Raw genomic sequence first — 121907 nt, 5'->3', positions numbered from 1 at the left:
TGAGATACTGATACACATCATTTATCTACCCCTTTCCCTCCTATTGTGGACTCTAAAGATCTGACAGTGTAAACATGTCTCTAGTGAGTTGAGACACTAATATACCTCATTTAGCTACCCCTCCCCCTCCTATAGTGGACTCTTAAGTTCCGAGGCAGTGTAAACATGTCTCTAGTGAGTTGAGACACTATAAACATGTCGCTACTGAGTTGAGATACTGATAAACCTCATACATCTACCCCCTCCTATACCGGTATCTTAAGATATGAGACAGTGTAAACATGTCGCTAGTGAGTTGAGATACTGTTACACCTCATTTGGTTGCACCCTCCCCCTCCTATACCGAAATTTTAAGATCTGAGACAGGGTACACATATCGCTAGTGAGTTTAAATACTGACTCACCTCATGTGTCTACCCCTCCCCTCCTATACTGGAATCTTATAATCAGAGATAGTGTAAACATGTCGCTAGTGAGCTGAGACACCTCATGCGTCTACCCACTCCCATCGTATACCGGAATCTTAAGAGCTAAGACAGTGTAAACATGTCGCTACTGATACAACTCATTTGTCTATTCCCTCTCCCTCTTATACTGGAATCTTAAGATTTAAGACAGTGTAAACATGTCGGTAGTGAGTTGAGATACTGATACACCTCATTCGTCTACCCCTTTAAGATACTGATACATCTCATCTGTCTCCACCCTCCCCCTCCCCTCCTATACTGGAATATTAAGATCTAAGACAGTGTAAATATTTCGCTGGTGAGTTCAGCTACTGATACATCTCATTTGTCTCCACCCTCCCTCTCCTATACTGGAATATTAAGATCTAAGACAGTGTAAACATGTCACTAGTTAGTTGAGAGGCTAATACATCTCATGTGTCTACCCCCTCCTTTACCGGTATCTTAAGATCGAAGACATTGTAAACATTTCGGTAGTGAGTTGAGATACTGATACCTCATTTGTTTCCACCCTCCCCCTCCTATACTGGAATCTTAAAATCTAAGACAATGTGAACATGACGCTAGTGAGATGAAATACTGATACACCTCATTTTTTCCACCCTCCCTCTCCTACACCGGTATCTTAAGATCGAAGACAGTGTAAACATGTTGCTAATCAGTTGAGGTATTGATACACCTCATTTATGTCTCCCCCCTCCTTTACTGGAATATTAAGATTTAAAACAGTGTAAACATGTCGCTAGTGAGATGAGATACTGATACACCTTATTTTTGTCCACCCTACCCCTCCTATACTGGTATCTTAAGATCTAAGACAGTGTAAACATGTCGCTAGTGAGATGAGATACTGATACACCTCATTTTTTCCACCCTCCCCCTCCTATACTGGTATCTTAAGATCTAAGACAGTGTAAACATGTCGCTAGTGAGATGAGATACTGATACACTTAATTTTTTTCCACCCTCCCCCTCCTATAATGGTATCTTAAGATCTAAGACAGTGTAAACATGTCGCTAGTGAGATGAGATACTGATACACCTCATTTTTTTCCACCCTCCCCCTCCTATACTGGTATCTTAAGATCTAAGACAGTGTAAACATGTCGCTAGTGAGATGAGATACTGATACACCTCATCTGTCTCCACCCTCCCCCTTCCTATACTGGAATCTTAAAATCTAAGACAATGTGAACATGACGCTAGTGAGATGAGATACTGAAACACCTCATCTGTCTACACCCTCCCCCTTCCTATACTGGAATCTTAAAATCTAAGACAATGTGAACATGTCGCTAGTGAGTTGAGCTACTGATACACCTCATTTGTCTACCCTCCCCTCCTATACTGGAATCGCAAGATCTAAGACAGTGTAAGCATGACGCTAGTGATTTGAGACACTGAAACACCTCATTTGTCTCCACTCTCCCCCTTCTATACTGGAATCTCAAGATCTAAGACAGTGTAAATATGACGCTAGTGAGTTGAGATGCTGGAACACCTCATGTGTTTACCTTCACCTCCGATACTTGAATCTTAATATCTGAGACATTGTAAACATGTCGCTAGTGAGTTGAGATACTGATACACATCATTTGTCTACCCTCCCCCTCCTATATTGGACTCTAAAGATCTAAGACAGTGTAAACATGTCTCTAGTGAGTTGAGACACTAATATACCTCATTTGTCTACCCCTCCACCTCCTATAGTCGACTCTTCAGATCCGAGGCAGTGTAAACATGTCGCTAGTGAGTTGAGACACTAATATACCTCATTTGTCTACCCCTCCACCTCCTATAGTTGAATCTTCAGATCCGAGGCAGTGTATGGACCTCATGTGTTTTCCTTCACCTCCGATACTTGAATCTTAATATCTGAGACATTGTAAACATGTCGCTAGTGAGTTGAGATACTGATTCACATCATTTGTCTGTCCCCTCCCCACTTCTACATGAATCTTCAGATTTAAGACAGTGTAAACATGGATCTAGTGAGTTGAGATACTGATACACCTCATTCGTCTACCCCCTCCCCACTTCTACCGGAATCTTAAGATTTAAAACAGTGTAAACATGTCGCTAGTGAGTTGAGATACTGATTCACATCATTTGTCTGTCCCCTCCCCACTTCTACAAGAATCTTCAGATTTAAGACAGTGTAAACATGGAGCTAGTGGGTTGACATACCTCATTCGTCTACCCTTCCCCTCCTATACTGGTATCTTAAGATCTAAGACAGTGTAAACATGTCGCTAGTGAGATGAGATACTGATACACCTCATTTTTTCCACCCTCCCCCTCCTATACTGGTATCTTAAGATCTAAGACAGTGTAAACATGTCGCTAGTGAGATGAGATACTGATACACCTAATTTTTTTCCACCCTCCCCCTCCTATACTGGTATCTTAAGATCTAAGATAGTGTAAACATGTCGCTAGTGAGATGAGATACTGATACACCTCATTTTTTTCCACCCTCCCCCTCCTATACTGGTATCTTAAGATCTAAAACAGTGTAAACATGTCGCTAGTGAGATGAAATACTGATACACCTCATCTGTCTACACCCTCCCCCTTCCTATACTGGAATCTTAAAATCTAAGACAATGTGAACATGTCGCTAGTGAGTTGAGCTACTGATACACCTCATTTGTCTACCCTCCCCTCTTATACTGGAATCGCAAGATCTAAGACAGTGTAAGCATGACGCTAGTGATTTGATACACTGATACACCTCATTTGTCTCCACTCTCCCCCTTCTATACTGGAATCTCAAGATCTAAGACAATGTAAATATGACGCTAGTGAGTTGAGATGCTGGAACACCTCATGTGTTTACCTTCACCTCCGATACTTGAATCTTAATATCTGAGACATTGTAAACATGTCGCTAGTGAGTTGAGATACTGATACACATCACTTGTCTACCCTCCCCCTCCTATATTGGACTCTAAAGATCTAAGACAGTGTAAACATGTCTCTAGTGAGTCGAGACACTAATATACCTCATTTGTCTACCCCTCCACCTCCTATAGTTGACTCTTCAGATCCGAGGCAGTGTAAACATGTCGCTAGTGAGTTGAGACACTAATATACCTCATTTGTCTACCCCTCCACCTCCTATAGTTGACTCTTCAGATCCGAGGCAGTGTAAACATGTCGCTAGTGAGTTGAGACACTGGTACACCTCATTCGTCTACCCCCTCCCCACTTCTTCCGGAATCTTAAGATTTAAAACAGTGGAAACATGTCGCTAGTGAGTTGAGATACTGATACACATTATTTGTCTGTCGCCTCCCCACTTCTACATGAATCTTCAGATTTAAGACAGTGTAAACATGGATCTAGTGAGTTGAGATACTGATACACATCATTTGTCTGTCCCCTCACCACTTCTACATGAATCTTCAGATTTAAGACAGTGTAAACATGGAGCTAGTGAGTTGACATACCTCATTCGTCTACCCTTCCCCTCCTATACTTGAATCTAAATATCTAAGACAGTGTAAACATGTCGCTAGTGAGTTGAGATACTGTTACACCTCATTTGGCTGCACCCTCCCCCTTCTATACCGAAATCTTAAGATCTAAGACAGTGTAAACATGTCGCTAGGGAGTTAAGACACTGATTCACCTCATTTGTCAACCAGCTCGTGATGCTGACCAATTAAAAGTTGCTCTTGTCATAAATCAGGTTTAGACACTAAGATATCACATTTGTCTACCAGTTCGTGATGTTGACCAGTTAAAGTTTTTCTTATGTCATTATTTGGGATACAAACTGGATTATCCAGTGATTATCTCAATTCCTCTCTTTTGTAAAAGTTAGTTTCTGTTGACATTATTTGAAAAATAATAAGTTATTTCCCTTTGTTGCCAAAATTCCATCATACTTCAATCAGATTCAACATGCTTATGACTGATGTACCCATATTTTGACTATTTTATTTATTGTGGTTGTTTATATAACGCATTAATGTAAATATAACGAAATTTGATGAGACTGTCATTAACGTGAGAGGGTAAGCGCTATAGAACCAGGTTTAATCCACCATGTTCTACATTTGAAAATGTCTGTACCAAGTCAGGAATATGACAGTTCTTGTCCATTCGTGTTTGATGCGTTTTCTTATTTGATTTTGCCATGTGATAATGGATTTCCCGAATTGATTTTCCTCTAAGTTCAGTATTTTAGTGATTTTACTTTTTATGATAAATACTGATCCCTACTTTCTGAAAAAATATTCATTTCTCTGGTGTAGTAACATTGGTACCAGTAATGTTAATTAAACCACAATCTTGTAAGGATCGTGTATCATACTTGCTTGTACACAATGTACAACATAAATTCATTTGTTTTGTTATAATTGAAACAAACCAGACTTCCTACGAGTTTATCATGCCGACAAGAAAAATATCTCCTGCGGCGATCATTTTTTTGTTTGTCTGTTTTATTTTTTTTTAGCCATGGTGTTGTCAGTTTATTTTCGACTTACATGTTTGAGTTTGAATGTCCTTATGTTATCTTTCGCCTTTCTTTTACACCATGCATTTACATGAGACTTATAGGTGGTCCTGAATTAGTTGAAAGTCTAAATTTGGTATGAAGTTGAATAGCATAAGAATTTGAAAATTCAGAAAAGTTATGTCAAATATGGCCAAAGCAAATTCATTTAAATAATCAGTTTCAACACTTTTTTTCGTCATGCTCGAAGATATTGACTTGATATTTGTTAAATAGTTTACACCATGAAAAGTCATAGATCAAGTTAGAATTTTGTTCAAATACAATGAATATTTTAACCATTTGGGGACTCATGATTTATTGCCATGCAATACTCACAGAATGCTTATTTTGTCATCAAATTGTTTGGTTTCATATTTCAATTTGAATGTTATAGTCACAGTGACATAATTACTTTCATATTACATGTACATGATGTATGAGACATGAAATCGATTTTATTATCAGGGATCAATCTTCAGTTTTTTTATGTATTGTTTCGTGGACAGTCGTCTTTTTATCAATTTTTTTCGCCATAGTACTGTCTTTTTTTAGCCATGATACTGTCTTTGTAGCAATGGTACTGTCTTTTTATAATTTTTTTTTTAGCTCTAATACTGTCTTTTTATCATTTTTTTGTTAGCTCTAATACTGTGTTTTTATCCATGGTACTGTCGTTTTAAATAGCCATGGTACTGTATTTTTCGCCATGGTATTGTCTTTTTAGCAATAGTACTGTCCTGTCTTTTTATGACTTATAGTTGTGTTATTGACACATTAGTATCTCCTCTATCCTTATAAGAACAGATCTTATGTATTTTATGTTGGTAACTTATTCTCATACACTACAAACTGCTCAGAGTCTGAATTGACCAGTTTTTGTGCTCGACCAGTAAAATTGAGCACACATTTTACTCGACTAGTCTCGACATTGTCTTGACTGGACTTAACTGTACTTAAGTGTACTCGACTAGGTCTCGACTTTACTTAATTAGTCTAAAATGGTCTTGACCAAGGCTCGACCTGTCTTGACTATTCTCGACTCAGTCTGAACCAGTCTCGACCTGTCTCTACTAGTCTTGACCTTCAAATTTAGTTTTGACTGGTATAAAGAAGCCCATCTAACTAAATTAAATACTGATCTTACAAAATTCAAGCTTATTAGGTAGTTTGATTACTGGCGGTGAAATAAAAATATCTTTTTTTTACAATAGGTAAAAATAAAAATTATTATATAAATTCAGATAGGCATCTTTAAATTTTCTAATAACTTTTTCAAATCAACTTGGATTTTCATCAAACTATGCACCTATCTGAGATATATATCAAGCTTACTGAATCCCATTTCATTTACTTTTTTGTTGTATAGCTATGAAATTTAAGAATTAAAGTCATCTCGGTAAAAAAGCTAGGATTTGCAATTCAGACAAAATAGAGATAGGCATCTTTAATTTTTTTAATAACTTTTTCAAATCAACTTGGATTGTCATCAAACTATGCAGCTATCTTCGATATATATCAAGCTTACTGAATCTCATTTCATTTACTTTTGTTTTGTATAGCTGTAAAATTTAAGAATTAAAGTCATCTCAGTAAAAAAAGCTAGGATTTGCAATTTGGACAAAATAGAGATAGGCATCTTTAATTTTTTTAATAACTTTTTCAAATCAACTTGGATTGTCATCAAACTATGCAGCTATCTTCAATATATATCAAGCTTACTGAATCCCATTTCATTTCCTTTTTATTGTATTGCTGTAAAATTTAAGAATTAAAGAAATGTTGGTAAAAAAAGCTAGGATTTGCAATTCGGACAAAATAGAGATAGTACACTTTAAATTTTCTAATTACTTTTTCAAATCAACTTGGATTGTCATCAAACGATGCAGCTATCTTCGATATATATCAAGCTTACTGAATCCCATTTCATTTACTTTTTTATTGTATAGCTGTAAAATTTAAGAATTAAAGTCATCTCGGTAAAAAAAGCTAGGATTTGCAATTTGGACAAAATAGAGATAGGCATCTTTATTTTTTTTAATAACTTTTTCAAAACAACTTGGATTGTCATCAAACTATGCAGCTATCTTAGATATATATCAAGCTTACTCAATCCCATTTCATTTACTTTTTAGTTGTATTGCTGTAAAATTTAAGAATTAAAGTCAGCTCAGTAAAAAAGCTAGGATTTGCAATTTGGACAAAATAGAGATAGGCATCTTTAATTTTTTTTAATAACTTTTTCAAAACAACTTGGATTGTCATCAAACTATGCAGCTATCTTAGATGTATATCAAGCTTACTGATTCCCATTTCATTTATTTTTTTGTTGTACTGTTGTAAAATTTAAGAATTAAAGTAATGTTGGTAAAAAAAGCTAGAATTGGCAATTCGGACAAAATAGAGATAGTACACTTTAATTTTTTTAATAACTTTTTCAAATCAAGCTTCTTGAATCCCAGGTTATTTAGATTTTAGTTGTATTGCTGTAAAATTTAAGAATCAACGTATTCTAGGTAAAAAAGCTAGGATTTGCAGTTTTGACAAAATAGAGATAGTACACTTTAAATTTTCTAATTACTTTTTCAAATCAACTTGGATTGTCATCAAACGATGCAGCTATCTTCGATATATATCAAGCTTACTGAATCCCATTTCATTTACTTTTTTATTGTATAGCTGTAAAATTTAAGAATTAAAGTCATCTCGGTAAAAAAAGCTAGGATTTGCAATTTGGACAAAATAGAGATAGGCATCTTTATTTTTTTTAATAACTTTTTCAAAACAACTTGGATTGTCATCAAACTATGCAGCTATCTTAGATATATATCAAGCTTACTCAATCCCATTTCATTTACTTTTTAGTTGTATTGCTGTAAAATTTAAGAATTAAAGTCAGCTCAGTAAAAAAGCTAGGATTTGCAATTTGGACAAAATAGAGATAGGCATCTTTAATTTTTTTAATAACTTTTTCAAAACAACTTGGATTGTCATCAAACTATGCAGCTATCTTAGATGTATATCAAGCTTACTGATTCCCATTTCATTTACTTTTTTGTTGTACTGTTGTAAAATTTAAGAATTAAAGTAATGTTGGTAAAAAAAGCTAGAATTTGCAATTCGGACAAAATAGAGATAGTACACTTTAATTTTTTTAATAACTTTTTCAAATCAAGCTTCTTGAATCCCAGGTTATTTAGATTTTAGTTGTATTGCTGTAAAATTTAAGAATCAACGTATTCTAGGTAAAAAAGCTAGGATTTGCAGTTTTGACAAAATAGAGATGGTACACTTTAATTTTTTCATAACTTTTTGAAATCAAATTAGATTTTCATCAAACTCTATAACTATCTTTGCAATATTCTTGCTAAATATCTTACTAAACCATAAGTTGTTATTTAGTTTGGTGTATTTCTGTCAAATTTAAGAATTTAATTAATCTACATGTAGGTCAAAAAGCTTTGATATTAGAAATATATCTTTCTTTAAATAAGATTTCATATCTTTTTCAAATCAGCTTAAACAAAATAAACCCCTTTTTTTGTAGTAAAACAAAAAATTAATATCATGAACTTTCATAACAATCCTTGAAAACCTTTTAAAAAAAGAAATGTGTTCCAAAGTTACAGTAAAAATTTATTTCAATCTAGTTTGATGAAAATCCAAGTTGATTTGAAAAAGTTATTAGAAAATTTAAAGTGTATTACCTCTATTTTGTCCGAATTGCAAATCCTATCTTTTTTTACCAACATTTCTTTAATTCTTAAATTTTACAGCAATACAATAAAAAAGTAAATGAAATGGGATTCAGTAAGCTTGATATATATCAAAGATAGCTTCATAGTTTGATGACAATCCAAGTAGATTTGAAAAAGTTATTAAAAAAATTAAAGACGCCTGTCTCTATTTTGTCCAAATTGCAAATCCTAGCTTTTTTTACTGAACTGACTTTAATTCTTAAATTTTACAGCTATACAAAACAAAAGTAAATGAAATGGGATTCAGTAAGCTTGATATATATTGAAGATAGCTGCATAGTTTGATGACAATCCAAGTTGATTTGAAAAAGTTATTAAAAAAATTAAAGATGCCTATCTCTATTTTGTCCAAATTGCAAATCCTAGCTTTTTTACTGAGATGACTTTAATTCTTAAATTTTACAGCTATACAAAACAAAAGTAAATGAAATGGGATTCAGTAAGCTTGATATTTATCTAAGATAGCTGCATAGTTTGATGAAAATCCAAGTGATTTTGAAAAAATTATTTAAAAAATTAAAGATGCCTATCTCTATTTTGTCTGAATTGCAAATCCTAGCTTTTTTACCGAGAGGACTTTAATTCTTAAATTTCATAGCTATACAACAAAAAAGTAAATGACATGGGATTCAGTAAGCTTGATATATATCTTAGATAGGTGCATAGTTTGATGAAAATCCAAGTTGATTTGAAAAAGTTATTAGAAAATTTAAAGATGCCTATCTGAATTTATATAATAATTTTTATTTTTTTTTACCTATTGTAAATTTTTTTTTTTTAATTTCACCGCCAGTAATCAAACTACCTAATAAGCTTGAATTTTGTAAGATCAGTATTTAATTTAGTTAGATGGGCTTCTTTATACCAGTAAAATTAAATTTGAAGGTCAAGACTAGTCGAGACAGGTCGAGACTGGTTCAGACTGAGTCGAGACTAGTCGACACTAGTCGAGACAGGTCGAGACTGGTTCAGACTGAGTCGAGAATAGTCAAGACAGGTCGAGCCTTGGTCAAGACCATTTTAGACTAATTAAGTAAAGTCGAGACCTAGTTGAGTACACTTAAGTACAGTTAAGTCAAGTCGAGACAATGTCAAGACTAGTCGAGTAAAATGTGTGCTCGATTTTACTGGTCGAGCACAAAAACTGGTCAATTCAGACTCTGAGCAGTTTGTAGTGATATTGCATATGCATCAAATGTTTGCCATTCAAGACTCAAAAACATAAGTAACCTGTCTGTAGTCTAGTATATGCTCATACTCATGAGCTCGAATTATCTCCCTTACATATATCCAGGCAGAATATTTGAAAGAGCATTCTCAAGCAGTTGTTATTTTGTTAATGTTAAGCTACAAAGGTGCATTGATGATATCTAGGTAAAAGAAAAATGTTCACATGTTGATAAATTTTATTACTTAACTATTTATAAAATATGTAATACTGTACATGATAAATACAATAAGAACTATACTATGAAATAAAAATCCCTTTAGGGCAATATCTCTTTAAGGAGTGATTAAATTCGCTTGGTCATCTATGAATTGTCTTTTTTCGTTGATTTGGGTGTTTATTAATTTTGCTGTTTACATCTTCTACCTTAAAATTTCTATACACATTTTTGAAGTAATAGGCAAAAATACGAAAAAATTGTCATCACTTAGTTGGTTGTTTATAATTAAATATAATAAATTTGATGAAATTTTGTATGCATTTAGATTTCTTTGAACCCAATCTGAAACATTGAAAATGATATGCATGTAGCATTTATAGTTCCACTGGGAAATGGGGTAATAAATGTAAAGAACGATTGTAAAAACAGCTAAATTTGTTTAACCCCGCGCTGGCCTTTGTTAGTCTTGTATTATTTTAATTTTAGTTTCTTGTGTACAATTTGGAAATTAGTATTGCGTTCATTATCACTGAACTAGTATATATTTGTTTAGGGGCCAGCTGAAGGACGCCTCCGCATGTGGGAATTTCTCGCTACATTGAAGACCTGTTGGTGACCTTCTGCTGTTGTTTTTTTATTTGGTCGGGTTGTTGTCTCTTTGACACATTCTCCATTTCCATTCTCGACTTTATTGTTAAGTATTAATGTTAACATTTGGGTTAATTAATAAGATAATATAAGGGGTCATTGGATTTGCTTTCTTGGTCTAAATCATTTATACATAAATATGAGTGATGTATACAGAATGATTTTTGCAGCGCAATGCTTTCATGACGTAGCAATAATTTATCTGATTTTCCCATGCTACACATCGAAACTAGTTGATTTCTATTGATTATAGAAAAGAAAAGTGATCCTTAAAATATTCATTATTAGAACGGAATGTTTGTAATAACGTATCTTTTCCAATACAAATTATGTTGATGAATTTTCGAGAAAACTGAATTGAAAGTGAAATTTTTTGTTATTCTTACGTACATCCTATATATTTATAGATCTTCTCCGTTTTTTAACAAATATATCTGTTTATTTTGATAGTTTTGTTTCAATTTTTTGACATTCAGATGCAGTTCAACGAGTTTTAAAAGAATCCAAAATTTCATCGAAATTTGATATATCCACCAATAATGTTTACTTTGACTTAAATTATTGCAATTACTCCTGAAGATGTCATCAAATGGTTTTGATTATATTGGCATTTTTTAGACCTTTAATGGCGATCGTGATCATTTTTGTTTTTTACATTTTCTACCTAGCCATTAATTATTTTTTTTTGAGGTAATTGGTAGGAACACAAAACTTAGTTAAAACTTTACTTTATAGAGTGATTGGATAATTTTAGAGAAGGCACTTACTACAATTACGTTGAAAATGTATCAATAACAACAAAGCTATTACCGAAATTCAAGGTTAGGTTAGGAATCGATTAATTACGAACGTAACACTAATATTGGTTTTTATGGTGTGTTATTGTTATGTTCGACTTATTTCATTTTTAACCGACTTTAGATTTGATGTTTTAATCTTAAATATGCTTGATAATTATCTATATAAGTGAAATGTAGCAAAATAGATAAGAAGTTGTGGAATGAGTGCCAATGAGACAACTATCCATCTAAGTCAAAATGTATAAAAACATAACAACTACAGGTACGGCATTCAACACAACAGCAAACTATTAGGGGTTCAAAAAGGAAACAATTCAAGTAGAAAAACTACAAGAATACTAAGTTAGACTGAACAAATAAGTTTGATCTATGACACAATATTAATATAAAAAGCGTTAAAAGCACAACGTACACAGGTAAATATAAATTTAAAATGTTGTTGACCACTGTTATCATGGAGTACTGAATTTTACAAATTAATACATTTGTTGTCCCGAGTCCAAGTACATAAATGAAAATTTATCGATATACGAAACAAAGGTGGTACATGTATTTATTAACAATAGTGAGACGATATATAACACAAAATAAGTAAACATTGCATTACAAAAATGCATTACAGTTACTGTAAGCTAGTAAAAAGTCAAACACAAATAATCATACATCAGAGACCAAATTCATATCAAACACATTCCAGGGGTTAAGTGCTTTAACGCCATGGACAGTCAATGGATACCTGACTTGTACAATGCCAAAATTAAAGTATCAACATGCAGTTTCATTACATATAATCTTTGTTGTGTAACTCTGGTGATGCAAATGACAGTTTCTAGCGTATCTTAAAGAATATTTACTGAGAAAGCTAACATTTCCTATGCCCCAATATGAACTTGACCTGATATATTGTGACCTCAAAATCGATACGGATGTTCCTCTCGTTGTACATGACAATCTATCAAAGTAAGGTTTTGATTCAATAATTTTGTACTATTTGATTAAACATTCAGAAATCACATTTCTGCATAAAATCTGTTTTTTGTTTTTGGTTATAATTATTATTATTATAAACAATATTTGTAAAGCTCATTATCTAATCAAAATTCCTATAGGCGCTATAACCTTTAATTATCTTGACTTAATACAGGTTGACCTCATTCAATATGGTTCTTTCTTATTATATACGACCAACTATAAAGTATTTGGGTTAGGATTGACTGACTCAACAACTGTATAGATATCAGATCAACAATCACTACCAACTAGTAGAAGTCTAAAATGGCCAATATCTGAACTTGACTATACTGATTTTTACTCAACATTTCTCGACCCCAGACTTAACCATTCTCAACTGTACTGATTTGTACTTGACCCTTTTCTTTGCCATTGAAAATAGTCTGAAGTGTCACTCAACAAATCTGAAACAGTCTAAACCCATTCTTGACCTGTACTCAACCTATTTCTTCAGTCTAAACCATACTCGACCAAAGGTCTGAACAATAATCGACCAGTCTGAACCATACTTGACCTCAATTCTACTTTTTTTTTAATTAAATAAAATAAAGATATATACAAAAACAGATTTTAACATTCTTACACGACTCATTGATAAAAGATTTATCAAATAGAGATAGTTAAATCAAATCATTTTAATATATAATAATTCAACTTTATTTATTTTAAAGTTTAAGAGTTTTGTTAAAAAGAGGTTTTCTTTTACCTAAAACACTACACCTATACTGAGGGTAATTAAACTTTGTTAATGTGCTTCTTGTTTGGCCTGTGTGGTGTTTTTTTAAAACTTAATTTTGCTATATTTCTTAATTAGAACTTCATAGGTTTCATGGTTATATACAATAGTTATATAATAATCTTTTTAATGAGGTAACAACAGCCAACAAAATCACTGAAATTGTTTAACCTTATATTAGAAATATATGTATTATCATAATTTTGGATATATTGTATATAATAAATATCAAAAAGGGATAAAAAATGAAAAAAAAACCAAACTGTTCTTCTGGTTAGTGGTGACGTATAAAGTAATACATCCTGTACGGGTCAAACTCATTCAAAATATCACACCTGGCCAGAGAGTATCAAATTAAAAATAACATTCATTCAAAGATGCAACATTCTGTTTTCCTCCTCAAGGCCTTTTGAATTCACTAGATAAGTAATACACGAGTTTAAGAAAATAAGGCTTTCTTTTTACCTGTAAAACTAACATGTTCTGGGGTAATTAAACCTTATTCAAGTGCTTCTTGTATGCCATGTCTTTAATTTTGACAAAAAATATTTAAATTCAATTGAAATAAATTTTTACAGTTACTTTTAACTTTGAAACACATTTTCTATTTTAAAAGTTTATCTAGGATTGTTATGGAAGTTCTATTATCATGATTATATTTAATTCTTGGTTTAACAAAACAAAGGTGTCATTTTTTAAATTTATCAAGTTGCTTTATATGCTATTTTATATATATTCTAACACAAAAAATGTTCCCTGCATTATTAACTAAGCTCATTGAACCCCGCCACATTATTTATGTATGTGCCTGTCCCAAGTCAGGAGCCTGTAATTCAGTGGTTGTCGTTTGTTTATGTGTTACATATTTGTTTTTCGTTCATTTATTTTTACATAAATAAGGCCGTTAGTTTTCTCGTTTGAATTGTTTTACATTGTCTTATCGGGGCCTTTTATAGCTGACTATATGCGGTATGGGCTTTGCTCATTGTTGAAGCCGTACGGTGACCTATAATTGTTAATGTTTGTGTCATTTTGGTCTGTTGTGGATAGTTGTCTCATTGGCAATCATACCACATCTTCTTTTTTATGTCAACTGACACCATAAATCTATACTAGGCTTTAGGAGGTAGACATAGGTTAAGGGAAATAACTCTTAAAATCATCAGAACGTTTGTTTTAACCATTTTCATAAATATATTCTAAGCTTCAAGGTTACATAGATTATTTCTAATCTGTTCAGGTAAATGCTTAAAATACATTGATGAAAACTTGACTTTTACAAAAGTATAACTGACTTAAAGCGTTATCTCCCTGAACCAAGGTCTATCCCCTTAAGTGTATGGTGAAAATTGTCCATAAAGTATATCTGACACATTCAAAAAATTTGAATAACATTGAAAATTTAAGTCGCAATTCAGTTTTGAGATTATTTAAATCAGCATGTTTTATTTCAATTTTAAAAGTGATATACATAAAGGTAAGTGTTGATGAATATGGTGTTGAAGTTATATTATGTTTATTGTGAAATTTTTGTTTCAATGCTATGTGTATTGAATACATTTTTAATTTCATATTTTTGTTCAAATAGGACCCCCTTTAAATATCTTTATTGATGGCAGTTTTCAAAAATAATACAAACAACTTGCATGTCATCCCTATCTTCTATTTCTAGTCATGTCGAACACCACAGTTTGTAGATGGGTCATCAGAGATATTGTAAAAGCTATATATCCAAATGATAATTGTTGCCAATTTTTTTAAAAAGTTTGGTTAAATTTTGCCCAGTATTTTCAGAGGAGAAGACTTTTGTAAAAGTAAATAGACGACGACAACGACAAATGACTACAGACGCATACTGATGAGAAAAGCTGTATTGGTATTCTGCCAGGTGAGCTAACAAGGACTAGAACTAAAGGAAGTATTATTTCATGCAGTTTAGGAATGATATTTAGAATGATAATTATGTTGATGACAAAATCAAAACTTCAAGCGTAATAAGAATATGAGGTTGATTCCTTTTTATAAACATTTTAAATTTTGGGTTAAATGAAGTAATTATTTACATAGGTGAAATGATAGCCTGTTTTGGCTCCAGAAAAATCGGATTAGTATGACTGCAGAACACCTCTTGCTAAAAAAAAAATCATTGTTTATTAGAGAAATAAATCAAATAAAGCCATAAGGATACGTTGTTTTTGTTAATAATTTAAAATATGAATTTTTCACCCACAATACTAAAAGAAAAAAATTGCCTCATCTGTTTACCTTGATTATCAAAGAGTGCAACAGAACATACATTCTTTAATTTTAAAAAAACTACGTAGTACCCTTCAATTTTGTTAACTACAATTAAACCTACTATATGTATTGTAATATACTTTTACACATTATACAATATATAAAGTCTTACTCCACACCATATGTTTTCTTCACAAAACTTAGTCCTTTAGCTGCTTTAATATGTTTTAAAGCTACCATAAGTCTGTAGATTGTTGGTTTTACCATCTTGGTTTCATTGCAATTTTTCCATTTGGTGAGAAGATCATGAACTTGACCATTCAAATCCCTAGGAAAATTGTACAAAGTCTTCCTGATGTCCCCGATGCTTAGACACAATTCAATTCCTAAGTGAACAACGCAATCACCAATCAGGTTTTTTTCTGTCAAAGCATCAATAACGTCATCTGAAGGAACATCTTGTAGGCGGCTATGAGCTTGTTCTGTAAAGGATTAAATTAGCTAAATTGATAGGAAAGTACAAAACCTTATATGATATTAAAAAATAATAAATCATGGATCCTTATATATGCAAAATAAGTCTTAAATGCGCATACGTCATTTAGACTAAATGTCATATTTGTTTGCTCTCAAAGAAATGACATAAGGCAACATATGGAATTAATAATGATGTCCAAGAATCAGCAATTAAGCAATAATAATAGACCTACCCACTAAAGTATGATCCTCTCTGTGTAAAAGACAATGTATGATAAGATCACTTTTTTACTCCTGATTTCAAAAATGAAAAATAGTCTTAAATCTAACAATTTAAATTCAACAGATGTTGATAAGGTCGTTGTTTTTGTTGGTTTACGAACTCCTTATGTGAAATAGTCCGGTCGATTTGTTTGGGAAAAAAGAAATCAAAGTTCTTACAAGACATAAATACATGGTACACATATTTAGGAAAGTACAAAACCTTACATAATATTAAAAAATAAGAAATCATGGATCCTTATATATGCAAAATAAGACTCAAATGCACATACACCATTTAGATAAAATATTGTGTTTGTCATTTTTGTTTGCTCTCAAAGAAATGACATAAGGCAACATATAGAGTTAATAATGATGTTCAAGAATCAGCAATGAAGCAATTATAATAGACCTACCCACTAAAGTATGATCCTCTCTGTGTATCTGAAATACATAAATGATGAAATGATGAAATGATGAGTAGAAGTTATGATAGCATAAAAGAATTAAAAGAAACACATCTCCCAAAAATGGCAGAAGACAATGTAAGGTCACTTTTTAACTCCTGAATTCAAAAATTAAAAATCATTTTAAATCTCACAACTAAAATTCAATTTGACACGGTCGGGATGTTTTGTTGGTCTACGAATTCCTTAGGTGAAATAGTCTGGTCGGTTTGGTTTGGAAAAAAGAAATCAAAATTCTTACAAGACATAAATACATGTATTACTCAATAATATTTGTTATTTCCAAAAATTGTTAGCTTTCTATTTCAAACATACAATTTGTCAATGCATGGTATTATCATTTGTTGGTAAAAAGGATGAAGTCCACGGAACAACTTAGTTACACATATCTTTTTACCAACTTGCAGGAGACAAGGTGAATATTTGGGTTTCAGCACGAAAGCTTCATGAACATGTGTAATGAAAATTGCAAGCACGTCCCACAAAAATAAGATATTTGGTGATGTCACCAATAGAAATGATAGAGTCTGTTTACTCTAGTTTTATACAAAACAGTCACCAATAGAGTCTGTTAACTCTAGTTTTATACAAAACAATCAGACTGAAAGGACCCAGGCCGAACTGGTATTAGGAAGAACGGACCACATGTGAACATAAACTAGTGCAATGATAATCAGGGCGAATAGAATCAGATTCTTAAAATAACACTTTACCATACATAAGATATTCCAAGAAATAGACATGTGAATCAGAAAGACGAGGATGACGATTATTTTTTCATACAATGATACAGATATCGCGTTTTTTTAATCCAGGCCAAATAGGAAAAAACTTCTTTTCAATCTATGAAATAAGAAAATTCTCATTTTTTATGGATATCGCTTGCTTTTATATTGACGTCTTTCACATTTGAACTTGTCCATTCCATTTATGAGATGAGAAAAAATAAAGGATATATATGAAAAGAAAAAGGGAAAAGAAGTAATAAAGTATTGAGTCTTGAAAATCAACAAAAAAATCTAAAGAATGAGCAACACAAACCACATTAAAAACTGGGGATGATGTGAGGTGCTACCGAGGTAGACCATTACTGCACCACATGTTGCACCTGCTGTTTTGCTTATGTAAGTACTTACCCGGTGATGAGTCTTACTCAGTAGGTCACATTAAAGGAAAAGAGGACAGGATTGTGTTGCGACAATTGGCACACATCCCAAGCTATTAGTTGCTAAACGATGTACATTAAACTTTGTACATGATTTGGCTGTTAAATTTTGTTTATTGGAGCATCACTGATAAGTCTTTTGTAGAGAAACTTTTGTCTGATGAACACAATTGTAACAATGTAAGGCTGGTATCTGTTATTATGAGGTTTTTCATGAATTTGCATTTGTACAATGTAAATATATTGTCCACCTTATCATAGAATTTAGATTAAGGAAGTCAGTATAGTAAGTCCATGTGACAGAAGAAATAATCATGATGATATCGGTAGAAAAATATCAAAGAAAATCAAATGAAAGAATTAGTTCAAATAATCAACCTGACACAGATAGTGCTGTCTTTCAATAGCTGTCAGTGCCTTCTGGAGTTTCCCAAATGTTGCAGTCAATTGGTCACTTTCAGTTTTATCCTGCCATTCAAACAGTCCCATCAACATAAAATCCATAGGATTTGAGAAATAACGAAAATTTAAGTTGTCGTAATCGGCTTTTTCCATTCCAAGTTCAATGAAGAAGTTGTAGAAGTCTACAATACCTATTGTTCTTGCTAGTTGCACAAAATGATGATCATCTGGTGTCAAGAGTTGTGCTTCTGTTTCAAGACCTGAATTTATAAATTAGTTATTAGAATTAATATGGGAATGTATTACATCAATACTGACAGCAAAAGTCAAGATGAAATAGGCAGTACCTGTATATTTATGGATTTCAGTTTGCTATTGCGCAAAAATTCAACATGCTCGAATACAGATGAAACATACTGCATATAGATATCACTAAAACAATGGCACCGTTGTACGTATCAAACATTAAAAAGCAATAAATGCATCATACATTTTAGCCAAACTGTTGTCGCAGAGATATGTCTCGCCCTTTTGTAATTTTCATAATGCAAATGTTGAAATCAAAATAGCAATACTTTAACATCTTACACAAGTTAGGCAAATATTCTCCAAGTCAATGAAACATGACTGAGTTACATGGCTAAACAATCAACATTGGCCTACCACTAATGATTTCCATTGAAATGACCTGATCACAAAATAATACATGATAACTATGAAAAATTATCAAAGTCAATAGACCATGACTAAGGGGGCGAAGACAAATTATCTCCATGGAAATGAGATATGCCAATGCTTATTGAAAATATACAACTGCATACCAAATATCATTGACCTACCACCTGTTGTTCCCCATAAAGGTGACCTATAATTGTTAATGTTTGTATCATTTTGGTCTTTTGTGGATCGTTGTCTCATTGGCAATCATACCACATCTTCTTTTTTTATCTTATCACAAACTAATAAATATAGATAAATCAAAAGTTTCTTAGTCAATAGACCATGAGTGAGGGGACAGGGCCAAATAATCTCCCCGGAAATGAGATGTGCCAATACGTATGCAACTGCATACCAAATATTATTGACCTATCACTTGTGGTTCACCATAAATTAGACCTAATCACAAACTTAAATACAGCGTACCTATGTCTCGCTTTTTGACTCTGTCAAGGCGAGACAAAAACAAGGCTTCCCAAGAGTGTCTTTGTTATAAAAAAAAAATGCGGCACCTCCTCTACAGGATCATTATCACCATTATATTCCCCTACAAGTCTTTGTTAAATTGGCATTTTACAAATATATTTGACTAATGTATCTTTGTTTCTACAGACACAATTCCAAATGATAATTCATTGCATAAAAGATAATAACCATCACTTGATGTTAGACAAACAAATTGCTTCTCGGTTTTTCTGTTCACTAGCTTTAGTAAGCATGTAACCTAAAACATATTTCATAGAAACACAAAAAAAAAATAATGGTGCTTAGAAACGCTCAAGATATAATTTTACAACTGTCAAATTGAAGGATAATTTTTTTAATAGATATAGGAAGATGTGGTGTGAGTGCCAATGAGACAACTCTCCATTCAAATAACAATTTAAAAAGTAAACCATTATAGGTTAAAGTACAGCCTTCAACACGAAGCCTTGGCTCACACCGAACAACAAGCTATAAAGGGCCCCAAAATTACTAGTGTAAAACCATTCAAACGGGAAAACCAACGTCTAATCTACATAAACACAAGAGTGCACACGCTGAAATGTCTCGCCCTCTTTACTTATCATAGATATTATGTTGATAGACCAAATATAAAGCTTTATTACAACTGTCACATAAACTCAACATTAACCAAGAAAACAATTGATCAATGAACCATGAAAATGAGGTCAAGGTCAGATGAACCATGCCAGGCTGACATGTACAGCTAACATTCTTCAATACAACAAATATAGTTGACTTATTGCTTATAAATTCAGAAAAAGAGACCAAAACACAAGAACTTAACACTGAGCAATAAGTTGTAAAAATGAGGTCAAGGTCAAACAAAACCTGCGTAACAGACATATAGATCATAAAATATTTCCATACACCAAATATAGTTGACATAATGCATAAAGTATTAGAAAAATAGACCAAAAAAATAACTTTGACCACTGAACCATGAAAATGAGGTCAAGGTCAGATGACACCTATCAGCTAGACATGTACACCTTACAACCATTCCATACACCAAATATAGAAGACCTATTGCATATAGCATGAGAAAAACAGATCAAAACACAAAAACTTATCTATAACCACTGAACCATGAAAATGAGGTCAAGGTCAGATTACACCTGTCTGATAGACATGTACACCTTATAATCATTCCATACACCAAATATAGTAGACCCATTGCATATAGTATAAGAAAAACAGACCAAAACACAAAAACTTAACTTTAACCACTGAACCATGAAAATAAGGTCAAGGTCAGATGACACCTGCCAGTTGGACATGTACACCTAACAGTCCTTCCATACACCGAATTAACTAGACCTATTGCTTATAGTATCTGAGATATGGACTTGTTCACTGATCCATGAATTGAGGTCAAGGTCAAGTAAAAACTGTCTGACGGGCATGAGGACCTTGCAAGGTACGCACATACCAAATATAGTTATCCAATTACTTATAATAAGAGAGAATTTAACATAACAAAAAATCTTAACTTTTTTTCAAGAAGTCACTGAACCATGAAAATGAGGTCAAGGACATTGGACATGTGACTGATGGAAAGTTCGTAACATGAAGCATCTTTATACAAAGTATGAAGCATCCAGGTCTTCTACCTTCTAAAATATAAAAGCTTTTAAGAAGTGAGCTAACGCTGCCACCGGATCACTATCCCTATGTCGAGCTTTCTGCAACAAAAGTTGCAGGCTCGACAAAGACGAGAAACGAGAAACACTTATATATTACATAAACAAACGACAACTACTGTACATCAGATTCCTTACTAGGGACAAGTGCAAACATTTGCAGCGGGATTAAACGTTCTAATGGATCCAAACCTTCTACCTTTTTCTGAAACAATTGCATAACATCACAACATAGAAAAACAAACAATAAAATATCAATTGGTAGACTTAACTCAATCAAAAAACGTATGATTACACAATGAATCCCATTTTTAAAATGAAACCTAATACAACGTTCTATGATGCAGTGGTTTTACACCTTAACAATTTAAAGTATTGCATTTAACGTTTAAATTTGAAGAAGACGTGGCTGCTTAAATATACATATAATATTATGAATTGCATCATTGATATTGTGTACCTTACTTATTCATTCATATTTTAAATACATGTACTATGCGTAAATTAATATGAGCTCTTGTTTTCCCTTAGTTAGATTATGAGAATACAATTTCGAAAAGTATGAACTAAAACATGAATTCAGACAAGTTGCATGGGAAACAATCATTACACCAGTTGTGTTGTGCCTTAAATATTTATTCGTTAACCGTACTCAATGTATTTATGCACAGCAAATTCCAATATAATGTTAAGGGATACACTCTAAGATAAATGTTTGGAGGACGACATCCTTTTTTTGAAATGCTAGGGCTTTTCTACCTCAGAAATACATTACCTTGGCTGTGTTTTGCAAAACTTTTAGAAATTGTGGTTATCAATGCTCTTCAGCTTTGTACTTTATTTGACCTTTTTATTTATTTTTTTGATTCGAGCGTCACTTATGCTTACCCTTCCGGAGCACCTGAGATCACCCCTAGTTTTTGGTGGGGTTCGTGTTGTTTATTCTTTAGTTTTCTATGTTGTGTCATGTGTACTATTGTTTTTCTGTTTGTCTTTTTCTTTTTTAGCCATGGCTTTGTCAGTTTGTTTTAGATTCACGAGTTTGACTGTCCCTTTGGTATCTTTCGTCCCTCTTTTATGAGTCTTTTGTAGACAAAACGAGCGTCTGGTGTAAATACCTAATGTAATCCTGGTATATGATGAGTTAATTTGCATATTATCAATTTCAATTAATATTTCTATTCAGATAGATGTCCTTTTAAAATTGATTGTTATGTCCATAATCTTTTATCAATTGCAAAAGCATATATCTTGTAGTTTTAGTCATGTTAAATGCTCTATAAATTACATAAATGAATTTAAAAAAAAATGAAAAAGAATACGTTAAATCAATCTATAATAATTCATTACCTTTACAATTTGAGTCACACTGCTTCTTATTCTGAAATACATCGCATGATCAGCTTTTATTTTGCAATACAATTTGATTTTTGTAGATATTTACTCACAATATAGATTTCCAGTTTTGAATGTGTTTTTTTTTGTCTCTGTGATGTCTGTTCACGTAAGACAAATTATTGACGACACATTGATATCTTTCTCTTAGACTCCTATTTGTTTTAAGCAAAAATGTCTGCATAAGATTTACGGTTATCGTTTTCTAGAGAGTTATATTAAACATGTTATGGGATTCATCAGTTTTTTTAAATGTATATACGTTTCCTGACGATTTTATGGAAGCCCATTAATGTAATAACCTCTGCTGTTCAATGACTGACAGATGGTCTTGCTGGTAGAATATCTTCCAAAACAGATTTTTTTTAGCAATAATTGCTTCAAAAAGTATTGCATGACAAGAAGTGATTGGTAAATATTAATAAGAAAGCAAGTGATCTAACAAAATATATTTAAACCTAATAAATTCTTTAAATATGTCTCGCTTGTATGTTATGTTGATCCTAATATGTTGTTGTTGATCCTAAAATAGCAATGTTTAAATATGGAAGGTAAGCAACTAGTAAAATTTAATGAACCATGGCTGATAGTGCAGGGACAAAACATTTTTATGGAAGTAAGACATGTCAGATGTTTGAACAACTGCATACCATATATCAGTGACCTATCAATTGAGGTTATCCATGCACTGACCTAGTCAAAATGGTTCATGTAAACTGAGCAAAAGTCCATAGACCATGACTTAAAGGGCAATAACTCCTAAAGAGGTCAACTGACCATTTTGATCATGTTGACTTATTTGTAAATCTTCCTTTGCTGAACATTATTGCAATTTACAGTTTACCTCTATCTAGACTATAATAATATTCAAGATAATAATCAAATAAAAATGTATACAAACATATCACTAACCTTATCAACATTCCAATTCAGAGGAAATTTCGTGTTGTGTATTTTCCCATTTTTGCATCTCCAATGTTCTTTCGTTTTTGCATCTGACAAAGGAATTAAACAGGTTTCACCTTTGCATAATTCACCAACTTCTATTTCAAAAAGGTCTGACGTTACATGATGATTTTCTCTACCAAAACAATGCCCATAAAACTTAAGAATTCGTCCTAGTGCCAATGTCAAGCATTCCTGTATCGTTGTTGCTAAATCTGGTGAAATGAGGTGTTTTGACGTGTCATTTACGAGGTATGCAACAATTCTGTGCCATTCCACATGAATTTGAAGTTCATTTCTGGTATCAGTATCCATAACTGCAGCTTGATAATAAAGGCAAAAACGAGCATCAACTTCTTTCAAAGGCCAAATGCTGATTGCAGCCCCTATAAGCTTGAACGACAAAGCAGATGGAACCACTGTCTCCTTTATATGATACGCTATGCATATTGCTCTGTCATCTGTTGCAGCATTCTGCATTTTTCTTGGAATTTTAGACTTCACCATGCAGGGTATCAGAAATGAATCTGCAGGTGTATCTTTCCAGGTGTAGTTTTTAGGTTCTACAAGGATATCAAGATGAAGGAGGACCTGCACTATATATTCCTTTGTTCTGACATCGGTCAAAATATCCTCGAAAGCTGGTTGTGACCACAGAGTAAAAAGGTCTGTCTTCGTTAGAACTCCTGTAGATGATAAATTCTCCAGTATGTCTCGAACAGGTCCTTTTTCTGGCCAAAACATTATGTCTGTAATAAAAGCTCTCAGGATATTGACCATTGCTGAAGGTTGAATGACAACGAAATCTCTTAAAGCAGGTTCATTGAAATACAATAGCTTTCCAATTGAGTGTTGCACAAGTAAGAAGTCTTCAACTCTTCTTTCACTTAGAGCAAATTCCTCATTGTTTTTGTTCATCTCTAAGAGTTTTTCTTTCGTTATCAACTTTACTCCATCTGTTCTCATATCTGATATCTGTAAATCAAGAGGTACCCAAACAATCGGCATTTGTTGTCCCCATGTTGACTGCTGAAATGCTATATCAACTAATTTATCCTTCAAACGACCAATCTCTTTGTCTGCGTCGTCTATTGCGTTGATAAAAAAGACTTTCTCGTACATGATATGCTCATGAAGCTTGTGTGAGGAAAACATCTTTGACAGCTCTTCTTGGAATATTACAACTAATTTATTTTTCTCATCCTGTCAATTATAAAACGAGAAATTACATCGATGAATTATATCATTTTCATAAGAAATTAAAGCTGGATAAATATTATTATATATTTAAATCACTTCCACTATAATTTAAAAAAAAAAACAAACACGGTTCATCGTAAATATAAGATTGAGTGGTTAATTGCTTACTTGTTTTATAGGACATTCACTCAATATGCTAAACCGTAGTCTGTTCATTCAAACATCATAAAACTACACTGTAAGATCACTCTGACTATGTGTATTAAGATTTTAAAACTTATTAGCAAGCATAATTGATAACTAATATAAATGACAAAATATGCCGGGTATATCTCATTAAGACAGACACCAAACCCTACACATTGTTTTTCTTGTCTTGTTTTGTAAGTGTTCTGAAATAGTTGAAGCTGCTCGTCTTAAAGACACGTTTAACCCAAGTCAATCAGATGAAAGATGAGGCTTAACGAAAATGTATGACTATCCTATCATAAATCTAAGTTGAAGTCATTTCATAATAAATGATGGTTTGCTTGAACTTTCAAATTCTCTTGCAATATGTAAACAGCGATCACTGTAAACATGGTAAATGTTTATAAATATTATTTGAAATAGGTATTCACAAGGATTGTTTACAAGGATTGTGTTTACACTTGTGACTTTGAGATGAAGAGTAGAAAATACAAGCCTGTTATGTTTGTGTTTTTTGCTGTGCATGCACTGATTTTGTTAAAAAATGATCTTCAAGGATTACTAGTCATTCACCTTTCATTTTTAACTAAATTAACAAAATATATTTTACATAGATATTTACACCCATGCATAGGAAGTATTTTGTTTTGAATATGTACTACTTTCAGATTTTTAAGGTTTGTTCAATGGATCCATGAGGTTTTACATCTTAACATACCTTTCTCATTTTTGCTGTACTTGCTGTACTTTGCTTTTTGTGCATTTGCTGTGTATGTACTGATTTTTTCTTCATTCAACAAGAAGATGTGGTACAATTGACTATGAGACTTTCCCCCAGAGAATAGTGGTAGAATGTTTGTTAAGTTAGACTTACCTCAGAGAAGCTATCACTATGGGTAGCAGCAAACACAATTCGTGGCATTTTGTCATCACTTTTTGTACAGTAAGTCAATATAGAGTTAATCCAATGCAAAATAATGGCTGCAAAAAAGTAAGTGAGAAATAATATAAACCATAATTACGGTGTTATACAGCGATTCATTAACTTACAGAAAAAACGGTTATTATTCCTACACAAAAACAATCAGCTGTATCATCATATTAATAAAAATGTTGGAAAAATACTGCCAAATGGTCAGGGAACTATAGTTAAAAGACTGGTCTAGGTTTAATCCCACAGTTCTAGCTGAGCTAGTACATCATCAGCAATTAGAGCTGGAGTGTCAGTAACGTCTAGCTGAGCTAGTACATCATCAGCGATTAGAGCTGGAGTGTCAGTAACATCTAGACTTAAATAAGCAGGATGTATAAATGAGTCTAGGTTTAAACCCACAGTTCTAGCTGAGCTAGTACATCATCAGCAATTAGAGCTGGAGTGTCAGTAACTTCTAAAACTTAAATAAGCAGGATGTATAAATTAGTCTAGGTTTAGACAATTTTACAATAGACGACTTACTTCTAGCATAACTATTAGTTTTGTTCTTAAAAATAATCAAATATCGTTTTATAACTAATCCTCATTTAAGGGGGTAGGCCTTGGTAACACCAAAATTTGCCTTCCATTTAATTTTCCTCATATTTACATCATTGAAAAGGTAGGGGTCCATGCATTATCTGCTTAAGTCTTAAGGAAATTGACCATTCCATTTTTAGTGTAGGGTATATTGAATATGACCAATTTTGGGGTACCCTAAAAACCTGAAGAAAACACTAGTAGGTAAAATCATTGAGTGTTTTTGTACATGTTGTCATTAGAAATACCCCCTAAATGTTAAATTGCATAAAAGAAAAATATATTAAAGTAAATCTGAAACATCATGGTAATACAAACAGCCAGTACCTTAAAACAAGCTTTATTACAACTGTCACATAAACTCAACATTAACCAAGAAAACAAAACATTGATCAATGAACCATGAAAATGAGGTCAAGGTCAGATGAACCATGCCAGGCAGACATGTGCTATCAATTCTTCAATACAACAAATATAGTTGACTTATTGCTTATAAATTCAGAAAAAAACAGACCAAAACACAAACACTTAACACTTAGCAATGGAGCGTGAAAACATATGCAACTATTACAGTCATAATCACGTTCGATAACTCTGCATGTGACTGGTTCAATTAGGATTTTTATACTGGTTACCTGATGAATTATTTAAAGAAAATTGAAAAATATATTTAGTTCACCTCGGTTTATATCCATTCGATGTCTTTTTTTATGAATATAAAATAATATTGCAAAGAATTTCATTGATAATCGGACAACATTAACCGGCATAGGTATTGTCAAAACATGCATCTACATAGGTATTGTCAAAACTTACATTGTGATTAGGTGCCATGTTTGTTTTCTTTGATCACGTTGATGTTATGACTTAATTAATGTCTCCTTAATCTTGCTATGGCTATTCTTATAGTTACAATAACGTGTCATATTTAATTGCAATATAAACAGAGAAAATAAATTGAATTATGTGCATTATCAAAATAAGTGTCGAACATCCTCTACGTTTGAAAATTATTTGTTCGCCATTTTTCAAAATTTTATAAAAATAACAACAGCATGTTTAAGCTTGATAAAAAGGAACCAATGTTCGATTACATGCTGCTTTAAGGTAAGACAATGAATGAAAACGCGAGCATCCAACAGTTATTTAATTTTCATAGTTAAAATCGTACAAATAATATTTTAACCATGTCGCCACACGCTGTCAATTTGGTCGCCATTTTGAAAAATAATAGCAGATTTTCTGAAAATAGCTTATTTTCAAATCAATTTGGAAGGGACATAATAGAAAATTAAACTATTCTATATACGATATTTCAAATATTTATGAATATAATAATAAGCACAAAGACCCACAATTATTCCATCTGTTTTGTTTAAATCGCAACTTAAGGTGAAAGACGACAGAAAATCCAATATTTATCGTAGTTGTATGATTTAACAGTGTGAACTATTGAGGCAACAAGACAAATTTTCAAAAGCATTTGGAAGGGAGAAGATCAAAATTTAAACTATTCCAAAAGGAATATTTATATTTCTAAATATATGAGGAATTACTACAAAGACCCACACTTTTAGTATCATGAACTTAAAGTAATGTATTTCATCGATTCCAGAAAGCCCCTATGCATTTCTATACAATTTACTTGGGCTTGATACGGGTGATGTGTGACGTCACAAAAGTCACGTGTTGACTGCTATAGTTGGATATGTGAGGTCAAGGTCAGATAAAACCTGCCTAGCAGACATATAGATCATAAAATATTTCCATACACCAAATAAAGTTGACCTAATGCATAAAGTATTTGAAAAATAGACCAAAACTCAAAAACTAAACTTTGACCACTGAACCATGAAAATGAGGTCAAGGTCAGATGACACCTGTCAGTTAGACATGTACACCTTACAATCATTCCATACACTAAATATAGAAGACCTATTGCAAAAAGTATAAGAAAAACAGATCAAAACACAAAAACTTAACTATAACCACTGAACCATGAAAATGAGGCCAAGGTCAAATGACACCTGTCAGTCAGACATGTACACCTTACAGTACTTCCATACACTGAATATACTAGCCCTATTGCTTATAGTATCTGAGATATGGACTTGACCACCAAAACTTAACCTTGTTCACTGATCCATGAAATGAGGTCGAGGTCAAGTGAAAACTGTCTGACGGGCATGAGAACCTTGCAAGGTACGCACATACCAAATATAGTTATCCAATTACTTATATATAATAAGTGAGAAATAAATTTTTTCAAGTAGTCACTGAACCATGAAAATGAGGTCAAGAACATTGGACATGTGACTGACGGAAAGTTTGTAACATGAGGCATATATATACAAAGTATGAGGCATACAAGTCTTCTAACATCTAAAATATAAAGCTTTTAAGAAGTTAGCTAAAGCCGCCGCCGCCACCGTAGCCGGATCACTATCCCTATGTCGAGCTCTCTGCAACAAAAGTTGCAGGCTCGACAAAAAACCTAGTTTTTGATAATTGATACCGTGAAAAGTCTGGCCAGCTCAGATGACACTTTTTTTTCAAATTTGTCGTTTAATTCCTGCAAATTGTTAAAATATTTATTGGTTATTAATCTTTAAAATCACAAAATTATATCGAATTTGACTGTATGAATTTTTAACATTTTGCAACAAGTTGGATTACAAGGCACACAAAAAAGTAGAATTTGGGGACAAAATTCATTTCCAGCTTACAAAACCTACAACAGACTGTCTTGATATTCTTTTAATGTGTAATTGTTAAAAGAGTACTGTCCCAATAATACTTGTAATTAATTTTATAAGAAAAAAGTAATATTCAGTATGGGACGAGTATTCTTGGGACGAGTTGACCTAGTTTTTTTATCACAACTATTTATTGGTTTCTCCCCTCAGACTACAAAATGCTCCTGTCATCAATAGCAGACGCTATCATAAATTATTGATTTGACAGTCTGTCACTAACTTAGTACTATCTTTGTGTTAATGTAGATTATCTATTAGCATAAGAATATTGTACTAGGATTGATGTTCAGATCATATCTTCTAGAATGTAGCCTTTTATTTTGGGAAAAAAAACCAGTAAGTACAAACTTTGTATCAATGACTTATATAACATGTATGTATTAGCACTAAACAATATTACTTCATTATGTTATTCATATGTTCAAATCGAATTTCCAAAAACTTCCAATGTTTTTTGCTAATTGTATAAATGATGCCACAAGGTCCTTCAGTCGGTAAAGTTTCTCCAGAACTCATCAAGTTCATTGGTGTTTTTAAAATCATTTGTAAGAATGATAATTTTCTACCTTTTTATCCACATCATTAAACTAGAGGCTGTAAAGAGCTTGTGTCGCTCACCTTGGTCTATGTGATGGTGATGTGTTTGAAGTTCTAACTTTACTCAACGTTCTTCCTTCTTACAATTATATATATATAATGAACCTTGCCCATTAGCATGATTAGTAACAGAGAAAAATATTTGGTAAAAATTTACATAAATTTACCGAATTAATGAAAATTGTTAAAAATTGACTATAAAGGGCAATAACTCCTTAAGGGGTCAATTGACTATTTAGGTCATGTTGACTTATTTGTAGATCTTACTTTGCTGAACATTATTGCCGTTTACAGTTTATCTCTATCTATAATAGTATTGAAGATAATAACCAAAAACGGCAAAATTTCTTTAAAAATTACCAATTGGAGGGCAGCAACCCAACAACCGATTGTCCAATTCATCTGAAAATTTCAGGGCAGATAGATATTGACTTGGTTAACAATTTAACTTCTTGTCAGATTTGCTCTAAATGCTTTGGTTTCAGAGTTATAAGCCAAAATCTACATTTTACCCCTGTTCTAATTTTACCCGTGGTTGAATGGCCAGGTCATCGGACACATTTTTCAAACTAGATACCCCAAAGATGATTGTGGCCAAGTTTGGATTAATTTGGCCCAGTATTTTCAGAGGAGAAGATTTTTGTAAAAGATTACTTAGATTTATGAACTAGAGGCTCTAAAGAGCTTGTGTCGCTCACCTTGGTCTATGTGAATATTAAACAAAGGACGTAGATGGATTCATGACAAAATTGTGTTTTTGTGATGGTGAAGTGTTTGTACATCTTATTTTACTGAACTTGCTGCTTACAATTATTTCTATCTATATTGAACTTGGCCAAGTAGTTTCAGTGGAAAATGTTAGTTAAAATTTACAAATTTCATGAAAATTGTTAAAAATTGACTATAAAGGGCAATAACTCCTAAAGGGGTCAACTGACCATTTTGGTCATGTTTGACTTATTTGTAGATCTTACTTTACTGAACAGTATTGCTGTTTACAGTTTATCTCTATCTATAATAATATTCAAGATAATAACCAAAAACAGCAAAATTTCCCTAAAATTACCAATTCAGGGGCAGCAACCCAACAACGGGTTGTCCGATTCATCTGATAATTTCAGGGCAGATAGATCTTGACCTGATTAACAATTTAACCCCATGTCAGATTTGCTTTAAATGCTTTGGTTTTTGAGTTATAAGCCAAAAACTGCATTTTACCCCTATGTTCTATTTTTAGCCATGGCGGCCATCTTGGTTGGTTTGAGGGGTCACGCCACACATTTTTTAAACTAGATACCCAATAATGATTGTGTCCAAGTTTGATTTAATTTGGCACAGTAGTTTTTGAGGAGAAGATTTTTGTAAAAGTTAACGACGCGACGACGGACGACGGACGCCAAGTGATGAGAAAAGCTCACTTGGCCCTTCGGGCCAGGTGAGCTAAAAATGGTTTAAAGTTGACTATAAAGGGCAATAACTCCTAAAGGGGACAACTGACCATTTCAGTCATGTTGACTTATTTGTAAATCTAACTTTGCTGAACATTATTGCTGTTTTCAAATTATCTCTATCTATAATAATATTCAAGATAATAACCAAAAACAGCAAAATTTCCTCAAAATTACCACTTCAGAAGCAGCAACCCAACAACGGGTTGACCGATTCATCTGAAAATTTCAGGGCAGATAGATCTTGACCTGATAAACATTTTTACCCCTGTCAGATTTCCTCTAAATGCTTTGGTTTTTGAGTTATAAGCCAAAAACTGCATTTTACCACTATGTTCTATTTTTAGCTGTGGCGGCCATCTTGGTTGGTTGACCGGGTCACGCCACACATTTTTTAAACTAGATACCCCAATGATGATTGTGGCCAAGTTTGGTTTGATTTGGCCCAGTAGTTCCCGAGGAGAAGATTTTTGTAAAAGCTAACGCTGGACGACGAACGCCAGAAGCCAAGTGATGAGAAAAGCTCACTTGGTCCTTTGGGCCAGGTGAGCTAAAAAATATTTTCTTTAGTTTAATGTTTGGTAAAGAGTTGTCTCACATATACCAGGTCTACCCCCTTAAGTTAACAAGGATATAGGATAAACAAAAAATAGGAATGAACATTACACAAAAACGCATAAACAGAAAATAGAAATAAACACTACACAGCGACTCGTAAACAGCAACCAATATATATATGCATACAGATTGCATTCAATCTTCTTTACTGACAGACGATTATGACAAGTTAGAAACCAACAATAGACATTGTATCAACATGATCAATAAATTCAATAAAAAAAACCAACAGACATGTGCCATCATCGCCAAAATTCTCTACTTAAACCCATTTCACCTCCCTTTTACAAGAAAAACAAAAAAGAGGAACTTTAAAATATTGAGTTAAAGTGATTTAAAAGAATTAAAGGACCTGTTAATACTGTTTATAATGCTTTTTTGTTATTTTTTATTTATATGGACCTTGTCTGTACACCAGCTTTGATTATTTGTAATATCTTCAATTTTTCACTTATTCTTACTCCATTTGTATAAACTTCATGATTATAATTATTTTTTTAAAACCGTTTTTTTTCTAAAGTGAATTTTGATTGGTTAAATATTTCTCAGTGATGTCCTGCCATGGCTTTGTTTGAATTTTTTTGTTAGCTTGTTGGTCATGAATGTGTCTCTAATATTTAATTAACTGTGCATTTGTATTCAGATATCGCAGATGAAATTTATTCGTTCATTGTGTAATCATACGTTTTTTGATTGAGTTAAGTTTGCCAATTGATATTTTATCGTGTGTTTTTCTATGTTGTGATGTTATGCTATTGTTTCAGAAAAACTGAGAAGGTTTGGATCCATTAAAACGTTTAATCCCGCTGCAAATGTTTGCACCTGTCCTAAGTCAGGAATCTGATGTACAGTAGTTGTCGTTTGTTTATGTAATATATACGCGTTTCTCGTTTTGTTTATATAGATTAGACCGTTGGGTTTCCCGTTTGAATGGTTTTACACTGGTAATTTTGGGGCCCTTTATAGCTTGTTGTAGGGTGTGGGCCAAGGCTCCGTGTTGAAGGCCGTACTTTAACCGATAATGGTTTACTTTTTTAATTGTTACTTGGATGGAGAGTTGTCTCATTGGCACTCACATCACATCTTGTCATTTCTACACTACAACAGTTTTGTTTACAATATGCATTGATATATTTTGTTATGAATATAAACAGTATTTAAAATCCAATGGAATAAAAAGAAACAACTCACATGCAGCTGTAACATCTCCTTGTGGATATTCTTCTAACTCTGTATAAAGACCCAAACGTCCATCAAACATCAGAATGAACGTCCCCCTGTGCTGGATAAATAACTGATGAGTCATATCAAACGATCTTTGCCCACCGAAATCGACCAAATCCGAAGGTGCTATTTTCATGATATAAGTTCCTTCCTTTATCTTCTCTGATAAATCATCTTGTATGGAATGGACAGTATGCTGTTTTGGCGGAAAGTTATCCATATTAGGTGGATTTAACGTAGATTCATTTGTTGTAAGATTTGATTTAGGATCACCTAGGACTTTATCTATATTTTTATCAACATTCTGCTCTATTTTGGATTCAACAGGACGTCTTTGATGTTCTCTTAATTCAGGATTTCCAAGTAGAAGTTTTGTTAAAATATCAGCACTACCTAATAAAGTTTAAAAACAAATGGTAAACAAAGTGCTTTCAAACATTGAACATTTTGTGATGAAGTCAGTATTAAAATTTATCATCTAAAACATCTATACTATAGAAGGGACGTCAGATGATAAATAAGGAGATAACTGTTAGTGGATAGTAAACTATTAAATTTAATAATTAAAGAAACAGGAAAGATCCTTTGAGGTAAGAAAACCTTATTTATAGACAGGCTAAATTCAATACTAGACATCTGACTGACTTTCATCCAAAATCAGATATAATATTGATAATCAATCAACCGAAATTAGCAAGAATGCTTTAAATAATCTGAAGAAATCAATTGCTTCAATGGGCAAGCATTATGGGTGTATTGCATGGTGATTCATAGTCCCCCACCAATTAAAAATTCATTGTACTGGAACAAATACTAACTTGATCTTTAATTAATCATGGTGTGAACTATATACCAAAAATATCAAATCAATATCTTCAAGCAAAACAAACAATGGAACTTTTGTGGGTGAATTTTCTATGTCTATTCAAAGAACCATATTCAACAAAAAAAAAATCATCCGAATCGAACAAAATTTGAACTTGATCTGTAATTTGTCAATGAACTATATACCAAATATCAAAATATCAAATCAATATTTTTCAAGCATTAGGAAACAAAGAGCATTACTGATAACCATGACGTCTTTACTATCATGACTATTTACAAAAATGCAAAAGTTTTATATTCGCAATAACTTAAACTCCCATTTTGAAAGTTTTTATTTAAAGAATGACTGTAATTTTGTTTTCTGTCTATGTAGAAATAACATAGTGGGTTATATTAAAGTGTGCACCACATTTGTTATGTTATTTCAAATAGACAGAAAAAATTTTACAGTCATTACATTATAATTTAATTCTAAGTTTCATTTTAAACCGGGGTAAATCATAAAAAAACGTCATCTGCACATGATCAAATTATGTCTATGAGCTGATTGACAAATCAGAAGACGTGTTACATCCAAAATTAAATTATATAAATTTAACAGAATTGTTCTCAATATCGCAAAAATTAAATCGCAATTTAGTCAATTATCAAATCAATATATTCAAGCATTTAAAGACTGACGGATGGACAGACAGACAGGCAGACAGAGTGCAAACCTACAGTCCCTTAGACTTCGTCATTAAAGGACTAATAATCAAGCTGAAATGGTTTCCACATAAAACAAAAATATATCATGTACCTTTTTTCAATGGAATCATTTTTCTGTGTTGTAAGTCTATGCCATTTCTACCAAAATGAATAACTAGTCCATCTGTTGAATACCATGTCTTTGGAATTGCCTCGTCAATTAAAATACTTGCTAGCGAAGATTTCCCAATGTTGCAAGGACCAGCCAAAAACACCCTGTTTTCGTAGGAAGAAAATGTTCCTAGAGCGACAAGATCCTGGAAGTCATCTCTATTCAACTCGGTGAGTTTGGTCAAAATGGATTCTGATATATCACGGATATTCTATAAAATAAATAAATTTAATAATACAGTGAAAGTCTCTTAAAATAAAATAACAAGAGGCTCTCAAGAGCCTGAATCGCTCACCTTAATTTTTTTGGTTTAATCTCTCATCAATGATTATTTTGGCTTTTCAAATTATTTAAATGTTCTTTGAATTGTCCAATTTTCTTCAAAAGCAAAAAAAAACAAAACATTTTCTCCTATGTTCTATTTTAGCCATAGGAGCTATGTTTCTTGACATACAAGGAAATAAACTATAAAATGTATACTAGATACTCTGAAACTCATTTAGCCTAAGTTTGGCTGGAATTGATACAGCAGTTTCAAAGGAGAAGATTTTTTAAAGTAAGTCAACATGATGAACAAATTGTGAAAAAAGTCTTTAAAGAGCAATAATTCCTTAAGGGGTCAATTGACAATTTTTGGTCAAATTAACTTATTTGTAGATCTTACTTTGCTTAACATTTTTGCTATTAACAGTTTATCTGTATCTATAATAATATTCAAGATAATAACCAAAACCTGCAAAATTTCTTTAAAATCATCAATTCAGGTGCATTATACTTGCAAAACCAGTTACCCGATTCAGCTGAAAATTTAAGGACAGGTAGACCTTGACCTAATAAATACTTTAACTTCTTGTCTTGTTTGCTCTAAATGCTGGAGTTTTTGAGATATAAGCCAAAAACTGCATTTTAACCTGTGTTCTATTTTTAGCCATAACCATACATGTATTTTGTCACCTGTCTGGATTTTTTTTTATATATATGTAGTTGATCGCCAAAAACCCAGAATTACCCTTATCCGCTTCCGGAATCGGACCCCATATTGTAATTATTTTCACGACATCCATTGTTTTTTAATGTTGTTTTTGTCAGTAAGATACGATTTTACACATTACCTATCAGTGATTTTCTGTATGGAGCTAGCGGTTGAACAAAATGAACATCGCTGTCATGAAAAATAAAGGTGAAAATAAGTTTTGAAATAGTTTATTTGGAGACTTTGGTAAAAAGCTTTGCAAAGTTATCTTTTATTTCGTCGGGCGTAGCTAGTAACCAAGTTGAAAGTCCGATTGTAAAACTGGAAGGTCGCGGACCTCGGACCACTGCTGATTTGAACCCCTGCTTGCTGATACACAAATAGTGTGACCAGCCATGTTAATTTTTCTTGTTAACCAATGAGACAGTTTGAGTACCACAGCTGGTAAAGGTAAACAGCTGTATCATCTACCAAGAAGACAGTTTAAGTACCACAGCTGGTAAAGGTATAAAACTGTATCAATTACCAAGGAGACAGTGTAAGTACCACCACTGGTAAAGGTATACAACTGTATCATCTACCAAGGAGACAGTTTAAGTACCACAGTTGGTAATGATATACAACTGTATCATCTACCAAGGAGACAGTTAAGTACCACAGCTGGTAAAGGTATATAGCTGTATCATCTACCAAGGAGACAGTTTAAGTACCACAGATTATAAATGTATACAACTGTATCATCTACCAAGGAGATAGTGTAAGTACCACAGTTGGTAAAGGTATACAGCTGTATCATCTACCAAGGAGACAGTTTAAGTACCACTGCTGGTAAAGATATACAACTGTATCAACTACCAATGAGACAGTTTCACAAATAGTGTGACCAGCCATGTTAATTTTTCTTGTTAACCAATGAGACAGTTTCAGTACCACAGCTGGTAAAGGTATACAGCTGTATCATCTACCAAGGAGACAGTACAAGTACCACTGCTTGGTAAAAGTATACAGCTGTATCATCTACCAAGGAGACAGTTTAAGTACCATAGCTGGTAAAGGTATATAACTGTATCATCTACCAAGGAAACAGTTTAAGTACCACCATTGGTAAAGGTATACAACTGTATGGTCTACCAAGGAGACAGCTTAAGAACCACAGCTGGTATACAACTGTATCATATACCTAGTACCATAGACAGTTTTTATTACCACTGCTGGTAAGGGTATCAAAGTGTATAATCTACCAGTAAGAAAAGGTTAAGTACCACTAATGGCTATAATAACTGAGTGAATTATCTTACCAGTAGATTTTGTTTAATACCCCTTCTTGTAGGGATATCTGAATCATCTATCTATCCAGTACACAGTGTTAAGTACCCCTGCTGGTAAGGGTATCTGAGTCTACTATCTATCCAGTACACAGTGTTAAGTACCCCTGCTGGTAAGGGTATCTGAGTCTACTATCAACCAGTAGACAGTGTTTAGTATCCATGCTGGTAAGGGTATCTGTGTCTACTATACACCCAGTATACGGTGTTAAGTACCTCTGCTTGTAAGGGAATACGTGAATACTATTCACCTAGTAGACAGTATTAAGTACCCCTGCTGGTAAGGGTATCTGAGTCTACTATAAACCAAGTAGACAGTGTTAAATACCCCTGCTGGTAAGTGTATCTGTGTCTTATATACACCCCGTAGACAGTTTTAAGTATCCTGCTGTTATGGGTATCTGTGTATACTATACACCCAGCATACAGTGTTAAGTACCTATGTTGGTAAGGGTATCTGAGTCTACTATACACCCAGTAGACAGTGTTAAGTTCCCCTGCTGGTAGGTGTATCTCTGTCTTCTATAAACCCCGTAGACAGTGTTAAGTATACTGCTGGTATGGGTATCTGTGTATACTATACATCCAGTAGATAGTGTTAAGTACTCCCTGCTGGTAAGGGTATCTGTGTCTACTATACACCCAGTAAACAGTGTTTGGTACTCTACTAGTAATGGTATCTGTGTCTGCTATACACCGAGTAGACAGTGTTAAGTACCCCTGCTAGTAAGGGTATCTGAGTCTATTACGCACAAGGTAGACAGTGTTAAGTACCCCTGCTGATAAGGGTATCTGTGTCTACTTTACATACGTATCTGATTTGGTAAGGGTATCTGAGTTGACTATCGACCCAATGAGAGTGTTAAGTACCCTATTGGTAAGGCTATCTGTGTAAACTATACACCCAGTAGACAGTGTTAAGTACCCATGGTGGGAAGGGTATCCGTGTCTACTATACAACGAGTTAACTGTTTGGTACCCTGTTGGTACAGTTATATGTGTCTACTATAAACCCAGTAGACAGTGTTAAGTACCCCTGCTAGTAAGGGTATCCGTGTCTACTATACACCGAGTAGACTGTTTGGTTTCCTGTTGGCATGGTTATCTGTGTCTACTATACACCCAGTAGACAGTGTAAAGTACCCTGTTAGTAAGGGTATCTGTACCTACTATAAACCCAGTAGACAGCGTTAAGTACCCCTGCTGGTAAAGGTATCTGTGGCTACTATACACCCAGTAGACAGTGTTAAGTACCCCTGCTGGTAAGGGAATCTATGTCTACTATACACCCAATAGACAGTGTTTAGTACCCCTGCTGGTAAGGGTATCTGTGTCTACTATACAGCCAGTAGACAGTGTTAAGTACCCCTGCTGGTAAGGGTATCTGTACCTACTATAAACCCATTAGACAGTGTTTAGTACCCCTGCTGGTATGTGTATCTATGTCTACTATACACCCAGTAGACAGTGTTTAGTACCCCTGCTGGTATGTGTATCTATGTCTACTATACACCCAGTAGACAGTGTTTGGTACTCTGCTGGTATTGGTATCTTTGTCTACTATACACCCAGTAGACAGCGAAATTACCCCTGCTGGTTAGGGTATCTGAGTTGACTATTCACTCATTTCAGTTTTAAGTACCTCTGCTGGTATGGTTATCTGTTTCTACTATACACCCAGTAGACAGTGTCCAGTACCCCTGCTGGTAAGGGTATCTGAGTTGACTATTCACTCATTTCAGTTTTAAGTACCTCTGTTGGTATGGTTATCTGTGTCTACTTTACACCTAGTAGACAGTGTTTAGTACCCTCGCTGGTATGTATATCTGAGTGTGTTAAGTACCCTATTGGTAAGGGTATCTGAGTTGACTATCGACCCAATGAGAGTGTAAAGTACCTTATTGGTAAGGGTATCTGTGTCTACTATACACCCAGTAGACAGTGTTAAGTACCCTTGCTGGTACGTGTATCTGTGTCATATATACCTCCCGTAGACATGGTTAAGTATCCTGCTGGTATGGGTATCTGTGTATACTATACACCCATAATACACTGTTAAGTAACTCTGCTTGTAAGGGTTTCCGAGTCTACTATACACCCAGTAGACAGTGTTTGATACCCTGCTAGTATGGCTAGTGCTAAAAACCCTGCTGGGAAGGGTATCTGAGTTGACTATCCACCAAATGAATGTGTTAAATACCCTATGGGTAAGGGTATCTGTGTATACTATACACCCAGTAGACAGTGTTAAGTATCCTGCCGATATGGGTATCTGTGTATACTATACACCCAGTATACACTGTTACAGTACTTGCAACCTTAGGCGTTACTATTTCAGCGATCAATCAGCGGTCATCGATCAGTCACCGATCAGTCCAGTTCGCGTCAAACTCACGTCAGCAATCCGTCAGACTTCTAGTAAAAGTAATTGACTGATCGGACTGATCGGACTGATAGAACCGATCGACCTTGATGACGGATTGACCTGTAATACGTCACATGATAAAATAATGCAAATTACGGAATCTAAGTTTCGCTTAGTTTAATTAAAATGGCGACTAGTGAAAATCGAACGTTCAATGATTATTATGATACATTTTGCTTAAATAATAATAATTTAGCAAAGTTTTATTGAAAAGAAATGTACAGATAAAACCTAACATAAATATTATTATTAAAGAATGGTATTTTTGTTTTATTTAGGTTATATATTTTCAAACACGGCGGGTTTTAAAACGGTGTCTACATCGCGATTTTTATTTTTTTATTTTCCAAACAAACTCGGGAAAAGCAACGATTTGTATAGTTAGAACAAGGATTTGCATAGCTATACAAATCCTTGTTATCATCATAAAATTCATTAAAAAAACTTATCATAATCAAGGACTTTCTATATATATTCCTGTCACAATCGAAGCCTATAAAATTTTAATAAAAAGAAGACTAATTTTGAATATTTTAAACTCTGATTTTAAACAACACGAAATAAAATGTAAGTAAGATTTATCTGACACTCTCAATTTCATAAAAAAACTATTCTAGTCTATAAAGAGTACAAAAATCCAAGGGTGGTCAATAATTTTTAGCAAAATGAAGAAATATTTGCATTTAAGGCAACGCGTACAAAAATTTAATATGTTTTTCCTTACCGTAGGCATATTTTATGAAGAACAGTCAATTCTGATGTACAAAAAGTACTGAAATCATATGAAGGTTAATAATTTGTATCAAAATCAATCAATAACTGTATTCTTATTCAACAAAACTAAAAGTTTAAGTATTTAAATTCTCAGTATATCTCAATTCTGATTAGATGTCTTGTCTCAAGATGGTAAAAAAGACTGATTTCAAATAAAATAGCATCATTTTTAAGAAAAAGAAGACTAATTTTTGTTATTTTTAACAATGCGAATACAATTTTAGTATGATTTCTCTTTCACTCTTTTAATTTCATGAAATAAAACCTATTCTTATCTATAAATAGTACAAAAATGCGATGGCGGTCAATAATTTTTAGTAAAATGAAGAAATATTTGCATTTTAGGCAACGCGTACAAAAATTAAATAATTTTTTCCTTAACGTAGGCATATTTTATGAAAAACAGTCAATTCTGATGTACAAAAAGTACTGAAATCATATGACGGTTAATAATTTGTATCAAAATTAATCAAGAACTGCATTCTTATTCAACAAAAACAAAAAGTTTAAGTATTTAAATTCTCATTATATCTCAATTCTGATTAGATGACTTGTCTCAAGATGGTAAAAAAGACTGATTTCTAATAAAATAGCATCATTTTTTAATAAAAAGAAGACTAATTTTGGTTATTTTAAACAACACGAATAAAATTTTAGTATGATTTCTCTTTCACTCTTTTAATTTCATGAAATAAAACCTATTCTTATCTATAAAAAGTACCAAAATCTGATGGCGGTCAATAATTTTTAGTAAAATGAAGAAATATTTGCATTTTAGGCAACGCGTACAAAAATTAAATATTTTTTTCCTGAACATAGGCATATTTTATGAAGAACAGCCAATTCTGATGTACAAAAAGTACTGAAATGATATGACGGTAAATAATGTGTATCAAATTAAATCAATAACTGCATTCTTATTCCACAAAAATAAAAGTTTAAGTATCTTAATTCTCATTATATCTAAATTCTGATTTGAAGACTTGTCTCAAGATGGAAGAAATACCTGATTTCAAATATAATAGCATCATTTCTAATAAAAAGAAGACTAATTTTGGTTATTTTTAACAATGCGAAAAAAATATTAGTATGATTTCTCTGACACTCTTTTAATTTCTTAAAAAAAACTATTTTAATCTATAAAAAATACAAAAAATCCAATGGCGGTCAATAATTTTTAGTAAAATGAAGACATATTTGCATTTTAGGCAATGCGTACAAAAATTAAATATTTTTTTCCTTAACGTAGGCATTTTTTATGAAGAACAGTCAATTCTGATGGACAAAGAGTACTCAAATGATATGACGGTTAATAATTTGTATCAAAATCAATCAATAACTGTATTCTTATTCAACAAAAATAAAAGTTTAAGTATTTAAATTCTCAGTATATCTCAATTCTGATTAGATGACTTGTCTCAAGATGGTAAAAATGACTGATTTCAATTAAAATAGCATCATTTTTAATAAATAGAAGACAAATTTTGGTTATTTTAAACAACACGAATAAAATTTTAGTATGATTTCTCTGACACTCTTTTAATTTCATGAAAAAAAACTATTCTAATCTATAAAAAGTACAAAAATACAATGGCGGTCAATAATTTTTAGTAAAATGAAGAAATATTTGCATTTTAGGCAACGTATACAAAAATTTAATATTTTTTTCCTTAACGTAGGCGTATTCAATAAAATGAAAAACAATTTTGGATATTTTAAAGAATGCGAATAAATTTTGTATGATTTCTCTGACATTCTTTAGACTTTATAGATAAAACATTAATTTTTAACTATATACAGTGAAAAAATCAAATTGTGGTCAATAATTTCCATTCAAATGAAGAAATGATTGCATTGCGGTTCAACAAAATTAAAAGTAAAAAGATACTTCTTCTTCAAATATTCAAATTTTATACAAAATTTGACAATAAAAGGAATTTATAGCAACAGATTGAAATTGAAGTTACAACATTTTCAAATATGAGAAGAAAAATTTGCATTTTACGCAATGTGTACATAAATTTAATATCTTTTTCCCTAAAGTAAACATAATTTATGAAGAACAACCAATCCTGAAAAACAAAAAGTACTGAAATCATATTGCGGTTGATAATTTTTATCAAAATATTAAATAACTGCATTCTTATTCCACAAAATAATAGTTTAAGTAAGTATTTTAATTCTTTTTATATCTCAATTCTAACAGAGACATATATACACATGTGTATATATGTCTCTGATTCTAATGAGAGTATTTATCTCGAGTTAGTGAAAATAACTGATTTCAAATGAAACAGTGTCATTTTTAAATAAATAGTTTTGTTTTGGTAGTTTTAAACAATGCGGATGATATTTAAATATGATTTAACTGACACTCTTTTAATTTTATGAAAAGCGACCTTTTCTAAACTATAAAAAATTCAAAACTTCAATGGCGGATCATCGGCATTTTCGTAGGTAGAAGTTCATGTTAACTGAGACATATTATGTATTATATATGTTTCTAATGTTGACAATATGTAATACAAAACTATTAATCAACAGAAACAATTTAACGCTTTAATTAAGCATCTAATATAACTGTTATACTATTTTTACTTTTTTATTGCAACCAAATTAACGTGTAAATTATGGTGTCTTCGTCGAGGTCCGCGTTCATGGATCGTAAACACTGTTGAGTTCGGTTTACATAAGAATTTGAAATATATACGTATCCGTCCGATCCGTGCATAAATTTGATTTACTGATTGATCGATGACCGTTGTCACGGTAACTCCCACATAGGTTATTTGACTTATCTGACGGATCCTATGGGTCACCGATCACCGATCAGTCATCGATCAGTCAAACATCCGTCACCGATCATTCACCGATCAGTCAAGTTCACGTCAAACAGTAACGCCTAAGGTTGCAAGTACTGTAAGTACCTCTGCTTGTAAGGGTATCTGAGTCTACTATACACCCAGTAGACAGTGTTTGGTACCCTGCTGGTATGGCTAGTGATAAATACCCCTGTTGGTAAGGGTATCTGAGTTGACTATCAACCCAATGAGTGTGTAAAGTACCCTATTGGTAAGGGTATCTGAGTTGACTATTGACCCAATGAGTGTGTTAAGTACCCTATTGGTAAGGGTATCTGTGTTGACTATTGACCCAATGAGAGTGTTAAGTACCCTATTGGTAAGGGTATCTGTGTATACTATACACCCAGTAGACAGTGTAAAGTACCCATGCTGGTATTGGTATCTGTGTCTACTGTACTCCCAGTAGACAGTGTTAAATACCCCTGCTGGTAAGGGTATTTGAGTTGACTATCGTCCCATTTCAGTTTAAGTACCCCTGCTGGTATGGGTATCTGTGTTTACTATACACCCAGTAGACAGTGTTAAATCCCCCTGCTGGTAAGGGTATCTGTGTCTACTATACACCGAGTAGACTGTTTGGTACCTTATTGGTAAGGTTATTTGTGTCTACTATACACCCAGTAGACAGTGTTAAATACCCCTGCTGGTAAGGGTATCTCTGTCTTCTATAAACCCCGTAGACAGTGTTAAGTATACTGCTGGTATGGGTATCTGTGTATACTATACATCCAGTAGATAGTGTTAAGTACTCCCTGCTGGTAAGGGTATCTGTGTCTACTATACACCCAGTAAACAGTGTTTGGTACTCTACTAGTAATGGTATCTGTGTCTGCTATACACCGAGTAGACAGTGTTAAGTACCCCTGCTAGTAAGGGTATCTGAGTCTACTACGCACACAGTAGACAGTGTTAAGTACCCCTGCTGATAAGGGTATCTGTGTCTACTTTACATACGTATCTGATTTGGTAAGGGTATCTGAGTTGACTATCGACCCAATGAGAGTGTTAAGTACCCTATTGGTAAGGCTATCTGTGTAAACTATACACCCAGTAGACAGTGTTAAGTACCCATGGTGGGAAGGGTATCCGTGTCTACTATACACCGAGTTAACTGTTTGGTACCCTGTTGGTACAGTTATATGTGTCTACTATAAACCCAGTAGACAGTGTTAAGTACCCCTGCTAGTAAGGGTATCCGTGTCTACTATACACCGAGTAGACTGTTTGGTTTCCTGTTGGCATGGTTATCTGTGTCTCCTATACACCCAGTAGACAGTGTAAAGTACCCTGTTATTAAGGGTATCTGTACCTACTATAAACCCAGTAGACAGTGTTAAGTACCCCTACTGGTAAGGGTATCTATGTCTACTATACACCCAGTAGACAGTGTTTAGTACCCCTGCTGGTATGTGTATCTATGTCTACTATACACCCAGTAGACAGTGTTTAGTTCTCTGCTGGTACGGACATCTCTGACTATTATACACCCATTAGACAGTGTTAAGTGCTGGTAGTGGTATCTGTGTCTACTTTACTCCCAGTAGACAGAGTTAAGTACTCCTGCTGGTATGGATATCTTTGTCTACTATACACCCAGTAGACAGTGCTAAATACTCCTGCTGGTAAGGGTATCTGAGTTGACTATCCACCCAATGAGTGTGCTAAGTACCCTATTGGTAAGGGTATCTGAGTTGACTATCGACCCAATGAGAGTGTTAAGTACCCTATTGGTTAGGGTATCTGTGTATACTATACACCCAGTAGACAGTGTTAAGTATCCATGCTGGTAAGGGTATCTGTGTCTACTATACACCCAGTAGACAGTGTTTGGTACTCTGCTGGTATTGGTATCTTTGTCTACTATACACCCAGTAGACAGCGAAATTACCCCTGCTGGTTAGGGTATCTGAGTTGACTATTCACTCATTTCAGTTTTAAGTACCTCTGCTGGTATGGTTATCTGTTTCTACTATACACCCAGTAGACAGTGTCCAGTACCCCTGCTGGTTAGGGTATCTGAGTTGACTATTCACTCATTTCAGTTTTAAGTACCTCTGCTGGTATGGTTATCTGTGTCTACTTTACACCTAGTAGACAGTGTTTAGTACCCTCGCTGGTATGTATATCTGAGTGTGTTAAGTACCCTATTGGTAAGGGTATCTGAGTTGACTATCGACCCAATGAGAGTGTAAAGTACCTTATTGGTAAGGGTATCTGTGTCTACTATACACCCAGTAGACAGTGTTAAGTACCCTTGCTGGTACGTGTATCTGTGTCATATATACCTCCTGTAGACATGGTTAAGTATCCTGCTGGTATGGGTATCTGTGTATACTATACACCCATAATACACTGTTAAGTAACTCTGCTTGTAAGGGTTTCCGAGTCTACTATACACCCAGTAGACAGTGTTTGATACCCTGCTAGTATGGCTAGTGCTAAAAACCCTGCTGGGAAGGGTATCTGAGTTGACTATCCACCAAATGAATGTGTTAAATACCCTATGGGTAAGGGTATCTGTGTATACTATACACCCAGTAGACAGTGTTAAGTATCCTGCCGATATGGGTATCTGTGTATACTATACACCCAGTATACACTGTTAAGTACCTCTGCTTGTAAGGGTATCTGAGTCTACTATACACCCAGTAGACAGTGTTTGGTACTCTGCTGGTATGGCTAGTGATAAATACCCCTGTTGGTAAGGGTATCTGAGTTGACTATCCACCCAATGAGTGTGTAAAGTACCCTATTGGTAAGGGTATCTGAGTTGACTATTGACCCAATGAGTGTGTTAAGTACCCTATTGGTAAGGGTATCTGTGTTGACTATTGACCCAATGAGAGTGTTAAGTACCCTATTGGTAAGGGTATCTGTGTATACTATACACCCAGTAGACAGTGTAAAGTACCCATGCTGGTATTGGTATCTGTGTCTACTGTACTCCCAGTAGACAGTGTTAAATACCCCTGCTGGTAAGGGTATTTGAGTTGACTATCGTCCCATTTCAGTTTAAGTACCCTGCTGGTATGGGTATCTGTGTTTACTATACACCCAGTAGACAGTGTTAAATCCCCCTGCTGGTAAGGGTATCTGTGTCTACTATACACCGAGTAGACTGTTTGGTACCTTATTGGTAAGGTTATTTGTGTCTACTATACACCCAGTAGACAGTGTTAAATACCCCTGCTGGTAAGGGTATTTGAGTTGACTATCGTCCCATTTCAGTTTAAGTACCCCTGCTGGTATGGGTATCTGTGTTTACTATACACCCAGTAGACAGTGTTAAATCCCCCTGCTGGTAAGGGTATCTGTGTCTACTATACACCGAGTAGACTGTTTGGTACCTTATTGGTAAGGTTATTTGTGTCTACTATACACCCAGTAGACAGTGTTAAATACTCCTGCTGGTAAGGGTATCTGAGTTGACTATCCACCCAATGAGTGTGTTAAGTACCCTATTGGTGAGGGTATCTGAGTTGACTATTGACCCAATGAGAGTGTAAAGTACCCTGTTGGTAAGGGTATCTGAGTTGACCATCCACCCAATGAGTGTGCTAAGTACCCTATTGGTGAGGGTATCTGAGTTGACTATTGACCCAATGAGAGTGTAAAGTACCCTATTGGTAAGGCTATCTGAGTTGACCATCCACCCAATGAGTGTGCTAAGTACCCTATTGGTAAGGATACTTTACGGGTTATTATATCTAAACAGGTGACAGTAAAAACAAACACTTTTTTGTATCAACCCAGTAGTTCCACAGCTAGTAAGGGTATCCAAGTATATCATTTGCCCAGTCAACAGTGTTTAGTACCACTGCTGAAAAGGCTTTCCAAGTGTATCATATACAAGGTGGATAGTGTTAAGTACCAATGCTGCTTATGGTATCCAAGTATACCATATACCCAGTAGACAGTGTTAGTTCCACTGCTGGTAAGAGTATCGAAGTGTATCACATACCCAGTAGACAGTGTTGATATCATCTTCACAGTAGACAATGTAAGTACCACTGTTTGCAATGGTACCTAATTAGATCATATACCCAGTACAGTATTAAGTACCACTGCTATGAAGTGTATTATATACCCAGACAGTGTTGGATACCACTGCAGGTAAATATACCATTTACACAGTAAAGTGGTTAGTACCACTGCTGGTACTGCATACTGGTATTGAAGTGAATCAGCTACCCAAAAGATGGTGGTTATTACCACTGCTGGTACTAGTATTGAAGTGTATCAGCTTCCCAAAAGATGGTTAGTACCACTGCTGGTAGAAACCCCATTTATCCAGTAGACAGTGTTTTGTACCACTAGCCGTAAGAAACCCCATTTATCCAGTACACAGTGTTTAGTACCATACCCCGTAAGAAACCCCATTTATCCAGTAGACAGTGTTTAGTACCACTGTCCGAAGGAAAACACATTTATTCAGTAGATTGTGTTTTGTACCACTACCTGTAAGAAACCCTATTTATCCAGTAGACAGTGTTTAGTACCACTGCTCGTAAGAAACCCAATTTATCAAGTACACAGTGTTTAGTACAACTACCCATAAGAAACCCCATTTATCCAGTAGACAGTGTTTAGTAACACTGCCCGTAAGAAACCGATTTATCCAGTACACAGTGTTTAGTACAACTACCCATAAGAAACCCCATTTATCCAGTAGACAGTGTTTAGTACCACTGCCCGTAAGAAACCCCATTTATCCAGTACACAGTGTTTAGTACAACTACCCATAAGAAACCCCATTTATCCAGTAGTGTTTAGTAACACTGCCCATAAGAAACCCATTTATCCAGTACACAGTGTTTAGTACAACTACCCATAAGAAACCCCATTTATCCAGTACACAGTGTTTAGTACAACTACCCATAAGAAACCCCATTTATCCAGTAGACAGTGTTTAGTACAACTACCAATAAGAAACCCCATTTATCCAGTAGTGTTTAGTAACACTGCCCATAAGAAACCCCATTCATCCAGTAGACAGTGTACCATTACCCGTCAGTATACCATTTATCCAATAGATAGTGTTTAGTACAACTACCCATAAGACACCCCATTTATCCAGTACACAGTGTTTAGTACCGCTACTTGTAAGAAACCCCATTTATCCAGTAGACAGTGTACCATTACCCGTCAGTATACCTTTTATCCAATAGATAGTGTTTAGTACAACTACCCATAAGACACCCCATTTATCCAGTACACAGTGTTAAGTACCACTAACCATAAGAAACCCATTTATCCAGTACACAGTGTTTAGTACAACTACCCATAAGAAACCCCATTTATCCAGTACACAGTGTTTAGTACCACTACTTGTAAGAAACCCCATTTATCCAGTAGACAGTGTACCATTACCCGTCAGTATACCATTTATCCAATAGACAGTGTTTAGTACAACTACCCATAAGACACCCCATTTATCCAGTACACAGTGTTTAGTACCACTTCTTGTAAGAAACCCCATTTATCCAGTAGACAGTGTACCATTACCCGTCAGTATACCATTTATCAAATAGATAGTGTTTAGTACAACTACCCATAAGACACCCCATTTATCCAGTACACAGTGTTTAGTACCACTACTTGTAAGAAACACCATTTATTCAGTACACAGTGTTTAGTGCTACTGCCTGTAAGAAAACCCATTTTTCCATTAGACAGTGATAAGTGTTTTTTACTCAAGCCAAAAAAAAATTATTTTAAGGTCATAAGAAACAAGTGACTGGTGAAAAATAATGTTTATCCAGTTCTTGAACCAACGCATGTATATATCATAAACTTAGTCGTCTGTGCACGATTATATAATTTTTTACGCAAATCTATCTTACAATCGTCAAGTTTTTTTCTCTCTGTCTGTTATGATTATGGCTACTAATTAAATGCCGTGTTTTGAAGCCGACGTTTACCGATTGTCACCTTATAGTTAATAATCAACGCAAGAGTGCACACGCTGAAATGTCTTGCCTTCGTTACTAATCAATGTTATTATGTTGATAGTCCTAAATATAAAGCTTTATTACAACTCACATAAACTCAACATTAACCAAGAAAACAAATCATTGATCATTGAACCATGAAAATTAGGTCAAGGTCAGATGAACCATACCAGGCAGACATGTACAGCTAACAATTCTTCTATACAACAATTATTGTTGACCTATTGCTTATAAATTAGGAAAACAGACAAAAACACAAATACTTTTAAACTCTTAGCAATCAACCGTGAAAATGAGGTCAAGGTCAAATAAAACCTGCGAGACTGACATATATATATATATCATAAACTATTTCCATACACCAAATATAGTTGACCTATTGCATATAGTATAAGAAAAAAAAGACCAAAAACTAAAAAACTTACCTTTGACCACTGAACCATGAAAATGAGGTCAAGGTCAGATGACATCTGTCAGCTAGACATGTACACTTTACAATCATTTTATACACCAAATATAGTAGACCTATTGCATACAGTATAAGAAAAACAGACCAAAACACAAAAACTTAACTATAACCACTGAACCATGAAAATGAGGTCAAGGTCAGATGACAACTGCTAGTTGGACATGTACACCTCAAAGTCCTTCCATACACTGAATATACTAGCCCTATTGCTTATAGTATCTGAGATATGGTTTTGACCACCAAAACTTAACCTTGTTCACTGATCTATGAAATGAGGTCGAGGTCAAGTGAAAACTGTCTGACAGGCATGAGGACCCTGCAAGGTACGCACATACCAAATAGAGTTATCCTATTACTTATAATAAGAGAGAATTTAACATTACAAGAAATCTTAACTTTTTTCAAGTAGTCACTGAACCATGAAAATAAGGTCAAGGACATTGGACATGTGACTGACAGAAAGTTCGTAACATGATGCATCTATATACAAAGTATGAAGCATACAACCTTCTAAAATATAAAGTTTTTAAGAAGTTAGCTAACACCGCCGCGGCCGGATCACTATACCCTGATACCTATGTCGAGCTTTCTGCAACAAAAGTTGCAGGCTCGACAAAAAATCATGGGTATTTAGTACGTATTTAACATATAAAATCAGGTAATTGTTTATTTTAATGACAGATTCATGCGTATTGCTATCACCGGATTTGTACGAGGAGGGTCACGCTTAGGTCATTATGCATACGGAAAATATGTCGGCGAATTGCTTCCTGGCAGCAAGCAACTATAAAATAAGTAAACTTCTTCTAAATGTTGACAAATTAAAGAATTTTCCTCAGAAAAAAAGTATATGTACAGAAGTTGTATAATGAAAACTATCCATTTAGTTTTTAAAAACATATGCATATTTTTTTTTAATTTGAGGTTTCATATGACTCTAAAGGCAGGCTTGATATCAGTATGCTGTTATTTTGGTTAATTCTCCAGTTTGACTAAACAATTTTAGTTCTAAGGTGCGAGTCCAAAGAATACCTTAAACGTTGAAGCAAATCCAAGTCAACTGTGTATGTTTATATCTAATTTGAAAAATTTAAAGGACTAAAAATTAAAAAAAAACAATTTGCTTTCAGTGTCCTCCTTTTGGATTTATTTGGTGTAATAACTCTTTACACTTTGATAATTTGAAAAAAAATTCGTGAATGCACTAAGTAACATTTTTGTTTTAAATGTCCATATCCTAACAATGTGGTATGGGTTTGCTCATTGTTGAAGGTTGTACAGTGACCTATAGTTGTTAATTTCTGTGTCATTTGGTCTCCTGTGACGAGTTGTCTCATTGGCAATCATACCACATCTTCTAATGTTATGTATGGTGCATCAATAGATATTGATTTCAGGTTATTCTGTTTAAAAGTAAGAATGTATTACATATGTACCTGCAAGTATTCCACTACTTCTTTGTACCTTGGATTTAACTTCAGATTTGCTGCTGCCAGATCATATGGAGTTTCACCCTGAAATCAGTGAGACATATATATCAATTGATCTCTTTTATAACACTTATCTTACAGTACATTCATACCAGTAACATCTGAGTGGTATTTTATTTATCATGTGACCCCCTCAGCTCTGATTACCACTTCATACCAGTAACATCTGAGTGGTATTTGATTTATCATGTGACCCCTTCAGCTCTGATTACCACTTCATACCAGTAACAGCAGAGTGGTATTTTATTTATTTTGAGCCCTCAGCTCCGATTATTACTTCATGAACTTAGTTACATATTTCAATAAGCTGCAACTTAAGAGTTGCTGAGAAAAAAAGTGACCAAACTTTCATATATGACAGAAAAAGAGGTAATATATAACTTGTAAGCTCCGTGTTAAGCAGGGAATAAAAAGTATTCATGTAAATTATTGTCTCTGTGTTGATTGCTGCTTAATGTCCAGTGGCAAATATTAAATGCATAATCTTACAATAACACTATTATTCTCAACTTTGTATTAGACTGACATGTTAACTCAAGCAATCTGGCTCAAATAGCCCAAGTTCACAAGAATAAATGTCATCATACTCTGTTTTGGAAATTTTTTCACCTAATTTCGGTCATTTTGATATAACTTAAAAGTTGGTGCCCTTTTAAAAAAAAAATAATGTCAAAATCACATTACTGCACCAGTATGCTCATACTCGTAGCATCGACAGTTAAATTCTAAATATTTAAAACATGAGGCTTCAAGCCTCGCGTTTTAAATTTGAACATTTAACTGTCTCGAAAGGATAAATATCGCATTACACTCGAGACAGTGGTAGAATCTATATTATCTAGACAGGTCCATAATATCTTAACTCAAATTTGCCAGAAATATCACTTATGTGTTGTATCTTGGTTAACATCTATAACAATACAAACATTGTACCAAACAGATTTTACACATCATCAGTAAAGTGATCAATAAATTAAATGAACACTGGGCATATACTATAAAATATTACCTCAAGTGTTGTAACCAATGGACTGGCACCTCGTTCTACTAGATATATTGTGGTCTGTAGTTGTCCATTCCTAGCAGCTATATGTAAAGCTGTTTCTCCATCTCTCTATAATATAACCAAATAACATGCAAATATTATGGACAATACTTTGTTGTCAATATCAATAATATACAACATATCCTACAACTGACATTAAAACTTTTCTGACAAACTGGACATTGTTGTGTAATAAATATAAACAAAATATATATCACATGAATCAGTGGTCAAAACTCAATAAAATGACCAGTCACACTTGTATTTATATTGTATATAAACAATAAATAAACATGTTTTGTTGTGAAATGTCAAAACTTCCATTAAACCTGATATCTTAAAAAAAAAAAAATTTCAAGAAATGTGTGAAATAATTATATCAATGGATTCAGTAGAACAAAACAAGTAAAATGAGACCCCACTTTATATGATTCTTACATATATTTGTTTATTAAACCTGTCTTATTAACAACAGGAATTAGTGTAGATTCAGTATAATCATTCACTTTTATAAAATATTTTTTTTTAACAAACATGAAAAAAAGTTATGTTTTCTGATTCAGAACAATAATATGAGTAAAATGAGAACCAACTTTATATAATTATTACAAATATTTGTTCGTTAAAACTGTCTAATTAACAACATGATTTAGCGTAGATTAATAGTAATGTGATCAGACTAAGTAGATAACATACTGATGTGATGTCGATCTTACATCCTGTATCAATGAGGAGTCTACAGATCTCCAGGTGTCCTCCCTCGGCAGCCTCCATTAATGCTGTCACTCCACTAACCTGGAATAATACAACTGACATCAAAACTTGTCTGATAAACTGGACAATGTTGTGTAATAAATATAAACTAAATATATATCACATGAATCAGTGGTCAAAACTGAATACAATGACCAGTCACACTTGTATTTATATTCTATATAATCAATTAATAAACATGTTTTGTTGTGAAATGTCAAAACTTCCATTAAACCTGATATCTTAAAAAAAAAAAATTCAAGAAATGTGTGAAATAATTATATCAATGGATTCAGTAGAACAAAACAAGTAAAATGAGACCCCACTTTATATGATTATTACACATATTTGTTCATTAAACCTGTCTAATTAACAACAGGAATTAGTGTAGATTTAGTATAATCATTCATTTTAATAAAATATTTTTTTTTAAACAAACATGAAAAGGAGTAATATTTTCTGATTCAGAACAATAATACGAGTAAAATGAGACCCCACTTGATATGATTCTTACAAATATTTATTCATAAAACCTGTCTAATTAACAACATGATTTTGTGTAGATTAATAGTAATGTTCTCAGACTAAGTAGATAACATACATCTGTGATGTCGATCTTACATCCTCTATCAATGAGGAGACGACAGACCTCCAGGTGTCCATACATGGCAGCAAACATTAATGCTGTCTCTCCATCTCTCTGGAATAATACAACTGACATCAAAACTTGTCTGATAAACTGGACAATGTTGTGTAATAGATATAAACAAAATATATATCACATGAATCAGTGGTCAAAACTGAATAAAATGACCAGTCACACTTGTATTTATATTGTATATAAACAATAAATAAACATGTTTTGTTGTGAAATGTCAAAACTTCCATAAAACCTGATATCTTAAAAAAATATTTTTTTCAAGAAATGTGTAAAATAATTATATCAATGAATTCAGTAGAACAAAACAAGTAAAATGAAACCCCACTTTATATGATTCTTACAAATATTTATTCATAAAACCTGTCTAATTAACATGATTTAGTGTAGATTAATAGTAATGTGATCAGACTAAGTAGATAACATACTTCTGTGATGTCGATCTTACATCCTGTATGAATGAGGAGTCTACAGATCTCCAGGTGTCCTCCCCAGGCAGCAGACATTAATGCTGTCAGTCCTAAACCCTGGAATAATACAACTGACATCAAAACTTGTCTGATAAACTGGACAATGTTGTGTAATAAATATAAACAAAATATATATCACATGAATCAGTGGTCAAAACTGAATAAAATGAGCAGTCACACTTGTATTTATATTGTATATAAACAATAAATAAACATGTTTTGTTGTGAAATGTCAAAACTTCCATTAAACCTGATATCTTAAAAAAATATTTTTTTCAAGAAATGTGTAAAATGATTACATCAATGGATTCAGTAGAACAAAACAAGTAAAATGAGACCCCACTTTATATGATTCTTACAAATATTTGTTTATCAAAACTGTCTAATTAACAACAGGAGTTAGTGTAGATTCAGTATAATCATTCATTCTAATAAAAAAAAAAAAAATTATAAACTTGTAAAATAGTTATATTTTCTGATTCAGAGCAATAATATGAGTAAAATGAGACCCCACTTGATATAATCATTACAAATATTTGTTCATTAAACCTGTCTAATTAACAACATGATTTAGTGTAGATTAATAGTAATGTGATCAGACTAAGTAGATAACATACTTCTGTGATGTCGATCTTACATCCTCTATCAATGAGGAGACGACAGACCTCCAGGTGTCCTCCCCTGGCAGCCCACATTAATGCTGTATCTCCATCCTCCTGGAATAATACAACTGACATCAAAACTTGTCTGATAAACTGGACAATGTTGTGTAATAAATATAAACAAAATATATATCACATGAATCAGTGGTCAAAACTGAATACAATGACCAGTCACACTTGTATTTATATTGTATATAAACAATAAATAAACATGTTTTGTTGTGAAATGTCAAAACTTCCATTAAACCTGATATCTTAAAAAAAATAAAATTTCAAGAAATGTATGAAATAATTATATCAATGGATTCAGTAGAACAAAACAAGTAAAATGAGACCCCACTTTGTATGATTATTACAAATATTTATTCTTTAAAACTGTCTAATTAACAACAGGAATTAGTGTAGATTCAGTATAATCATTCATTCTAATAAAATAATTATTTATTAAAGAAAAATGAAAAAAAGTTATATTTTCAGATTTAGAACAATAATATGATTAAAAAGGAATTAAGAGAACCCTTCATGCATATTTTCCCATTTAAACTATCTGATTAAAAGCAGAATTTTGATTAAATGTTGAATCAGTATAATGATATCAGCATCAGTTCCAATACAGACCTATGGTAGTTGAACTTTTCAGGTTTATTTATTAGAGTTTTACTTTTATAACCAATGCTGAATGGTCAAGATAGGTGGACTGTGCATAAAAAATATGGTTTAACATGTTGTGCCTGTACATATACCATGTGTTGTTAGTTGTTGGATTTGTTTGTTTATTTACTCAGAGTAGTCAGGTGTTTGTGGTTGGTGTGGTTTGTCTATTTACTCGGAGTAGTCAGGTGTTTGTGATTGGTGTGGTTTGTCTATTTAATCGGAGTAGTCAGGTGTTTGTGGTTGGTGTGGTTTGTCTATTTACTCGGAGTAGTCAGGTGTTTGTGGTTGGTGTGGTTTGTCTATTTAATCGGAGTAGTCAGGTATTTGTGGTTGGTGTGGTTTGTCTATTTACTCGGAGTAGTCAGGTGTTTGTGGTTGGTGTGGTTTGTCTATTTACTCGGAGTAGTCAGGTGTTTGTGGTTGGTGTGGTTTGTCTATTTACTCGGAGCAGTCAGGGGTTTCAGGTTGGTGTGGTTTGTTTATTTACTCGGAGTTGTCAGGTATTTGTGGTTGGTGTGGTTTGTCTATTTACTTGGAGCAGTCGGGTGTTTGTGGTTGGTGTGGTTTGTCTATTTACACAAAGTAGTCAGGTGTTTGTGGTTGGTGTGGTTTGTCTATTTACTCGAAGTAGTCATGTATTTGTGGTATTTGTGGTTGGTGTGGTTTGTCTATTTACTCGGAGTAGTCAGGTATTTGTGGTTGGTGTGGTTTGTCTATTTACTCGAAGTAGTCATGTATTTGTGGTATTTGTGGTTGGTGTGGTTTGTCTATTTACTTGAAGTAGTCAGGTATTTGTGGTTGGTGTTGTTTGTCTATTTACTCTGAGTAGTCAGGTGTTTGTGGTTGGTGTGGTTTGTCTATTTACTTGGAGTAGTCAGGTATTTGTGGTAGGTGTGGTTTGTCTATTTACTCAAAGTAGTCATGTATTTGTGGTATTTGTGGTTGGTGTGGTTTGTCTATTTACTCGAAGTAGTCAGGTATTTGTGGTTGGTGTGGTTTGTTTATTTACTCAGAGTAGTCAGGTGTTTGTGGTTGGTGTTGTTTGTCTATTTACTCTAAGTAGTCAGGTATTTGTGGTTGGTGTGGTTTGTCTATTTACTCGGAGTAGTCAGGTGTTTGTGGTTGGTGTGGTTTGTATATTTACTCGGAGTAGTCAGGTATTTGTGGTTGGTGTGGTTTGTCTATTTACTCGTAGTCAGGTATTTGTGGTTGGTGTTGTTTGTCTATTTACTCTAAGTAGTCAGGTATTTGTGGTTGGTGTGGTTTGTCTATTTACTAGGAGTAGTCAGGTATTTGTGGTTGGTGTGGTTTGTCTATTTACTCGGAGTAGTCAGGTATTTGTGGTTGGTGTGGTTTGTCTATTTACTCGAAGTAGTCATGTATTTGTGGTATTTGTGGTTGGTGTGGTTTGTCTATTTACTTGAAGTAGTCAGGTATTTGTGGTTGGTGTTGTTTGTCTATTTACTCTGAGTAGTCAGGTGTTTGTGGTTGGTGTGGTTTGTCTATTTACTTGGAGTAGTCAGGTATTTGTGGTAGGTGTGGTTTGTCTATTTACTCAAAGTAGTCATGTATTTGTGGTATTTGTGGTTGGTGTGGTTTGTCTATTTACTCGAAGTAGTCAGGTATTTGTGGTTGGTGTGGTTTGTTTATTTACTCAGAGTAGTCAGGTGTTTGTGGTTGGTGTTGTTTGTCTATTTACTCTAAGTAGTCAGGTATTTGTGGTTGGTGTGGTTTGTCTATTTACTCGGAGTAGTCAGGTGTTTGTGGTTGGTGTGGTTTGTATATTTACTCGGAGTAGTCAGGTATTTGTGGTTGGTGTGGTTTGTCTATTTACTCGTAGTCAGGTATTTGTGGTTGGTGTTGTTTGTCTATTTACTCTAAGTAGTCAGGTATTTGTGGTTGGTGTGGTTTGTCTATTTACTAGGAGTAGTCAGGTATTTGTTGTTGGTGTGGTTTGTCTATTTACTCGGAGTAGTCAGGTATTTGTGGTTGGTGTGGTTTGTCTATTTACTCGGAGCAGTCAGGTATTTGTGGTTGGTGTGGTTTGTCTATTTACTCGGAGTAGTCAGGTATTTGTGGTTGGTGTGGTTTGTCTATTTACTCGGAGTAGTCAGGTATTTGTGGTTGGTGTGGTTTGTCTATTTACTCGGAGTAGTCAGGTGTTTGTGGTTGGTGTGGTTTGTCTATTTACTCGGAGCAGTCAGGGGTTTCAGGTTGGTGTGGTTTGTTTATTTACTCGGAGTTGTCAGGTATTTGTGGTTGGTGTGGTTTGTCTATTTACTTGGAGCAGTCGGGTGTTTGTGGTTGGTGTGGTTTGTCTATTTACACAAAGTAGTCAGGTGTTTGTGGTTGGTGTGGTTTGTCTATTTACTCGAAGTAGTCATGTATTTGTGGTATTTGTGGTTGGTGTGGTTTGTCTATTTACTCGGAGTAGTCAGGTATTTGTGGTTGGTGTGGTTTGTCTATTTACTCGAAGTAGTCATGTATTTGTGGTATTTGTGGTTGGTGTGGTTTGTCTATTTACTTGAAGTAGTCAGGTATTTGTGGTTGGTGTTGTTTGTCTATTTACTCTGAGTAGTCAGGTGTTTGTGGTTGGTGTGGTTTGTCTATTTACTTGGAGTAGTCAGGTATTTGTGGTAGGTGTGGTTTGTCTATTTACTCAAAGTAGTCATGTATTTGTGGTATTTGTGGTTGGTGTGGTTTGTCTATTTACTCGAAGTAGTCAGGTATTTGTGGTTGGTGTGGTTTGTTTATTTACTCAGAGTAGTCAGGTGTTTGTGGTTGGTGTTGTTTGTCTATTTACTCTAAGTAGTCAGGTATTTGTGGTTGGTGTGGTTTGTCTATTTACTCGGAGTAGTCAGGTGTTTGTGGTTGGTGTGGTTTGTATATTTACTCGGAGTAGTCAGGTATTTGTGGTTGGTGTGGTTTGTCTATTTACTCGTAGTCAGGTATTTGTGGTTGGTGTTGTTTGTCTATTTACTCTAAGTAGTCAGGTATTTGTGGTTGGTGTGGTTTGTCTATTTACTAGGAGTAGTCAGGTATTTGTGGTTGGTGTGGTTTGTCTATTTACTCGGAGTAGTCAGGTATTTGTGGTTGGTGTGGTTTGTCTATTTACTCGAAGTAGTCATGTATTTGTGGTATTTGTGGTTGGTGTGGTTTGTCTATTTACTTGAAGTAGTCAGGTATTTGTGGTTGGTGTTGTTTGTCTATTTACTCTGAGTAGTCAGGTGTTTGTGGTTGGTGTGGTTTGTCTATTTACTTGGAGTAGTCAGGTATTTGTGGTAGGTGTGGTTTGTCTATTTACTCAAAGTAGTCATGTATTTGTGGTATTTGTGGTTGGTGTGGTTTGTCTATTTACTCGAAGTAGTCAGGTATTTGTGGTTGGTGTGGTTTGTTTATTTACTCAGAGTAGTCAGGTGTTTGTGGTTGGTGTTGTTTGTCTATTTACTCTAAGTAGTCAGGTATTTGTGGTTGGTGTGGTTTGTCTATTTACTCGGAGTAGTCAGGTGTTTGTGGTTGGTGTGGTTTGTATATTTACTCGGAGTAGTCAGGTATTTGTGGTTGGTGTGGTTTGTCTATTTACTCGTAGTCAGGTATTTGTGGTTGGTGTTGTTTGTCTATTTACTCTAAGTAGTCAGGTATTTGTGGTTGGTGTGGTTTGTCTATTTACTAGGAGTAGTCAGGTATTTGTTGTTGGTGTGGTTTGTCTATTTACTCGGAGTAGTCAGGTATTTGTGGTTGGTGTGGTTTGTCTATTTACTCGGAGCAGTCAGGTATTTGTGGTTGGTGTGGTTTGTCTATTTACTCGGAGTAGTCAGGTATTTGTGGTTGGTGTGGTTTGTCTATTTACTCGGAGTAGTCAGGTATTTGTGGTTGGGGTGGTTTGTCTATTTACTCGGAGTAGTCAAGTGTTTGTGGTTGGTGTGGTTTGTTTTTTTACTCTGAGCAGTCAGGTATTTTTGGTTGGTGTGGTTTGTTTATTTACTCTGAGTAGTCAGGTGTTTATGGTTGGTGTGGTTTGTTTATTTACTCGGAGCAGTCAGGTATTTTTGGTTGGTTTGGTTTGTTTATTTACTCTGAGTAGTCAGGTGTTTATGGTTGGTGTGTCTATTTACTCGGAGCAGTCAGGTATTTGTGGTTGGTGTGGTTTGTCTATTTACTCGAAGTAGTCAGGTATTTGTGGTTGGTGTGGTTTGTCTTTTTACTCGGAGTTTGTTGTAATATCCTATATTTAAACATTCCTGATACCCACATAATTATAAGTTGTGAGTTTATTTTGTTAAAGTTCTTACTGTCATGTTTTGAAGTGACTTACAGTTGTGTTAAAGTTATTTACAGTACGTGTTTTATACTGTTTATGTACAACTGTCAGGTTTTGAAGTAACACAGAATTGTATTTCATTCTATTAGTGTGTTATACTGTTTATGTTCAACTGTCAGGTTTTGAAGTAACACGCAATTGTATTTTATTCTAACACAATTTGCTGTATTTTGAAGTAACATGTAGTTATGTGATTTATATTGCTTAAGTAAGATCTGCAATGTTCTGACGTAATCTATCATTCTATAGTTGTATGTTTTTTACTGTACATAATTAATTTGCTCTAGTACTAATTTAGATGAAACTACTGTACCTGATGAGACTATTTTACTTACATCTTGATAATCAATGTCTGCTTTATTCTCTAGGCATATTTTCACATCTTCTATATCTCCCTTCCTAGAAGCTGTACAAAGTTTCTGTAAGTAAAACATAGATTTTACACTTAATAGATTGTAATGAAAAATGAATGAAATAACTTTTAAATAAAGCAATAATTATTTATTCTCCTGCATGGCAAATTACTATATAAATCGGGTGTATCCTCACCTCAAATAACATTCAGGCAGAGAGGATATGTACCAATTATCAGGTTGTCTACATATTGACATTGTTAAGTATCAGCTGTGAGTCACAATATGAAGCTTTTTTCATGGGAGCACAGCTATTGATATCAGAGGCTTCATATTGTGTCGAGTAGTTGACAGTTTACAATATAAATATCATCAAAATGATGACAATCTGAAAATCGATTTATCGCATAATATTTGTGTATTTTGCATTATAGAAATTCTTTGTTTCACCAGCAAACAGGAAAATGACTTGATAAGTCGGGTCAAACTTATCAAAGTCTGTTTATTCATTATGCATTGTTATATTATTGGTGATATGTAGTTGTATTTGTCATTCATTAACACCTTTAGTTGTCCCCTTGGTAATTTCTCATCATTTTCTGACTAATTTTATATCAGATAGTAGAAATACCACCATGCTTACTTAATGATAAAATTATATATGTAGACTGAATAAAAAGAGATGTTGATAATAAAATAAAGAAACAGTAACCTAACAAGAAAGCTAGACAAAGTGATGCCTCCACACTCCACTCTGAAGTAACTGTATTAAAACAAAGTCAATCTAGGACTTCCTTCAGTATTATGGTGTCTGGGAGACACAAATTATCAAATACATGTATTTTGGTAAGGAAATGGAAATAAAACGTCACATGACAATTGGACTTTAAAAGTAAATCTTACCTTATTCCAATTTTCCATTATAACCTAAAAATAGAAAATAAAAACTATGTGTAGTTGTCATTGAGTTATAATTATTAATACCAGTTGAAAATACATCATCCTTATGGACTTGTGAATTACTGACCTAATATTTTCAGATATGAATCTAATCCAAATGCATGAAATACTAACATCTAAAAGACTTTGTCAACTTTTCTGGAATATTTTGTGTCGCTCACCTGGTGAAAATATCACTAGTTTGCTAACTACAATTCTTATATGCGCATACTGGTTACTTTTTGTGTTGCTGATCATTTTTGCATTTTACATATTGAACCTTATTCCTATAGGTTTTTAGTTAACAGCCAAAACTGCAAACATGAGTGCATACGCTGAAATTACTCGCCTACTTTACCATGTTTACTGACCATTTATGCTGATATTCCTAAATATAAAGTTTTACTACAAGTATCACATAAACTTAATATGATCAAATCAAAAATTAGGTCAAGGTTAGATAAACAAAGCCAGAAATACATGTACACCTTACAATCATCCCATACACCAAATATAGCTGATCTTTTGCTAGTAGTAAACAAGAAACAGACCAACTCATTTAAATTCTATATTGACCAAAGAACCATGAAAATTAGGTAAAGGTCAGATGATCCCTGTCAGACAGACATGTACACCTTACAATCCTTCCATACACAAAATAAAGTTGATCTTTTGGTAGTAGTATACAAGAAACAGACCATATCATTAAAATTTTATATTGACCATGTTGACCAATGAACCATGAAAATTGGGTAAAAGACAGATGATCCCTGTCAGACAGACATGTACACCTTACAATCATTCCATGAATCAAATATAGTTGACCTGGTGCTTAAAGTATTTAAGAAACAAACTAAACAAGGAAAACTTCATAATTACCAATGAACCATGAAAATGAGGTCAAGGTCAGATGACTCCTAATACGTACACCTTACAATCATTCCATGCACCAAATATAGAGCTATTGCTTATTTCTGAGATATGGACTTGACCAAAACACTTAACCTTGTCCACTTATCTGTGAAAAAAGGTCAAGGTCAATTGAAAACTGTCCGACAGGCATGAGAACAGAAGTCGCAGGCAAAAACCTGTAAAAATCAATATTTCAGATGGCGCAAAACTGGAAAATCTGAGTCAAAAGATCTTGCCATTCTGGTAGTATTATAGTTTACACTTTTAACCTATAGCTAGCTCCTATTTTTTTTTAAAATAACAGGCAAAAAGGGAAAAAAGTATCTTTCAGGGGCAATAACTCAAAAACAGGTTGACATATTTTTTTCAACATAATAAAATCTTGTCAACTGATCATTTTTGTAATTAACACTTTTAACCTAGCTCCTACATGTTTATCAATAACAGCAAAACACTTCAAACAAGAGGCTGTCACAACGACAGCAAACCGGATTTATTAGCATTTATTTGTGTCCTTGCAATATCACAAGAACCATTACTGATGATTGGTGAAAGTGAAAATTGTCAATATCAAATTTGACCTCTATTTTGTCATCAGTATCAACATATTAAAATTTGAAAAGCTTAGATTGAATTGTTTGTGAGTAAATGCAACAACGTGAATGGAAACACCATTTTAGGATCTTTCAAGAACCATAACTCCTGAACGGTAAAAGTCAAAATCGTCATTATTGAACTTGACCTCTATTTTGTCATCAGTAACAACATATTAAAATTTGAAAAGCTTTGGTTGAATGGTTCATGAGAAAATGCACGGTCACGACTGGAAACACCATTTTTCAATATTTCAAGAACCATAACTCCTGAACGGTAAAAGTCAAAATCGTCATTATTGAACTTGACCTCCATTTTGTCACCAGTAACAACATATTAAAATTTGGGAAGCTTTGGTAGAACTGTTCACGCATAAATGCACGGACACGACTGGAAACGCCATTTTTCAATCTTTCAAGAACCATAACTCCTGAACGGTAAAAGTCAAAATCGTCATTATTGAACTTGACCTCCATTTTGTCACCAGTAACAACATATTAAAATTTGGGAAGCTTTGGTAGAACTGTTCATGCGTAAATGCACAGACACGACTAGAAACGCCATTTTTCAATCTTTCAAGAACCATAACTCCTGAACGGTAAAAGTCAAAATGGCCATTATTGAACTTGACCTTCATTTAGTTGTCAGTAACAACATATTAAAATTTTAAAAGCTTTGGTTGAACAGTTCTTGAGTTAATGCACGGAAAACATTTGATTGCCGCCCGCCCGACCGCCAGCCCTGCCGCCCGCCTGCCGAGCATCCCCAATTTAATAACCGACATTTTTGTCACAAAAATCCGGTTAAAAATGATTTTTCAGGGGCAATAACTCTATAAAACAAGATGACAGATTTTTCTCCAATTTTTAAGTTACTGTTAGATACATTTTGTTGCAATGTACCTTTTGAAATTTACACTTTTAACCTAGCTCTTATATTTTTTATGATAGCAGCCACCAACTGTGCAAAATTCGAAAAAAATAGATATTTCAGAGGCAAAAACAAAGTGACTAGTTTTTACAAATTTTCAGGGTGTAATACATCTTGTCATGCTGATAATTTTTAGTTTACAGTTTTAACCTAGCTCCTATAATTTTGAAATAATGGTAAGGAAATGCCTAACAAGTGCAATAACTATAAAAGAGAGGCGAACAATACCAAAGGGACAGCCAAACTCATAAAGGTGGATTGACAATTTCGATCATGTTGTCTTATTTGAAGATCTAATGTTGGTAAACATCTTTAACATTTAAAGTTTGTTGGTATCTATCATCATCATCACAGTGTCTGCAAAAACCAAAAATGTTTGCTAAATAATCTTTCAAGGAAAATACCTCCTATATATATCCTCGGTCAAGTTGACATTTTCGGAGATCTTACTTTGTGGAACATTCTTGCCACTAAAGGTTTCTATCTACATGTATCTATCATAGTTACTGCATCTTTCAACATGTCCAAGGGCAATAACTCCTATACGGGATCAGTTTACAATTTCGTTCAGTTGACTTATTTGTAGATCTTTTTAAACTTGCTGAACATTTTTGTAGTTGAAATTTCCTTTTATCTTTACAAATTTTCAAGATAAACAAAAACAAAAAACAGAAAATTTAATAACAATCATTATTTCAGGGGCAATAACTCAAAATAGGATTGTCCATTTGGTTTGAAATTTTCGTTGCAGATAAATCTTTTACATACTTTTCATGTTTATTTAGGTCACTTTTTGGTCCTGTGTTTTCAGAGAAGGTCTCTGAAAAAGTTTACACTGGAAGAAGGACAGACGACCGACGCAAAGGAATGGCCAAAGCTCACATGGCCTTATAGGCCAGCTGAGCTAAAAACTAAACTCAAAAGCTTGTATATCTGATTACTTACCTAAATGAGGTATTGTACAAACAGGGTGTGATTTTTTCCATCAAACACAAGACAATCAATTGCACTTCCGCAGACCTAAAAATTTCAAAAGTTTTATTTACCAGCATTAAGACAATATTAAATATATTAATTTCAAGCCTCCCTTAACTGTCAACAAATAAGCAAGGACATCATGACAATCACATTAAACAATTGATCTGTTTACAATCTGAATGTGTGCCTGTCGAGGAACCTGTAGTGGAGTGGTTGTTGTTGGTACATGTAGGTGTATCCCCCCCTTTTTCATTGTTGTAATAGGCTGTTGATTTTCTCTTTTGAATTAATGTTCCACATTTTATAATATCAGTGCTTTTTATAGATTTTTATATTATATTAATTTATAATATGGTATGGGTTTTGAGCAATTTTGAAGGCTGTTGGGAGACCTTATTATAATTGTTTATATATTTGCCTTTGTTTCATCATCATTCATACGATAACTCTTTTACTAAAGGACATTTTTGAGCACGCTCACATACCCCACGCCCCCACACTGTCACTGGGCAAACAAAATCTCACCCAGTTTCTAATTTTAAAGACTAATAACTCCTACAAAAGTCAACTGATAAAAATTTCTAGAGGATATGCACATCTACATATTATGTCCTAATTATCTAAGAAGTTTCATGAAATTATGTTATGTGGTTTCAGAGGAGTTGCTATGACAAGAACAGACAATTTATTATTTCTGCTATTCAATATATATATGTTCATCAAGTGTTGCTGATAATTTTTGCTTGTTTAAGTTTCTATATATCTATTTGAGTTATTTAGATATAAGGCAAAAATGCAAAAAAAGTAGTAAAAATCATTATCAAAGGGCAATAACTCCAATAAGAGGTCCTCAGACGATTTCAAGATTTTTCACTTATTTGTACATCTTGTCCTGATGAACACTTTTACTTACATTAATTTACTTTCTATCTATTATATGGTTTTTTTCAGATTAAAGGCAAAAATGCAAAAATGATAAAAATCGTCATTAAGGGGCATTAATTCCAATAAGGAGTCGTCTGACGATTTCGACCATGTAGACTTTGCAGATCATTTTTGTATATACATAGTTTCTCTCCATCTATTACAGTTTTTCAGAGATTAAGTAAACATGAAAATATCTGTAAAATTCATCATTCATCGTCATAAACTCCTATAAGCATGATAAGAAATTGTCTGCCAGTTTTGGAGTAATAAACAATATGTAGATCTCATTATTTTCTCCATTCATATCAGTTTACAAGATAATAGTCCAAACTTGCATTTTACCCCTATGTTTTATTTTTAGCCATGTTGGTTGGCAGGAGGGGTTCATCAGACTTTTTTTTTTTTAAACTAGATACCCAAATGATGATTGTGGCCAAGTTTGGTCAAATTTGGCCCAGTAGTGTAAGAGAATTTTGTAAAAGTAAATGACCCTAATAGACTTTTAGGCCAGGTGAACTAATAAGAAAATGTATATATCGCAATATATATAACCTAATAATAAATCACTGGATACAAGTCATAAATAAGTATTGTTCTGCCAGCCCCTCATAAAACACACAATATTGTCAATAAAAAGGGGAAAAAAGACTTCTCAAGATTTCATAGTATCATTTTTTGATGTGTTGTATTAACATGATTAATTTACCTCATTTTGGAGAAGCAGCAAAATACGATTTCTAAATTCTTTTGTTTTACTGTCCAGTCTGATATACGTACAATATATGCATCACTTAATAATACTTCATCTGTACTTCATCTGTATATATTTTTTCTCGTTAACTGTTGTGAATGTTTCTTTTAAACATATCAATGTTTGTGTGTTATCTCCCTGTTTCAATAAAATAAACTTACAATAAAGGTTAAATGTACAATTAGTTCATTCCTCTCTTGTTAACTATTGGTGTTCTGGTATTTTGAATGTAAAAACTATCTGTAGATTATCACTGTTCATGGATCAAATGTCAAATATATATATCAATAAGAGATGTTCTAACTGAAAACATAAATGTTTCTATTTTCAGATTGAAATAATTATTTTAAATTTGTCTTTCCTTCATATGAAAATTTATATAACATGTTATATTGTCTGTTGTTGAAGACCATTTTGACACGATTCATTGATTGGTTACTGACGCATTGACATATGGGACCATTTTGACATGTTTCATTGATTGGTTGCTGTCGCATTGACATATGGGACCATTTTGACATGTTTCATTGATTGGTTACTGTCTCATTGACATACAGTCAGGGATATAACTCTATAGGGTTATTACAGGAAATAACTTGCGTGTGTTATTACAGATACTTTCATGAGTTGTCTACTCTTTATTCCTTAAATTTTCTAAATCTGTAATAACATATGTTTGCTATTTGTAAAATATTTTAATCTATAGTGGGCTCTAGGGAACTCTTGAGACTTTGCAAAGAAACTAAATGCATAGCCTTGATAACTAAATTTTAAATTAGATTAATACATTTTTGATTAACCATGGTAAATCAATGAGACAAGGCTTTTTAGAGATAGACTTAGCTGTAATAACAAGGCTTAGTTATTAAAGGAATGTAACTTATTATATGAGACACTTGGGAATTACTGGGAAGCTTGCGCAGAACCTCATTACACATGTTACATGCTCTGGTCATTATTTCTTACAATGAATTAAAATACATTGTAATTAAGCATGATCTATGTCTGAGCAAATGCTTTGGAGTAGCTGTGATAACACCCTTTAGTTATTATAGGCATATTTTTTCTGTAATAACATAGGTGTACAATGCATAATTGACAAACTATGAACTGTTATATCTTTCTGTAGTTAAGTATACGTAAAGACAATAGTAATATCAATAGAACTTGTATACATTTTAACTAAACTAATGATGTATATTGTCCCTTTGAAACAAGTAACATACATATGTTATCATAGTTCTTTGTTATTTATAGTCCACAGTAACAAATGTATGTTATTTTTCTGTAATAACCCTATAGAGTTATATATCTGACTGACATATGGGACAATTTGACATGTTTCATTGATTGGTTACTGTCACTGACATATGGGACAATTTGACATGTTTCATTGATTGGTTACTGTCATTGACATATGGGACCATTTTGACATGTTTCTTTGATTGGTTACTGTCTCATTGACATATGGAACCATTTTAACATGTTTCATTGATTGGTTACTGTCTCAATAACATAGGGGACCATTTTGACATGTTTCTTTGATTGGTTACTGTCTCATTGACATATTTCATTGATTGCTTACAGTCTCATTGACATATTAGGACCATTTTGACATGTTTCTTTAATTGGTTACTGTCTCATTCACTTATGGGACCATTTTGACATGTTTCATTGATTGGTAACTGTCTCATTGACATATTGGACCATTTTGACATGTTTCACTGATTGGTTAGAACTGTCTCTGGCATTGACCTATATTTCACATTTTTTTTCAGTTAGCACAAGTTCAATGCTAATGTTAAACCAATCTATATTGGTAGGAATATGATTTTGTAATTATTCTTTTGGCTTTTTTGTGTCTTGTTTAATGTTACAGTATTTTGAATAAAAAAACTATATGTTGATTATCCTTTTAGAGTTGAGACACTCTTGCATTTCAAATTACTTTCAGTAGTTAATAGTCCTACATATAGTTCACACATATATTAATATACACTTACAGTGACTTACCTTAAATAGCAACTAGACTGCATAAGGTTCACATTGATTGGACAAGGTTCACATTGACTGGACAATTATCTTATTGACTGGACAAGGATCCAATAAATTTAAACAGTATATGTTCAATCTGGCATGTCTGGAAATAAATGATTCGATTTCAATTAGAAACTAGAGGCTCTAAAGAGCCTGTGTCGCTCACCTTGGTCTATGTTAATATTAAACATTGTACTCAGATGGATTCATGACAAAATTGTGTTTTAGTGATGGTGATGTGTTTGTAGATCTTACTTTACTAAACAATTTTGCTGCTTACAATTATCTCTATCTGTAACAGTAGTTTCTGTGGAAAATGTTGGTGAAAATCTACAAATTTTGTGAAAATTGTTAAAAATTGAATATGAAGGTCAATAACTCCTTAGGGGGTCAATTGACTATTTTGGTCATGTTGACTTATTTTTAGTTCTTACTTTGTTGTACATTATTGCTGTTTACAGTTTATCTCTATCTATAATAATATTCAAGATAATAACAGAAAAACAGCAAAATTTCCTCAAAATTACCAATTCAGGGGCAGCAACCTAACAACCGATGATCCAATTCATCTGAAAATTGCAGGGTAGATAGATCTTGACCTAATTAACAATTTTACTTCCGATCAGATTTGCTCTTAATGCTTTGGTTTTTGAGTTATAAGCCAAAAACTGCATTTTACCCCATGTTCTATTTTTAGCCATGGTGGCCATCTTGGTTTGATTGCAAGGTCATTGGACACAATTTATAAACTAGATACCCCAATGATGATTGTGGCCAAGTTTCAATTAATTTGGCTCAGTAGTTTCAGAGGAGAAGATTTTTGTAAAAATTACTAAGATTTACGAAAAATGGTTAAAAATTGACTTTAAAGGGCAATAACTCCTAAAGTGGTCAACTGACCATTTTGGTCATGTTGACTTATAGTAGATCTTACTTTGCTGAACATCATTGCTGTTTACAGTTTATCTCTATCTTAAATAATATTCAAGATAATAACCAAAAACAGCAAAAATTCCTTAAAATTACCAATTCAGGGGCAGCAACCTAACAAGGGAATGTCAGATTCATCTGAAAATTTCAGGGCAGATAGAACTTGACCTAATAAACAATTTTACTCCCTGTTAGATTTGCTCTAAATGCTTTGGTTTTTGAGTTATTAGTCAAAAACTGTATTTTACCCCTATGTTCTATTTTTAGCCATGGCGGCCATCTTGGTTGGTTGGCCGGGTCACCGGACACAATTTTTAAAGTAGATACCCCAATGATGATTGTGGCCAAGTTTGGTTAAATTTAACCCAGTAGTTTCAGAGGAGAAGATTTTTGTAAAAGTTAACGCCGGACGCAGGACGACGACGACGACGGACGACGGACGCCAAGTGATGAGAAAAGCTCACTTGGCCCTTTGGGCCAGGTGAGCTAATAATAATGACACTGTTTAATTGACAGTGATATTGTTTGCCTTAAATTACTGGAGAATAAAAGGCTTTTTCCCCTGGAGAAGAATCCCAATTTGAAAAAAAAATGGCTTAAAATAATTCCCAAAAAGACAACATTTTTCCCAAACAGTGCAGTCTCAGTAGTAGTTGTGCATGAATACAAGCTGAAAAACACTCATTTATACATTTTTATGCTTAAAATGACTAAATGTGAAGATTTGAGGGTCTATATGCATTATCACTGACAATAAAGGGTCTTATTTCAAAGCAGGGTTTTACTCTTATTACGAAAAATGGTTAAAAATTGACTATAAAGGGCAATAACTCCTAAAGGGGTCAACTGACCATTTCGATCACGTTGACTTATTTGTAAATCTTTCTTTGCTGAACATTATTGCTGTTTACAGTTTATCTCTATCTATAACATGTATAATAATATTTAAGATAATAACCATAAACAGAAAAATTTCCTTAAAATTACCAATTCAGGGGCAGCAACCCAACAACGGGTTGTCTGATTCATCTGAAAATTTCAGGGCAGATAGATCTTGACCTGATAAACAATTTTACACATTGTCAGATTTGCCCTAAATGCTTTGGTTTTTGAGTTATAAGCCAAAAACTGCATTTTACCCCTATGTTCTATTTTTAGCCATGGCGGCCATCTTGATTTGATGGCCATGTCACTGGACACATTTTTTAAACTAGATACCCCAAAGATGATTGTGGCCAAGTTTGGTTTATTTTGGCCCAGTAGTTTCAGAGGAGAAGATTTTTGTAAAAGATAACTAAGATTTACGAAAAATGGTTAAAAATTGACTATAAAGGGCAATAACTCCGTAAGGGGTCAACTGACCATTTCGGTCACGTTGACTTATTTGTAAATCTTACTTTGCTGAACATTATTGCTGTTTACAGTTTGTCTCTATCTATAATAATATTCAAGATAATAACCAAAAACAGAAAAATTTCCTTAAAATTACCAAATCAGGGGCAGCAACCCAACAACGGGTTGTCTGATTCATCTGAAAATTTCAGTGCAGATAGATCTTGACCTGATTAACAATTTTACACATTGTCAGATTTGCCCTTAATGCTTTGGTTTTTGAGTTATAAGCCAAAAACTGCATTTTACCCCTATGTTCTATTTTTAGCCATGGCGGCCATCTTGATTTGATGGCCGGGTCACTGGACACATATTTTAAAGTAGATACCCCAAAGATGATTGTGGCCAAGTTTGGTTTATTTTGGCCCAGTAGTTTCAGAGGAGAAGATTTTTGTAAAAGATAACTAAGATTTACGAAAAATGGTTAAAAATTGACTATAAAGGGCAATAACTCCGTGAGGGGTCAACTGACCATTTCGGTCATGTTCACTTATTTGTAAATCTTACTTTGCTGAACATTATTGCTGTTTACAGTTTATCTCTATCTATAATAATATTCAAGATAATAACAAAAAACAGCAAAATTTCCTTAAAATTACCAATTCAGGGACAGCAACCAAACAACAGGTTCCCCAATTCATCTGAAAATTTCATGACAGATAGATCTTGATCTGATAATTAATTTGACCCTCGTCAGATTTTCTCTAAATGCTTTGGTTTTTGAGTTATAAGCCAAAAACTGCATTTTACCCCTTTGTTCTATTTTTAGCCATGGCGTCCATCTTGGTAGGTTGACCGAGTCACGCCACACATTTTTTAAACTAGATACCCCAAAGATGATTGCTGCCAAGTTTAGATTAATTTGGCTTAGTAGTTTCAGAGGAGAAGATTTATGTAAAAGATAAGTAAGATTTACGAAAAATAGATAAAAATTAACTATAAAGGGCAATAACTCCTGAAGGGGTCAACTGACCATTTCGGTCATGTTCACTTATTTGTAAATCTTACTTTGCTGAACATTATTGCTGTTTACAGTTTATCTCTATCTATAATAATATTCAAGATAATAACAAAAAACAGCAAAATTTCCTTAAAATTACCAATTCAGGGACAGCAACCAAACAACGGGTTCCCCAATTCATCTGAAAATTTCATGACAGATAGATCTTGATCTGATAATTAATTTGACCCTCGTCAGATTTTCTCTAAATGCTTTGGTTTTTGAGTTATAAGCCAAAAACTGCATTTTACCCCTTTGTTCTATTTTTAGCCATGGCGTCCATCTTGGTAGGTTGACCAGGTCACGCCACACATTTTTTAAACTAGATACCCCAAAGATGATTGCTGCCAAGTTTAGATTAATTTGGCTTAGTAGTTTCAGAGGAGAAGATTTCTGTAAAAGATAACTAAGATTTACGAAAAATAGATAAAAATTAACTATAAAGGGCAATAACTCCTGAAGGGGTCAACTGACCATTTCGGTCATGTTCACTTATTTGTAAATCTTACTTTGCTGAACATTATTGCTGTTTACAGTTTATCTCTATCTATAATAATATTCAAGATAATAACCAAAAACATCAGAATTTCCTTAAAATTACCAACTCAGGGGCAGCAACCCAACAACAGATTGTTTGATTCATCTGAAAATTTCAGGGCAGATAGATCTTGACCTTATAAACAATTTTACCCCCTATCAGATATGCTCTAAATGCTTTGGTTTTTGAGTTATAAGCCCAAAACTGCATTTTACCTCTATGTTCTATTTTTAGCCGTGGCGGCCATCTTGGTTGGTTGACAGGTTCACGCCACACATTTTTTCAACTAGATACCCCCAAGATGATTGTTTCCAAGTTTGGATTAATCTGGTCCAGTAGTTTCAGAGGAGAAAATTTTTGTAAAAGATAACTAAGATTTACGAAAAATAGATAAAAATTAGACTATAAAGGGCAATAACTCCTGAACGGGTCAACTAATCATTTCGGTCTTGTTGACTTATTTGTAAATCTTACTTTACTGAACATTATTGCTATTTACAGTTTATCTCTATCTATAAAAATATTCAAGATAATAACCATAAACAGCAAAATTTCCTTAAAATTACAAATTCAGGGGCAGCAACCCAATAACGGGTTGTTCGATTCGTCTGAATATTTCAAGGCAGATAGATCTTGACCTTATTTACAATTTGACCTCATGTCAGATTTGCTCTAAATGCTTTGGTTTTTGAGTTATAAGCCAAAAACTGCATTTTACCCCTATGTTCTATTTTTAGCCGTGGCGGCCATCTTGGTTGGTTGACCGGGTCACGCCACACATTTTTTAAACTATATACCCCAATGATGATTGTGGCCAAGTTTGGCCCAGTAGTTTTAGAGGAGAAGATTTTTCTAAAAGCTAAAGACGACGTACGACGACGCCGGACGCCAAGTGATGGGAAAAGCTCACTTGGCCCTTTTGGGCCAGGTGAGCTAAAAATGTTATGAACTAAAATTATACTTGAATGTTTTTGTTTAATTTAATCAACCTAAATCTCGGTTAAGTTGTCCCTTATGATTGACCTTCCTAAACACTAGCTGAGTCTTGTTTTCATCATATCTTTCCCTCAGCTACCTAAAAAGTTGAAAACATGCTTCTATTCAATATTTTTACCGGACATTTACCATGTTTACTTTCGTTTTAATTCATTGCATGTTATGAAAAATCGAGTTATATAATATTCTTTACTCAATCCCTTCCGTAAGCCTCACAAATTGCGCCAAAAATTTAAGAGACGTTTCAAAGAAAGGTTATATTTCCCCGCCAATTTTTCAAAGGCAGTGCGACGGTGTGGCAGACAAATGTATTTTTACACTGTGACTTTGTTGGATAGTTGTCTAGATACCACTCATATCTATGGCAAGCCAAAGTGGACAAAAAGAGCTATTTTCTAATATATGAAAATCATTTTCTAATATTAAAAAATCATTTTCTAATATTAAAAAATCATTTTCTAATATTAAAAAAGAAAAAGTCTATTTATTAATATTAAAAAATGATTTTCTAATATTAAAAATTGATTTCTTAATATTAAAAAAATGAATTTCTAATATCAAAAAATCATTTATTAATATTAGAAAATCATTTTTTAATATTAGAAATTCATTTTCTAATATTAGAAAATCAAAAGTAATTTCTTATATTAGAAATTCATTTTCTAATATTAATAAATGATTTTTTAATATTAGAAATTCATTTCTTAATATTAAGAAATCATTTTTTAATATTAGAAAATCATTTTTTAATATTAAGAAATCATTTTCTAATATTAAAAATTAAAATCTTCATAATCAAAACGTTTTGACTTGTTTGTTTTATATTCAATAACCCCACACTGTTTACAAAAGGAATTAAGAAAATAATGTCCGAATGAACTGAAACATATTTTGCTAAATGATACAAATGACAATAAATTTAAAAACCAAATATCATTGATCATTAGCTGTAAATCTATAATGGCAGATACAGAACTTTTCATAAAAGAGGGGCGCTTACTGACCTAAGGGGGACCCACGCCAGTCATGCAACCAAATTTTTCCACAAAAAAGGGGGGCTCGGGCCCCCAAAGGCCCCCTGGATCTGCCTATGATCTTAAACTGATCTAATCACAAACTTATATAATATGTTAACTTATACAATAGCATAACAAATACCATTGAACTACAAATGTACCACAAATGGTGTTGGGTGCAGGCGTGACATTTAAGCGAAATTTTTTAAACTACAGGACATTTTAGTGTAGACATTAGAGCCGATTTTAGAGCAGAATTAATTCGTTTACATGTTACATTAGCCCATTTTAGAGAAAACTGACCTGGTTGAATAATACTCCCCTCAATATAACCATAAACAGTAATTTATACTGGTTTAATGACCTTTAATGTTAAAGCTGTTTATATGTTCATCATGGAAACACATAAGAGATGTGTCAAATTCGCTGAATATCTGACCGGATACTATGTAGCTGAAGATCCTATGTTTCCACTGAAGCTTTGGGTAGAAATTTCGTGTAATTCTTTGCAAACAATTAAAGGAACAGAGTCGTTCCATGCCATGTATAATAAGCAATTTTATAGTTGTCACCCAGCTATTCGCGCTTTCTAGATAATTATCAAATTGCAAACAACAAAATATATAAAGGTACAAATGATAAAAGACGAATTTGCACCACAATCTAGTAAAGAGAAAGAACCGTTCCAAATGTAATTCTATGTACAGTACTGTACAGGAGGTATATCCAGAGCCCTTTAAAATTACGTTCTCTAAGACATAAATTCTAGACTAGAACGTACTTTTAACAATTAATTCAACCTTTTAGACTTTTTTTGCTGTATTTTATCTGGGATATATATTCGACTAGAACGGACTTTTAACATTTGAAATAATCAGTGCTGTATTTTTTAATGAATATGGTATGTTTTATATTGTGCTGTCTTGAGTTTATTAAACCTTTTTTTTTATTTTTATGCCCCATTTAAGAACAGTATGTTTTCAGGTATGTGCGTCCGTTAGTCCCGCTTCAGGTTAAAGTTTTTGGTCAAGGTAGTTCTTGATGAAGTTGAAGTCCAATCCACTTGAAACTTAGGAAACATGTTCCCTATGATATGATCTTTCTACTTTTAATGCCAAATTTGAAATTTTATCCCATTTTCACATTCCACTGAACAAAGAAAATGATAGTGCAGATGTGGCATCCGTGTACTGGGGACACATTCTTGTTTAAATATTATTTGTTAGAATGGGTTAAAAATGTTTCTCTAAAATGGGCATTGACAAAGGAGTAGGTCCGGTAAGACCCTTTTTTTGGCCCCAAAATATGGCAGTTTTACAAAATTGTTAAAATGTAAACTTTTAGTTATTTATTGGATAGTAAAATGGTTCTGCTACATAAATATGGGCTGTTTTTGACAATACAATGCACATATATTGCGTACTAGCACCATAAAGTCATGCTAAATTACCGAAATCTTAATAATTCCAGCATTTTACTTAAATTTTAGACGGTTTCCGTGTAAAACGAAAGTGGCCGCATTCGTGTTCATCCAAAATATTGAAATGGAAGTTGTATTTGATGAAAATACATAACATATATAAAGGTTAAGGATGAACACGGATGCGGCCACTTTCGTTTTTGACAAAAACCATCTGAAAAGTGACATTTTTTCGCATATTTGGTAGATTTTTCATATTTGAGCTTGATTCGGATCGTTTTTAATGACGAAATAAGTTAAAAACTTTCACATAAAATAATCGAAACATATAAAATAGACACTTAAGCGATTAAAAAGTGGTCAAAATCTTTCGTCAGATGAAACTGAAATTTGAGGCCAAAATTGGTCCTTACCGGACCTACTCCTTTAATTTTCTCTTGAATGGGTTAAAAAGTCTGGCCCTAAATTGTGCTTTATTTTGGCGCTAAAATGTCAATTTTTTCTCACGTTAAAATGTCAATTTTTTCTCACGTTAAAATGTCCTCTGCCGAATGGTTCCCCCTAGTCTGAACTAATCACAAGCTTATACATGTAAAAAAAGCAAAAGTTTCGAAGTCAGTAGACATGACTGAGGGGATAGGGGCAAATAATCTCCATTTTTTGAAGGACATTTTAAACCAAAAAAATGTATGCAATTGATGTATTAAAGTCTTCGAACTATTGGCTGAAAGGAAAGGAAACAACAAATTCATTTTAGTGTAAAATTATACAGTTACGCTAGTAGAAATCTGACCTAACTAGTATTGTAGGCAGATTCAGTTTACTGTAGATGACCTTAAGTGACAGGGCTTTGAGAGGACAGAGAGCAACTTTTTTATCCAGTTGTTATCCATTGGTCCGACACCCCATTACCCATTTGTCCGACACCCCATTACCCATTGGTCCGACACCCCATTACCCATTGGTCCGACAACCCATTACCCATTGGTCTGTGTGAATTGAGGTTTACAGAACAAGAGAATAATGGCCAAAGTATAAAGAATAGGGAAATGGGCCAAAAATGAGGTGCTAAAATAGTAATATTATGGAGGGAGTAATGGACAAAAAGTACAAGTATAGGGAAAATGGATGCAAATATATACCTCCTTCCCTCCTGCCCTAATTCCGACACTCATTTGACACTCATTTGTAGTATCCTTGACGAGTTATTTGAACTACAGTAACTCTTTCTGTTCGTTGAGTTTATTACAGAAACAGATAATACTAAAGAGGAAATGTCAACAGCAGGGCAGTCTCTCATCATAAAGAATAATGTTCACGTATAGAGGTTTCGGGTACACCCCAATATGAAGTTACAAAAAGAAGCATTAAATTCTTAAATGAAACTCGAAAATTGGCGAGCTTAAGTTTATATTATTGATATATGAAGTAAAATTGTTCAATCAGTGATAATTTTTTTATGTAAAAAGGACTTTTGTAAGTTTAAAACTTCGATAAAAATGGACAAAATGTGATTTAAGAATAATTCGAAAATTCTTAGTTCGATATCATTCTGGTGGTACATCCATTTTCATCGAAATTGCCGCCTTAATAAAGTCATGAAACATTTGCCACTGGACATAATACAAACAAATGACTACCAATCATTTAAAAATAGCCATGTATACATATGTTCTACTTAAATAAGCGATTATATTTGTAATTTCACATTCATGATACAACAATATTTGTTTCTGTATTAAAGTATTTTCATTTGTGTTTCTCTTTAATAGGTCGGGACCACTACCTTATATGGAAATGCATAAATTAGCATACTTATGTTCTCGCACATGTAATTGTTTATTTACATGTGACGCAATTTATTTTAACCTAGGTTTTTGACCAATCCATTAAATGAGTCACAATGCATGATGGACTACTACGTGTTTACAATCAAGGAAGAACATGTGTTATTTAATGAAATACAACACATTTTTTAGTGCAATGCGGGATTCACAATATCGCTTAGTTTTTCATTTTGTGTATCCTCATTTATAGTTAGTGATATAAAGTATCACTTCCATGCTCAGATTAACGAAGAGTTGTTTCTAAGCGAAGAAAAAAGGATTTGAATTACCCGATATATAGCCATTAACATGTTTGATGATGGCACAGAGATTTCATGTATTTGTCCACCAGACAGCAACGTAATAACAGCAAAAACACAATTACCCATGATACAAACTTACTAGTGTAAAGTAAGCCGTCGATAACAGCCGGTGCTGATGTTCATGAGTACAGCAATGTTAGTATAGATAATTAAAGGCAAATGTAACAGGGATCCTTGAATTTTGTGTTCGTAAAAAAGGCGAAGAAATATTTACATACATGGCAGTGTTAACAAAATCTTTAAGTATTTTTTGGTCACATTTCAGTATATGGGACTTCCAAACTGTTCCCTTTGTTTTGAAGGTAGTGAAGTCAGCAACTGTAGTTTCAGTTTGTTTGTTTTTTAACGGGCTCGGACATTTGCCAAACTGAATAAAATCATTACAGCTGATTTCTTACACCTGCAAAGTAAAACTTTTGGGTTGGCTTGCTTGCTTTGTTTGTATAGTTGTTTATACAAGCTTCAAAAAAAAAGATTTACATCTTTAAACAATATATATATATAGGCATAGTTTAACTTGTATATTTTATATTTTGTACTATATACAAACAAAGCAAGCAAGCTAACCAAAGTTTTGCTCTACATGCATTAGGAAATAAGCTGTAATGATTTTATATATATATATGTATGTGCAACAAGGTGGATCATTCGATATGTTTAGTGAAAATTACAGCGTTGGATCTATAATTAAAAAAAAAGAAGGTGTGGTATGATTACTAATGAGACAGCTGTCCATAAAAGACCAAAATGACACAGAAATCAACATTTATAGATCACCGTACGGCCTTCAACAATGAGCAAAGCCCATACCGCATAGTCAACTATAAAAGGCTCCGATATGACAATGTACAACTATTCAAACGAGAAAACTAACGGACTTAATTATATAAAAAAAATGGGATAGATTTCTTGTCCTTTTATATATTTAATTAAGCCGGTTTTTGTTGTTGTTTTTTTTGTTTGGATTGTTTTACACAAGTAATTTTAGGGTCATTAATAGCTTACTTTTCATATTGCACCTATGACTGCTTACTTTACTAAATTATGTTTTTGTTGGAAAGATGTCTCTTTTGACATCTCAAAAACAAACCAATTACAGCGGCACTTCTGTATATGAAACTTCTGAATATAGGAATCGAAGTGACCCCACTTTCTCGGAATTTACGTCGGTTTGTCTGGTCTTATTAGCGCTAAGTGTCATGTGAGCAATTATTTACCGATTTTTGTGAAACTTATATATCATCAGCAATGTCTTTGACATTTGCGAAAATAATCCTGATCAAATACATACATGCAAATCAACTATGCACCTTGGAAATTGAAATATTTAAAAATATATATATCTGTATGATGGAAATCCCACTGTATTTATCATGAAGCTCATATTTTCTCGAGATAAAAAAACTAGAGGCTCTAAAGAGCCTGTGTCGCTCACCTTGGTATATGTGAATATTAAACAAAGGAAGCAGATGAATTCATGACAAAATTGTGTTTTGTTGATGGTGATGTGTTTTTAAATCTTACTTTACTAAACAGTCTTGCTGCTTACAATTATCTCTATCTATATTGAAATTGGCCCAGTAGTATCAGTGGAAATGTTAATTAAAAATTTAAAATTTTATGAAAATTGTTAAAAATTGACTATAAAGGACAATAACTCCTTAGGGGGTCAATTGACCATTTCGGTCATGTTGACTTATTTATAGATCCTACTTTGCTGAACATTATTGCTGTTTACAGTTTATCTTTATCTATAATAATATTCAAGATAATAACCAAAAACAGCAAAATTTCCTTAAAATTACCGATTCACGGGCAGCAACCCAACAACAGGTTGTCAGATTCATCTTCCAATTACAGGGCAGATAGATATTGATCTGATAAACAAATTCACCCCAAGTCAGATTGCTCTAAATGCTTTGGTTTTGAGTTATAAGCCAAAAACTGCATTTTACCCCTATGTTCTATTTTTAGCCTTTGTGGCCATCTTGGTTGGTTGACCTGGTCACGCCACACATTTTTTAAACTAGATACCCCAAAGATGATTGTTGCCAAGTTTGGATTAATTTGGCCCAGTAGTTTCAGAGGAGAAGATTTTTGTAAAGATAACAAAGATTTACGAAAAAATGGTTAAAAATTTACTATAAAGGGCAATAACTCCTAAACAGGTCAACTGACCATTTCGGTCATGTTGACTTGTTTGTAGATAATACTTTGTTGAACATTATTGCTGTTTACAGTTTATCTCTATCTATAATAATATTCAAGATAAAAACCAAAAACAGCAAAATTTCCTTAAAATTACCAATTCAGGAGCAGCAACCCAACAACCAATTGACTGATTCATCTGAAAATTTCAGGGCAGATAGATCTTGACCTGATAAACATTTTTATCTCATGTCAAATTTCCTCAAAAGGTTTTGGTTTTTGAGTTATATGCCAAAAACTGCATTTTACCCCTATGTTCTATTTTTAGCCGTGGCGGCCATCTTGGTTGGTTGACCAGGTCACGCCACACATTTTTTAAACTAGATACCCCAAAGATGATTGTGGCCAAGTTTGGATTAACTTGGCCCAGTAGTTTCAGAGGAGAAGATTTTTGTAAAAGATTACTTTAATTTACGAAAAATGGTTAAAAATTTACTATAAAGGGCAATAACTCCTAAACGGGTCAACTGACCATTTTGGTCATGTTGACTTATTTGTAGATCTTACTTTGCTGAACATTATTGCTGTTTACAGTTTATCTCTATCTATAATAATATTCAAGATAAAAACCAAAAACAGCAAAATTTCCTTAAAATTACCAATTCAGGGGCAGCAACCCAACAACCGATTGACCGATTCATCTGAAAAATTTCATGACAGATAGATCTTGACCTGATAAACATATTTACCCCATGTCAGATTTGCTCTAAGTGCTTTGGTTTTTGAGTTATAAGCCAAAAACTGCATTTTACCCCTATGTTCTATTTTTAGCCCTGGCGGCCATCTTGGTTGGTTGACCGGGTCACGCCACACATTTTTTAAACTAGATACCCCAATGATGATTGTGGCCAAGTTTGGTTTAATTTGGCCCAGTAGTTTCAGAGGAGAAGATTTTTGTAAAAGTTAACGACGACGGACGACGGACGCCGGACGCAAAGTGATGGGAAAAGCTCACTTGGCCCTTCGGGCCAGGTGAGCTAAAAAATAAGAACAAACTTGCATCAGAACCCCTCCTATCCCCCTTATAAAGTATGTGCAATGCGGGGACATTGGATCTCTGTTCTTTTATTGAAAATAAAATTGATATTTGTACCTAGATGGAAAAGGGTATTGATAAAAAAAAAAAAGAAGATGTGGTATGATTGCCAATGAGACAACTATCCACAAAAGACCAAAATGACACAGATATTAGGGAGCTACCATTTGATTTTTATAGGGGGGCTAGGATGAAATTTGAAAAAAATAGGCAGGACAGGAGTTTTGAGTAAAAAAAAAAGTCAGGATGAGACACTTGCAAAAAAAAAAAGTCAGGATCACAATTTATGTAAAAAAAGTCAGGATACCCTAAAAAAAAAAAAAGCAGGACCGGATAGAGTGAAAAATAAAAAGGCAGGACAGAGATTACAACTAAAAAAAAAATGCAGGACAAATTTTTTCATCCTAGCACCCCCATAAAAATCAAATGGTAGCTCCCTTAACTGGTGACCTTCTGCTGTGGTTTTTTTCTTTGGTCGGGTTGTTGTCTCTTTGATACATTCCCCATTTCCATTCTCAATTTTATTAACAACTTTAGGTCACCTTACGGCCTTCAACAATGAATAAAGCCTATACTTCCCAAGAATAAAAACACTCCATTACAAATATAGTTTTTATCCCGTCGTCTTTCGTGTCACAGGAAACGATACCAGGATATGATGGTTTAATTGTTAACTAGTAACGTTGCTTCGTCATCGATCCGCTTGGCTCAATAACCGACCAAATATGTCTGCAAGTCTATGTAGCATCACTCTCTACGCTTGAAGTAGCCAACTAAGCGCTATGACGTAGACTTTTTACAAAAAAAATTCTAAGGGTTCCGCGGAACCCAGTGTCTCGTCTACTTTTGCTGTAAATCGCAGGCTCAACAAAAATGAGGAAAGAGATCAATAAAAATATTCCTCTTGATACAATCTTTTGATTGTAAGAAGCTACTGTCCAAGTTTGGTAATAATCCAGCATAGTTTATGAATCTAATAAATGATTTAAAAACTTTAACTGTAGACTTTTAATACAAGTATGTAAGGTTAACTGAAAGAAAATCTAAGTCCATTTAAAAGTAAAAATCTGAAAAAGTGGATTTTTTTTTTCTTTCAAAATTTACTTCTGGATACTATCTTATGATCATAAATAAGCTTCTGTCCAATTTTGGTACAAACCCAGGATAGTTTAAGAAAGTTATTAAAATTTTAAAAACTTGAACCACAGAGTGAATGTAATGTTTCCCCGCAGAAAAACTAAGTCCATTAAAAAGTAAAATATGGAAAAAAATGATTTATTTGTTTACAAAATTTACTTCTGGATACTATCTTATGATCATAAACAAGCTTCTGTCCAAGTTTGGTACAAACCCAGGATAGTTTAAGAAAGTTATTAAAATTTTAAAAACTTTAACCACAGAGTGAATGTAATGTTTCCCTGCAGAAAAACCAAGTCCATTTACAAGTAAAATATGGAAAAAATGGAATTTTATTTTTACAAAATTTACTATTGGATACTATCTTATGATCATAAACAAGTTTCTGTCCAAGTTTGGTAGAAATCCAGTATAGTTTAAGAAAGTTATTAAAATTTCAAAAACTTTAACCACAGAGTGAATATTTGTGGACGCCGCCGCCGCCGACGGAATGTAGGATCGCTTAGTGTCGCTTTTTCGACTAAAGTCGAAAGGCTCGACAAAAAAACACTTATCTGCAATCTATCCATCTTGTTTACACTGATTCAGTGTAAACAAGATGGATAAACTAAATGATCTGAAAGGAAAGACCACCTATACTCATGATACTTCTTCGGATGTGGTTGGACGCTATTTTCGTATCATCGCCCTTGCTATATTCAGATAACACCTTGTGTTTCTGCTGCGAACACATGCAATTACACAAAATGTATATTGTTAAAATGATGTGGATGCTTGAGCATCTGAGCATATATGCAAGCTACGCAGCGAGTCGGAGTGAGCGAGTTGAAATAAATTAATGAGTTTTACTGACCTGTACATCTGAAAAGAAATACAAATTGAGAAGAAAATTGTTATTTCAATTCAAATTCAATTTACTATGTCTGGAAAAATTATTAACAAGTGTCTATAATGAGATCAATACTTATAAAGCAACTATAAAACAAATACATGTAGCTGAGTATGTAAATGTACAAAGAAAGACATTAAAGGCCATCTTTACAATCTCTTGTAAATGATGACCTCTATTTTTTTATTTGGCTGGAACCGTTAAAATTATATCTCAGGCATTTTCCCATTTCAGCAGTTTATCTAGGACTTCTTGTAGTTCGTGCATAGCAGTCGTTGTCTGAGATTGTCCGAGGAAGTGGTCAAGCAGACAACAGCATCATCCGCATAAAGTCTAGCTGTTTAGTGTGGACCTTCAGCATATAGATTGTATATATGTAAATGTGCTAGTTGCAACCCCAACACTAATATTATTAAGACGAGGCGATATCGTTACATAAACACAAAGAAACCGGGGTCCTAGGCCTGATCCTTGGATACTCCATTCTACTTTCATTCTGTTTATAGTTTCGCATTCCAATAAAAATGAACACAAGGTTGTATCATGATGTTCAAATAATGAAATATCCACCAATATCGTGTGCATTGTTTCAATGCCCGTGGAGACAACATCAAAGAATTAAACTTTGGAAATGCAAGTTTTAGCCGCATGTTGACAAATCAAAATACTCATGTATAAACCGTCTTTAGTACAGTGGCGTCACTTGGCATACTACATGTATATTCAATGACGTCATAAAACGCTATTACTTTTCATTCAGACGCTTTGAAAAATGATTTTCTAATGTTAAAAAATGATTTTCTAATATTAGAAAATGATTTTCTAATATTAAAAAATGGTTTTCTAATATTAAAAAATGATTTTCTAATATTAAAAAAGCATTTTCTAATATTAAACTAGAGGCTCTAAAGAGCCTGTGTCGCTCACCTTGGTCTATGTGCATATTAAACAAAGGACTTATTTGTAGATCTTACTTTGCTGAACATTATTGCTGTTTACAATTTATCTCTATCTATAATAATATTCAAGATAATAACCAAAAACAGCAAAATTTCCTCAAAATTACCAATTCAGGGGCAGCAACCCAACAACCGATTGACCGATTCATCTGAAAATTTTAGGGCAGATAGATCTTGACCTGATAAACATTTTTATCCCATGTCAGATTTCCTCAAAATGCTTTGGTTTTTGAGTTATAAGCCAAAAACTGCATTTTACCCCTTTGTTCTATTTTTAGCCGTGGCGGCCATCTTGGTTGGTTGACCAGGTCACGCCACACATTTTTTAAACTAGATACCCCAAAGATGATTGTGGCAAAGTTTGAATTAATTTGGCCACGTAGTTTCAGAGGAGAAGATTTTTGTAAAAGATTACTTTAATTAACGAAAAATGGTTAAAAATTGACTATAAAGGGCAATAACTCCTAAACGGGTCAACTGACCATTTTGGTCATGTTGACTAATTTGTAGATCTTACTTTGCTGAACATTATTGCTGTTTACAGTTTATCTCTAACTATAACAATATTCAAGATAATAACCAAAAACAGCAAAATTTCTTCAAAATTACCAATTCAGGGGCAGCAACCCAACAACCGATTGACCGATTCATCTGAAAATTTCAGGGCAGATAGATCTTGACCTGATAAACATTTCTACCCCTGTCAGATTTGCTCTAAATGCTTTGGTTTTTGAGTTATAAGCCAAAAACTGCATTTTACCCCTATGTTCTATTTTTAGCCGTGGCGGCCATCTTGGTTGGTTGACCGGGTCACGCCACACATTTTTTAAACTAGATACCCCAATGATGATTGTGGCCAAGTTTGGTTTGATTTGGCCCAGTAGTTTCAGAGGAGAAGATTTTTGTAAAAGTTAACGACGACGACGGACGACGACAACGGACGACGACGGACGCCAAGTGATGAGAAAAGCTCACTTGGCCCTTCGGGCCAGGTGAGCTAAAAAGCATTTTCTAATATTAAAAAGTACCTTATTTTTTAATATTAGAAAATGATTTTTTAATATTAGAAAATAGCTCTTTTTGTCCACTTTGGCTTGCCATACATATCACATCTTCTTATTTATAGTGATCCAGAATCTGTGTGAGATAATAATTCAGTTAGCTTTTCTTTTGTCTTCGACAAAACTGTGAAACCCGGGTGTGAAACATGCAAACCATGGAATTATAAACTATTAAAATAGTCCCCGGCTCTGGTATATTTCATCCCTCTTTTAAAACCAACATATTACACGTTAGAAATCCGTTTCTTTGTGTTGGTCTATAGTACAAAGCAGGGTTAATTTTCATATTATATTTACATTTGATGTTTTTGTTCTGATTATTCATTTAATATGCCACTTGAATCCATCATCTATGATCATTATTTTCTTACCGTTACTTTACAAAGAAGGGTTTTTCTTACACTGATTTATATTACACTGTCTATAATTTCACATATCGAAATCAATAAAGAGCACGTGAAATTTTGCAACCAAACACTGGTCTAAAATCTTACCCTCTCTGTATTATATATATACTGTGGATTCATTTATTTTCGTGGGTATCAATTTTCGTGGATTGCTGAAAATTATCATTTTAGAGGACATTTGATTTCGTGGTTTTGTCAATCTCTGTATGCAAAGCCTATTGGAAATATGTTATTCCATGTATTCGTTGACCATTTGAATTCGTGGTTCACCTGTACCCACGAAATCCACGAAAATTGGTATCCAACGAATAATAATGAATCCACAGTATATTCATATTGCAGTTTGGGTTTTTTTTTCTTTACATGCTTCTAGCTATAACAAAAATCTGTATGTTGACTGTAAGTGTTTGAATTATATGTGTCGTTGGGTTGCTGTCGTATTAATGTATACCTTTAAAATCTTTTTCATAAAAAGAGGATTGATTGGGTATAGAAATATTCACATCTCTGGACTGCTCCCGTCTAACAGTTACGTGTATATCTTTGCTAAAATTCGGTGTGACTGTTTAGCTGCTCTGATGTTTAAACTTAGAGCTCCGTTTAGTTGAAATAAAAATGTTGTATATCCTATGCATAGAGTAAGGAGAGTTTCCCGCTATCTATATGTTAAAATACCATCTAAATAAATGGTTGAAGGGATATATGAACTTCAAATAAAATCTCTAAACAACAAAAAGGTTACGTGAATCTTCAAATAAGTCGCATAGCTGATTTTAACACATCTGTTGCGCCTTTTGCAGTTGTAGATGAACAAAAAAACTTTGATTAACAAAACAGATCAGTAAGACATTAACTTGAGAATAAACGGCTGAAAAAAGTTGAATGCATACCTGTCAACTGACCCGTATTCTACGGGTGTGACGAGAGATTTTCACAATTCTGAGGGATCACCTGGGACACCTGCCGGGTTATTGAATAACCCGGGAATTCCGAAAATGACCTGTTTTCAACCGTAATTCTTAGCCTTGTTTTCATAAGTAATATCAACGATTTGTATAGTACAAATCCTTGGTAATATTCCTTTGAAATACCGGCAAATTCGTAATTCCCCTAGGAACAGGAGAAGTTCATCTAGCTGTGTAAACTGACAAATTAAATGCATGGCTTCACTTGACAGCTTTGGTGTCAAACACACTGTTAATTAACATCAATTACCTTAGCTCAAGGTCGTAAATAAATTGCACTGTTGTTTTACAAACATATTTCAACTAGAGTTACTTCCCCTATTTTGTCACCATTCAATATCATTCTTTATATTTACAGTTTTTGGGTGAAAAAGATTAAATCTTAAAAAAATAAAAATTCAAATACATCTTGAAATATAACTTTTCATTATTTTATACCTTTATACAATTTTAAAGAAAAAGATGAAAATTATATTGTTCATCTATACTTCCTTTAACTGTATTACTATATTTTATCAGTCTAATTTCCTTGAAAAGATAATGATGAAGTGTTTTAAGGCTGAATAGCCGGTGGTCTCAAATATTTTAAAATTACAATGGAGATTGTTTTCTGTTCTACTGCCCTCTACATAGTTTGGCTGCATACAATGTAACCACTAATGTAGACTACTATATTATTATTGATTATTCAAACAATTCAAAGAGAAAGATGCAGAAAGAAATGCTAAAATTTTCGTTTTGAAATAAAATATATAAAATAAAAATAAAATACCAAAACTGGAAAACTGTTTGAGACAATTAGAAGTTGAGAACTAATGATTATGCATCACTATCATGACTATATGAAACTGATGAATTGATTGCTCTTTTGTCAAATATATCATGCATATTTCCGACAAGCGAAAGTGGATCTGAAGTAATGATTGATACATTATCAAGATATAAAGAGTTCGCTAGCGGTTAAACATATGCCCTACTAGATAAAGTTGAATAAATTATATGACTCCGTGAAAATATGTAAACTAGGGTCCACAATTAGAACTACAAAAGTAGGCCTGACCATGCACAGACATATTGAAATAATTGGTGTAAACACAAAGTTCACACATTAGTTCAAAACAGTGTGGAATTTTTTTCATGAGACCCGGGTAACTTTTGTTTTATGAATTAATTAGGAATTGAAATCGTCAACATTGCCTTTATTGCACACTTATTGTTTTTATCAGAATTATTTATGATCTGTTAACCTTTGACACGTTGTTTTCTTTGCAGTCAACTTGAGTCAAGTGAAGTGCCAGCATTTTGACTATATCTGGTTTATTTTCAACACTAATATATTGACAACATATTAATAATTTTTCATTAACAATATCTATTTTTTGCATTTAAACTAATTAATTTAATAAATATTCTTATTTCAAATCCACCAATTTTAACAGTATTCTATATACATGTATGCCGACTTGTTTCCCGAAATCTCTTGTTTACATTCATGTACTGAATGCTATTTTACTATGTTTCCCAAAATCTCTTGTTTACATTCATGTACTGAATGCTATTTTACTACGTGACACGATAAGTTGTCAATCAAAACAATCAAAGAGCTGAAAGCTCTGAGGAAAAATGACGCAACTGTCTCTAATATTGGGATATTTATTATGCATGTCTTGATTTTCACATACCGTAATTAATTTAACAATGCAACATGTCTTGTTAGCATATAATTGATATTCATATATATATAATATGTGTGTGTGTGAAGTGACTGTTTTTTTTAAGACAAATGAATAGGTCAAGACTACCTGAATTGTACAAATAAATACCGTAGAAAGGCTTGTATATTTCTCACTGGTACATAGTCCCTTCTCTCAGAAAATTTTAATTAATTTTAAATAATCTTTTTGTTACTGTTAACAAAGGTCTAATGAAACTCAGGTAATTTAAAAAAAATTATAGTCAAACCGGCACCTGGTCAAATCGACACCCTATATAGTCAATTTGTCACCCATGTTAAATATATATTTTTAACAGTATTTTAAGCAAAAAGAGTAAAAATAAGAAAGGGCTTGCCAGATTTGTTTTTAGTATTTAAGCAAAAAGAGTTAAGTACCTAAGGAAAGGATTGGCTGAAAATATTTACTTTCACATTTTTGGGGGTTCATGTACATTTTGTATATATTTATTTTTCTCCACTAAATGTGTATGTTCCAGACCGTATGAGTATTTGGACCGTACGCGTGCGGTCTGGACCGTATGCTTACTTTTTCAAAATAATCTGATTAATATCATTAAGAAGTTGCTTAAGTTTATAAGTTACAAATGCATGAAAAGTTCATTTACAGCTCAACATAACTAAACTCTCAAATTAATATGTTAAAGTTCCAATAGTAATTGGAATAAAAACATAATTTTTTAACTAATACAAAAATTCACGCTTATTATATCTGTTCATCATGTTAATATCTTGTATTTAACTTGTCGATCAGTAATACATTAATTGAATTATGATCATAGAAATTTACATTATTGGAAGTTAACATGATGTGGAACTACAATTTTAGAATATTAGAAACTTTATAAAATAATGCAAATGGGTGGAATCAGAAAAAATGAGGCAAAAGTGTGACGAGCATGGTCAAAAATAAACATATTTTTGGGGGTTCAGGATTTGTCTCACCACCTTCACCATATCATTTATTTTATGAAACTTAAGTGTCCAGACAAAGCATTAAGACATTAAGAATAATTTTAACTTTTAATAACTAACAAAATCAGTAATTTGAACAAAAACAACTAAACATATACACATGATTTACATCAATTAAGAATACATTAAAAGCATAAACATATTTCCTATTAATGCCAGGTTGATTAAGGAACATTTGGATACCAAATTCTCTATACATTATTGCCATCAATTTGAAAAAAATCCTGTTTTAGCACTTTATGTATGGCAGATTATGAATGACCTGGTTATAAAAGTTTAAATACAGAAAAAAATTACTTTAGAATATTAACAAAAACACCTTTCCATTAAAGACGCAACTTTTGGTAACAATCAGCAAAAAAAAATATACCAATATAGGCTACACTTTTAAAGTAATCATCTTTTTAGAAAAGCATCCATTTCTGGGATTTTGTCACACTCCTGACATATTTGACACATATCATATATATCAAAAAATATATAATATGAATGCATTTATCACATGTTGGAAGAAAAGTATCAAAAACCAGAAGGCAATTCTATCGAAATTTCATGAAATTATTGAATATATAGAATATGTTCTCTTTTTTTTTAATCAACATAAGGGTGGAATCAGAAAAAATGAAGATTTTAACATATTGGGGCATATTGTTTCCCCCATTATATTTAGGAAAGTAAATTAAATGTCAAACCAACAAGTTCAATACCAGCTAACTTGCAGCCAAATTTCATTTAGATATCTTGTACCAGCCAAAAGTTTTATTAAAAAAACATGTCAAATTTGTCAGGAGTGTGACGCTTTTTGTGTGACAGGATTTTTTTTTAATAATTTACATGTTGAGTAAAAATTATTATGATGAATGCATGTATATGAAGATAGTTTATAATCATTCTTCAATACTAGGTTTTGTAGATTATAGATTGGTGTTATCATTGCACAAATATAATGTAAATAAATATACATTGTGAAAAGGTATGTACCAAAAATTAATATTGGCAAAATTTGATAATTTCTAAATTAAAGTGTTATGGTTGTATTTTAAGGTAACACGATACCGAATGGCATATCTCCCGATTTCCAAACTTTTTCGCATACGCATTCTTTGCACCGAGTTACATCGAAATATGTAATAAAAAATGGGGGTCACCATTTTTGTTTTCTTGATATGTTCATTTGAACACGTTGATTTTGGCGACAAATTTACTTAGGTATATAGGGGAAATGCCTGTTTTTTGGCTAACCTTTATAGATTTTCCAATGGATGGCTATGTTCTTATATACGGAGAACAACAAAAAACTAACATAATATTCAGAATTACAAACTGAATTCATACATGTATAGAAAATCATATGTCACCATCCTTGTTTTTGAGATAAATGGCTTCAAAATTGATTGATACCCTTAGAATTTGACGAAAACGTGTGACGTTATTGAATACAGAATGTAACGTTATTCTCCGCAAAATGTGTCGGGATCTGAAGGGTGTTTATTTTATTTTCGTTTCCCCTGTCAGGTTTCCGTAGATTTCCTAGTTATATGAGATTCTACTGATGAAATTTATTTCGTCCTGCATATAGAAATTTCACTAACATGAATTTAACATTAATATCGTCTGTTTTTACACTTAACGAGCATAATACAGTCATATTTTTGTTAAATGCGAGTGAAAATAACATGAAATTTTTTACGTGTGATTCATTTGAATTACTGAGTTTTTAACTCCATCCTTTATGACAATGGTGGTGTCATTGCTACATCCATGCAGAAAAATAGTACTTTAGAAATTTGATTCAGTTAACAGTGATATAATTGCTCTGTTTTTGATGGTTGTTTAACGTTCAGTGGCAAATAGTTCATGCATGATAAATAAAATAACAAAACTCAAAGAAAAAATCAAAACTTATATTCTTGACCTGCTACTATTAGTTCAACAGTCTGTCATTTGTGGAAAATTATTTTATAAAACAAATCTTGAGATCATATATACATTCTTTATAAGTAAAACAAACTGCGAAACATAAAAGCTCAAACTTGAAATTCCACATGTAGGAGATGATACCCGGAGTCTGTACTCTGCGGGCCTTTAGAATTTTTCAAAATGCCTAATCAAGTAACCTGTCATGAACAACAAAAAAAAAAGAAAATCCGGACGATATGCGCACCTTTAAAAACAGGTACATAATTTAAACCTGAAGCAAAAAGACTATCAAGTGTGAGATTGACGGTCGAATTTACACGGGTGAAACAATATGATGTGGCTGGCGTGCTCTATTAGTTTCAAGTGACGATTTTGAATTGTAGGATTGATTGCGTAACTTTACGTCCAGTGGCAAATATTTTATGAATGTTCAAGACGCAGTTTATAATAAATAATACATCCCGCATAGCCAAATGGACGCCTCACTTTGGAAGCATTTAATTGCCGGTCGGAAGAAGACCAAGTGACCATATTTTTATCCCTATTAACCCTAGGCCTTAGGGTGTAAATTGTAGGCTATAAACAAAATTTAAAATTATGTGCAATATACATTGTCAGATTTATAAAAGGTTTTTACACTCGCTACGAAACAAGTGGAAAGCTCGGCGAGTCTCGCTTTCCATCCTGTTTCTAAAGCTCATGCTAATACATTTTATACTAGTATTACAATTAAATCAAATGGTTGCTGCCTAAGTATGTGAGCAATATGTCCCTCAGGATCTAAAAATTCTCTTTCAGTCGTGTTGTCTCCGAACCTGTACATGTACATTATTTCTACCTCAAATCACACAAAAACACCACACTGCCACCAAATACACGTGCAAGACGGTAATTAACACGAAAATAAAATCTAAAGGATTTCAAGATCTAGCTATTTCAGTCTCTATTTTCCATTTGAATAATAATTAGTCAGTCGTTTGATTGTAAATTTGGAGAGAAAAAATTTGTAACGAAACCAGTCTGACTATAGCCAGTTCCGACTATCAACTTGCGTTTATAGGCGCAAGTGACATATTGGGGATGGCTTTAATCAGACTGTAACAGGACCTACTTTTCTCATTTTATTTTTGCCGAATCAAGTTCCCATGTATTTCTCAGCCTACGTTAACTTTTTCAGGCTTCATTCCGATGTTGCTGTTTATCTCGTGTAGACTTGGTCTATAGGATTACAAATCTAGCACTTTATTTTCAAAAATTTCTGAAACTATATCGGATTTACTCTGTACAGAACAATGAGTTTCAGAGACTTTTTATACTGGAACTTAGAGAAAGATATTCGGCAAAATAACCAAGTAAACCACTTTCTTAACATTCCATACAAACAAACTATTTTTGTATGAGTTGCAAAGACTGCTTGTATTGTGCATTATCGCCTAAATTCTATCCGTATTCTCATCCAGATAAATTTCTTTTTTTCCATTTTGCCCGAGCGGTGTTTTTGACGACCATTTTAACACGAATTAAAAGATGTACCAACCATTCCCCGTGTTTTTTACACGCATCCTAAGTTTCTATAGATTAGATTTCTACTTTCAAAACAAAATTTCATGGGAATACGGCGTTCATCATGAAAAAGTATCTATTGCAGACATATACCAAGAATAAAGACCTGTGATAAAACTCTGTCTATTATATGTAGATAAATCGTTCAGATTCTTTAATTTTAAAGAAACAGAATATTTAAAAGTAAAGTAATACATTTTTAAAAATTAACAATGAGAAGTATAAAAAAAATTATTAACATTTTCTTCATCGGTCAGGCCATAAGTCAGGGCAGAGTCGATGTTGGTAAGGTCAAGTTTTCTAACTCTTTAATTATTATTTTTCAAATGATCCCTTTCTTATATCTCTATATTTTATGTCAGAATCTTCCTTGACATCAGATTTGAAGTCGATCCTTCAAAGAAAGAAAGTTATAAACAATTTACATCGGTCAGGACATTAGTCACGGGAAAGATGTAGATGGTCAGGTCAAGTTTTCTTCTTTTTTTTCTTGTATTATTGCATTAAATGTTTTAATCTGCCATGGTATTGAATTTGAAGTCTATCTAGTCAATAATAAAAAAAAAAACGCTGGTTCATAGCTGTCAGGACATAAGAAGTTTCAAAATCAATTTGGTCAGGGCAAGTTTTCTAACTCTTATATTATGTTTTTTCATTATTCCCTTTTATTTATTAAATATAAGTTCTCATCTTGCTTGGTTCCAAATTTCAAGTTAATCCTTCAATAATAAAAACATTATTTAACATTTTCATTTCTGTCAGGACATTGTCAGGTTGTCAGGACATTAGTCAAACTCCGTACAGTAATCGTTTCCGTTCCGGAACTATTTTCCTTTACTCCATCAAGTATCCAGAAAAAGTTACCATAAAAAATGTCACATACATACCCAATATTTTTTTTTATCAGTTTGTGATTGCAAAACCTGATGCATCGGCTTGAATGACATTATGTGTGAACGTTATTCGATAACGTCAGGAACGATAACTCGTGGCGTAACGTCATTCGGTATCGTGTTACCTTAAAGGAGTATTTGTGTGTAAAACTGGTAAGTATTTATTGTATACATGTATAAGCTATCCATAAAAGGCTATACAGACATCCTGAGGTGCATAATTCACATATTGGATTAACTTCTATACAAGCACCCAAAAATGTCAGGAGTGTGACAACTGTCAAATTTATATAATGCTTTTCTTCTTACATTGTTATTTATTTTTCAGAAGCACCTGTTCCATAGAGAAGAAAAACATTTAGTGTAGCTGTGATAATCTATATGTTGAATCTACACACTTGATTTTTAGATGTCAGGAGTGTGACACTTTTTTTATACATTCAATGACATATAGTGTTTAAATTTTGTATTTACTAACCTTCTTCTATCAAAATTTTGACACCAAGTAACAATGGATCATTTTTTTTAATATGTAATTAAAATTTAAACAATGTAATTGAATGTATAAAAAAAGTGTCACACTCCTGACATCTAAAAATCAAGTGTGTAGATTCAACATATAGATTATCACAGCTGCAATAAATGTTTTTCTTCTCTATGGAACAGGTGCTTCTGAAAAATAAATAACAATGTAAGATGAAAAGCAATATATAAATTTGGTACATGTTTAAAGACAGTTGTCACACTCCTGACATTTTTGGGTGCTTGTATAGAAGTTAATCCAATATGTGAATTATGCACCTCAGGATGTCTGTATAGCCTTTTATGGATAGCTTATACATGTATACAATAAATACTTACCAGTTTTACACACAAATACTCCTTTAAAATACAACCATAACACTTTAATTTAGAAATTATCAAATTTTGCCAATATTAATTTTTGGTACAGACCTTTTCATAATGTATATTTATTTACATAATATTTGTGCAATGATAACACCAATCTATAATCTACAAAACCTAGTATTGAAGAATGATTATAAACCATCTTCATATACATGCATTCATCATAATAATTTTTACTCAACATGTAAATTATTAAAAAAAAATCCTGTCACACAAAAAGCGTCACACTCCTGACAAATTTGACATGTTTTTTTAATAAAACTTTTGGCTGGTACAAGATATCTAAATGAAATTTGGCTGCAAGTTAGCTGGTATTGAACTTGTTGGTTTGACATTTAATTTACTTTCCTAAATATAATGGGGCAAACAATATGCCCCAATATGTTAAAATCTTCATTTTTTCTGATTCCACCCAAATGCAAAGGAACATGAATGAACTGCAAACATATAAATGTAAATAATTTATCATTAATTGTGGTAGTAAGAGTCACCATGGGAGAGAGTACCAAAATAGGATTCAGATATTCAATTAAACAAATATTTAAATTCAATTGTTCAATTATTCATTTGATCCATCTAAAAGTAATTGTAATGATAAAAATTTATAAAAAATAAAAAATAAAGATTGTGATAAATGGTAAGCTCGTACTGGACCATACATGTTTACTCATACGGTCCGACCATACGAGTATTGTCAGACTGTACGAGTATACGTTTACCGTCCAGAACGTACAGTCAAAATACTCATGGTCTGGAACATGTATTTTTAATTATATATATGAGGTATATTTAGGAATTAAAGGTATTGAATATTCATTTTGTATGCATTTTTTAACCAGTTGAGCATTTTACAGGATTGTTCGTTTGATGTTGTTTAAACTTTCCTGAAAAAAAACACCTAAAATTAGCTATTATTTGGCATGAAAGTTAGATTTATTGAAAGGGACTCATAGTTTTCCATTTTATTTTTCTAATTGTTTCATTGTTAAGTAACAGCTTGGGTAAGGGCTTCGTTGTTTACCTTTATACACAACAACTAATTAACTATGTACTTTGTAAAAGTTATAAGTTGATTGAATAGAAAATATTATAACAAATATTATTGGATGCCAAATTGACTTCAAATAGGTGCCGATTTGACTATATGCCGATTTAACCAGGTGCCGATTTGAGTTGAACATTTCAAATCCTCTGCGATCGTTTGCGGTATTTTCTCGAGAAACCCTGTTTTCGATCATCAAACAGAAGTAGAAACTGTTTTAAACTGATTCTAGAACGCTTCATGATTGTTGAAATAAATTAATTCACTTAAAAAACAATTTTGAAACTTTGCGATGTTTTGAAAGGAAGTTTAAACGCACGTGTAAAAGAAGAAATTAACCGGTGAAAGTTGAAATCCGTACATGACAGATATCACTATAATACGATTTTGAAAATAAAAAAGTTCCATCCTTTTGTAAAACAGTCTTTAATATACCTATCACATTAATGTTTGAAGGGTCTAAGCTTATACAAACCAATTTTAAGTCGGTATGAAACATCAAAACGGAATGAACAATAACCGATTACGTTTTGTAGTTTACAAATTCTAAATTTATGCATTGAACAGAAAGGAGAAATTTGTAATGAAAGGTTTAGTTTTTATATTTATCACTTTTAATTTGATATTAAATAGAAATAACTTATTAATATGGACGAGTTAAAATAATTAGTTTGTAAAATCATGAGAGCGCCCTCTACAATATCAATAACAAAGATGGCGGAATGTAAACAAACAACCACGCCGCGAATATTGAACTTGTTCTCTTATTTCTTGCTAATTGTACTATTTAGTGCGCATCCCCACTGGAAGGTTCAATTGTTGAGAATAAAAGCGCGGACTATACAAGACTTCCTATGGACAGGTCAACATTTTTGTTGTACTAAATAAAATAAAGTATGTAAACTGGTTCCCGTCCGACTAACACACTTTGTTCGAGTGTAGCGGAATACAAGCAGATACCAGTTAGTTTGTAAAATAGTAAATATGAAACCAAGTGCGGTAGGCAGAGGCAATAATCGACTTCCTGTTGTTCTGGTCAATAGTAATGGAAGAATGCCGCTGACGCGTCATTTTCCAAAAAATCAATAATCCGATATCGTGGCAATGAAATCGAAACAGATCGATCAGTTTCCAGTCCCATTTATAGTATAATAGTCCCAGTTCAAACTAAAGAGTACATCACACTGGTGGATCCAGATATTTTCATAAGGATAAGGGCAGTGATATTGTTGGCTTTTTTCAAAACTACCTCTACCCTTTTTTATTGGGAAAATATGCGTCATTTTCATCAAATTGGGAAATTTAAAATAAACCATGAATTTGTCTGAAACTTTAATTTACAGACCTATTTTCAAGAGTCAAACCCTGCTTTATAATAAGATACCATTTTGTGAGTGATGATACATAAATAGACCCTAAAATGTGCACATATAGTCATTTTAGGCAAGAAATTTTTTTAAATGAGTGTTTTTCAATTTGTATTCATGCACAATTACTGCACTGTTTGGGAAAAAAGTTATCTTTTTGGGAATAATTCAGGGGCGTAGCTAGGTACATGTATTCAGCCAACTGTAGGCACCGATCGGCAGGGGGTCTGGGGGCGGCTCAAGGCCCCCATGTAGGTCAAGGGCAAAGCCCTAGTAGGGGGTTCAGGGGGCAAAGCCCCCCGACGGAAAACGGTTTTCAGCATTTTAGCTGCATAATTTTATGTACAAAATATTAAATTTACTGGTTATTTATTCATGAAAATTATAATATAGATGATGAAAAGTTCGAAGAATTATGAATAAGTCACCATAACATCTGACTAGTGAATTAGATAACGCAGTACAACCGGAAATATGAAAGAAAGAAAATACAATATGCACTGCCCAGCGTATATCAGCGTATCATTTAATTAAGTGAGTACAACCTGTTTGGTATTTTCATATCTATTCCGTTCTGATTGATATATACGTATAACTTAATTAATAGTAAATATTGTGACGATCCTTCATTAAAAAAAAATAGGCACCCACGAAAACATTGCTATATAATAGAACTATCCTTTTGGCTAGACAAAAAAACATCAATCTTTTTTTTATTTTTAAACCTTCAACCTGGCCACACAAACACATACACACAGTTCTGTTCTGTTCATACTATCGTAACAAAATTCACTAAGAAATTCGTGTTTCTTTATATCCTAAACTGTAAAATCCCTAATTGCTTAGGAACTTGGACAAACAAAAACATATTTACCGTTTAACTACTTACAATAAATACAACAGGGAACTAGGTCCTGTAATAGGTGTCGTACAGGACGAAGGTCTGAAAATTTGAAAATGCCATGCATTGTAAAATGAGGGATTATTAGATAGGAGCAGAATTTTTTCCTTTCAGTAGACCAACTACGAACTACCCAAAGAGTGGCATTCTCTCTACAACTAGGCATCGGATGTTATGTCCCCATTCTGACCTGACGTGACTGCGTATTTATACATCCTGCACAGCCAAACGGACAACCAACATTGGCAAGTCGGGGAAGGCAAAGTTGAAAGCTGGTTGAAAACTAACAACAACTAATTAAAATAAAAATAAAACACTCATGTGTCTAAGTTGAGGTTCATTCAAATTTTTGTTGATAGAAGTGAAATGATCTAAATCAACTAAAGTTCTAGTTTATAGATTCTATATAAGGTAAAATCATAATAACATTCATTTCTATCCAATATTCCATTCACTAAGAACGAGAGACTAGTGTGCACATGACATTCGATAACCAAAGTTTTGACAACTCACTGGAGAACATCTACAGATAACGCTATTTATTATTTTTTCAAATAAAAAAAAAATATTTGTGAAAAATTATGTGTAGGCACGTGCCTATAGTGCCTAACGACAGCTACGCCCCTGTAATTTTAAGCCATTTTTTTTTCAAATTGGAATTCTTCTCCAGGGGAAAAAGCCTTTATTCTCCACTGATTTAAGGCAAACAATATCACTGAAGGGGGGACCCATTGACTGTCATAAAAGAGGGCCCTCTCCAGTCATGCGTCAGTGATTCCCAATATAATCAACCAAATTTTTCCCACAAAAGGGGGGCTCCCCCCTCTGTATCTGCCTATGTCACCATTAAGGGGAGACACTCATATAGATCAGCTGTTTGAAAGAACTAGCTACATATCACAGGCACTTGTGTCTTGTTACCCCGGGGGGTTGGGGGGAGGGCTACTATCCACACTCGTACGAAAGTGGATAGAAACCCCCCTTGACAGAAACAAGTGGCGAAGTGCCTGTGCTACATATATGTCAACCTGAGATATGCTCACAGGTACTTGTTTCTATCCATTAGAAGGTCGACTATCCATATAAATAGAAGCTTCTAATTATATGGATAGTCGAACTTCGAATGGAAAGAAACAAGTGCCTGTGGATTTCATCAAATTCATGATTTGCTGTCCGGCTGTGGGACCAATATTTTCAAAATGCACGTCTTATTTTAACAATATGATAACCTACTTCCTTGTGAAGTCACAAAACCTTGAATATGTCTTGTTGTATGTTTGACCAAAACCGTCTGGTATTGTCATTTCTGTCACAAGCCGTCAATCGTAACTGTAAAAATATTTTGACATGAGGCGGGAAACTAATGCACATAATATACAAATCGTTTCAGGAATTTTTTCCGGAAATTTTATCACAAGCAAGGGGGACGCAGATTTTCTCATGTTTCTCACAATTTATATGATACTTTACCATAAAATCGTTTAAAAATGTCTCTGCGCAACTAAGTCTTGAATTGAATGCTCTATAGTCTTATATGTTAAACAGCTGATCTTCAAAATAACAATACATGTCAATGCTTCAAAGAATTTATTTTTCATTTACAAATTGTAATGTAATAATATGATCATATGTACCAGTCTTCTTGAAAGTATGAATTTTGTGCCTGACATCTGACCAGGCAAATGAAAAATGTAGCCTGACCAAAACATTATTTGCAGAAATAAAAATTATATAGAAAAAATGAAAAAAAATGTCAGTTTGACATTCAGTGTCCGTCAATCGGCAATACTTTATACAAATAAGTTCTGAAGCCGTGGTATGGTTCACAGCGAGACACTGACTCTCCATCAGAGACCAAAATGACCAACTGATAATGCTTTAATACTGTTTTATAGTAATCTCAGATATGACGCAGAAGTGAGAAACTATATATTGGTCACCGTACGGCCTTCAATGATAAGCAAAACCTACACATTTGTAGAGAAACCCCATTAAATAGCGAACACTTTCTTCAATTTGTATAAAATCAATCAAATCGCCAATCACCAATATATAGATTTTATTTCAAATTTATATATTGATGATACAAATATTTCCGCTTTAATGATGTAAAATAATAACACAGTTTAAAGTTTAAATTTAAGTTTCAATTTCTATTTCCGTCCTCCTACATTTGTCCATGATAAAATGTTTCCGCTTCTCCGGGAATTAGCTCTTTTCTCATGAATTGATGTCAAACAAATTTTGATAAATAAAAATTTCTCTTGACAATCATGTCAATATACATGTACCAGGTTTTGACAGGGTTTAGACATTGTCTGATCTATAAACTTGAAGCTTCTTTTACGCCTTCCCCGATAGGAGAGACTTCATCAAAATAATTCACTCTGTTCCTGTGTGTATAAATTGCATGATGTGAAATTAATACTTTGAACTTGTACTAATAAGTAATGAATAATTGTCTTTATGAATACATATTTTTTTTTTACTTGGTCTTAGTTTAAATTATTAGTTTTTGGAATATTTAATTTCAAAATTGGAAATTCTAACAATCGCATCAGTCAAATCTTCCAGTCGTCCTGTCGATCATTGTGATTTTGTATTTAAAAAAATCATCATAATTTTTATTTCATTTTTATAAGGTTTAGAAATCAGTTTTATGCAGATCCTTCCTATGTGAAGTCTTTCTTTAGAAACGTTTGAAAATAGTTCATTTTTATATAAACATCCAATTTTCTTACGGTTTGAAAAGTCCTTTTAATTATCTTTCTTGAAAATTGAAAAAAATCTGAACATAGTGAGGGAAATTGATCATATAATTAATCATATTTACCTTTCTGAGCAGTACTTTAGAACAACGCCTTGTTGCCTTAAAAGGCCTCAGTTCGATTAGTAATGAACACAGGAAGAGAAAATATGTAGTGAAAACGAGACAATAATGAAAGCACTGACGTACTGTTAACTCGGAAGACCTCAAATATCTTGGTTGACTTGCCACTCTTCAAGCACAAAGGATTGTACGTGTCTCTATATGTATATTAAGGAGAGGAGGGCTTCAATATAGGTTTTCATTGTTTTAATTTATGATTTTTGTTATTTTAATAAGAATAACAGGGCTAGTGAGATCATAAAAATCATTCAATAAAACGTAAACATTTGATTTTAGTTGCCAGAAATGCAATTTTGTTGTTACTAATACAGGATTGATAAGATTTCATATGGAAATGAAATTCAAAACTCTATGACAAGAAGAATTGATACATTACAGTCGTTTAAACTCATTCTCCATTCAACGGGAACCAGTCTGCACAAATAAACCCGTGCTTAAAATCATGTAATGTTTATATGTAAAAAGAAAAGAAGAACTTATTCAAAATAAACAATACAATCAGAAGTCATTTTTCATTGGCTCTCTTTTTCTCTCTCTCTCTTTACATATAAAATCAAGTTTACACAAAACTTCTATAGCCTGATGTTCTCGTTGGGTGACTGTCTTATTGACGTCTAGCTTCGTTCTCGTTGGGTTGCTGTCTTATTGACGTCTAGGCTCATTCTCGTTGGGTCGTGTCTTATTGACGACTACACTCGTTCTCGTTGGGTGGCTGTCTTATTGACGTCTACACTCGTTCTCGTTGGGTGGCTGTCTTATTGACGTCCACTCTCGTTCTCGTTGGGTGGTTGTCTTATTGACGTCCACTCTCGTTCTCGTTGGGTGGTTGTCTTATTGACGTCTACCCTCGTTCTCGTTGGGTGGCTGTCTTATTGACGTCTACCCTCGTTTTCGTTGGGTTGCTGTCTCATTGACGTCTAGCCACGGTTTCGTTGGGTCGCTGTCTTATTGACGTCTACCCTCGTTCTCGTTGGGTTGTTGTCTTATTGACGTCTAGCCTCGTTCTCGTTGGGTGGCTGTCTTATTGACGTCTAGCCTCGTTCTCGTTAGGTGGCTGTCTTATTGACGTCTAGCTTCGTTCTCGTTGGGTTGCTGTCTTATTGACGTCTAGGCTCATTCTCGTTGGGTCGTGTCTTATTGACGACTACACTCATTCTCGTTGGGTGGCTGTCTTATTGACGTCTACCCTCGTTCTCGTTGGGTGGCTGTCTTATTGACGTCCACTCTCGTTCTCGTTGGGTGGTTGTCTTATTGACGTCTACCCTCGTTCTCGTTGGGTGGCTGTCTTATTGACGTCTACCCTCGTTTTCGTTGGGTTGCTGTCTCATTGACGTCTAGCCACGTTTTCGTTGGGTCGCTGTCTTATTGACGTCTACCCTCGTTCTCGTTGGGTTGTTGTCTTATTGACGTCTAGCCTCGTTCTCGTTGGGTGGCTGTCTTATTGACGTCTAGCCTCGTTCTCGTTAGGTGGCTGTCTTATTGACGTCTAGCTTCGTTCTCGTTGGGTGGCTGTCTTATTTACGTCTAGCCTCGTTCTCGTTGGGTGGCTGTCTTATTGACGTCTAGCCTCGTTCTCATTGGGTGGCTGTCTTATTGACGTCTAGCTTCGTTCTCGTTGTGTGGCTGTCTTATTGACGTCTAGCCTCGTTCTCGTTGGGTTGCTGTCTTATTGACGTATACCCTCGTTCTCGTTGGGTGACTGTCTTATTGACGTCTAGCCTCGTTCTCGTTGTGTGGCTGTTTTATTGACGTCTTGTCTCGTTCTCGTTGGGTTGCTGTGTTATTGACGTCTAGCCTCGTTCTCGTTGGGTTGCTGTCTTATTGACGTATACCCTCTTTCTCGTTGGGTGCTGTCTTATTGACGTCTAGCCTCGTTCTCGTTGGGTGGCTGTCTAATTGAATTCTACCCTCGTTCTCGTTGGGTTGCTGTCTTATTGACGTCTAGCCTCGTTCTCATTGGGTGGCTGTCTAATAGACGACTAGCCCCGTTCTCGTTGGGTGGCTGTCTTATTGACGTAAAGCCTCGTTCTCATTGGGTTGCTGTCTTTTTGACGTCTAGCCTTTCGTTGGGTTGCTGTCTTATTGACGTCTAGCCTCGTTCTCGTTGGGTGGCTGTCTTATTGACGTCTAGCCTCGTTCTCATTGGGTGGCTGTCTTATTGACGTCTAGACTCGTTCTCTTTGGGTGGCTGTCTTATTGACGTCTAGCCTCGTTCTCATTGGGTAGCTGTCTTATTGACGTCTAGTCTCGTTCTCGATGGGTTGCTGTCTTATTCTCGTTCTCGTTTTATTTATACCAATTATTGCACCCAACAGGAGTATCAATTAAAGCAGCGAATCGTGTTACTCATGCACGTTAGTTATTTTCATAGTGGTAGAGAAAACCAAGAGATACTATAGGAATAAAAGACAGCTACCTCAAAACAACCTAGAAAAGTCCTTTACATTTGAAATTATATTCATTTAATGTTCATGGTGCAGTCTTATAGATTAAAACATATCTTGAAAAATATTCAATTTTAGATGACTGTCGTTTTCTTCTACATTTATTTTTTCTTGGAAGTCTGTTGCTAGTAATAGTGTATCATAGACTTCCTTTGTCAGAAATAATAACAGTGACAGATAAATCAAAATGGGATATCTATAGAATAAGATTAATATTTGGAAAACATTCAGTTGTATGTCATGCACATTGGACATTTTAATACTGGTGTTGCAACAACAAAGTATGGATTCTGTAGTCTTTGACATATAGTAAATACACTTGGGTATTGTTGAAGACTCGGTATATTCACCTCTAAATGTCTTTTGCCTTTTTATGTAGCTAGGTTGCTGTCTTTCAACGTATACCCAACATTTTCTTGATTCAAACTGGATCAATCTTAACTAAAAAAATTATTGAGATAGACAAAATAGAAATCATTTCATATAAAACTTTAAAAAAAAAAAACCACCACAAAACACAAAACCAAAAGCGACCATCATAATACTGAGACACTTGTATATCAACATAGTGTACATCAATACCATATGAAAGGGTAATATAGTAAATTGTTACTACAAAAAAACATTATCAACCAAGGAAAAGCCGATCAATATCATATGATAGGGTAATAGTCTAAGAGTATATTGTTACCCCGAGAAAAACATTGTCAAGCGAGGCAAAGGCGATGCTGACAATGTTTTTTTTTGTTCAAGGACAAGATATTTTAGACTAAGATAGATGCTTTTTCTATTAGTTGCTATTGCATGGCTTTGAAATATCTGTCACTCAGTAACTGCGAGTACTCTCAGATATGTACTTGGTGTCTTTTTTTGTGGTTAGGGATGAGGGATGGATAAATACCCTGCCACGTCCGGTCTGTGTTTTTGTTTGATGTTTTTCTGCTTTGTATCGGTCTGCTGAGTTAAGCCCTTTTCAATTGATTTTTATAGTTTGTTCTTATGTTGTGCTGTTACACTACTGTCCCAGGTTAGGGGGAGAGTTGAGCGCTCACAAATATGTTTAACCCACCCCCGCCACACTCTTTATGTGCCTTTTCCAAGTCAGGATCTTGTAGTTAAGTGGTTGTCGTTGGTTCATGTCTGTCATATTTGTTTTTCGTAAATTGTTTTTGTTAATGTGGTCATTTGGGTTTTTCTCATTGTTGAAGGCCATACGGTAGCCTATAATTGCTTACATCCACTTTATTTGAACTTTGGTGGATAGTTTTCTCGTTGAAAATCACAACACGTCTCCTAATTTTTATATTATTAGAAGTCTGCTGTTTCCCCTTTCTTCCATTCGTTATCTTCCTTTCTGATTTCTGATGGGATGGTATAAAGTGATAGTAGAAGACCATTCATTCGTCCGTCCGTTTCTTTGTGATTTCCTGCGCTCGTCTTTCAGACATCGCAATTCTAATTTTTAACCGAAACTGATCATAAACCGCGTGACAGAATCTTGTGGAACGTGGAAAATAATCTTACTCTATTAATATACTTTGAACCTCATGTTTTATTTCTTCTGTAACCGAGAGACTGTGCTGCTGGCATGACGATAAAAACAGCTAACACTTCAAACTGTTTTGTCCTGGTCAGCAATCAAACGATAAAAAAGACATTTAGTGGTCAAAATTAATTTATAGAAACGACTGAATAAATCAGAGTTGTTTCGAGGTTCCTTAACATAGTTACACTCTCTTTTTACCACGCATCGGATTAAAGGTTTCCATTTTGACCGAAATTGGCTGCGAATTTATACACCCCGCACTGCAAAACGGACTCCCGAGGTCAGATGATGTCCAAAGTGATCATATTTCTATACCCAAGTCACCCTTGGAGCATGTCAAAATGTAACCAACTAGCTATTTAACATCAACTCGTCATAATTTCAATGTTGTAAGTTAGGTCTCAGTTTAAATTCTTTAATGAGCGACATGGCAACCAAAACATTTATACATGTATAATAGAAAAATAAGGAGATGCAGTTTGATTGCCAATGAGACAACTTCATGAATAATATAAAAATAAGCAGATGTGTTATGATTACCAATCAGACAAAAACATGTATAATATAAAAGTAAGAAGATGTGGTATGATTGCCAATGAGACAACTACATGTATAATATAAAAGTAAGAAGATGTGGTATGATTGACAATGAGACACTTACATGTATAATATAATAGCAAGAAGATGTGGTATGATTGCCAATGAGACACTTACATGTATAATATAATAGCAAGAAGATGTGGTATATGATTGCCAATGAGACACTTACGTGTATAACATAACAGTGAGAAGATGTGGTATGATTGCCAAAAAGACAACTACATGTATAAAATAAAAGTAAGAAGATGTGGTGTGATTGCCAATGAGACACTTACATGTATAATATAATAGCAAGAAGATGTGGTATGATTGTCAATAAGGCACCTCTTCACCAGACACCAAATGACATAGAAGTAAGCAACTATATGCCAACGTACAGCTTTCAACAATTAGCAAAACCTATACCGCATAGCCAGCTATATAAACCCGAAATGACAAAAACAATTAAAACAAGAAAACTAACGGCCTGATTTACAAAACAATAAAAGAAAAACGAATATGATATACAGTAACAAACGACAACAACTCAATTACGGACTTCTGACTTGAGACAGGCACATACAGAATGTGGCGGGGTTAAATCAGGCTGGTACAGGATTGGGGAAATGTTCGTAAATGTCGCCAACGTCGCCAACATTCTGAACAGTACCCTGTTCGCCAATGTCGCCAACGTCGCCAACATTTTGCACAGTACCCCTGTTCGCCAACGTCACCAACATTCTATTCAGTACCCCTGTTCGCCAACGTTGCCAACGTCGCCAACATTCTAACTAGTACCCCTGTTCGCCAACGTCGCCAACGTCGCCAACATTCTAACCAGTATCCATGTTCGCCAACGTCGCCAACATTCTAACTAGTACCCCTGTTCGCCAACGTCGCCAACATCGCCAACATTCTAACCAGTATCCCTGTTCGCCAACGTCGCCAACATTCTAACCAGTACCCCTGTTCGCCAACGTCGCCAACATCGCCAACATTCTTACCAGTACCCCTGTTCGCCAACGTCGCCAACGTCGCCAGCATTCTTACCAGTACTTCTGTTCGCCAACGTCGCCAACGTCGCCAACATTTTGCACAGTACCCCTGTTCGCCAACGTCACCAACATTCTATTCAGTACCCCTGTTCGCCAACGTTGCCAACGTCGCCAACATTCTAACTAGTACCCCTGTTCGCCAACGTCGCCAACGTCGCCAACATTCTAACCAGTATCCATGTTCGCCAACGTCGCCAACATTCTAACTAGTACCCCTGTTCGCCAACGTCGCCAACGTCGCCAACATTCTAACCAGTATCCCTGTTCGCCAACGTCGCCAACATTCTAACCAGTACCCCTGTTCGCCAACGTCGCCAACATCGCCAACATTCTTACCAGTACCCCTGTTCGCCAACGTCGCCAACGTCGCCAGCATTCTTACCAGTACTTCTGTTCGCCAACGTCGCCAACGTCGCCAACATTTTGAACAGTACCCCTGTTCGCCAACGTCGCCAACGTCGCCAACATTCTAACCAGTATCCCTGTTCGCCAACGTCACCAACGTCGCCAACATTCTTACCAGTACCCCTGTTCGCCAACGTCGCCAACATTCTTACCAGGACTTCTGTTCGCCAACGTCGCCAACGTCGCCAACGTCGCCAACATTCTAACCAGTATCCCTGTTCGCCAACGTCGCCAACATTCTAACTAGTACCCCTGTTCGCCAACGTCGCCAACGTCGCCAACATTCTAACCAGTATCCCTGTTCGCCAACGTCGCCAACATTCTAACCAGTACCCCTGTTCGCCAACGTCGCCAACGTCGCCAACATTCTTACCAGTACCCCTGTTCGCCAACGTCGCCAACGTCGCCAGCATTCTTACCAGTACTTCTGTTCGCCAACGTCGCCAACGTCGCCAACATTTTGAACAGTACCCCTGTTCGCCAACGTCGCCAACGTCGCCAACATTCTAACCAGTATCCCTGTTCGCCAACGTCACCAACGTCGCCAACATTCTTACCAGTACCCCTGTTTGCCAACGTCGCCAACATTCTTACCAGGACTTCTGTTCGCCAACGTCGCCAACGTCGCCAACGTCGCCAACATTCTAACCAGTATCCCTGTTCGCCAACGTCGCCAACATTCTAACCAGTACCCCTGTTCGCCAACGTCGCCAACATTCTTACCAGTACCCCTGTTCTCCAACGTCGCCAACGTCGCCAACATTCTTACCAGTACTTCTGTTCGCCAACGTCGCCAACATTCTGAACAGTACCCCTGTTCGCCAACGTCACCAACTTCGCCAACGTCACCAACTTCGCCAACATTCTTAACAGTATCCCTGTTCGCCAACGTCGCCAACATTCTAACCAGTACCCCTGTTCGCCAACGTCGCCAACATTCTAACTAGTACCCCTGCTCGCCAACGTCGCCAATATTCTAACCAGTATCCCTGTTCGCCAACGTTGCCAACATTCTAATCAGTACCCCTGTTCGCCAATGTCCCCAACATTCTTACCAGTACCCCTGTTCGCCAACGTCGCCAACATCGCCAACATCGCCAACATTCTTACCAGTACTTCTGTTCGCCAACGTCGCCAACATTCTGAACAGTACCCCTGTTTGCCAACGTCGCCAACTTCGCCAACATTCTGAACAGTACCCCTGTTCGCCAACGTCGCCAACATTCTAACCAGTACCCCTGTTCGCCAAGGTCGCCAACATTCTGACCAGTACCCCTGTTCGCCAACGTCGCCAACATTCTGTAACAGTACACCTGTTTGCCAACGTCGCTAACATTCTAAACAGTACCCCTGTTCGCCAATGTCGCCAACATTCTGAACAGTACTCCTGTTTTAGTACCACTGTTTGCATACTATCTAAACATAATGAAGGTTTGCCAACATAAAATATATTTAATGTTATTTAAATATAACATCTTCTTAGTTTCGCATGTGTTTGTAACACTGCATTTAGTTCAAATAAAAAAAATCTCTATAACTAAAAAATTATTACACCAGGGTTTTCATTATCACAAACCAGTCATTACATTAACTAAATTTCATCATTCATACAAAGACATAAATCAAAAATAAATCAACATGCAAACTTCTTATATGTCATGTTCAGGACAATAAGGTATTTGATAACAAACCTTTTATGGTAATATACTATACAAAACACAAAAATGTTGTCATTCCTTAAAGCTAACAAAACCTAGTTATTCAGAAGGGTTATCGATATATAGATATATTTTCTTTCATTTTTTAAAATAAATAAGGACTTTAGTTTTCTCGTTTCAATTGTTTTACATTGTCTCATCAGGGCCTTTTAAAGCTGAGTATGCATTATGGGCTTTGCTCATTGTTAAAGGCTGTACGGTGACCTAAAGTTGTTAATGTCTGAGTCATTTTGGTCTCTTCTGAAAAGATGTCTCATTGGCAATCATTATACCACATCTTCTTTTTTTAAAATAATCCCATAATCCTGCTAGCCGAATTCCACAACTTCCAAATGGTTTTAACAAGTACATGTACCCCTGTGTCTACAGTTTATTAAAGAGTCTTTCAAACAAGTACCACTTGATTGCCTTAAAATTGCCAACATTCAAATCATTAAAAAAACATATAAAAATAAGAATAAATAAAAAACTCATAATGACAATCAATACTAAAAAATATAAGGAATATATACTTGACCATCTTTTGTAAAATAAAAAAATCATGCAAATCTAATACCATCTCTAAAAAGTAATAGTTTAATCAAGTTGAACAATTGCAACCTATCCAGAAACTAAATAGTGCTACATTTTTTATGAGTAAATAGCTATAGCCCATAAATAGTTTCCAAAAAGGAATACAAAAATCTTCAAAAAACACTTACCAGCCTGCTAACACCCATTTAAACATCATTATAAAATGTAACAAGTGCTTTTAAAATAAAAAGCAGAAACTCAACAATAAAAATAAGGACAATAACATGTACATATGACAAACATTTATAACTTCGTAACATTATATATCTGTATAAAAATAAAATGTAAAAAGCATTCAATTCTTTAACTTTAAAATAACTATAGGCTTTAAAGAGCTTAGTCTAAGTGCATATTCTACAGTCTCAGAACACTTACTCTCCAACATTGATCTTGTCAGAATATCTCAATTCATTACAGTTTTATAACTAGATAATAAGAAAAAATTTACATTTTACACTTTGTACTTTTTTTTACCATGTCTGCCATCTTCATTGTCAGGCGGACAGGCTCAAAAAACATATTTTACAAAAAAAATACATACTCCAATTATAATTGTAGCCATGTCTGGTAAAATTTTACCTACAAGTTTCAAATTACATCTTTGTTAAAGTAAACCATGTAAATAGACAATTTTAAATAAACATTATATAAATTAAATTTATATTCAACTAAAGATTTCTGGCTGTTGTGCAATACAAAGTGCAGTCATGCAGTTGCGCAATACTAAGTATGCTGTTGGGCAATACTTAGTAAATCTTTTGTCAAAATTTCAAGATTCTTTATTTCTCAAACACCATAAAATAACAATGGTACAAAGAAGTTCATCAAAAGTTATATAGTAACATAATACAAACTCACTATATCAACTATAAAAAAATAAAGTTCAATAACTTTTTAACATTTTATTATAAGAAAATTTATAAAAAAACTAAAAAAAGGTTATCCTAATACATGTAATAATAATAAATAAAAATCAGTCATCAAATCTTAAGCACTTTAAGGATATTGTCCAAAACCTAAAAAATCAACCCTTTTTATAAATAAAATCTTACAATTACTCAGAAGGGTAAAATCTTCAATTTATAAAAACCAAAAGAAAGCTTACAACAATAAATATAAAGTTTAAAAAAATGCAAAAAGCATTTTTCAGTAACTGTCCAAAAACTTAAAAATCACCCTTTTTGTATAAAATAAATCCCCATAAATCAAAAAAGGTATAGTACAAAATGTATAAAAATCAAAAGGAAGCTCATATAAATAGAATTAAACAATTCACCACAGTTTCTTGCAAGTTGGTAAAACTATTTTTAAGGTTATAGTCTGTAAACTGAAGAATCTCCCCTTTTTTAATAAATAAAAGTAGGAAACGGAAAATCAGGTATATTATTATAAAAAAAACAAACTCATGGCAATATATATAAAAATAATTCACCAAAGTTCTTTTCGTATTAGTTAAAGCGTTTTTAAGTTAATGTCAAACATTTTAAAGACGAACAGAACAACCATAAAAACAAACTTTTAACAATATACCATAATATGTCAGTTGAGTTATCATGGTCATGTCCCTTAAACATTAAGATATTTTTACTTGTAAAAGAAAAAAAGTCATCCTATCTTCTGTATTGAATTCTTATGATTTCTTTGCTCTAATAGAATTTTAAATTATCTGCCCTTTACAAATGTCTTTATTAATCATTTAAGTGTAATTTCATAGACAATTAAAATCCCATTTGTCTGTTATCTTCAAAACACTGCTCATTTACAAGCCCCCAAGGAGCAATTTTTTAGGCCTTGCCCAAATATATACTTTTAAAAGATCTTTGCCCAATCAGTTTCTTTTTTCAATTAATGAGATGAAACATTAAACTCTAATAAAAAAAAATCAGCAGCCTGGAAAAAATCATAAAAGGCATGAATTTACATCACAAAACTTAATAACTTTTGTGGGATTGTAAGAAAAATTTGCTTATACAAGTAAATTTTAAAGAAAATTAAGGGGAGATTATTCAAACATTATTTATTTACTTATATGTGTATATACACCTTATCGCTATTAACCTACTCGGCCGGCCTTTTGACGCATACAACAATCACTTTTCCATTGTGGCGTCAGATATCTTTAAGTAAATAAAGATATCTTGTACAAGTAGTACCCCTGACTGTACGTCGTCCCATAAATGGGCGTAAAACAAGCATTCTGTGAGTATTGCATGGCAATGCAAAATCCCCTACCATTTAAAAAAATAATTGTATTGAAACAAAATTGTAACTTGATTTATAACTTGTCATTGTAAACCTTATAACAAAAATCAAGTTAATGTATTTTAAAAGCATGACAAAAAAAGTGTTTAAAACTGATTATTTCAAATAATTTTCTAAGCCCAACAACCATTACTCTCCACAAAATTATCAAACAAAATCAAAATTTAAACTTTAAACTTTAACTGTTACGTACTTGGTACATGTATGATAAAGATATACTAATTATTAAATCCATATATACAAAAATGACAAAAAAGGTGAGAAAAACTGATTATTTTAGTAAATTTTCAAAAGTCAAAGGACCATAACAGTGAGTCTGCCCTAAATCATTAGACAGAAACAAAATTCAAAATTCTTTGTAACTTGCAATGATATAATAAAACCAGATGCTCCGCAGGGCGTAGCTTTATACGACCGCAGAGGTTGAACCCTGAACGGTTGGGGCAAGTATGGACACAACATTCAAGCTGGATTCCGCTCTTAATTTGGATTGTGATTAAATAGTTGACACAGCATAGGTTTCTGACACAGAATGAATGTATTCAAATGAACTTAAATTTTTTGTTTTCTCTTAGAGCAATTCACTATGCTGTTGAATATTAATCCTCTCAAAAAAATGTTTGAAGAAATTTTCTTTTTATTTATGAAATTTCAAATGAGAAAAATTGAACCCAATTTTTTATTCACATCCCCCTTTCCCTTATTCCAAAACTAATTTCAATTAAAATATTCTAATGGAGTTTGCAACAATTACTACTCATTTAAATACATCATAAAATATTAAGATATAAAAAAACTGCTTGTTATCACTGAATGGTAAAGATTATTTAAATTTATCAGTTGGTAGTAAAAAGTGAATATACATTGTATATTGTATATAACAAAGATTTAAGTTGATTCTGGACAAAGAAAGATAACTCCAATTAAAAAAAATTCTTGCAGATATTTCTTGCTTACTATACTGGACAAAGAAAGATAACTCTTAATTAAAAAAAAATTGCTATTTCACAATATTGTGAAATTAGATATTTCTTGCCATTGCACAATACTGTGCAATTGAAAAGACTTGCTATTGCACAATACTTAATATAATAATTTTAGATCCTGATTTGGACCAACTTGAAAACTGGGCCCATAATCAAAAATCTAAGTACATGTTTAGATTCAGCATATCAAAGAGGCCCAAGAATTTAATTTTTGTTAAAATCAAACTTAGTTTAATTTTGGACCCTTTGCACTTTAATTTAGACCCATTTTAAAACTGGACCAAAAATTAAGAATCTACATACACAGTTAGATTTGGCATATCAAAGAACCCCAATTATTCAATTTTTGATGAAATCAAACAAAGTTTAATTTTGGACCTCTATTTGGGCCAACTTGAAACCTGGGCCAATAATCAAAAATCTAAGTACATTTTTAGATTCAGCATATCAAAGAACCCCAAGGTTTCAATTTTTGTTAAAATCAAACTAAGTTTAATTTTGGACCCTTTGGACCTTAATGTAGACCCATTTGAAAACGGGACCAAAAATTAAGAATCTACATACACAGTTAGATTCGGCATATCAAAGAACCCCAATTATTCAATTTTGATGAAATCAAACAAAGTTTAATTTTGGACCCTTTGGGCCCCTTTTTCCTTAACTGTTGGGACCGTAACTCCCAAAATCAATACCAACCTTCCTTTTATAGTCATAAACCTTGTGTTTAAATTTCATAGATTTCTATTTACTTATACTAACGCTATGGTGCGAAAACCAAGAAAAATGCTTATTTGGGTCCCTTTTTGGCCCCTAATTCCTAAACTGTTGGGACCGAAACTCCCAAAATCAATACCAACCTTCCTTTTGTGGTCATAAACATTGTGTTTAAATTTCATTGATTTCTTTTTACTTTAACTAAAGTTATTGAGCGAAAACCAAGAATAATGCTTATTTGGGCCCTATTTGGCCCCTTATTCCTAAACTGTTGAAACCAAAACTCCCAAAATCAATCCCAACCTTTCTTTTGTGGTCATAAACCTTGTGTCAAAATTTCATAGATTTCTATTAACTTAAACTAAAGTTATAGTGCGAAAACCAAGAAAATGCTTATTTGGGCCCTTTTTGGCCCCTAATTCCTAAAATGTTGGGACCAAAACTCCCAAAATCAATACCAGCCTTCCTTTTATGGTCATAAACCTTGTGTTAAAATTTCATAGATTTCTATTCACTTTTACTAAAGTTAGAGTGCGAAAACTAAAAGTATTCGGACGACGACGACGACGACGACAACGACGACGCCAACGTGATAGCAATATACGACGAAAATTTTTTCAAAATTTGCGGTCGTATAAAAAACCAGCATCATATCTTCACGAATAACAAAAACAGTGAGTAAAACTAATTTGCAAAACTGATGCTGATTAAAGAAACAAACCAATACTTTAAACTTAAACTGTTCATGGGTAAAAAATTAATTTGAGGCTCTTAACAAACTGTGTCACACCTAAATATATAAATTTGTACTTTTAACAAAGACAAATAAATGTCCACTCTCAAATCTTCATACATGTAGCATAGTATAAATCTAAAATGTAATTTAAGACTTAACAAGAATGTGTCCATAGTATACAGATTACCGACTCGCACAAGCTTTCTATGTTCTGCAGTTCAGTGGACCGTGAAATTAAAATCAAAACTCTAATTTAGCATTAAAATTAAAAAGATCATATCAAAGTTTCGGGTTAATTGCAATACAATTTCATCAATTACAACTATTATAACCAAACCTTTTACCTAAAGAGAAACAAATGAACAAACAAACACACAGTCCAAAAAACATAATGCCCATAAATGGGGCATACACATTATTTTCAGGGAAGGATCCAGCCATTTTAAAAGGGAGGTTCCCAACACAGGACAAAGGGGGGTTCCAACTTCATGTCCCCATTCAAATGCATTAATCTGCCAAAAAAATGGGGGTTCCAACCCCTTAACCCTCCCCTGGATCCACCAATGATTTTAAATGGTCTTGCTGATAATTTTTGTTGTATACATTTTCTTAATCCCCTATTTTCCTATTATAGTCCAATATCCAAAATCTAAATACATAGTTATATTCAGCATATTAAAAACCCAATAATCCAATTTTTCATAAATCAAACTAAATAGATATAGGAAGATGTGGTGTGAGTGCCAATGAGACAACTCTCCATCCAAATAACAATTTAAAAATTAAACCATTATAGGTTAAAGTACGGCCTTCAACACGGAGCCTTGGCTCACACCGAACAACAAGCTATAAAGGGCCCCAAAATTACTAGTGTAAAACCATTCAAATGGGAAAACCAACGGTCTAATCTATATAAACAAAAAGTTCGCTTTTGTACCCTTTTCTCCTCAATAAGGAACCAACTTCATAACTCATAACAGGACCCAAACATCAAAATGTAAATAAGTGGTGAGATTCAGCATATCAAAAAAAACAAAGAACTCAATTTTTGTTGAAATCAAACAAATTTTCAATTTGTACCCCAAATTAGACAATCTTCTGAGCCCTTAATCAAAAATCTAAATGTTTAAATTCAAAATATCAAAGAACCCCCAAAAAAATCAATTTTTGTTAAAATCACACTAAGTTTAATAATTAACCCTTTCAACCTTAATGTAAACCAAATTAAAAATCGAACCTAAAATTAAAAATTAAATTTCACAGTTAGATTCGTATATCAAAGTACACCAAGAACTCAATTCTTAAGGAAATCAAACTACACATGTAAGTTTAATTTCAAACCCTATGGACCATAATGTAGACCGATTTAAAAACGGTACCAAAACTAAAAATCTATATACAAATTTATATTAAGCATATAAAAAAAAACCAATAATTCATTTTTATTAAAATCAAACACAGTTTAGTTCTGTACCCTGTGGACCTCATGAATGTGGACCATTTTAAATTTGGGGCCCAAAATCCAAAAATATAATACATGGTAACATTCAGCATATTAAAGAACCCCAAGAATTCAAGAATAAAACCCTGTTAAAATTAGTCCAAAAAATAAGCAATTTATACAAAAAAATAGAAAAGTATTGGTTTTGTCCCCTAATTCCTAAAAAAGTTAAGGCCATAACTCTCAAAATAAATTTAATAAAAATAAAATGGTGCTATGAAACTCCCAAGATATATATATGTTAAAAAAAAAATCTTCAATCAAAATCAGGTTTAGCTTCACAATATGCTTTCATATAAAAAATGTTATAAATTGTTATAAATGCAAAGAAAGTTGTTTCTGTGGTGTTTTAAAACATTAAAACAAAGGTTAATTACTACCCTGAAAAAATTGTCGTCATAAAGATTTAATAAAATTATTTTATTTTTACCTGTTACATGAGGGTTGTAAAGGGGGGTATTAAACACGGAAACGCATGAAATAAAAATCTCAAAAACGTTGCACGAAAAATAAAGGTCGGAAAAAATGAAGCATGACAAAAATTACTGTAAATATTAAAGAAAAAATTACCACAAGTAATTATTGAGTAGTTCTTCAAAATCATGCAGCCTTTATTAATGAACATAAAAACCTTGCGGTCAACTTTTACCATCTGCTACTTGCATCTTAATTATTTGAAAATAAAATATTATTCATAGTAATTTGATAGACTTCATTCATACATTAAATTTTGCAAAAGTAAAACATACATCAATTACTATTAGATTAAACAAATTTCAGAAGGTATTACACTATATTCCACACTTTTTAATTAAATGCGAAACATGGAAAACAAATAAGGGGAAACACAAAGCAAGCAAGTCAAGCCAAACATGAAAAAAGGAGAAATGAAAACATCAAAACACGAAATTTACGGAAAATAAAAAGGCCGAAAACGTTAAAAAAAATAACCCTTTACCACCCTTTTACATGTATATCATTGCGGCATACCATGTGAATATGTAACACTCAGAAACGTGTCCTTCCCCCAAACATGTCCACATTGACGTCACTGAACTGCAAAACATGTCTAGTTAAAAACATTGTCAAAGCGTGTGATTTGTATAAACGCCCAAACGTGTCAATTTAAAAAAAAAAAAAAAACGTGTCAAATCCCAAAAACGTGTCCATATCAAGCGTTATTTGGTTATTGCTATTCCATTAATGTATACTAATTTTACCATTTCATTAAAAATATAGATAAGGTACTTTTTTAAACCAGCAAAAATGGGTAAAAGTGGGGGGCGTCCCTTCGGCTATGTGGTATGTAAATTGTAAGCAAACATGTTTAGTTAATTAAACTGTACAGTCAACGGATGAAAGTGTCCCTTTCTCTGCAAATTAAATTTTGAATTATGATATTCATTAAAAACCTACATTTAATTAACTAAAGCTATTAAATGAAAACTTTGTCACCTGTGTCCCCATTATTAAATTGTCGTCAACGTTATCAGCGATTTTATTTAGGAGATAAAATTGAGAATGGAAATGGGGAATGTGTCAAAGAGACAACAACCCGACCAAATAAAAAACAACAGCAGAAGGTCACCAACAGGTCTTCAATGTAGCGAGAAATTCCCGCAACCGGAGGCGTCCTTCAGCTGGCCCCTAAACAAATATATACATGTACTAGTTTAGTGATAATGAACGCCATACTAATTTCCAAATTGTACACAAGAAACTAATATAAAAATAATACAAGACTAACAAAGGCCAGAGGCTCCTGACTTGGGACAGGCGCAAAAATGCGGCGGGGTTAAACATGTTTGTGACATCTCAACCCTCCCCCTATACCTCTAACCAATGTAGGAAAATAAACGCATAACAATACGCACATTAAAATTCAGTTCAAGAGAAGTCCGAGTCTGATGTCAAAAGATGTAACCAAAGAAAATAAACAAAATGACAATAATACATAAATAACAACAGACTACTAACAGTTAACTGACATGCCAGCTCCAGACTTCAATTGTATATAATACATGTATTAACGCTAAAAGACATGAGACGTTCTGGCGTTAAATATTGGACAAGTTTTGGCGAATAAAATTTATCTGACACGTTTGGGGGTTATGAATTCGGACACGTTTGGGGAATATTGTACATTTCGGACACGTTTAGGGAGAAAAGACACGTTTGTGGAAATCGGACACATTTGGGGGGAAGGACACGTTTGGGAGTGTTACATATATGGCAGATAACATAGCCTAATATAAATACTGTATAAACTCACAAAAATCTCATTTATTATCTCAAATAAAGTATTATACCTTACATTGCCTTAAATTTTATTAACTAATCATTGCTAATAGTATATAAAACAGTCAAAATGAGTATGACTGCACTTTTAATCAGTTAATAGTCCCATTATGTCCAAGACCACACTTATTTTGCAGTGCATTTCTTTTAAAACAAAAATGAAAATAAAAAAAAATCCCACCTGCGCTTTCTCAAAAAAACTTTTACAGTGTGTTGTACTATTTTTGGGACAAATTATAGAAAAATTATAGAAAACTTCATTGGCTCTAACTCCAAATATGGACAATTTCATATTTAGTGCGTCTTAAAATCTTTTCACAGCTTCCAAAGTGCTAATTTTAAAATTTTTAGAGTGTAATTTGACCCCCCTACTTGCAATTTGAGGCATTAAACATGAAAAAATAAATTTGGAAGGCATATAAAAATTAATGGCAAGTAACCCACTGTCAACACTAGGGACTATATTTGAAAACAACTAAAATCAAGAGACGACAATTGTGGTCACAAACCTAAAAGAATATAAAGAGTTGTAAATTTAAATTTTAAAAGAACTTGGTATGACCAAAGCTTAATAAATTATAGCACTATTTAAATTACAAAGTTTCATAACAATAGCATGTATATTATATACAATAAGTTAAAAGGTCTATACTCATCTTTGCGTGTAAAATTTTGAAGTTAAAATTATAAAATTTCAACTATCAACATTTTTGGCTTTAAAAATTAAAATAGTGCAAAAAAAATACTTTTTAAATGTCTTAATATATAACTATATGCATTTAAATGGGAACATTAAGTTTGACCCCACAGGCACTCATCTCAACAACAAAAAATCCTATATACATGTATATAATATATATATAAAGGTAAGGATTTTTTCTAAGACGAGTGCCTGTGTTGGACCAGAGACATATAATAATATGGACCCTCCCCCCTTTTACTCTAGGTTGGGAACCCCAGTCTTAATGTTTATCATGTTTATCCACAAGTCCTACAGCATTGATTGTAAAATTCTTCTCTACAAGCCAACAGAATCCAACCAAAGACATATAATACAATATTGTATATGTCTCTAATCCTGAGCTCTAATCCAACTAAAATTTTCAAAAAAAAAAGTGTCTGGCTTGAAAACGCAAAAGTTAAGCGTAACGGCTGGAACCCCCTTTTAAAAATGTCTTAATTTATCCCTATAAAGTGTTCTGATAGTAATAGCAGTAAAAATAAATACGTACCACATTCTTATTTATATTAAAGTTGTCTTGAAACATGCCGGTCATGGACATTTGTCAATACATGTAACTAAACTAAAATTTTATTCTTTTTTTTAGTCGGTATTTAATGTTTAAAACTTACAAAAATAAGGAACATCCTGTATACCATTTCACAGCATTATAATGTTCTATATCATCTATTATTTTAAAATTAAGACTCAGTAAACGGTTAGCGGTCAATATTTCCAGGGAAAGTAACTTAGAGAAAACGGATGTTGACAACATGTGTATTTCCAGAAACAAGGACGGATTCAATCCGAATTTAATTTTTCGCCAAAAATTGTTACCTATAATAATATATTTATATCTAAATTTAATGTTTACAAACATACTAAACAAAAAGTAAAAAATATTTTGTGCAAACTGTGCAAACAGTACATTAGAAATAATGTTGGATATATTGGTGAATAAAACATACAAAAATAAATATTGGCAAACTTGGGTAAATTGGCAAACTTCAGTAAGTTGGCAAATATTACATATACACATTGCATGGCGAGCAGTAATGTTTTCCTGAATGTTTGCAACCAAGCGAACAGTATTAGTTTGTAAATGTTTTGAATAGTAATGACTACATAAATATTGGCAATGTCAGCGATGCGGGCGAATATTTGAATGAATTTGTAAATGTTGGCGAACTGTATTAAGTTTCGTAAATGTTTGCGACGTTGGCGAACAGTAATGAGTTCATAAATGTTGGCTAACAGTACAGTTTCTTAATGTTGGCGATGTTGGCGAAAAGTGATGTTTCATAAATGTTGGCGACGTTGGCGACGTTGGAGAACAGTAATGAGTTTGTAAATGTTGGCGACGTTGGCGAACAGTAATGTTTCATAAATGTTGGCGACGTTGGCGACGTTGGCGAACAGTATTGAGTTCATAATGTTGGCGACGTTGGCGACGTTGGCGAACAGTATTGAGTTCATAAATGTTGGCGACGTTGGCGACGTTGGCGAATAGTAATGATTTCGCAATGTTGGCGACGTTGGCGACATTTGCGAACATTTACACGATCCTGTACCAGAATGGGTTAAATATATTTGCGGGCGCCTATCCCTAACCTTACATGCAACAGTTATGTAACAGAACAACATAACAAATGTAGAATAATTCAAACGAGAAAACTAATGGCCTGTTTTATGTACAAAAAACATAAACGAAAAAAAAATATGATATACAGCAACAAACGACAACCGAATTACAGGCTGCTGACTTCGGACAGGCACATACAGAATGTGTCGGGTTAAACATGCTTGCGGGCGCCCAACCCTGTCTGGTATAACAGCACATCACAAAAAAAAAATAATATAAAAATCCGTTGAAAAAGGCATATCTCATCAGATCGATACAAATCACAAAAAAACACCCCCTCCCCTAAAAAAAACTCAAAATAACCACAAAACATACAAAGTACATATTTGAAAGTACTCGCAGTTCCTGAAAGCTTGTTCAGAGCCAATTACAACTAATAAAAAAATCAAGCACCTAAGACTAAAATATCAATCAGTACACATCCAACATTCAATGGATTTAGTGTAACGACGTCATCCATTCACCATATGCAATGCCAAAATATAGGTATCGACAGAATGTACATATGTGTATAGCAGTAATATTTAGTTGGGTTTTGATATGTTTACCCGGATCGTATCTTAATTTACGGGCTCGGTAACCAACATTACCGTAAAAATCAGGACGAGCTATCCCGTTTGGTATAAGTTTTCTACAGGTACAGCCAAGCTTCCAAACCAAATCTATGTCTCTATGAAAGAATTTAGTAAAAGTTTTAAGGATAATTTGTGGTAACGAAATCCTCGATTTATACAGTTATACAGAGATTGCGCTTATAGAAATCCAAAACGCTGCTAGCTAGGTTTTTTTAATCAAAATTTCCAATTAATTATGGTTCCAAGGACATAGACACAATTCGACACAAACATTGACTATCCTGAAGGATTAAATACCTTTTATTTGCATAAAAGGTTCAAACACATCTAGGACCGAACTTTGATACATATTTCTTTCACCTGAATAACATTTAGCTTGCAAATGTTTGCAAATGAACAATGAACCATGGAAATGAGGTCAAGGTCAGATGAACCCTGTCAGATGGGTTTTACATTGATCAACGAACCATGAAAATGAGGTCAAGGCAAGTTTAACCCTGCAAGACGGGTTATCTTTGATTAGTGCTTGTCCTAGATATTCGGGAAATATTTGCCACTGGACGTTAAGCAAACAAAAATCAGTCAATCAATCATAATCAATCAATCATAATTACAGATTAAAATATACGGAACTGTTCTCCTTAAGTATTACATATGATTTTTATATAAATACAACAATATGAAATTACAAGAAGAAACATTCAATTCTTATAATTACAATGTTATGCTACAAATAGTTCATTATCAAATATTTAATCGAAATGTTCGCCCTTATTATATATTATGAGGTTCATACCTACTACTCATTACATAACAAGTGGTCCCCGAGAGAAATCTAACAAATGCTATCATACATTACTCGACAAATTATTTGTAAAATGATACAGGATAACATCAAGATATTGTTAGATATAGATAACAAGGCGGGAAATAATGTGTCATAAGGGCTGAGGATAAAGGCAAACAATAAGGAGTTATGCATAATAATTTTAACTAACAAGAACACCGAGATATAAAAACAAAAAAAATACAAGGTGCACATTCAATAGAAGTCATAAATGACAGAACTTATCACTAGTATACTCAAAAGAAGTCATAACAGTACGCGAGTCCCTAGTTCATACAAGAGAAGTCACAACAGTACTAGTCCCTATTACACACAAGGGAAGTTATGCATGACAGTACTGTTCCCGAGTACATTCAAGAGAAGTTATAAATGAAAGTTCTATTCCCTATTACACTCATGAAAAGTTATAACAGCACCAGTCACTAGAACACGATTATAAATGACAATAATGTTCCCTGATCTTCCTTAGTACACTCAGGAGAAGTTATAAATGACAGAAATGTTCCCTGATCTTCCCTAGTACACTCAGGAGAAGTTATAAATGACATTAATGTTCCCTGATCTTCCCTAGTACACTCAGGAGAAGTTATAAATGACAGAAATGTTCCCTGCTCTTCCCTAGTACACTCAGGAGAAGTTATAAATGACAGTAATGTTCCCTGATCTTCCCTAGTACACTCAGGAGAAGTTATAAATGACAGAAATGTTCCCTGATCTTCCCTAGTACACTCAGGAGAAGTTATAAATGACAGAAATGTTCCCTGATCTTCCCGAGTACACTCAGGAGAAGTTATAAATGACAGTAATGTTCCCTAGTACACTCAAGAGACGTTTATTCCACCTATTAATGACTGAGTTGGTATACACATATATGTCTAAATTTCTTTCATTAATGCAAGGGTATGTAAGAATAAAAGGAGTTGTGGAATAAACGTCAATGAGACAACAATCCAACAACACAAATAACCAATAGACATCTAGTGGGCGATACACAACG

At 33.6% G+C, this 121907-nt stretch overlaps 1 protein-coding gene and 1 long non-coding RNA gene across 3 annotated transcripts; both read right to left on the bottom strand.

The window, feature by feature from the left end:
• Nucleotides 1-10117: 10117 nt before the first annotated feature.
• LOC134690244 (uncharacterized) lies at nt 10118-51741 on the bottom strand. The gene is made up of 10 exons (XM_063550220.1): nt 51733-51741; nt 50976-51053; nt 34699-34969; nt 33039-33464; nt 25790-25896; nt 23494-24729; nt 22537-22567; nt 18299-18582; nt 16705-16732; nt 10118-16032 (listed from the first exon to the last, which is right to left on the bottom strand). Exons 1-10 carry the CDS (start codon nt 51739-51741, stop codon nt 15719-15721), a joined length of 2784 nt encoding a protein of 927 aa, XP_063406290.1. The 3' UTR covers nt 10118-15718.
• Nucleotides 51742-59925: 8184 nt separating this feature from the next.
• On the bottom strand, nt 59926-100313 carry LOC134691417 (uncharacterized). 2 transcript variants are annotated; one of them, XR_010102132.1, is made up of 6 exons: nt 100252-100313; nt 67990-68116; nt 65932-66114; nt 64266-64340; nt 60849-60872; nt 59926-60011 (listed from the first exon to the last, which is right to left on the bottom strand). It is a non-coding gene; the product is annotated as an uncharacterized LOC134691417 (long non-coding RNA). The 2 variants fall into 2 exon arrangements; XR_010102131.1 differs by having other exon boundaries at nt 66003-66114.
• Nucleotides 100314-121907: the final 21594 nt, after the last annotated feature.

Source organism: Mytilus trossulus, chromosome 11, assembly GCF_036588685.1.
Source record: "Mytilus trossulus isolate FHL-02 chromosome 11, PNRI_Mtr1.1.1.hap1, whole genome shotgun sequence".
Lineage (NCBI taxonomy): Eukaryota > Metazoa > Mollusca > Bivalvia > Mytilida > Mytilidae > Mytilus > Mytilus trossulus.
Note: the sequence above shows the minus strand (reverse complement) of the source record. Positions and strands in the feature narration are given on the sequence as shown.

Coding starts and splice junctions, on each gene's coding strand:
- LOC134690244 (XM_063550220.1), bottom strand. Junction 33,465..34,698: donor AATGATTCCATTGAAAAAAG/GTACATGATATA, acceptor AAACTTTATTAG/GTAGTGCTGATATTTTAACA. Junction 16,733..18,298: donor GACAGCACTATCTGTGTCAG/GTTGATTATTTG, acceptor TATGTATTTCAG/ATACACAGAGAGGATCATAC.